Genomic DNA, 144,179 nt, shown 5'->3' on the forward strand with positions numbered 1-144,179 from the left:
ATTAACATAGGTAACTTATCAATAGGATTCACCTCCCTAATCTCTCATCTTGATTAATCTTCGGTTATTTTCCTTTTAATTTCTGAGTTCTTTATTTTTAAATTGCAAACTTATTATTCTACCAAATAGAATCATAAGTATAATTTAGTAGTACTTAATCCAATTCCCTGTGGTTCGACCTCACTTGCGTGAGATACTACTTGATACGTACACTTGCGTAATAAACAGAATTTTCGTAACATAATTAAGTATCGGATCTCATATAACTTAAGAAAATAACTTTTAGGGAATAACGTTAACTATTTATAGGGCGTCACCTATAGAAAGTGTTAGGTGCCCATTAGCAATGCTCTCTTTATCTGACTTAGCTTTTGCTTCAGCAGTTAAAAACTAGGTTCTGTTAGGTCATTTTAGTTTTAAATTGTCTTAGTGTGTTGTATTTGTGGCTTACAAGATTAAACACACAACCATTTATTTTTGGATAAATACTATTTTGGATCCTATATTTTGTAAAAATTACTGATTAGACCCCCTGTTTTATTAAATGACAAGATAGACCTTGTATTTTTCAAAATAGTAAAAATAAGATTCTGACCTTAATTTTTGACAACTTTTTTTTAATATAACTAACTTAAAAACAATTCCTAATACGAATAGATACAGAAAATATAAACAGTTTTGTCATAACACTTTTAGATCGGATTATAATTAAATTTTATTTTGAAAAAAAATCAATTCATGGTCCTATTTGTACCATTTTAGAAAATACAAGATCAATTTTATCATTTAATAAAACAGAGTGTCCAATTTAGTAACTTTTACAAAATACAAGATCCAAATAGTATTTACCCCTTATTTTTCACATGCTAGATTAACTTTAATCGCGTTTGTAGTTGAATTGGATGCAAATTCTACCAATTAAAAGTGAACAAAAAGTTGTAGTGTATCACATAAAAAAAAAAAAATATTATGTTTTTTTTGCTTTTTTGTATAAGAATATTCATCAAGATCAGTTTTTCAATTATTTTCTACTATTTTGTTATTCTTCCATACTTTGCCCATAAATATGCTCTCCCAAAGTCCTGGAAAATCATTGTTAGGGCTACACATCAGACAGGTTTCAAGCTTTTCGGGTTCAGATTTTTAGATTTCGGGTGTTGGAAAATATAATACCAAACCCACCCATTTTTTGTGCCAGGTTTCAGGTTTCAATCGAGTTTGATGGGTTACAAATGAAAATTGTAAAAAAAAAAAAAAACAACTCTTAGTTTTGCATACATACATGTCATGATTATGATTCTTTCGGTTCATTGTAACAAAGATCAAAAAGAAAGAGCAATGTAAAAGATGAACAAAGAGAAACAAAGGTGAACAAAGGAAAAGAAAAACAGAGCAAATGAAAGAATCATTCTGTTGTATTATTCCACTCAAAGTACAAAATGAATGTGATGTATATATCACTAGTGAAAGGACCAAGACTTAGTAACTAACATAACAGTGGAGCTTATTTATCATAAAAAAAATATTTATAGCTATATTATAATTACTCTTACTAAATTTATCTAATTTTGTGGGGGTTTTTCTACTATTTTGGCCTATAATTATTAAATTAAAAAATTTACATTTAATTTTTTTAAAATACAATATTTTTGTTAGTGGAGGCCATAAATCTTAATGGGTCCGTCCCTGATTACAACAGACTTGTAACTGAAAGTAACAGACTTTGGACAAAGGTTCCCTAATAATACATACATACATACATGATTATCGAGCTTCTATGAGTGATATGCTCATCTCATTTGTGGAAAGCAACTCATGATTATTAGAAGATGAATTATCTCCTTTTGCATAATCTGGCTCCATGAAATAGCCTGGTGCTTTAGGTTGAGGCAACTCATTTTGACTACCAAACATCAAAACCACAGATGACATGGTGGGTCTATCAGCAGGATTATGTTGTACACAAAGGAGACTAATATGTATGCATCGTAACACTTGATCAAGATTTTCATCTAATAACCACTCATCCACCAAATCATATGCCCTTTCTTCCTTCATCAATGTCCATGCCTTAAAAATAACCAAAAATTCAATGTCATCACTTTTCTCACAATTTAGAGATACTGTATTATTAAGGGTAAATTGCAGCATAAATACTTAATGTTTTTGATTTTATACACTTAAATACCTAATGTTTATTTTTGGTGGCAAAAATACATAATGTTACAATTCTTTTGCACCGTTACTACCACTTCCGTTATTAATTCATAAATATGGACACGTGGAGAGCCCAAATACATTACATTTATTTATTTTATTTTAAAATTTAATATTCTCAATATTAAAAACTAAATTACCATAGGTGAGTGAACCAGTGTAATATATGGAACATAATTATCGAATTGAAGTGTCAATATCATGTAAAAATTATAATGAGAACACGTTTTTTTTTAACAAGTAGCATTTAGTTTCTAATATTAAGAATATTAAGTTTTAAAATAAAATAAAAATAAATATAATGCATCTGAACCCTCCACGTGTCCATATTTATGAGTTAACGGAAGTGGTAATAACGGTGTAAGAGAATTGTAACATTAGGTATTTTTGCCTCCAAAAATAAACATTAAGTATTTAAGTGTATACAATTTGAAACATTATGTATTTATGCCGCAATTTACCCTATTATTAATTACCAATGAAGTTTATTGCTCCTTACATGTCCAATGAGGGTAAGGCCATTCTTTTCACAGTGAAAGCCTCTACTTTTTCTTCCACTAACAATCTCCAAGACCAATATACCAAAGCTGAAGACATCTGATTTAATTGAGAACAACCCATCAAACGCATATTCTGGTGCCATATAACCACTGCAAAATATTACCAAGTAGAGATAATTAAATTATACATATATATCTATATAGAAAGAAACATGCAAGAGTACTCACTAGGTTCCAATAACTCTGTTTGTTTTATGTTCTATTTGATCTCCTCCAACAATTCTAGCCAACCCAAAGTCTGAAATCTTTGGATTCATCTCATTGTCAAGTAAGACATTGCTAGCTTTAAGATCTCTATGTATTATTCTCAATCTTGAATCGTGATGAAGATACAAGAGCCCTCGAGAAATTCCACATACAATTTGGAAGCGTTTCGTCCAATCAAGCAGTTGTCCTTGCACTTGATCTAGTAAATGTAAGTTTCAAGTTAAGAAAATTACAACAAAATGGCAATAAATTGGTAATTCTTAGGATTCTAACCAAAAATGAAGAAATCAAGGCTTTTGTTGGGCATGTATTCATAAACCAATAACTTTTCTTCTCCTTGAATGCAACAACCAAGAAGCTTTACAAGATTGCGATGTTGCAGCTTCACAATTAGCTTTACTTCATTTTTGAACTCATTCACTCCTTGTCCTGAACTCATTGAAAGTCTCTTCACAGCAATTTCTTGTCTATCTTCCAAAATGCCCTGAAATTAACACTATAATAAATTGGTTACATTTCTTTATCATTGTTTTTTTACTTTGTAACATTAAATAAGCAAAACTTACTCTATATACAGGTCCGAAACCACCTTCTCCAAGCTTATTGTTTTCTGAAAAATTATCTGTTGCTGTACTAACTGTAGAGAGGTTGAACAACGGAAGATCCAGGTCGTCGTCCTCTTCGCCATTCTGGTTTGTTGTTTCGCTTCCATCTGTTACAAGTTAAGGCACAAATGTTTTTGCAGCTCAACATAAGAAACATTTACAAGTATACAAATTATTCTACCAAACATAACAGTCATTAAACTTTTTAAGAATTCACTAATTAGTATTGAGAACATAAAATCACTACAAAAAATTTTACTTTTAGTCCCAGCAAAACTTGTGACTAAAAGTAAAAAAGTTGTGACTAATTATAAATCATCATTCTTATGTTGTTGTGACTAAAAGGTCTGTGGCTATAAAATTATTAGTCACAAAAATTACAATTTATTGTGACTAAATGTTATTTTAGTAACAATATTTGTTGTGACTAAAATTAAATTAGTGACAACTTGTATCTAAATACTATGCTTTAGTCACAAGTAATATTTTGTTGTGACCAAAAGTCACATTTAGTGACAAAAAAATTATACTGTGACTAAACAGTTGTCACCAAAAGTAGTAGTTTTTTGTAATGAATATTGAGCCATATATAAAAATGTGTTACTCCACTCATTACCAATTGGTTTCAAAATGTAACATATGTTTCTCAACAAATGGTATAAGTGGTCACTTTCCAAGACAATTTCTTAAAACTTAGAAAACATTACCTTTTAGAGCTCTCCTCTTGTAAATGCAATAACCAAGTAAAAACACAACTCCAATGGCAGCTACAACTATCCATATTGCTCCCACCTTACGTTTTGATTTACCTTTTTGACATACAAAAAACAAAAATGATACAATTAAGAATTTCCATTTAGCTATAAGCTTGTTTGGCTGTGTTTTCAGTTTTCAATTTTTAAAATTGTGTTTTTAAAAGTAAGAATAGAAAACAGTTTTTTGTCATTTTAAAAATTTAATAGTGTTTAGCACAAATTTTTAAAAACTGTTTTTAGATATTTTCTTAAAAAAAAAAAAAATCAATATTTTAGCACCATACCATGACATTAACTCATCCGGATCTAGATTCGGGTCTAGGATCCGAGTATGTGAGCAAAATATAAAATATAATATGTTAGACAAAAAAGATTATTTTTGAAAATTGAAAACAACATTTTGATGTTTTCTGTTTTCTAGTTTTTTAAAACTCAAAAAATTTTGCCAAACGACTCCTAATAGTTTTTACACTGTAAAGCCTAGCAGCCTAATGTAACCATAAACAAAAAAGCAAAAGGAACAAATTAGGTGGTATCGTACTTAGCTCTGAATGAGGCATTCGGATATGTAAATCTTGTCCTTGTCCACCAGAAGAAAATTGTAACATCCCCCGCTTCAAGCCTCCATTGGGTCCTTACACCCACGGAATGAATGGCTCTTATACACGAGTACGTCACTCTGGCTGCTTCATGGACTGACGACTGACCCTACAGACCAACACGAGTGTTTCTAGCATGCTTTGTCCTCACTCACACGCTTCCTGAGAAAACTTCCCAGGAGGCGTGTGAGTGAGGACAAAGCATGCTAGAAACACTCGTGTTGGTCTGTAGGGTCAGTCGTCAGTCCATGAAGCAGCCAGAGTGACGTACTCGTGTATAAGAGCCATTCATTCCGTGGGTGTAAGGACCCAATGGAGGCTTGAAGCGGGGGATGTTAAAAATGGTATCAGAGCCTTGACCCAGCCGGAAGTGTGGTCGACGAGGACGTCGGACCCCGTAAGGGGGGGTGATTGTGACAGTCAGTAGTCCCGTGATCCGTAAGGGGAAATACCGGGTAAGCTGTGCAATCCCACATCGCCTGGGGAAGGTCTAGTGGGATGATTCTGAGACTGTGTAGGTATGGGACTACACAGTTGAATAGAGCTTAAATGGATTGATTGGTACTACCTATGTCAACAAGGTGCGTCTTGTTTTTCGGTAGCCCATCACGAAAGAACTCCACAGTTAAGCGTGCTTGACCTGGGGTAATTTTAGGATGGGTGACCTCCTGGGAAGTTTTCCCAAGAAGGGTGCGAGTGAGGACAAAGCACGCTGGAAACACTCGTGTTGGTCTGTAGGGCCAGTCATCAGTCCATGAAGCAGCTAGAGTGACGTACTCGTGTATAAGAGCCATTCATTCCGTGGGTGTAAGGACCCAATGGAGGTTTGAAGCGGGGACGTTACAAAAATTGCCTTATATCTATCAAATCACCAAACCAAATAACACAGCCACTTCCCTCTCCTCTAATATAAGAATTACTATAAGCCATACAAGAACAGTTATTTAGACATCTACCCTTACAATCCTTGAGATTCATCTGTTTGTTCCACCAAGAATCTGAAGTATCTGGCAGTTTCACCCCTGAAATTTTCAAAAACCCATCTCTATTTCTGTCTTTGCAATTCAATGGCACATTTCTCATGCACCCATCAGACCAATCCATCTCATTCCACTTCTCTTGAAACTTAGGCTTGAACCCTTTTAAACAGTGACATATTGGATTATCTCCTATAACACAATTACCATTGACCCCACAAACACCATAGTTATCACAATCATCTCTAGGCACTGATAAGTAACGTTTCCAAGTTTGTTTTTCTTCAATCCATATAAGACGCTCTCTAACCAGTGTGGTTTGATTTATAACAATTCTTGAAATTGCTGACTTATTTTTCATTCCATACACATAATAAACTTCATCATCAGTAAGAACAAAGTTATAATAAAAAAGACTATTAAGCTTTAACTCTGGAGCTCCACTTGTACCAATACCATTCCAAGGTCCAGAACGATAAAATTTGGCAAAACCCTTTCGCATACAAAATTCAGGGAAATTATGAAGCTTTTGATTCAGCTCAATCCCATAGGTGAAATCTCCAGGACAAGGGTCTTCAAAATTTTTCCAAGCCGAAAGACGTCTGTTGAGAACAGTCCTCAAATCCCACCCCAGTTTCATTTCTGGTAACAATGTATCAGAAGGGTAATCAAAGCTTCTCCACAAAATGGTATTTGAGATTTCATCTCTCAGTACAAGATCTCCATTATCTAGGAGATGAAGCTTAGTCTGTTGGGTTTGTTTCAACAAACTAGTAGACCAAACCACGCTTTTGTTCACACCCAAAAGCATCAGATTTCCATTACTCTTGTTTATCTTCAACATACCAGAAGAGTCCTTAATTGGGGAGCAACGATTAGCTACCCAAACTACTGTCCGTACAGGGATGTTCTTGTACCAAATTCCCAAGTAACGATTTTTATTATTAGAGCTGCCTGGACTGAAGAAACCCAGCTCAAAGCTTGCTCCTTTTGAAACCAATGGGGAACCACCATCGTACAAAGACTCAACCCCATCATTAATACTCTCGATTATTGCAGAAGAAACTGTGTATGAAACCAAAATAACAGTGATTAGCCTAAAAGTGAAAATCGCCATAAACTGCTTTACTTTGTTGGTTTGCACTACTTGTTTTGCTTTAACTTCTTCAAATATATGACACCAGTATTCACTTAGACTAATCCTACTCGTGCCTTTAGATTTTTATTGTCAAAATGAGAAAAACAACACTTTTTGTCATCTTCTTAATTACCCAAAACTTTTGAGATTTCCATCAACTGCAAAAACCCATTAATAATGTGATTTTCCACAATAATTACTCCAACCGTACGGCAAAAGTAACATCAATTTTGGGTTTGTCAATTTTAGCTGGGTACAGTAGATAACACTAATTATTTTTTTGCTTTTTAATAATTAAATAATACTTAAAAAATTAAATAATTATAAATAAATATTAATCAAAACTTTTATAAATGTATTTGTTTGTATTTGTATATTTTTAAGTGTACTAAAAAAATAGGGTGTTCGTGGTGTAGATAGTACGTTTTCTAATCATTTTTTTTTAAACCAACCCACACATGTGATTTTTCTAATTTCCCAAACCGCAACTGCGAAACTAAAAAACCACGGAAATCGCACCGCAAAAAATGGTACGATGCAGTGTAATTTTTACAGTTTGAACTATCACCAATAATTTATTGGATTTAACAAATATTTAGTATTAAAATATTTTATTTTATTAATAAAATAATAGAATAATAAAGAATATAAGTTCTTGGGGATGAAAATCATAGATATTCACATCTTGAATGTGATTAGGTTGAAGAAGATGAGAGTTGAAGTTTTTGTTAGACACATAAAATTCAACTATTTCTTGATCATTTGGACGAAATCTAACCCCAGGTAGAAAATGGTTGAACTCCATAATTATTGAGAGAAAATAATGTATGTGATGTTGATTTAGAGAAATGAGTATGTGAATAAGTAAAGAGTAGTGATTATTATTGTATTTATAGTAGTATTGTTTTCTGTTAACTATATTAACTGTTATGTTAGTTAATTGGTTGACTCTGTTTAAAAAAAATGTGTGACTAATAGTTCCAAACCACTATTAGTTATTTAAACAATTTTCTTATAATAACTAATTTTATGATTAAAAAAATGTGACAAATTTTTATTTTTATAATCAGAAAATAATATAAGTTCAATAAATTACTTGTTTTGATTTTATTAATTAATATAATGAAGAAACTCGTTAGAAGATTGAAAGAACTTGATCAGTTCAAACACAGTGACTTAGTAAAAAAAGATGAGATTGAGAATCTTCAAGAATTTATAAAAACATTAAAACAAGATTCGTAAAAGAAGAGTGTTGATAATGAATCTTTAAAGATTGTTATAAAGACACTAAATGAGAATTTGGACGAGTGTGAAGAGTGGTTTCTAAAGTACAACATACCAAAGAAACAACCTTTGAAGGATAATATAGTAAGATTACTGTTGGATTTCTAATCCTTGAGCTATGATCTAACTCAGCTGTGTTGACAATCGAAAACAAACCATTGGCAGTAATGCCACATACACTTGACCATAAACCAGAGCAAGAGCTCTTAACAGAAAAGATGAATTGAATGAATGCTTTCTTTATTGATTTGAAAGTGTATTACAAGACTTAGTTACATTGTACAAGTGTTATCCTATTTATAGGAATGTATGAATCGAGTAACAAGAGTAAGACAGTTAAGTTAGTTGGGATAACTAACTTAACTGTCACTACAGTAAAAAACCAGAAACAGTACAAAATGCAACTAATACAATGTGAAGACAACATCTAGATATATTTCTACAATTCTCCACCTTGGCTTCAATTGTATTTAGGAATTTAACACTTTTAGAAAGCAAAACAGATCCTAAACATTTCAATTCGAGATCTGTAACAGATTGAGACAATGCTGAAACTTGTCTCTTGGTAAAGCTTTTGTAAGCATGTCAGATGGATTATCTTTGGTAGGGACCTTTAGAAGCTTGATTTTTCCATCTGATATGGTGTTTCGAATGAAATGGAACCTCACATCTATGTGTTTGGTTCGTTCATGAAACACTTGATTCTTGCTGAGATGTAGAGCACTCTGACTGTCACAGAAGATTTCTACAATTTCATGCTGAATTCCAAGTTCCCTGGTGATGCCTTTCATCCATAATGCCTCCTTGACTGCCTCAGTGCATGCTATATACTCAGCTTCGGTTGTTGAGAGAGCAACTATAGACTGAAGATTGGCCTTCCAGCTAACTGTGTTGTTGTTCATTTTGAACACATAACCTGTTTGAGATTTTCTAGAGTCCATATCACCAGCAAAATCAGAGTCTACAAACCCCACAACACCTGAATCTTCAGTATTTGGCCCATAGACAAGTCCTATATCAGAGGTACCCTTTAAATATCTCATGATCCATTTGACAGCTTTCCAATGTTCAATGCCAGGTTTCCCCATAAACCTGCTAACTACACTAACTGCATGACATAGGTCTGGTCTTGTGCAGACCATTAAGTACATAATGCTTCCCACTACACTTGTGTATGGGACTTTCTCCATGTAATCTTCTTCTTCCTCTGTGCAAGGAGATTGATCACTTGTTAATCTGAATTGTTGACTGATTGGGGTGCTTACTGGCTTTGAATCAGCAAACCCAAACTTAGACAGAATCTTTGAAGTGTACCCTTGCTGAGTTAACTTGATTCTTCTCTTGGTTCTGTCTCTGACTATTTCAATTCCAAGGATCTTCCTTGCTGCACCCAGATCCTTCATAGCAAACTCTTTACTCAGTAACTTCTTAATTCTGTCAATTTCAGTGGTGCTCTTACTTGCTATTAACATATCATCCACGTATAGCAATAAGAACACTGGCCCTTTTACATTTCTCACATAAACACAACAATCATAGGCACTCCTTTTGAAACCAATTTTGATGACAAACTCATCAAATCGTTTGTACCATTGCCTAGGTGACTGTTTTAGGCCATATAGGGATTTCTTTAACAAGCAAACATGATCCTCCTTGCCTAACTCTTCGAAACCTTCTGGTTGCTTCATGAATATCTCTTCCTCTAAATCACCATGTAGGAATGCAGTCTTGACATCTAGTTGCTCAAGTTCTAGATCATTACATGCCACCAAACTAAGTAAAAGTCTAATGGATGTGTGTTTTACTACAGGAGAAAAGATCTCATTGTAATCTATCCCTTCCCTTTGAGCATATCCCTTTGCAACAAGCCTGGCCTTGAACCTTGCTTGTGCAACACCTTGAATCCCTTCCTTGTATTTGAGCACCCATTTGCATCCTACAACCTTCATACCAGCAAGTTTTCTAACCAGAATCCAGGTATGATTTCTCTTTAATGAAGTCATTTCATCCTCCATAGCTTGATTCCATTCATGCTTGTATACAGATTTCATAGCTTCTCTAAAATTCAGAGGCTCTTCCACTGCAGCAATGGACAGAGCATAATGCACCAGATCAGCAAAACCAAACCTGTTTGGTGGTTTGACAGCCCTTCTTTTTCTGTCTCTGACCAATTGGTAGTCTTGATCCTCATCTTCATCTTGTTCATCATTCACTGCATTATTGTCAGTCTCAGTCACATCTTCTTCAACTTCAGTTGTCCCTTGATCTTGCATCTTATCCTGATCACTACTGGGCTCCACCTCAAACTGATTATCCACATTCTGTTCAAGTTCAGATGGCATTGGTACATCTTGCTGAGGTTTGAGAGTATCCCTATATACCCTGTTTTCATCAAAAGTGACATCCCTACTGATAAAGTACTTTTGATGATCTCCACTCTCAATACTCCACATTTTGTATCCTTTAACTCCCTCGGGATAGCCCAGAAAAATACATTTTCTGGCTCTTGGTTCGAGTTTATCTTGCCTCACATGAGCAAAGGCTACACAACCAAATACCCTCAAGTGTTCATACTTTGCATTTCTTCCAGTCCATGCCTCAATTGGTGTTTTGAAACCTATTGCAGAACAGGGACAATGATTTATTAAGTAGCAGGCTGTTGAAACAGCTTCAGCCCAGAAATTCTTTGGTAAGCCTGAGTGAATCAGTAGACACCTAACCCTTTCTAAAATGGTTCTATTCATTCTTTCTGCCAACCCATTTTGTTGTGGTGTTCTTGGCACTGTCTTGTGTCTACTAATTCCAACCTTTTTGCAAAAATCAGTAAAGGCATCTGAACAATATTCTAATCCATTGTCAGTTCTAAGCTTTTTAATCTTCTTACCAGTTTGATTCTCAATCATTGTTTTCCATTCTATGAAAATTTTCAGAGCCAGGTCTTTAGTTTTCAATATATGGACCCAAACAAATCTTGAGAAGTCATCTATAAGGGTGAGAAAGTACCTGGCACCACCTCTAGAAACTGTTCTTGAAGGCCCCCATAGATCTGAGTGAATGTAGCTGAGAATGCCCTTTGAAACATGCTTCCCAGTTCCAAATTTTATCCTTGTAGCCTTTCCAAGTACACATTGTTCACAGAACTCTAAATCCATGATTTTGTCCTTCCCAAACACACCTTTCTTGCTGAGAATCTTGAGTCCACCATTGCTGATATGCCCAAGCCTCTTGTGCCAGATTTCTGTCTTTTTCTTCCCTTCAACTTCTGCTACATTTGCTTGACTCACCAAAGTATTTCCAAGTAAGACATAAATGCCATTTTCTTTTGAACCCTTCATTACTAACATTGACCCTTTGACAATCTTCATTATGTCATTCTCAATCTTCACAGAATGTCCTTCTTGATCCAACATAGCCACAGATATCAGATTTCTCTTTATTTCTGGAACATGCCTGACATGCTTTAGCTCTGCAGCTCCTCCACCTTTTAATTGTAGTTTGATAGTGCCTATACCAGTTGATAACTCTATGAAAATAGAGTTATTTATATCTTTTTGGGCATTAAAGTAGCTTTGTTCTCAAGTATTTTTAGCTTATTTTAGTGAATTTTAATTAGTTTTGTTTAGTTTTAAATAAATATTAATTTTAATACATTTTAGATTAGTTTTGGTTAAATTTTATAATATTTTATCAATTTAGTTTAGTTTCCCTTTTTATAAGTGTAATTCTTAATGTTGTGTATTTTTGTAAAAAGATTAAATGTATATTTTGAACTTATTGTCAAAATTGAGAGAAATGATGTTAAAATCCATGGATTTACTAAAAGCCCATTTGATTTATTAAGAAATATTATCATGACTTTAATTGGGCTATTGTACAAAAGAATGAGATTTGGGCTCACTAAAAGAAAAAGAAAAAATAACAAAGAATGAAGGGAAAAAAATAGGCAACGTGATATTGCAAGGTATTACCTATATGATCTAAATATATATAACATCAACAAACAGGAGTGGATTGAAAAAGAAAAGGGGCGGCTGGTGGAGCTCCTCACGCAGGAAAGAGAAAATGAAGAAAAAAAAGAAAAAGAAAAAGAGAGAGAGAGTTTTATTTAGGGTTTTAATTTAGCATTTTTATTTAGAGATTGGCAAAAATTAAGAGGAAGAAGAAGAGAAATTTGGAAGAGGAACTTGGAGTATTGTGACAAGCTCCAAATGGGTTTTTATTTCTATATCTCTTTTCTTTTAAACTTTGTAATTTTTGCACAATTCATTATGAGTTAATTTTTATTTTGCTAGAATTATTTTGTTGACTTAAATTGTGATTTGGTATTTTATTGCTATGTTTAGTGAATTGGTTTTGTTCATTCAAGAGTGTTTATTGTGCAATTGCTTACTTTTGCTTGATCACCATTAGTAAGTAGTAGCTAATCTTGATTTTGGAAAAAATAGGGTTAGTGGAATTGCTTGAATGATGCATGAATATCAACTTGAAAAAGTGTGATTTGTAAATAGCATAGGAATGTGTTATTTACCTTGTATGACTTGAAGGAATTGTGCTTAAATTGGTATTCTTAAAATTAATTGGGCATAGGAATATGTTAATTAATTAGAGAATCAAACCATAAACACTTTGGAAAAAGGATTATGACATTTTAAATTCCTAGTTGACATTATCAATTTACAACAATACTCATTAGCACCATTATATCAACTTTGTATTTTTAGGCCAATTTAATAATTCTAGCTTGTTTTTCTTCGTAGTTTGTGTTTGTTAATTTTTTTACATATTCTCATCACTTTATTTTATTTTTGTTGAAACCAATTTGTGAGTAATTAGTTTTATAAATCAATTTCCAATTTTCAATCCCTGTGGATACGATACTCGATTTATCACTTTATTACTTGTTAACGATTGCGTGCACTTGCGTATACAATTTTTCACAACAAGTTTTTGGCGCCGTTGCCGGGGATTGATTTAGTGAAATTTTATTTGTGGAACTTAATTACTATCAATTTGGTTTTTTTTTTTTTTTAGTTTTTCATTTGTTTCGTCTTATTTTCCTTGTTCTATTTTACGCTTTGTTTGTTTGTCTTGGTTCCTTTTTCAAGGTACTTGGGATGTCTCATCGACAAGTCCTTATGAATTTTGTTCAACATGACTTGGAGTTCTTGTATGAAGCATGGTGGAGATACAAGACACTTCTAATGAGGTTTCCATATCATGGGTTGTCCAAAGAGTGTCAACTAGAAATCTTCCTAAATGGGTTGAATCCAAGCACACGAAAATGGGTAGAAAGAGAAAATGGTACCGCCAATTTCTACCAACTATCAATCGATGAAGCCTATTGGATGTTGGAAGACATGGCGGAGTACAATGAGTGGTGTTGTAATTGTCCAAACAATGACCATGTTTGGGAGGACAATTACAACAATTTGAATCCAAATTTTGACACTTACACTCAAGGACCAAATGATGAGATTTTAGAAGATTTACAAGAGTTCAACATAGAAGAAAATCTTCATCAAATGGCTCAACCAAGCTCACTTGAGGTGTTGATGATGGAGTTCATGGCTAAAAATGATGCCTTAATTCAAGGCCAAGCTTCATCCTTGAGGAAATTGGAGAACCAATTTGAGCTTTTGGTCAATGAGTTGTGTGATAAACACCATGAAACTTTGGGCATTGATATGGAAAATTCAAGGGAGAAAGAAGAAAATGAAAATGTCATTTTGAGGAGTGGTGATGAGTTGGAGATACTTGGGGAAAATTTTGAGCAATTACAAGAGCTCACTTCAATCCAAAGTAGTGAAATAAAAGATAAGGAAGCAAGCATTCCAAGTTGGTCAACATTTATTGCTGCTCATAATGCTGTAGCATTGTCACAGCAAAACTGCCCAGTTTTTGAAAAAATTCAGCAAGAGCATTTTTGCATTCCTCAAGTCAAAGAGCCCATGGTAATGGAATACTATGTTTATGAGGATCCTTTTTGGACATTACCTCCTCCTCCACCATTGGCATGGTACCTTGGCATCCATCATGTGCATTCATCGAATTCAAGAAAAGTTGAACATTTGCGCTCATCAATTCAATATCTCGCCAAGCTTGAGGGCGTTCATGACAAAGACCCATTTGTGAGGGCATATGCCACTCTCTATGGGCGGAAGCCGCTCTTTGATGAGTGCTTCTCAAAAAGTCAAGTCGACGACTTTAAATCAAGCGCTTCTTGGGAGGCAACCCGAGCTTTCTAAACTTTGTCTTTATTTTATTTTAAATTCAATAAACATGCAATATTAAATGGCTTTGACAATTGCATTGTAGTTTTTTTTTCTCTCTTTCTTTTCTTTTTCTCTCTTTTATGTGCGAGCATAAAGTCAAGTGGAATTGGGCGCACTTATGGAGGTTGACACTAGCGAGTTTGCACATCATTGAAAGGGAGTTCCTCTTTAACTCTTCTTTATTAATTTTAAACTTGCTCACACATATTTGAGAATTTTGTGCTTAACATGTTTTGGGAAACTAAATATTATTTTTTTCTTTTCTTTTCTTTTATTTTGCTTGTTTGAATTTTTTTTTTAGGCATATGTGCTTTGGTTTGGTGATTTTCCACATTCTAATACATGATTGATAGTGTGCATAGCTTGTTGAAAAATGTAAATATTGTTTGAGCTTGTGACTAATTCTTGTGCTAGTTTCATTTTGATTGAGATATGGCTAATTTTGAGCACGAATGCCTTGATCATTTTATTGTGTGTGATTTGGTGAAAGTTTGTGTAAATATATGATTTTGTGATCTCACAAGTCTTAGAATTTTGTTTGATTCTCTCTTGAGGCGAAATCCTAGACAATGCTTAACCAAAGACATGATTTAGGCCATTTTTGGACCGTTTGAGCCTTTCGAGCCAACCATAGTATTATTTCATCCCTAGTCACCCCCTTTGAGCATAATTGATCCCTTTATTTTTTTTTTACCATATGTAAGCCTAGCTAAATACAAATCTTCTCACCATATACCCTTTGAGCACCTTATTATTCCAAGATTTTGTTTGTTGTGTCATGAAGGGGATGGGAAGGGTGCAATTTTTGTAGCGTGGTAATTGGGTGAGTGTTTTCATTGTGGTACTTTATTATTCTCACCATTGGGGACAATGTTGAATTTTAAGTTGGGGGAGAATTACCATATTTTGTGTATATTGCCATTATTATATTTGTATTGTTAGTTATTCAAAAAAAAAAAAAAGAATGTTTAAAATTAAGTTTGGGGTGTGCCACCCCTTGAAAAAAAAAGTGTGTTTAAAATTAAGTTTGGGGTGTGCCACCCCTTGCAAAAAAAAAGAAAAAAAAAAAAAAAGAGCAAGATCTTTTTTAGAAGCTTGAAGTCTCAGGTGTTATAGCATTGCTTCAGCATTCTGGAGCAGAGACACAGAAAAAAAAAAATGCTATGCTAAAGCATTGCTATAACTCCTGGGAGCACATTATTTTGGAAAATTTTGGGGCAATAAATAATGGCAATATTAATACTCAAATTTTTTGTGGGATATTCTTTGAGGAAGTAAGTGTGAGGTCTCGTTTTGGTCTTAGAAAAATTAAGGTGTTTTTAGGTGATTTGAGCCAAAAATGACTTCTCTTAACCACCTTCACCTAAGCCTTACATTACAAGCTTGAAAAAGTCCTTTTGATCTTTGGTTTGTGTTTGTCTACATTAGTGGAGAGAGAGATGAAAAATAAACCTATGAGACTTTGTCACTTTAGAGATTTTGTGCTTAATTCATATTTACATAAATTGATCTAAATTGCAAGTAATATTTTGATAAAAGGCATTTCACACACACACTTGGAGTAATCAAAATTGGAGTAAAACTTGTGCTTGAATTTTTCACAATCACTGGACAATCTTTTTATTTTTCTCTAAGCTATGTTCATTAATCAACCTTTAAGGAAATGTGGAGATCACCAATTTTAGTGTCATATTGTCTCTTGTTTTATTTTCTTTATTTTTCTTTTTGCTTGAGGACAAGCAAAGTTTTAAGTTTGGGGTGTGATAACTCTATGAAAATAGAGTTATTTATATCTTTTTGGGCATTAAAGTAGCTTTGTTCTCAAGTATTTTTAGCTTATTTTAGTGAATTTTAATTAGTTTTGTTTAGTTTTAAATAAATATTAATTTTAATACATTTTAGATTAGTTTTGGTTAAATTTTATAATATTTTATCAATTTAGTTTAGTTTCCCTTTTTATAAGTGTAATTCTTAATGTTGTGTATTTTTGTAAAAAGATTAAATGTATATTTTGAACTTATTGTCAAAATTGAGAGAAATGATGTTAAAATCCATGGATTTACTAAAAGCCCATTTGATTTATTAAGAAATATTATCATGACTTTAATTGGGCTATTGTACAAAAGAATGAGATTTGGGCTCACTAAAAGAAAAAGAAAAAATAACAAAGAATGAAGGGAAAAAAATAGGCAACGTGATATTGCAAGGTATTACCTATATGATCTAAATATATATAACATCAACAAACAGGAGTGGATTGAAAAAGAAAAGGGGCGGCTGGTGGAGCTCCTCACGCAGGAAAGAGAAAATGAAGAAAAAAAGAAAAAGAAAAAGAGAGAGAGAGTTTTATTTAGGGTTTTAATTTAGCATTTTTATTTAGAGATTGGCAAAAATTAAGAGGAAGAAGAAGAGAAATTTGGAAGAGGAACTTGGAGTATTGTGACAAGCTCCAAATGGGTTTTTATTTCTATATCTCTTTTCTTTTAAACTTTGTAATTTTTGCACAATTCATTATGAGTTAATTTTTATTTTGCTAGAATTATTTTGTTGACTTAAATTGTGATTTGGTATTTTATTGCTATGTTTAGTGAATTGGTTTTGTTCATTCAAGAGTGTTTATTGTGCAATTGCTTACTTTTGCTTGATCACCATTAGTAAGTAGTAGCTAATCTTGATTTTGGAAAAAATAGGGTTAGTGGAATTGCTTGAATGATGCATGAATATCAACTTGAAAAAGTGTGATTTGTAAATAGCATAGGAATGTGTTATTTACCTTGTATGACTTGAAGGAATTGTGCTTAAATTGGTATTCTTAAAATTAATTGGGCATAGGAATATGTTAATTAATTAGAGAATCAAACCATAAACACTTTGGAAAAAGGATTATGACATTTTAAATTCCTAGTTGACATTATCAATTTACAACAATACTCATTAGCACCATTATATCAACTTTGTATTTTTAGGCCAATTTAATAATTCTAGCTTGTTTTTCTTCGTAGTTTGTGTTTGTTAATTTTTTTTACATATTCTCATCACTTTATTTTATTTTTGTTGAAACCAATTTGTGAGTAATTAGTTTTATAAATCAATTTCCAATTTTCAATTCCTGTGGATACGATACTCGATTTATCACTTTATTACTTGTTAACGATTGCGTGCACTTGCGTATACAATTTTTCACAACACCAGTTATGGGACATGATCTATTATCACCAAGCCTAACCATGCCACCATTAATCTTTTTATAATTGCTGAATTGGGTCTGATCTGGGAAAATGTGAAAAGAACACCCTGAATCGAGTACCCAGTCAGTTCTTGAACTTTCTTTGGACACTACCAATACTCCTGCACTTCCATAGCCATCACTATCACAGTCAGAAACCAGATCAACATCACCAGATGACTGTTTATGGTTGTAACTCTTAAGAACAGGACAGTCCTTTCTCAAATGAGTGGTTTTGTTGCAGACAAAGCATTTTCTCTTGAATTTTGAATCTGACTTTCCTTGACTCTTCCCTTTTCCTGTGTATTCTTTGTTTCCCTTCTTGAAGTTCTTGCCTCGAACAAACAATCCATCACCATTGCTGTCATCCTTCTGATCTGATTTCTTCTTTAATTCCTTGGACATTAAAGCATTTTGAACCTCTTCTAGAGTCAATGATTCTTTACCATACATCATGGTATCCACAAAGTGTTCATAATTTTCAGTAGGAAGAGAGTTCAAGATGATGATAGCTTGGTCTTCATCTTCTATCTTGATTCCAATATTTTCTAAATCAAGAATAATCTTATTGAAATCATCGAGGTGATCTTCAACACTTTTCCCTATCAACATCTTGAATGAGTACAATTTCTGTTTCAAGAACAGTCTATTTGTTAAAGACTTTGTCATGTAGAGACTTTCCAATTTTGACCATATCCCAGAAGCTGTCTTCTCCTTCGACACCTCACGCAGAACTTTATCTCCCAAACTCAGGATTATAGCACTGTGAGCTTTGTCGAGCATTTCCACCTTCTCTTTCTCTGTCAAACTCCCTGGTAAGTTCTCTTCTCCTAGCAAAGCTCCTTGGATCCCTTGCTGAACCAGCATTGCTCTCATCTTTACCCTCCATAGACCAAAATCGTTCTTTCCAGTAAACTTTTCAAGATCATACTTCGCACTGCCCATTTTCTTGGATGTTCACTAGATTCTTGAACTGAGATCAAGGCGATCTTCTTCGAACTTCCTCTCCACGGCTCTGATACCAATTGTTGGATTTCTAATCCTTGAGCTATGATCTAACTCAGCTGTGTTGACAATCGAAAACAAACCATTGGCAGTAATGCCACATACACTTAACCATAAACCAGAGCAAGAGCTCTTAACAGAAAAGATGAATTGAATGAATGCTTTCTTTATTGATTTGAAAGTGTATTACAAGACTTAGTTACATTGTACAAGTGTTATCCTATTTATAGGAATGTATGAATCGAGTAACAAGAGTAAGACAGTTAAGTTAGTTGGGATAACTAACTTAACTGTCACTACAGTAAAAAACCAGAAACAGTACAAAATGCAACTAATACAATGTGAAGACAACATCTAGATATATTTCTACAATTACAAGAGTTGATGGAAATGACAGGGAGAAAAGAAACAAAGAACAAGAGAGAAAAAGGGTATTTGACATTGCGAGAATTGATGGGAGAAATACATGTCACGAAAAGCAATGGCGATGGCCTAATCGCTTTCAATTTTCTTCGGTTTTCTCTTGAAGAAATTGCCACTCAAATCTCTAACCTTCTCATTCAGTACTTGTTCTCACTGATGTTAGCTTCCAATGCAAGTAATAAAATTGTATCGCGTAATCTTGATGAGCTTCTTACCATAATTGAATGCTTATCTCTAGAAGAATCTGATTACTCTGTTGCTAAAAACATGTTTGTTGAGATAATTTGTTTCTTTGTCGATGCAATGGAGTTAGTTGGACCATTTTGGGACGATGAGTAGAAGATTAGCCTTGTTAAGAAAATCGCTCATTTAGATGAGGTGAGCTTTTGTAGTCCTGAATTCGTACCTATAATGTTCGATAATGATGTGTTTTTCTCAATGTCAGTTCATCTTAAGAGTAATGTTGTCGAGTAGAAATTGGAAAGAGTTGGAGAAAAAAATAAACGAGTGAATGTTTGATATCAAATTTGTCCAAGAATGTATTCATGAAGATTATTTTTGTTCTGAGATGAAGTTCTTAAGGCAAGTTTTGGAAGCTGGTGTTCAAGAAATTTTCACTGAACATGACAGAGTTCATGGTCTTTAGTAAATCTAGTGTCTCTTTAATTAGTAAGATAACAAAGTAGTTTCATGTGTTGAATTTGTGTAATTATTAATGTTTCTTTAAAGGTTTAATCTATAATAGAAAATTTTCAAGAAGAAGAGATTACACTGTTGGGTTTTGTTTGAATAAATCTTTTCCTTTGCTAAAAAAAAGTGAATCATATAGAGTTTCATTCAAGTACTTCTTCCCCAGCAATGCTTCCTCCAATCTTCTTCGAATGTCGTCTTTGTTCTCGATATCACACTTTTTAGAAGTGACACCCTCAAAGATCTCTCTTGTTATCTTCGAAATATCAAATTGATCTGACACTGTAACCCACACTCTTAGCTCAAAATGATTAATAACGCGAACATCATCGTAAACAAGTTGAGCAAGAGTGGTCTTGCGAACACCACCCATCCCGACAATGGGGATAACAGAAATGTTAGCACCACCATCAACATCTCGTGTTTCAGCAGCAAATCAACAATGGCTTCTTTCTCATCTTGCCTCCCATAAACATTAGAATCTTCGAGTAAAGGAGCAGGAGGCCTTTGAGAAGAAGTGTTTTGAAGGCCTTCTCTCTGATAAAGTCAATAGTGTACATTCAGTTAGTTAGTTCTTGTAACGGTTTTGTCCAAGTTGTTACTCTGTTATTTCTGTTTTCTTTTGTCTGTTGTAAAGTCTTGATCAGTATAAATACAATATCAGCCTCTAAGCCTTGTATCTTTTGCAAGCTTAGTTTTCTTCACTGCTTGTATTGATAAGATCTTTCATGGTATCAGAGCCATTGACGAAAGTCTAGTATGGATCCTACCTTCGTTGAAAACCCACCGCGCCCCTCTGGCCAAAACCAAGGGCAGCAAACTCAAAATTCTCACCTCCAGAACAACTGGAATCCCTTTCAGAACTCTCTTAATTCATCTCTCACTGTCAAATTGGATAGATCCAATTTTCTTGCCTGGAAATCGCAGGTTATCCCCACTGTTATTGGTCATGGATTGGATGATATTCTTCTTGCCGGAACTGCTCCACCGGAAAAGTTGCTCAACGGCCAAGATAATCCGATGTTTCTTGCTTGGAAACGAAAAGATCAGCTTCTCCTCAGCTGGCTTAGATCATCAATGTCCGAATCCATTCTTGGATCTGTAGCTCATCACGTTACATCTTCCTCTGCCTGGCGTGCCTTAGAACAGAGGTTTGCCTCTCAGTCGAAAGCTCGACTCCTGCAGATCAAGTCTCAGCTCTCTACGATCCAGAAAGGTAATCTCTCCATTGCAGATTATTTTGACAAAGTTAAAGTTCTTGCAGATTCATTATCCACTGCAGGTCACCCTCTTGATGAGAGTGATTATTACGATATTTTGCACACGCAAGTGTACGTATCGTTTCAAGTAGTAGACTCACTAGGAGTGAGGTCGATCCCACAGGGAGTGTAGTTAAGTACGTTAAAATTAAATCTTTACTTCTATTTGATTAAATAAAAGATAAGAAAAAAAACAATGAAGTATAAGAAAAATAGTTGGAAGCAACGATTCAAGAAAATTGATAGTTAATAAACTAGGGTGTCGATTTCAATTGTTTTTATTGAATATGGCCTAATATGATTATTTTCCTAATATTAATTCCTATGCAATAGCAGGTTTACTAAGGTAATTTATAGTCTTCTCAGATATATAAACCTCAATTACATGTAAACTTTCTACTCTCGTGATAAATTTAACATGCAACAGGCATTAAGCATAAAAACCCTATAAGCTATCTAAACCATATAGGTACTCTCGTCCTATATCGAAATTCAGTTCTATTTTACTATAGCATATTTGACACTCACTTCTCAGATCTCGCATCAAAATCATAGACAGATAATTGGTGATCAAGCAATTAAAAGTAATTAAGCACAAATAAAATAGAATACATAGAAATTAGGGGGAAAATAACTCATATTAAAACCATAAACAATGTCAAACAATATCCATCTAACCCTAATAAAGTGTTTAGTTACTCATGTTCATTGAAGCACAATTACACATATTAACTTTAAGAAAAAAAGATGAAAATAGAGAAGAGAAGAAGAGAAGAATGCTGAAAACCCTGAGAAGTATGCCTCCAATTTTGCAGTTGATCTCTCCACTCTGTATCTGAACTCTCACTTTTTTTCTCTCTGAGATTGCTTGCTGAAATCAACTCTATTCTTCCCTTTATTTAGGCATTGAAGGCCTAAAAATATGGAAAAAAACGCAATATTTAAATTCCCATTCGGATTTAAATTTTTGGGTTACCTCAAACGAGATATTTTTTTTCTGCTGCGTTGACTGATAAGAATTTTCATGTTTTGACTTTTTCCAAAATATGAACAGAACATCGTCGAATTAAGGCTTGAAGTTTCGGCTTCCACAATTTTCTCTATTTTAAATATCATGATATTTTTTATCTTTTTCCCATCTTTTTCTCTGATATTTTTCTAATCTTCTTCTATTTTAAATCTGTAAAAATAAAAGATAACAAGCGTAAAAATGCTCCAAACACGATTAAAACTTAATTAAAAATATACTAAACTTAATCTAAAATTAATACTAAAAATAACCTAACAGTGATCTCATAATGCATCTCTTGAATGGCTTGGGACCCGAATATGATCCAGTCGTGGTTCATGTTACAAGCTTGGTTGATAATCTCTCATTCGACTCCATTCAGTCATTGCTTCTTACTCATGAGAGTCGTTTAGAACGTCACTACACGACTGGAGCCCCCTCTTCAGGGCTAACTGCAAATTTGTCTATTGGATCATCAAGATTTGGGTCACACAGTCGTTCTTCTGGCAATAATGGGCGTGGATATAGTTCTGGCTATCCAAATCGTCCTTACAATCGTGGAAATGGCTCAGGCGGTCGAGGCAGTAACATTCGCACAATTTGTCAAGTCTGCCACAAAAATGGACACACAGCAGCTGTGTGTCACTACAGATTTGACAAATCTTTCATTCCGCCCAAGATCGGAGACTCTCAGGCATTCTTGACAGAAATGGAGGATGATGATCACCTCAATTACTCACCCAACACAGTTCCTGATTTTTCTTGTGACCAAGATTGGTATGCTGATACAGGTGCCAACAGTCATGTGGCAAAAGGCATGGAACACCTTGACTTTGAAGCACCCTATCATGGACATGATTCTCTTGCTATAGGCAATGGCAAACAACTACCCATCTCCCATATTGGTAACTCTTCTCTCCCTTCACACTCTCGTCCATTAAAACTTAATTCAGTTTTAAAAGTTCCCCACATCACCAAAAACTTAGTTAGTGTGTCTAAATTAACCAAAGATAATCATGTCTTTCTTGAATTTCACACTACCTGTTGTTTTGTGAAGGACAAGAGCACCGGGAAAGTTTCAATAATATGATTATGAAAAAATTCACTTATGCATATAATCCAGAATTTTAGTTCAATTACACCCTTGACAGATTTCAATTTATTTTCATTTAGCTCATGAAACCATAGAATGCAATTAACTAACAATTAAACCACTTTATGCATGCCAATTACAATCATCAATCCACTAACCCAAAATTCCATATGCTTGCAATACTTACTATTCTCCACTAATATAGATTAATGCACAACCAAAAATCAGAAGGTCTTTCTAGGCTTGTATTGTTAGGCTTAGGTAAGGGTAGATGAGATGGTCATTTACGCTTGTCTATACCATAAGCTTCTCCAATCATGTCACCCACAATATTGTTCACACAATCCCAATACCCCTTTTTCTAATTGCATGAGAGATATATTTTTTTCTTTTTTTCAATAAGAAAGCAACAACTTTGTATATCTTTTCTGAATTTGACACTGGTTGTCAGATTTTTCTATCTTTTTTTTTTTTTCTAAAGTTGCTGTCAATCTAAATGTTTTTCACATTCTCTCAATTTTCACTTATTCCCACACATACAACAACTTCCCATCCAAATTCCCCCAAACTAAAGATCTACTTATGGTATGATTAGGTTTGAAATTTTGGATATTCATGGGGTTTATCTTTTTAGGCTTAATATGTGTAGAACAAAGAATAGATTAAGGCTCAAAAAAGGGTAACTAAGATAAAAATTACAAGGATGGCTTGAAAGGCACAATCGATCCAAAAATTGCCTAAATCACTTTCCTAGTCATGCATAATTTATTATTTCGCCTCAAATAGCAAGCAAGCAAGTTCTAGAATTTATTTCAAACAATTTTCCACATTCCACAATCAGCATACATAAAATAATTCAATTAGTAGCAAATTACCTAATATGATTCCATGCTCAAAATTGAAATTAGTCAAGAATGTAATATAACCAAGCACACGGATTTTTCGAAAAATAAATGAACTTTTCAAATCATGCTATCTACCTACTTTCAAATTGACTCACATTAATCAAATTGACTCAAAACAATAAAAACTAAAAACTAAAAATTAAAAGACATAAAACTCTAAGAAAAAAATTGAAGTCACCCCCTTCCCCCCAAACTAAAGTGACACATTGTCCCCAATGTGACATTAAAGAAAAAGGAAAGGAAACTTACCTGAGCGCCACATCAGTATGGCGGTGGAGGTGGTGGCGGGTAGAATCCACCTCTCGCATCCATGAGGGCCTTTGTGCCAAACGAAGAAAACTGACCTCCAATGTTGCAAATTTTAAAGCTTTCCTTAGATTGAGAGTCACCTTCATATTTCCCACACAACAGTCTTTTCATATGTCGTCGAACAGTTCGAAATCGTTCTTTAGACTTCCCTTTCGTCTTGTTGGTAGTGACTTCTCGACCATCCTTTACAACTTCCAATCGACAACAAGTAGGAATTTCAGTTGCAGCAAATACTTTGAAAGTCTCTTCTTCTTTTTGAACACGCAACTTTAACTCCCCCTTTTGTACATCAATTAATGCTCTTCCCGTTGCTAGGAATGGTCTTCCCAAGATGATAGGAATATTCTCATCTTCTTTCATGTCAAGTATTAAGAAATCAGCAGGGAAGATGAACTTACCAACCTTTACCAAGACATCTTCAATTATACCCCGAGGATGAGTCAAAGACCGATCTGCCATTTGTAAAGTCACTGTTGTGGGTTTGGCTTCCCCTAATTTTAATCTTTTGAACATTGATAGGGGCATTAAGTTGATACTGGCTCCCAGATCACATAAAGCTTTTGTTTGTATAGAACCCCCTATTGAGCATGGGATGTTGAAACTACCCGGATCTTTTAGCTTGGGTGGTAGTTTCTTTTGCGGGGACCGCCTTTGCACTCTTCAGTAAGTGCCACAATCTCAAATTCTTCCAACTTTCTTTTCTTAGATAGGATATCTTTCATGAACTTTAGATAAGTTGGCATCTGTTCCAAAGCCTCTATGAATGGGATGTTGATATGCAGTTTCTTGAATATTTCAAGGAATTTTGAAAACTGCTTATCTATCTTATTCTTCTGAAGTCTTTGAGGATAAGGAATTTTGATGTGATGGTCAATGCTGATGGGTGGTGGAGTTTCTTTTTGTTGAAGACTGTCAGTAGTCTTCTTCTTTGTTGTTGTTGGTGCTGGATGTTCATCTTCTTCAATCTCTGGCTTTGCTTGGCTCGGGCCATCATAACTCTTTCCACTCCTCAAGGAGATTGCTTTACATTGCTCTTGTCCTTTTACCTCACTAGTGCTAGGTGAATTTTCTTGAGCTTGTTTTGCCACTTGAGTAGCCAATTGTTCCATCTGAGTTTCTAGAGTTTTAATAGAGGATCTAGTCTCCATCATGAATTGGAGCAATAAATCAGCTTGGATATTGGATCCTCCACTAGGACTTTGTTGTTGCAGCTGTTGTTGGTTTTGTTGGGGTTGATTTCTCTGCTGGTAGAACGCCTGCTGGTTGCGCCCATAATTATTATTTTGGGCATAGTTTCCAATGGCTTTTGCTTGATCCATTGGTAAACTATTCACATCCACCGGACATTCCTCATAGGGGTGAGGACCTCCACATAGCTCACAAACCACCTGAGCTTGTTTTACTTGAACAGTTATCAGTTTTGTTAGGGCCTCTACCTGAGCTGTCAACTTGGTAATAGCATCCACTTCATACATACCTGCAACTTTTTTAGATGGACCTCTTTCTGTTGACCATTGTTGGTTAGTCATGGCCATCTCTTCAAGTAATTCAAAGGCCTCATTAGCACTTTTCCTCATGAAAACTCCAGCAGCGGCATCTATGAGTGTTCGGGTTTCATTCATCAACCCATTGTAAAAGTTGTGCACTTGCAGCCACTTCTCAATCCCATGATTAGGGCACTTTCTCAGTAAGTCCTTGAACCTCTCCCATGCTTCATAAAGAGATTCATTGTCCTGTTGGGTGAAGTTATTGATATCAGCTCTCAGCTTGGCAATCTTTGCAGGAGGAAAGAACTTGGATAGGAATTTCAGGGCCAATTCCTCCCAAGTATTGATAGAATGAGTTGGTAAAGAAATAAACCAACTTTTGGCTCGTTCCCTTAGTGAGAATGGGAACAGCCTTAGTCTGATGGCGTCATCGCTAACTCCGTTCATCTTGAATGTCTGGCACAATTCTTCGAAGTTGGCGAGGTGCATGTTTGGGTCTTCTGACGGCAGTCCCCCAAACTGGACTGAAGATTGGACCATCTGCAGTATGGCTGGCTTGATTTCAAAATTGTTTGCGTCAACAGCAGGTGGCCTTATGCAGGATCGGGCCCCTGTTAAGTTAGGAAGTAAGTAGTCCCTCAGGCTACGGTCATTATTGTTATGTCCATTAGCCTGGTCTTCTACACCTCCTCCGTTGTGTCCATTGTTGCCATTATTGGCGTTGTCAGCCATGACTTCTTCTTGTTCAATCTCTAGTGCCGCTCTTTCCAATTTACTCCTCCTTCTGTTTCTTCTACAGGTCTTTTCTATCTCAAGATCAACAGGTAATCTGGCAATTGGACCTTGACTTCTCATAAACTATTGAACCTGAAAGCAGAATAAGATCTTGAGACAACAGAGTTAGTACTTAAATTAGAAAGAAAAATCAAATTAGAACAAAATTTAATTTTTAATAATATTAACTATCACTCCCCGGCAACGGCGCCAAAAACTTATTACGATATTTTACACACGCAAGTGTACGTATCGTTTCAAGTAGTAGACTCACTAGGAGTGAGGTCGATCCCACAGGGAGTGTAGTTAAGTACGTTAAAATTAAATCTTTACTTCTATTTGATTAAATAAAAGATAAGAAAAAAAACAATGAAGTATAAGAAAAATAGTTGGAAGCAACGATTCAAGAAAATTGATAGTTAATAAACTAGGGTGTCGATTTCAATTGTTTTTATTGAATATGGCCTAATATGATTATTTTCCTAATATTAATTCCTATGCAATAGCAAGTTTACTAAGGTAATTTATAGTCTTCTCAGATATATAAACCTCAATTACATGTAAACTTTCTACTCTCGTGATAAATTTAACATGCAACAGGCATTAAGCATAAAAACCCTATAAGCTATCTAAACCATATAGGTACTCTCGTCCTATATCGAAATTCAGTTCTATTTTACTATAGCATATTTGACACTCACTTCTCAGATCTCGCATCAAAATCATAGACAGATAATTGGTGATCAAGCAATTAAAAGTAATTAAGCACAAATAAAATAGAATACATAGAAATTAGGGGGAAAATAACTCATATTAAAACCATAAACAATGTCAAACAATATCCATCTAACCCTAATAAAGTGTTTAGTTACTCATGTTCATTGAAGCACAATTACACATATTAACTTTAAGAAAAAAAGATGAAAATAGAGAAGAGAAGAAGAGAAGAATGCTGAAAACCCTGAGAAGTATGCCTCCAATTTTGCAGTTGATCTCTCCACTCTGTATCTGAACTCTCACTTTTTTTCTCTCTGAGATTGCTTGCTGAAATCAACTCTATTCTTCCCTTTATTTAGGCATTGAAGGCCTAAAAATATGGAAAAAAACGCAATATTTAAATTCCCATTCGGATTTAAATTTTTGGGAAACCTCAAACGAGATATTTTTTTTCTGCTGCGTTGACTGATAGTATTTTGGCCATAACTCTCTCAATATTGCTCGGAATTGGACGATTAAACATGTTCTGGAAAGATAAAAGAGAGATCTAGAATTTTCATGTTTTGACTTTTTCCAAAATATGAACAGAACATCGTCGAATTAAGGCTTGAAGTTTCGGCTTCCACAATTTTCTCTATTTTAAATATCATGATATTTTTTATCTTTTTCCCATCTTTTTCTCTGATATTTTTCTAATCTTCTTCTATTTTAAATCTGTAAAAATAAAAGATAACAAGCGTAAAAATGCTCCAAACACGATTAAAACTTAATTAAAAATATACTAAACTTAATCTAAAATTAATACTAAAAATAACCTAACAGTGATCTCATAATGCATCTCTTGAATGGCTTGGGACCCGAATATGATCCAGTCGTGGTTCATGTTACAAGCTTGGTTGATAATCTCTCATTCGACTCCATTCAGTCATTGCTTCTTACTCATGAGAGTCGTTTAGAACGTCACTACACGACTGGAGCCCCCTCTTCAGGGCTAACTGCAAATTTGTCTATTGGATCATCAAGATTTGGGTCACACAGTCGTTCTTCTGGCAATAATGGGCGTGGATATAGTTCTGGCTATCCAAATCGTCCTTACAATCGTGGAAATGGCTCAGGCGGTCGAGGCAGTAACATTCGCACAATTTGTCAAGTCTGCCACAAAAATGGACACACAGCAGCTGTGTGTCACTACAGATTTGACAAATCTTTCATTCCGCCCAAGATCGGAGACTCTCAGGCATTCTTGACAGAAATGGAGGATGATGATCACCTCAATTACTCACCCAACACAGTTCCTGATTTTTCTTGTGACCAAGATTGGTATGCTGATACAGGTGCCAACAGTCATGTGGCAAAAGGCATGGAACACCTTGACTTTGAAGCACCCTATCATGGACATGATTCTCTTGCTATAGGCAATGGCAAACAACTACCCATCTCCCATATTGGTAACTCTTCTCTCCCTTCACACTCTCGTCCATTAAAACTTAATTCAGTTTTAAAAGTTCCCCACATCACCAAAAACTTAGTTAGTGTGTCTAAATTAACCAAAGATAATCATGTCTTTCTTGAATTTCACACTACCTGTTGTTTTGTGAAGGACAAGAGCACCGGGAAAGTTTTACTCAAAGGGAGAGTTAAGAATGGCTTGTACATGTTAACTCAACCATCTGTCTCCAACACCCCTATTCAACTTCAGTGTCATCTTGCCACTAAAGCATCTCAGCCTTTGTCTACTGCTGATTGTAATTCAGTTTGTAATATTCCATGTAATACAGCAGCTGTTTCAACAGCTCCTACTCATTGTACTCAACCTCATATTAATGAAAATCCTACTTCTAGTTCTTCTATACCATCTGTTCATGAGATTTTTCATATAAATGTTGCACAAGATATTAATATTTGGCATGCCAAATTAGGCCACCCAGGCCCTGCAACTCTCTCAAAAGTCCTGTCCAACATCAACCATACAGGCACTTTAAACACTTTAAAATTCTGTGATGCATGTAAAATTGGCAAGAGTCACAAATTACCATATCCCTTGTCCACCAGTAGGGCCTCTATTCCTCTTGAACTCATACATACTGATGTATGGGGACCTTCTCATATTCCCTCCAAAGAAGGTTTCCGATATTACATTCATTTTCTAGACGATTTCAGTAGGTATACATGGATATTCCCTCTTACTTTAAAGTCCCAAGCATATCCTACATTCCTACAGTTCAAGAAATTGGTTGAAAAACAATTTAACCTCCCCATCAAATCTGTCCAATCTGATTGGGGAGGAGAGTATAGATCTCTTGCTGCATTTTTGGCTCACAATGGCATTCAATTTCAACATTCTTGCCCTCATGACCATCAGCAAAATGGACGGGCTGAACGAAAACACAGGCATATAAATGATATAGGCATGACCCTTCTAGCACAGTCGGGTCTTGATCTCTCTTACTGGTGGTATGCCTTTCAACATGCCACCTTTGTAATCAATCGATTACCTACACCTGTGTTAGATCAGCTTTCTCCATATCAGACCTTGTTTCATAAGCTTCCTGACTATGATTTCTTGAAAACTTTTGGGTGTTCATGTTTCCCATACTTAAGGCCATATCACATTCACAAGATGACAGTGAGATCTGAAAAGTGCACATTTATTGGCTACTCTATGCAACACAAAGGATACCTATGTGAAAGTACTTCTGGCCGTGTATATATTACAAGGAATGTGGTGTTTAATGAGGAGGAGTTTCCAGCACTTTTGCCCAAACCAACTCAGCAGGTATTGTCCTCTGAACCTCTCTCATTTCCCTCCACAACTTTCTATACAAATTCTTTACCTTCACATACTAATCCTATGCCATTTCCTGTCTCTGAGGAACATTATCATGGACCATCTACTGGACATTCCACTTCCAGTTTGTCTACACCAGCTGGCCCTCATATTAACCAGGCAAGTGCTGTGCCTACTGCTATATCCATTCCATTAACCTCCAATGTTCCCACCAGTACACCAGCACCTACTGACCCACCTCCTACTTCAGAAATCATCCCAACATCCACTTCCCTTCCCCCTGCCTCTCTTAACCCGACTCCCAGAGTTCCTACTGTCACCAATCCACCCCTTCCCCCCACTTCTAACCAACATCCCATGACCACTCGATCCAAAGTCGGAACTCACAAACCAAAAGCTTATACTGCAACAAAGTATCCACTACCAGAATCCCTTCTTCCCACTGAACCCAAAAGCCTGAAACAAGCACTTGCTGATCCTCACTGGAATGCATCAATGACAGATGAATTTTTGGCCTTAAAAAGAAATGGAACATGGACACTTGTTCCATATCAGTCCTACATGAACTTAGTAGGAAATAAATGGGTCCATAGAGTGAAACTTAATGCAGATGGCAGCCTTGACAGATGCAAATCACGGCTAGTGGCAAAGGGTTATCATCAAACTCCTGGCATCGATTTTCAAGAGACCTTTAGCCCTGTTGTTCGACCTGCTACAGTCCGAATCATCTTAACTATAGCAGTTTCATACAAGTGGGATGTCAAGCAATTGGATGTTTCCAATGCATTCCTAAATGGGACACTAGAAGAGACAGTATTCATGACTCAGCCGCCTGGGTTTGAAGACCCTATTCACCCTCATTATGTGTGTAAATTACACAAAGCTATCTATGGGTTGAAGCAAGCTCCCCGAGCTTGGAATGATAAGCTCAAGGATACTTTATTCACCAGGGGCTTTCACTCCTCTAAATCTGATCCGTCTCTGTTCATACATGGCCAAGGAAGCTCTCTAATCATTTTGTTGGTGTATGTTGATGACATACTAGTGACTGGCCCCAATCCGAAGCTCATCTGTGAGTTAATCTCTTCTTTAAACACTGAATTTTCTCTAAAGGATCTGGGAAGTCTTCATTACTTTCTTGGGGTTGAGGTTCTAAGGAATCACACTGGTTTTTACCTTTCTCAGTCTAAATATATCTCGGATCTTCTCACCAAACTCAATTTAGAAGGAGTGAAACCGAGTCCAAGTCCCACTTCATCTGCTCATCAGTTGTCTCTTCAAATTGGTGAACCCTTTTCAGATCATACCTTGTATAGAAGCACCTTGGGAGCATTACAATACCTCACACTCACTAGGCCCGATGTTGCCTTTATAGTCAACAAACTGAGTCAATTTATCCATGCCCCTACCTCGGTTCATTGGGATGCTTGTAAACGTTTATTCAGGTACTTGAAGGGTACAATTCATGAAGGATTACATCTTCGACCGAGTCTGCACATGAGTTTACAAGCATACTCTGACGCGGATTGGGCGAGTTGCCCTGATGACAGAAAGTCCACGGGGGGCTATGCAGTATTTCTAGGAGGCAATCTCATCTCTTGGTCGGCCAAAAAGCAAGCTGTGGTGGCCAGGAGCAGCACTGAAAGTGAGTTCCGCTCATTAGCTAATACAGCTGCTGAGATTCGTTGGCTCACTTCTTTACTCTCTGAACTCAACATGTCACAGCCCACTCCACCAATAATATGGGTTGACAATCAGGGGGCTGCCTCTCTTGCAGCCAACCCTGTTTTTCACGCTCGGTCTAAGCACATTGAAATCGATCTTCACTTTGTTCGAGATCAGATCATTGCCAAAGAACTCGAAGTCCGATATGTGCCGTCTCTAGACCAAACTGCTGATATTCTTACAAAACCTTTAAGCAAAGACAGATTTACCTATCTCAAGAACAAACTTAATGTGTGTTCCACACCTTTTCGTTTGAGGGGGGATGATAAAGTCAATAGTGTACATTCAGTTAGTTAGTTCTTGTAACGGTTTTGTCCAAGTTGTTACTCTGTTATTTCTGTTTTCTTTTGTCTGTTGTAAAGTCTTGATCAGTATAAATACAATATCAGCCTCTAAGCCTTGTATCTTTTGCAAGCTTAGTTTTCTTCACTGCTTGTATTGATAAGATCTTTCACTCTCAAGCCAAGAGCATCCTTTGAGCAAGAAGATCATCTAGTGTACCAAGGATCTCAGTGGCATCACTCTGTACAGTTTTTTCTTTGCCTTTCTCTCTTTTCATAACTTATGTTTCAGTTCGTAATTACAATATATATGTGTTTGGTTCATTGAGACTGATACACTTAACTCTAGAGCTCAAATATGAGCATTCACTTCACTTTCTTTCTTTCTGCTGATATGTTCATCATTCTCATACTTAATTATTATTAGAGGTAAGATATGTTGTCCAAGTGAGAGATTGTTGGATTAAAAATTCTATGTGGGCACATATGTATAATAATGTATATGCTATTATAAAATGTTATACAAAATTAAGTGAACAATTATGTTATGGGTATCAAAAGGGTATTAAATTGTCATGGAAATAATGCGTAGATACCATAAGTTAATTTATAATTTGTTGAGGAGTCAAAGTATAAATACCAAAAACTCATTATATAATAAGCCTATAAGTAGTGGTTCCAATAAACACTAGAGTTTCTGTATTCACTCTTTTCCATCAGAGAAAATACCTAAGAAAATAGTGTATTTAGTGATTCCGCTCATCTTTTATCATCTTCTTTTTTTTTAATTTAACAAAAGCATTTATGATTTATGATTTTCTATATTAAAACACTTTTAGGAATATAATTGGATCTATAATATATATATTTCTTGAGTGTTTTATAAATCCTAACAACACATAGTCAAGATGTTACAAGAGCTAATGAATATGATAGTCAGCTAATTACATTTTAATAAACCAAACCCCACCTAATTATTCCTTAAAGCTAATTACATTTTAATGAACCAAACCCCACCTAATTATTCCTTAAAAAAAACATCACTGACTAGATTCCATTCCATAATAACACAGCCAACCAACCAACCCACTTAATTAATAAACTAAAATTTATTGAACTAAGTGCCTAGCTAATAAATAGATTGGTGACTCCCTTTTTTGCTTTTAAACTGATTATAATTATCAATTGACCACTCCACTCACTCACTCATTCTCTCACAACTCTTATATTCTTCACTTTCTTTCTTTCTTTCTTCTGCCTTACTCAACATTCTTCTTTGTCATTCGTTGAATATGGCTGTTGAATTGGTTGCTGGTGCTCTGCTCTCAGCCTCACTTCAAGTTCTGTTTGAGAGATTGGCCTCTCAAGACATACCCCAGCTGTTCCAAGGAAACAAATCCATTCTGAAGCTGCTCGACAAGCTCAACACTAGGATGTTATCAGCTAACAAACTGCTCAATGATGCCGAGGACAAGCAACTTCGAGATGACAATGTCAAGAAGTGGCTTTTCAAGCTTCAAGATGTTGTCTATCAAGCCGACGACTTGGTGGACATGATGGACTATGAAGCTCTACGATCCAAGCTTACAAGCCGCACGACCGAGGTATTTCACCAACTGAAATCCATGCCACCTTCTGTGTTCAACATTAAAAAAATTGTACAGAGTGATGCCACTGAGATCCTTGTTCAACTAGATGATCTTCTTGCTCAAAAGGATGCTCTTGGCTTGAGAGAAGGCGTTCAAAACACTTCTTCTCAAAGGCCTCTTGCTCCTTTAGTCGAACAATCTGATGTTTATGGAAGGCATGCTGAGAAAGAAGCCATTGTTGATCTGTTGATAAGAAGTGATGATGTTGATGGTGGTACTAACATTTCAGTCATCCCAATTGTCGGGATGGGTGGTGTTGGAAAGACTACTCTTGCTCAACTTGTTTATGATGATGTTCGAGTTAAAAATCATTTTGAGCTAAGAGTGTGGGTTACAGTGTCAGATCATTTTGATATTTCAAAGATAACAAGAGAGATCTTTGAGGGAGTCACTTCTAAAAAGTGTGATATCGAGAACCCAAACGAAATTCGAAGAAGATTGAAGGAAGCATTGCTGGGGAAGAAGTTTATGTTTGTTCATGACGATGTTTGGAACGAGTCTTATACTTCCTGGGACTCTTTGAAGAGCTGTTTCAATTCTGGAGCAAATGGAAGTAAAATTGTTGTAACTACTCGAAGCGAAGTTGTCGCCTCTACTATGGCAACTGTGAAAATTCATCAACTCAACATTTTGTCAGATGAAGATGGTTGGCAGTTATTTGTCAAACATGCCTTTGGACCCAACGATGAACTCGGTAATAAGTACAAAGATTTGGAGGAATTGGGTAGAAAAATAGTATGCAAGTGCAAAGGTCTTCCGCTAGCAATAAAATCTCTTGGTGGATTATTGCGGTCTGAACGAAATGCCAAAAAGTGGAGGGACATACTCAATAGTGACACATGGGAGGAGCTGTATAAGAAGGAGGGTTCTATTCTTCCAGCTTTATGGTTGAGCTACCGTCACTTACCTGCACGTCTCAAGCAATGTTTCGCTAATTGTTCAATATTTCCCAAAGATTATCAATTTGAAAGGAAAGAATTGATTTTGTTGTGGATGGCACAAGGTTTTCTGCCGCTTGATAAGACCAGCAAAAAGATGGAGGAACATGGGGAGGAATACCTTGAAGATCTTTTGTCAAGGTCATTGTTTCAACATTCAAATAAAGAAAAATCATTGCTCCAAATGCACGACTTGGTACATGATTTGGCCATATTTGTATCAAATAATTTTTGCTTTAGGTTGGATTTGAGTAATGATTTACTTAATCTTTCAACAAAGACACGTTACTTGTCATATATGAAATGGGAATGCAAGATGGACAAAATCAAGGGCTTGCGTGAAGCCACGAGCTTGCGTACCTTTCTAGCATTGCCATTCCAAAAAGGTGTATTGAACTACATGGAGTATGATATGTTGCTTACAAGTAGAAGTTGTTTAAGAGTACTTTCTTTAAGTGATTGTGGAGAAGTTGCCTCACTCAATTGCAAATCACAAGCATTTGAGGTATCTGGACTTGTCTTTCACTTCAATTGAAAAATTACCTGATTCAGTTTGCAATTTGTACAATTTACAGACTTTATTATTAAATGGGTGTAAAGAGCTTTGTGAATTACCAAAGAAGATGGGAAGGTTGATCAACTTGCGATATCTTAATATTGAGAACACTGAAGCACTGAAAGAGCTTCCCCAAGAACTCAATACTATAGAACACTTGTATTTCTTATCTGATGTGATATTGAGTAGTGGAGGCCTTGATATGAAAAAGGTAGGACAGCTTGAGAACTTACTTAGAATTTGTGGGTTGGAAAATATCAAGGATGCAAGAGAAGCTTCAGAGGCTAATTTGAGGGATAAGAGGTGTCTTTCCAAACTGACTTTGGAGTGGGATGGTAATGGTGTAGAGGCTGATAGTTCACTAAAAGAAAAGGAAATACTTGATGCACTTCAACCACATACAAACTTGGAGCATCTTGTGATTCATGGTTACAGAGGCACAACATTGTCAGAGTGGATTGTAAGCTCTGCATTTTGTAAGTTAGTATCAATGACAATTATCTGTTGTAAGAACTGTTGTATGCTACCCCCACTTGGGCAACTACCATTTCTCAAAGATCTTACAATCCAGGGATGTGATAGTGTGATCTCAATAGGAAATGAGATTCTTGGTGACAAGGGTCCTCTATTCAGATGTCTAGAAAAGCTAAGTATTTTAAATATGTTGGAGTGGAAAGATTGGTCATTTAATAGTGAAGCTGTGCAACAAGGTCAAATATTATTCCCTCTTCTCAAAAGCCTCTTACTGTTTAGATGTCCAAAGCTTAAAGTTGGGTTACCAAGTTGTTATCTTCCATCCTTGGAAGAACTCACTCTATGGGATTGTGAACAAATAGTGAGTTTGGTAGCGATAACAGAAACTCAACAGACAGCCCTTCCCAAACTAAAGGAGATTGAGTTATGGAACTCCAAAAGGGTCTTTGATCTGCATACACTCTCATCTTTAGAATCCTTAAATGTCTATAATTGGAAAGATGATTGTTTTCCCGAAGACGAAGGGCTGCTTCCGACCACTCTGAAGACACTTCGTATTGGGGATGCTTGGAGGCTTGAAAGCCTAAACAGCAAGGCCCTTCAACAACTCACATCCCTTCAGACATTGTATATAAATGATTGTGAAAGGCTGCGGTGCTTGCCAAAAAAAGGGCTGCCTAAATCTCTCACTCTTTTAGATATCAAATATTGTCCTTTGGTAAAGCTACGGTGTGAGAAAGAGGAAGGAGAAGATTGGCCTAAGATTCAACACATCTCAAAAGTGAAATTGGATGGAAAATGTATCAATTAAATGGTCTGTCTGCATCTATTTCTCTCTCTATGTCTTTAGATAGGTAATTAAGGTTACATTATTATTATTATTATTATTATTTAATAATAATATTATTTGTTATAATTGGCCATGGCAAGTTGGTGAGAGAGAAAAAAGACAAAATGAAAGGATAATATGTTTCTAAAGCTGCTGAGCTGAGAACTAAGAGAGAGAGAGACAGAGTCTCATATCATATCAAAGATTGAAACTTTGGTTGGCTTCCCTTCGGTGGATGAGGCCACCACCACAGTCATCCATTGAAGACTGAACCCTTTGAAGAGAAGAGCATGTCTCTCTCTCTTCTTCCCATTTCTTCTTCTTCTTCTTTTCACTCAACTAAAATTACCAAAAACACCCTTTTCTCTTCTTTCCCTGCTTCTTCTTCTTCTATCAGCTTTACCAGACTCCACAGCCTCTCATTCTGTCATTGCTTCACCCCAGAGCAACAAAACAGAGCTGCCCATTTTGAACAACATGATGGGGCCTCATCAGATGATGATGATGAAGAAGAAGAACAAGAAACTAATCTTTTGGGGTTAGCAGATGGGTCTTCTCTCTTGCCTGAAAAATGGGATGTTTTGGGACTTGGTCAAGCAATGGTATTTGTTATATTTATTTGCTAAAGTTTTGATTTTTACCTGTTAAAGTTTCAATCTTTATTTTTTCTTTTTTAGGTAGATTTCTCTGGTGTGGTGGATGATGATTTTTTGGAGAATTTGGAATTGGAAAAGGGGACTAGGAAGGTTGTGAATCATGAAGAAAGAGGAAGAGTTTTAAGGGCAATGGATGGTTGTAGCTACAAGGCTGCAGCTGGTGGTTCTCTTTCCAACACTCTTGTTGCCTTGGCTAGGCTTGGTAATAAGCCTATTGGGGGTCCTCCTCTCAATATAGCTTTGGTTGGTAGTGTTGGGAGTGATCCATTGGGAAGTTTTTACAGGTTACTACTCACTCATTAGTACCTTAATTTTAGCCTTTACAATGTAGTTGATAAATTAAATTGTGGACTAAATCAAATGAAAGCATGAAAGTGTGAGTTCTGATCTCATGTATGAATGCCTTTGTTGAAATCCCAAGTCATTATTAACACAGGCACAAGTCAACTACTTTGTTTCAAAATTTATGCTTGGTGAAGATTATTAACTTGTTCTGCAACTTAATTTGATTGTGAATGTGTTTGTTGTGAGAGAGTTACATAATTGGATTTTGCATTTTAGTTAGGCTAATTAGGATTTTTTCCCCCGAACTTTGACATATACCAAATAATGTTTCATGAACTTTTAAGGTCGTTAAAAATCCTCTTGAACTATTGAGATTGTTGGATTTTAGGATTTTTGTCCAATTTTAGTAAGAAAAGTCTAACATGGATGAAAGTTCAAGGGGCGTAATTTGGTACATGTCAAAGTTCGAGGGGCATGATTTGGTAGATATCAAAGATTTGGGAGCATGATTTAGTACATAAAAAATCACTTAATTAGTAAAATTGAATGCGATTGGACTAAAGTCCTTAAATCTAACGATTTCAATAATTTAGGGAGAATTTTTAATTACTAGAAAAGTTTAAGGGACATGATTTGGTACATATTAAAGTTTTGGGACAAAAATCCTAATACACCTTTTAATTAGTAGTTTTATTATTGATGTTATGTAGCCATTCATGGATGAACCAAATACAAGTGTTGTGTTTAATTTTTGATTGTTTTGTAGAAAATTGTGGATAATCTCAATCAGTTTGTGGATCATATTAATTAGAGCTGTCAATGTGCTATTTAGTTTTGACCATTTGCTTGATCTTACAGGGCGAAATTGCGCCGTGCAAATGTTAACTTTCTTTCTGAACCGATCAAGGATGGAACAACCGGGACAGTGATAGTTCTCACAACTCCAGATGCCCACCGCACTATGTTATCGTATCAGGTAAAATTTGTTCACCTAACCAACTTCTTACAATCAAATTATCAATCCAAGAAATTGGTCATTAAAATTGGTTTTGAAGCAACATTCCAAGAAACATTGAGATCATTTTGTTTACACTATCAGGGTACATCATCAACCATTAATTATGATCTGAGCCTAGCTAAGATAGTTTCCAATACAAAGATTTTAGTAGTTGAAGGATATTTATTTGAGCTTCCCGACACAATCAAAACGATAAAGAAAGCATGCGAGCAAGCATGCCGGAGTGGTTCCCTGGTTGCTATCACAGCATCTGATGTTTCCTGCATAGAGAGACACTACGACGAATTCTGGTACTTTGCTTCTTTCATTTGCTTTTAAATACCATAAAACCTGATCTGATCGTATTGTATTGTATAGTATTATATTAAATTGTGCTGTTTATTATTTATTGAACACCAAAATGGACATCATATTTGTTAGATTATTTCACATAGGGAAATCGTTGGCAACTACGCAGACATCATATTTGCGAATAGCGATGAAGCTAGAGCTTTATGTGATTTTTCTTCCGAGGAAAGTCCAGCTGCAGCGGCAAGGTATCTAAGCCATTTAGTACCCTTAGTCTCGGTCACGGATGGAATAAAAGGATCATACATTGGTGTAAAAGGAGAAGCTGTATATGTGTCTCCTTCTCCATGTGTACCGGTGGACACTTGTGGTGCAGGCGATGCATATGCGTCTGGTGTTTTGTATGGTCTGCTACGAGGGATGTCGGACTTGAGAGCAATGGGTGGTCTAGCTGCTCGAATAGCTGCAACTGTAGTTAGACAACAGGGTACTCGTCTTCGGGTTCAAGATGCAGTAAAGTTGGCCGAATCTTTTGCAGTTCATATTAGTAGTTCGAGTTCTAGTTCCTCCGGTAATCTTCAATCAGATATCGGGTCAGATCATATATCCAGTTTATAGTAAAGGGGAAAGACAATATTGCAAAGGTATTCATTGATCATAAATTAAATTTATTTTATTTTATTTTTCTTGAAGGTGTTCATGGCTTAGAAATATTGTTATTTGACTCATTTCTTAAGCTAATTAAGTTGCCATTAATTGACTCATTTGAGCTGTGGTGTTATTCCATAGCTCAATAAATGCCTCTTCTTTTGTTCCATATATAAACATAGATGACTTTTTGGATTAATCAAAATTAATAAGTTTCTTTGATTTCATAAATGATTGTTATAAATTCCAACACAAACATTGATTCTTTGATTTGATAATTGATTTCAAAAAAGAACAACTGAACAAGTGGCCTCACCTAATTTATGGCCTATTTTAAAACAATAACTATGTTTAATTTGGTTAGGCAAGTGATTTAGATTTGGAATTATTAGTTTTTACAATTAAGATAAGAGAAGATGTAAACATAAAAGATAATGCTACAATTTCTTCATAATTTCACTAATTAAAAAATGAAATATTATTCTTGGAAATATAATTTTTTACATAGCTAACTAAAATTTCATAAAATTTTCTAGAGCTTAGAGAACAAAAAAATTAAATTCTAAGAAACATACAAGAGGGCTCTCGCCTCCTCGCCTTCCTATAGATTATTTCAGTGCATACTCAGTAATACTAGAAGAAGTTAGCATACTTGCTGCCAAGTAATAGTCTTTGGGTGCACAGTAATGCATTTTTGGTAACCTCATCATTTTTGTGGTCCAACAGCTTCATCACTCGTTCTTTGGCGTTGAGCTTCGTCACTATGAACCGGCCATCTATATGGTGCTTGATGAACTGTGACAGATCAAAGCAAGCCACAGCCAAAGCTCTTGGATCACATGAAGTGTCTAAAATTGTAATCAAGACCCTCAAAATCTGCATAATAAAATTGTTGTCTGAGTAATCGATCGATTGAATATCTTTACAAAAAAAAAAAAAAAAATCAAACAAAAAAAAAGTAAAATTCATACTTGAAAGTTGTTCTCTTCAAAGTGTGCAATATTATTAGACCAGAATGCAGAATCTTTACGTATAGAAGTCCAATCAAGACGACCAAGGAGAACTTCTTGCTTGTAAATTTCGAAAGATTTTAATGATTTTATCTTATTCAAATTCTCGTCTAGTTGATTCAACGCATTCAATAAATCCTGAAAATAGAACAAAGTGCAACCCTTAAGTTAATTCCAAACAAAATAATAATAATAATAACAATAAAACAAAAGCAAATTACAGTATTCTAAGTCAATCAAACCTCATCACTCCATATTTGTATTTTTAAACTCTCAACAAGTTCTGATAGGTGAAGCTGTATCATTTGTGAATCAAAAATTCCTTTAGGGAGCATGTTTTGAAAAATCATGACGACAACTCTAACAACCTGCCACACATTTTTCATACCATTACAAATGTGAATTTTAAAAAATAAACAAATAACAAACATGGTGCTTGGAAATACAAGATTAAGAAATCAAAAAACAAAATTCATTAAGTAGGGGTGTAGAATTTTAGTGTAAAAAATGTGTGCACGAATCATTACTCAATTTTAAAATTACGAATTCGATAACTACATAACTAACCACAACAAACTATGAAGTGATGCCTGATTACTCAATACATGAGAACATAAAAATTGTTCCTCACCTTTTCCGCTGTGGAGTTCTTCGCAACATCCATGAGTCGAGGAAGAGCTTTAGAGGTAGCCAAGTGCTGAATGGCGGGTTCATAGTAAGATAAAAGCCACACACAAAAGCATGTTTCATACACAAGCTGTTTCAAAGTAGTATAATTAAACTCAAGTCAAATGCTTGTCTAGATAATATCCAAATTATTATTGTATATTGTATTTAAGTTTACCTGAATTGAGGGTTGAATGAAAGGTGGGTTTATAAAAGGGACGAGCAACCTAACTCCATTAGATTGGACAAAGAATGCTTTAACCACAGGCTCCTTGAGTAAGGTTGCGAGACAGCTTATCGCAGTTGGAGAGCTACGACTAAGATTGGAAGGCAAAGGCTTCTTTTGCTGCAACTGAAATGTTACCCATGCACCCATATGCTTAAAAATGACGAACAAGCTAAGAGCTCATTAATTAAAAATAAAATGACAACAAAATTTTAGAGAGACTATATATACCTCTGCACAAAGCCAGTTTACTAAGCATTTCAAAACATCATTTGTATTAGGTGATGTTTTCTTTAAATTTGAGGTTTCCCCATTTATAATTTTTTGTCTTGCACTGCATTTACATGTAAAAAAATTAAAGCATGAATTATATTACAATAAAATGGTCTTCAATAATAATAACATTCTTACCTTACTATGGAAGTAAGTATCTTACAACTCTTCTCTTGTACAAACTGACTATTATTCATGAGCAATCTACAAAATGAAAAAAAAATAATAATCAGATAATTTCTTAATAGGTACGATAAATGTTTTATGTGATACAAATCTAAAATTAACATGTTTATTTCTTATTATATTTTAGTTTATTCATTTATGATTTACCAACACTAATAACAGTTATAGTTTGTTACTGCCTAATACAATTAAATTTATTAAAGATGCTAAATTTGATGTGGTGGTGGAATTACCTTAAGAAAAGGGTGTAAGTCTTCTCAATAGAAAGTGATTTGTCATGGAATAATTTAGCTTTTTCTGAGTTTGCTACACAAAGAAAAAAAATAAGTCAAAGAAATATAAAATAAAAAAGTATTTAATCACATTATTAAAAAAAATTGCATAAACAATAATGAATTAAAATATTTTATTTTGTAGTATAGATTAATATTATTAGTTAATTATCCTAAAAAGAAAAGAAGAACGTACCTTGAAGCATTTCATCAATCAATGCGACTACATATTCAACAGTTTCTTGCTTATGAATGTTCTCCAAAATATTAAGAAATTCTTCCACATAAGATAATCCATCCTGAATTAATTAATTAAAATTAACTAAATAATTCTAAAGAATAATTAATTGAGAAGAGAAAATAAATTATTAATATTATTACTTCTTGGAGCAATTGTGCTTTGTAATCATGTGATTTCTTATCGTAATTTCTCAAAAGTTGAAGACATGTTCTACTAATGAAATTAGTAGTCATGTAAGTCTCCCATGGAATATTTCTTTCCAAAACCTTAAAAAAAAAAAACAAATCTACTTTAGTATCATCATAATTAAATATTACTCTAATTGAAAAAGAAGAAGAATATGTTAATATATATTATATATATTAATTAGTGTTAACTATTGCTAAGTTGTCAAATCTAAACTCGCATTATTTAAAAACCAATTTACACAATCACGAGTATTGGTGCCGAATAATATTTATAAAAATATTTATATAATTTTTAGAGTGTAAATATGTATATTACATATACTTAAATATTTATATATATATAGTCAAATATATAAAAATATCTTATTAGAGATTGTTAATAATACGTACAAAATTAACAACTCTGTTCTATACTATATTCATGCATTCTTAACCAATCTATATATATACATATATATAAATTAATAAGAAAAAATATACAAGTATGATTGAATGATAGAAGAAGAAGAAAGAAAGAAATTAACCTGGTCAGTTGAAAGCTCCATCAAGTTTGGATTGAATTGAATTGAATGACACCACTTATTTCTACCAAACAAAAAAATAAATGAATCCAAAATCTTCTGAAACTCATTGATTCATAATACAATATTTATAGAAAAATTTTGAGTTATAATTCCACTCCAATTAGGATTATCTTTTTCTTTTCTTTTCTTTTTTAAAAAAACGTATTAATTAGGATATTTTGGGTTATCCGTTTATTTTATATAAATATTACTCATATTATGTATTATCTTTTATTAATATTATTTATTTATATACTTTGTTTTATCATATGAATAGGTTTGTGTATATTATCCTTTTATTCAAATTATGTAATTTTAATAGCATTTTGTTTATGAAAAATTAAAAGAAAAAAAATGTATTTTGGAAAAGGAAGACGATGGCGAATGCAAAGGAGGGCATTTGAAATGACGAAAACACCCCTCCCTCCAATACTCATTCAAATGGAGACTCATAAACAAACAAAACAGGGCATTTGAAATGACGAAAACACCCTTCCCTATTCTCTTCCTATGAGTTAATAAAGATTAGACTGAGTTCATCAAAAATACGATGTTTGAGTTAATGAATGTATTGTATATTGTATATGTCATAAATGATTCAATTCACTCAAATAGCAGAAAAAAGAAATACAAGCAAAAAGCAATTAGTGATTAAGAAACGACAGGTCGTTTTACTTACGATAAAAAACGACATGTCGTTTATTAAATGATTCAAATTCTACAACTTCCTTTTGTAAGTCTGTCTGTGTAGAAAGAAAGATGATTGATGTTGTTGCAATGCAATAATGGATGGCTTCTTTTCTCATCAGTACTCACTCACTCACAACAACAACAATACTCCTCAGTTTATTGGTTTAAGCTCAGATCGATCGTTCATATTAATCTTAATAACATTTTGAATCTTCAATGCCCATTTCAATTTTTTTTCTTTTACTTGCTTGGAATGGAGTAATAAAATTAGTAAGTGGGGTAAATATGTTAACTAATTAACACTCACTATTTTCATAGTTTATCTAGTTATTATTATGTTAATGACACTTACAAATTGAGAGAGGAATCTAAGATCACTGACTTCACCAATTTCAAAAGCCCTTCAAGCCATTAATACAACTCTGTATATTTACCAACATTGTTACAATTTGTAAATAAAAGTCTCAACTGGACACACTTCACTAAATATTCTCAAATGTAATTGTATTTATAACAGAAATAACTAACTCTAATTTTCCTATATATTCCCTTGCCTCTTAAACCTCTCTCTCTCTCACACACACATTCACTCTTTCGTTCTTTCTTTCTTTCTTTCTTTCTGTCTTGTTGCAATGGATTTAGGTGTAGCATGGAACCATGTCTCGTCAAACATTTACAACATATTAATGGATAACTCACAAGAAATTGAAACCGCACCCGATTTAGAACAAGAATTCTGCTCTCTCCTTGAGGCTGCACCAACACTTTTTCAGAGTAAACATCTTAATGCATTTGACAAACAATCGAAATTCGTAGAATTGATCAAACAAGCTCTGTCTCTTAAGAAGCGTGTGGACGAGTTCGGTGACAAATGCTTAACCTACAACCTTCCATTATTTCTTGGTGATGGTGAGCATCAAGATGATCAATCTTTCAAGAATTACTTGAGATATTTACAAGAGTTTATGAAGTATTGGAAGACAGAAACAGAAAAGAAAAGAGAGAATGGAGGAAAAAGCTTGATTGAAAGGCTTAAAGAGGTTAATCAATCTCAAAGAATAAAGAAGATGTTGATTTGTATTGGTACATATTTGTCTCTATGCATTAGTGATTTTATTTTGATGATTACGATTTTGGGTGATAGGAAAGGAATAATGAAGAATCTTGAAGATTTCAAGACTATGGTAAAACTACTAAGTTTGGATAATGATAATTATTCCATTGTGATCAAGAGTTTGGTATGTGTGATCCAATTAACAAAATCAATAGTGAAAAAGAATAAGCGTTTGATTTTGTACAAAGTAGAAAAGATTAATGATGATGGGGACATAGAATTCGAGTTGCTTCGAATGATACTCAAAGAAATTTTGTGTGTTGAGGTTGTTTTCTGTTATCCTGAGATCAATGTGGTTTTGACAGATGATCAATGCATATCATATGAATCTTATCTTGATGATTACTTGTGGAACAGAATGACTTCTTTGGATTTGAAGATGAATGAGTTGATAGTGCAAGCGTTTTCGGTGTCTTCTCAATATAAAAAAAACAAAAATAAATGTGAAATTCTTGAAAAAACAATAGATGAAGGGATTCGAAACATATGGAACAAACTTGATCTTAACTCAACATCATGAGTATTCGAGTTCGAGATGAAGATGAAGATGAAGATTATCCCAAAGTCTTAATTAATGTTTCTCATTCTAGTATTCACTTTCTTTCAATGTTGAGTTTGTGGTTCATTTTTTTCAGTGAGTTTGTGTCTATTTAGTCCTAAATTTAATGATTTTAGATCTGTTATTGATAACTTTTCTTTATGTAGTTTTATACTTTTAATTACCAAACTATGAGTAATCAATCAAGTCTAATATTGTGTTTTTCAACAACTAAAGATCACTAATCAAAGATCACAATCTTAATTAGCATGATTAATCAAAGGTTAATAAATATGATCATAATCTACTACTAGTTATAGATTGATTGGATCATTTTGGTAGAAAAATGAATGATGATTCCATTATATATAAATTAATTTAGAGTATTATAAACACTAATATAAATCAAATGAGATCAGTACTCACAATTTTAAATCACTCTGTTCCAAAATTGTTACATAATTTAATTAAGGATTGGAATTAATATAAAGAGAAGGAAAGGTAGTTAATTGTGTTATATATGGTTTGTGATTTTGATTTAATATTTTTGTGATAAACGACATATTGTTAATGACAATATGGAATTTATTATGCTTATGACCACTTTTATTAATTCTGAAAAATTTCATCTAAGTCTGCCAATAAATTTGGATCTGCTAACAAGTTATCGAGATTGGCAGTTATGCTCTCGAGCTCATTCTTCATTAATTCTGTTGATGCATTATTTGGTGGTTTTTGCTCTATTGCGATATTCTTCTCGTTATTCATAAATACTTCAGTTGATTCTTGTTCTTTTGCTACCATAATATTCTCTTGTACTAATTTTTGTCTTTTTTTGTTTAGTTCTTCATTCTTATTATTTGTAAACGTCTTCTTTTCTTTAGATTTCATTTTATAAATCTTGCACAATATCCAAGTACATTGCTGCAAAAAAATAAATTAAAATTAAGTTAGACTTTACTATTATGTATACTAAATATTAAAAGTGAAATACTAATGATCATTAAGGGTATTTGTTAGTACCTGTGTGTCATTGGATTCGAGCAAATGATACTCAGTCATCTTCCATAGAGTTAGTTTTTTATCTGGCTCCATAAAATCCAAAGTTCTTTTAAAACCTATCTCGACCTTCTGTTGATTCAAGATCGACTTCTTTGTTGCATTGCCGTGCCAAGTTCCATTTTTTGCTTTTCGATTCAATCTTTTATTATTCTTTATTGTGGAAAATGAATTTTTTTTATAATAAAAATACCACTCATTTTCAGTCATCGGCGGGTATCGATCTGTAAATTATTGAGAACAGATGCATAATATGAGTAATAAAACTAAAGAAAAACTAATAATAATAAAAAGAAAATATTGTTATATTGAATTCTTACCCGTGAGTTCTTGAGGATGAAAGTCATATATATTCACATCCAAAATGTGATTGGATGGAAGTAGATGAGGGTTGAAGTTTTTGTTGTATACATAAAATTCAACAATTTCTTCATCATTAGGAAGAAATTTAATCCCATGTGGAAAATTATTAAACACCATAGTTATTGAAATACTAGCAAGCTGTAATGTTAATAGAAAAACGTAATATATGTCAATATATATAAATCTATACGTACATATTATACATGTATATATATGGAAGAAAAAGAAATTAAAAGAAAAAAAAACCTGTAAATTGATTGTTGAGAATAATAAGCTGAAAGACGACTGAATTTTGGAAGCTAAGTTTGGAAATTAGGTTTATGTTGAGAAGACACACGTATATTATATATATATATAATATTTTCTATAAATTCAAATGATAATTTTTTAAATAAAAGATAATATTTGATATATTATAACATTTAAAATAACATTTTTAATTAACATTTTTATCAAGTGGTACCCCACTGGCTCTTGGCTCTTAATGGGGTATTTGAAAATATCTCATTTACTAATTTTTAACATTCAATAAATATCACAAATTTTATTTTTAAAGTAAAAAATAATATATAGCCTAACAAGATACATAAAAACTCACTAGAAATATCATTTTTGCTTAACACTCCATCTGAAAAATAAAATAAAAATCTTTATTAAAATTGTGAGTTACACTAAAAAACTAATTTATTTTCTACCCTATAATTAATTCATAAAAAAGTTAACTATATAGCAGTCCTTCAAGACATTAAATCTAAACGACATTTATTACAAAGAAGAAAATTGTTGTTTGATATAAAAGGAAATCAGTAAACGACATGTCGTTTACTTAATGAAATATAACAGAAATAACTTCTTTTTTTCATTCTCTTTACATTTGAAGCCACTTACTAAACCCTCTCACACACACTCTCTCTCTCTCTCTCATTCACTCTTTCATTCTTTCTTGTATTCTTTCTCTGTTGTTGCAATGGATTTAGGAGTAGCATGGAACCATGTCTCATCAAACATTTACAACAAATTATTGGAAAACTCAGCAGAAATTGAAACCGTACCCGATTTAGAACAAGAATTCTGCTCTCTCCTTGAGGCTGCACCAACACTTTTTCAGAGTAAACATCTTAATGCATTTGAGAAACAATCGAAATTCGTAGAATTGATCAAACAAGCTCTGTCTCTTAAGAAGCGTGTGGACGAGTTCGGTGACAAATGCTTAACCTACAACCTTCCATTATTTCTTGGTGATGGTGAGTATGAAGATGATCAATCTTTCAAGAATTACTTGAGATACTTACAAGAGTTTATGAAGCATTGGAAGACAGAAACCGAAAAGAAAAGAGGGAATGGAGGAAAAAGCTTGATTGAGTGGCTTAAAGAGGTTGATCAATCTCAAAGAAAGATTGCATTTGAGGACATCAAGATGCGGTTAATTTATGCTGGTAAATATTTATCTCAACTCATGAGTGATTTCATTTTGATGATTGTGTTTTTGGGAGATAGGAAAGAAATCATAAAGAATCTTGAAGATTTCAAGACTATGGTAAAACTACTAAGTTTGGATAACTCAAATTCGATTGTGATCAAGAATTTGGTATCTTCAATCCAATTGATAAAAACAATAGTGAAAAAGATTAAGCGTTTGTGTTTGCCAAAACCGGGGAAGTTATTAAGTGATGATGGGGACATAGAATTCGAGCTGCTTCGAATGATACTCAAAGAGGTTTTGTGTGTTGAAGTTGTTTTTTGTTTTCCTAGGATGATTGAGGATTTGACAGATGATCAATTCTTATCATTTGGATTTGATCTTCATAATTACTTTACTAACAGATTCTTGGCTTTGGATTTGAAGATTACTGAGCTGAGGGTGCAAGCATGTTTGGTGGCTCCCTTAAATGAAGAAACCCAAAAGAAATTTACAATTCTTCAAAAAACAATAGATGAAGGGTACCAAAACATATGGAACAAAATTGATCTTAACTCAACATCCTAAGAATTTGTTTTGTATTTGAGTTTCAAGTATTCTTGTTAATGTTTCTCATTCAACTGTAAAGTGTTGTTTGTTTTAGTACTTAATTTTCATACAACCTTTCACTAATCTTGAATTCTTTCTATAATTAATTCATGGCTTTCATACAAATAGTAATAATTAATAATGTCCTTATTGGTAAAAGAGACAGTGATCAAATTGGAAAGAGTTGCAGAAATATGCAATACAGACCAATATGTACAGTTATTATAGACTGATTCTGATTGATCATTTTGGTAGAAAAACAAAACAAAGTTACAACTCAACAATCACCAACATTATTATTCTCAAATAAGAATGAATTTAGCTACCAATTTCAAAAGGCCTTCTCTTACTGATATTGACTAAACCAAATATTACCACACTAATTCAAGAGCATCAAACATAACTAACAAAAATTAAGTACATTAGATAAACTCAAAATCATACTAAAGTTTCATAAATAACTCTCCTAATTAATCAACACTAGAGAAGATGAGGAATGTTGTAGTTTGTTGGAATCATGATAAAGTATTCTATGAGGTTAATAAATATATATGATCATAATCTACTATAAGTTATAGACTGATTAAATTATTTTGGTACAAAAAATAATGATTCCATACATATATATATATATAAATTAATTTAGAGTATTATACAGACACTGTATCAAGATTAAATTTTATTTTCTTACTTTGAACATGACTCAGTTTTGTCATGACTTAATTTCTACAAAATATCATGCACACTTAATGATTATATACTAATTTAATATATAACTTAAAATTGTATTTTTTTTTTTTATGTTTTTACAATTTTTTTTACATTATACTATGTTTTCACAATGTGAAAATAACGTCTCTTTTAGAACAACTTAAATACAATGGTATTAAAAAAATAGTAAAAATTTTAAAAAAACAATAATAAGTAAAAATATTAATTTTTTTTTTTTTGTTATTTTTGAGTATTTATCTATAGTCTCCTATTTCCTTGTTATTTTTTCTAATTAGTCTCCTATATGAACTGAGTTTATATATGAGGCACTATTTGGTAATGTTTTTAAAGAGAAGGAAAAAAAAAAGGAAGAATATAACAAGACCAAATCTTGGAAAAGATCAATATTGCTATGGAGATGGAGATAGAAATTTCAAAGAAGAAATTGATTAAGAGATTGCAAGAACTCGATAAATTCAAACACAGTGGTTCAGTAAGAGAAGGCGAGATTGAGCTTCTTCAAGAAAAGAGTACTAAATTTTTGAAAAATGAAAATGGTTCGAGTTCGAATTCTAGTAAGAAAAACACCAAGAAGAAGAACAAGAACATTAATGCAAAAGAAGTACTCATCAAGCTCAACACTATAAGGGATTACATAAAGAGAGAGAATGAGTTTTTGGACAAGTGTGAAGAGAGATTCCAAAAGTACAACATCCCAAAACGTTATCAAAATGGTCACAAACAAACTTTAAAGGATTACATAATGAGATTGGAAGAGTTCATGGAGATTACTTGGAGAAAAGAATCCAAAAAGAAAAGGGCAAAAGGGTATTGTAATTTGCTCGAGTTGATGATAAAGATTGACACAAAAAACGAACTTGGTGTCTCTGCTTTCAATTCTCTCAAGATTCGTATTGAAGAAATCGCTATTGAAATCTCTAGTTTCATGATTGACTACATGTTCTTGATCATGGTAATAACTTCCAGCACAAGTAATCATTTTCTTGATGAGCTTAAAACTATAGTGGAATGTTTACTTGTGGAAAAGAGATGTGTCTCTAATACTTTTGTAACCATAATTCGTTTCATAATTGGTTCAATGGAGTTGGCAGGACTATTTTGGAACAACAATAATAATGAGAAGGATTATAAGTTTATTTTGAATGAGGAAAAAATCGAAGACGATTTAGTTCATCATATCATCATGGAAGTTCTTCGTTTAGAGGTGTGCATATATAGTCCTGAATTCTTTCCTATGATGCTTTCAAATGATGTGTTTTTCTCGATGTCAGAGCATCTTAAGTGTAATGTTTTCGAGGAAAAATTGAAAAGAGTTAAAGATAAGATAAATGAGTGGAAATTGGGTATTAAATTTGGTATTAATAAAGATGATGAAGAAGAAGATTATTATTGTTCAGAGATGAAATTTTTAAGGCAAGTTTTGGAGGATGGGGTTCATGAGATTTGGTGTGCACCTAACACTACTAAATTGATCTTATCAAACCTAGTGCTCCTTTAGAATCAACTTTTTTTTTTTTAGATTTAATATTGTTGATTTTTTTTTTGTCAAGATTTTTTCTTATTGTCTAACAATTATAATGAATAGTATTTTGCTAAGAGTTTTTTTGGTTTGGTAAAATTTCTTATTTTCTAGTATTGACTCATATAACACAAATTTTATTATGTTATTTGTTCTCATTAAATTTTATATGAAGACAGTGTCTTTAGTCGTATATATATAAAGTTATTGAATATCAAATAAAATTTGTAAAGACTTGTAACAGACTAATAACTTTGTATTGTATATATATATGCCTTTTCATTGAAGATTATTATGTTATTGGTACAATTCATAAATAAGGATTCTTATGCTTAAATAAACGACATGTCGTTTACTGAATGATTATAAATGATGAAATAAACGACACATCGTTTACTAAATGATTCATATTCTAAAACATAACATAAATAACTTGTTTTTCTTTCTTGCCACAAAGAAAAACCTTCCTAGAAAGAAAGAAGCAGTAAAAAATCATTCATCATGTTGCAATGGATGTAATTGGAGCATGGAGTGTTGTCTCATCAAACATTTTAATGCAAGATTTGAAAAAGAATTAATAATTTTTAATCTATTTTTTTATGCATTTTAAATTTTATTCCATTTCATTTCTATTTCAATTCCGAATTACATTTTTATTCTTATATTTTGATTCATCCCAACCAAACTCCATTTAATGTGTTAGAGAAACAATCGAAGTTCGTAAAATTGATCAAACAAGCTCTATTTCTTAAAAAGAATTTATGAAACATAAAACTCAACATTTTATTAATAAAAAAACACTAAAAAAAGAACAAATTGTTATGATGATGATGATGAGTTAATAAGGTGAAATTTGTTCCATATGTTATGAACCCCATCAATGATTGTTTCCTTAGCAATTTTGAATCTCTTTTCTTCTTTGATCATGTCAAAATCTTGTTCATCAGCTTGAATCTTCAAATCATTCACCTTCAAACTCAACTCAGTCAATTTATTCCCAAAGAAATTTCTTAGATGAGTTCCCATAGATAAGTACATCTCATCACTCAACACCATAACCAAATCAGGACAACAAAAACCAACTTCAACTCTCAAAATTTCTTTCAGAATCATTCTCGCGATCTTCAGTTCTACATCGCCCCCCGAAATCTCACACTCTTTTCCTCTATTCACACCCAAACCCTTTCTCTTTCTCATTCTTCTTCCCACTAATTCAATCACACATAAGAAATTCTTGATCACAATAGAATTCTCCTTATTTTTCTCAACACTTAGAATTTTTATCATATCCTTGAAATCATCAACATTCTTCATTATGTTATTCCTATCACCAAAAATCACAACCAATGAAAGAAATTCAATCATTATAACAGAGATATGTATACCAAGATCAATCACAACCTTGTTCATTTCCTCAATTGTACTCTTTCTTTGAGATTGATCAAGGTTTTTTAGCCACTCAATCAAACTCTTTTCGCCTTTTTCTCTTCCTTTCTCGGCTTCTTTCTCCCAAATCTTCATAAACTCTTGTAAATTTTGTAAGTAAATCTTGAAAGATTGTACACCAATTAGAGATGGAATGTTGTACTTTAAGTGCTTTTCTTCAAACTCATCGACTCGGTTGCTTAGATTAAGAGCTCGTTTCTTAAACTCGGCGTAATTAGCTTTGAATTCTTCGTCTTGCGCCTTCCCGTAAAGTGCTGATCTTGCTTCCATAATAAGAGAACGTAGTTGAATTCCTAGTTTATTTATCCCTTGAAAGTCATCTGTGTTTTTCATTTCGTATAACTTTTTGGAAATTCCTTTTGTGATATGAGTTAATGGGAAATCATCCATCTTTTCCATCATAGACAGAGAATCCATTTTTCCCAATTCAAGAGAGAGAGAGAGTGTAAAGAGAATGAATCAAAGGAAGTTATTTCTGTTATTTATCATTATGTAAACGACATGTCGTTTACTGATTTCCTTTAATATCAAACGACAATTTTCTTCTTTGTAACACATGTCGTTTAGATTTAATGTCTTGAAGGATTGCTGTATAGTCAACTTTTTTAAGAATTAATTATAGGGTAGAAAATAAATTAGTTTTTTAGTGTAACTCACAATTTTAATAAAGATTTTTATTTTATTTTTCAAATGGAGTGTTCAGTAAAAATGATATTTCTAGTGAATTTTTATATATGTATCTTGTTAGACTATTATTTTTTAGTTTAAAAATAAAATTTGTGATATTTATTTAATGTTAAAAATTAGTAAACGAGATATTCTTGATAAAATGTTATTTTAAACGTAATAATATATCAAATATTATCTTTTATTTAAAAAGTTATCATTTTAATTTATATATAATATTATATATATATATACATACAGTGTTTCAGCTTCTCAAAATAAACCTAATTTCCAAAATTAGCTTCCAAATATATTCAGTCCACACCAAAGTCTTTCAGCTCATTATTCTCAACAATTAATTTACAGGTTTTCTTTTTTATTTCTTTCAATTAATTTATTTTTCTTCCATATATATGTACGTATAGGTTTATATATATTGACATATATTGTGTTTTTCTCTTAACATTACAACGAAAGAGTGAATGTGTGTGTGTGTGTGTGAGAGAGAGAGAGAGAGAGAGAGAGAGGTTTAAGAGGCAAGGGTGTCCAGTTAGTTATTTATGTTAGAAATACAATTACATCTAAAAACTCTTTGAGAATATTTAGTGAAGTGTGACCAGTTGAGACTTTTATATCTTTCATTGACCTTTATTTTGCTCAAGAATAGTTAATTGTTTGATTATTTACAAATTATATATAACAATGTTGGTATATATACAGAGTTGTATTAATGGCTTTTGAAATTGGCGAAGTCAGTGATCTTAGATTCCTCTCTCAATTTTCAAGTGTCGTTAACATAATAATAACTAGACAAGTTATGAAAATAGTGAGTGTTAATTAGTTAAACATATTTACCCCACTTACTAATGTTATTAAGATTAATATGAACGATCTGAGCTTAAACCAATAAACTGAGGAGTATTGTTGTTGTTGTGAGTGAGTGAGTACTGATGAGAAAAGAAGCCATCCATTATTGCATTGCAACAACATCAATCATCATAATAAACGACATGTCGTTATCTTAAGTAAAACGACCTGTCGTTTCTTTAATCACTAATTGTTTTTTGCTTGTATTTTCTTTTTTCTGCTATTTATGTGAATTGAATCATTTACCACATATACAATACATTCATTAATCCCCATAAATACCCAAATAATACAATTACAAACCCACAAAAACTCAAAAACACAACTCTATTGCAAAAATACATTTGTTGGTCGTAGCTAGTAGAATTTGTTTTGATGAAGTCAGAGTCTAATCATTAGGAAGAAAATAGGGAGGGGTGTTTTCGTCATTTCAAATGCCCTGTTTTGTTTTCCAACAAAAGAAATAAAAAATTTGTTCGTTTATGATCAATGTGTTTTGAAAGATTTTCGATTCATTTATTTTGTTTTTTTTATTTTGGTAGAAATAACTAGTGTGATTCAATCCAAACAACTTGATGGAACAACAAAGGCTTTCAACAACTGAACAGGTTTCTTTTTCTCTGTTTTTTACAGTACTTCTCTCTTTATATTTCTATATATATAATTTGTAGTATAGAATAGTGCTGGTTTGGATGAAATTTTGTTGGGTGTGAATTGTGGTCTTGACATTGCACATATACTAATCAATATAGTTTAGAAACATTACTTGACATTACCATATATTTATTTTCCAAAGTTTGAACATCATAATCGATCCAACAATATATATATATGTATATTTACAGTAATATAATGATACTAAAGTCTGAACAGGTTTCTTTTTTTCTTCTTCTTCTTCAATCATATATGCTCTCTGTTTTTTCCAATACTTCTCTCTTTATATTTCTATATATATACATATATATAGTATAGAATTTGGATGCTTTAATTAATTTTTTTACATGTAAATACAGTGCAAGACAAAAAATTTAAAGAAAACATCACAACCTAATACAAATGATGTTTTGAAATGCTTAGTCAAGTGGCTTTGTGCAGAGGTATAAATAGTCTCTCTAAAATTTTGTTATCATTTTATTTTTAATTAATGAGCTCTTAGCTTGTTCATGATTTTTAAGCATATATATGGGTGCATGGGTAACATTTCAGCTGCAGCAAAAGAAGCCTTTGCCTTCCAATCTTAGTCGTAGCTCTCCAACTGCGATAAGCTGTCTCGCAACCTTACTGAAGCAGCCTCTGGTTAAAGCATTCTTTGTCCAATCTAATGGAGTTAGGTTGCTCGTCCCTTTTATAAACCCACCTTTCATTCAACCCTCAATTCAGGTAAACTTAAATTCAATATACAATAATGATTTGGATATTATCTACACAAGCATTTGACTTGAGTTTAATTATACTACTTTGAAACAGCTTGTGTATGAAACATGCTTTTGTGTGTGGCTTTTATCTTACTATGAACCCGCCATTCAGCACTTGGCTACCTCTAAAGCTCTTCCTCGACTCATGGATGTTGCGAAGAACTCCACAGCGGAAAAGGTGAGGAACAATTTTTATGTTCTCTTGTATTGAGTAATCACGCATCACTTTATAGTTTGTTGTGGTTAGTTATGTAGTTATCGAATTCGTAATTTTAAAATTGAGTAATGATACGTGCACACATTTTTTACACTAAAATTCTACACCCCTACTTAATGAATTTTGTTTTTTGATTTCTTAATCTTGTATTTCCAAGCACCATGTTTGTTATTTGCTTATTTTTTTTAAAATTCATATTTGTAATGGTATGAAAAATGTGTGGCAGGTTGTTAGAGTTGTCGTCATGACCTTTGAAAACATGCTCCCCAAAGGGATATTTGATTCACAAATGATAGAACTTGATTTATCAGAACTTGTTCGGAGTTTAAAATTACAAATATGGAGTGATGAGGTTTGATGACTAACTGTAATCGGTTTTTGTTTTATCACTATTATTATTATTTATAATAAAATTAAGGGTTGCACTTTGTTCTATTTTCAGGATCTATTATATGCTTTAAATCAACTAGAGGAGAATTTAAATAAGATAAAAGCTTTAAAATCTTTTGATATTTACAAAAAAGAAGTTCTCATTGGTCGTCTTGATTGGTCTCCTATTCGAAAAGATTCTACATTTTGGTCTAATAATATTGCGCAATTTGAAGAGAACAACTTTCAGGTATGTTCTTGGTTTAATTTTTTTCGTAAAGATACTCGATCGATCAATTACTCAAATAACAACCTTATTATGCAGATTTTAAGAGTCCTGATTACAATTTTGGACACATCGTGTGATCCAAGAGCTTTAGCTGTTGCTTGCTTCGATCTGTCACAGTTCATCAAGCACCATATAGACGGTCGATTCATAGTGACGAAGCTCAACGCCAAGGAACGAGTGATGAAGTTGTTGGACCACAAGAATGACGAAGTTACCAAAAATGCATTAGTATGCACTCAGAGGCTATTACTTAGCCCCAAGTATGCTAACTTTTGCTAGGGTTGTTGACTCGCCACTAAAATATCCTACAAGAAGGCGAGGAGGCGAGGGCTCGTGTTTCTTATCAATTAATTTTTTTTATATTTTTAAACTCAGAAAAAATTTATGGGACTTTAAACTAGTTATGTAATTAATTATATTTTCAAGAGTAATATTTTATTTTGATTTAAGTTTTAATTAGTTAAATTAGTCAAATTAGGTGAGGCCACTTGTTTAGTTGTTCTTTTTTGAAATCAATTATCAAATCAAAGAATCAATATTTGTGTTGGAATTTATAACAATCAATTATCAAATCAAAGAAACTTATTAATTTTGATTAATCCAAGAAGTCATCTATGTTTATATATGGAACAAAAGAAGAGGCATTTATTGAGCTATATATGGAGTAACACAACTCAAATGAGTCAATTAATGGCAACTTAATTTGCTTAAATAACAATATTCTAAGCCATGAACATCTTCAAGAAAAATAAAATAAATTTAAATTATGTTCAATAAATGCCTTTGCAACATTGTATTTCCCCTTTTTTCTTTTGGTACCAAACTGTTGAGTAAATTCCACTTATAATTAAGTCCATTTACATCTAAATATCCACATCAGCAAAGTTAAAACAGAAACAAATAAAAGGACTCAATCCTAGGTGGCTTCGCCTCTACTGGATCAAAAAATAGGAGTTAGTTACAACTGTTATTGTAACTAACTCCTAGATATGTGATCAACCAATTCTATACAAGTATATAAACATGAAATCAAAGCAAATACATATAGATAATACAGATCAGAAGAAAGAGAGAGAGAGAGAGAGAGAGAGAGAGAGAGAGAGAGAGAGAGAGAGAGAGAGAAGGAGTAAACCCTAGTTCTTTGAAGACCTCAGCTCCAAGATCCAGAGACGATAATGGAGTTCTCGTGGTGAGGAAACAGAGGGAAGGAAGTACATGCACAACAACAAGAAATAGAGTTAGATCAAGAACAAAATCAGAAGAAAAACTAACACAAAAATTGTACAAAAGAGAATCGAGTTTACCTGGTCGTTCTTATGTGACAGGAAGCTCCAAAACTTGTAAATCGACATTGTTTGATAGTGGATATCAAGTTAATCTCTGAGACGAGCTTGACAGAGACGTAGCCCTAATTTTTGGGTGAACTCTGAAATTGTACTTTTGTTTTTCATTTACTAAACTTAAATATGTGTGTGTGTGTGGGTGAGGATCCTAGGGTTTCTACTGGGATCGAGCAAGTTCTTGTGAAGAACTTGCTATGCTAGGGTTTCTAGTTTCGATTCTGAGAGGCTGAGTGTTTGAGTGTTAGGGCTTCGAGACTCTTTCTGAGAAGTCTTTAAGCCTTGGATCAATATGACACAGAGTTTGGTGTCGTGGGGTTTAAACGTTGCTATTTTTGTCTAATCTTAAGTTAGACAGAGGAAAGGTCGGTTTTGACCTTGTATACTGATATTATGTGTTTTGTTGGTGTAGGTTAAAGTGGTAAAAATCCTACACAAACTAATGGTTCAATGTACAATGTATTAAAATGGAATAATCTTAGGCACCTTTACTATATGATCTGACCGATATTTGATTGAAGATTACCAGGGGAACTAGAATTCGAACTACCAATATGAACTGCAAAAGATTCAGCCAACTTTACTGCATCTTGAACCCGAAGACGAGGACCATGTTGTCTAACTACAGTGGCAGCTATTTGAGCAGCTAGACCACCCATTGCTCTCAAGTATGATCCTTTTATTCCATCTGTGACTAATCTAAATGGCTCTAATATTGTTGAGTATATGCCTATATGTATTATATATGGGATCAAGTTGAGTATTGATTATTTTAAAAGGGAATTACAGAGTGATCACTCTGTATTAGTGATCACTCTGTATTAGTGTTTCCAATCATTCATTTTTCTATCAAAATGATGAAATAGTTAAATATTCATAGTCTCTACTCTTTCCAATTATTAGAATGAAAGCCATGAAATAGAGAGTTTTATGTAAGAATTCAAGATTAGTGAAAGTTTGGTTTATAAATCTCAACAATAAAAAACTTACAAAACTCAATTATATATATTTGAAAGAAACTTACTACTAGAATGAGAAACATTAACACTTTCAAAAAACTCTAATTAAATCAGGCAAGTTTGGTTTATATATATGATCCAATCCAAACTCTTATTACTGCTATCTCATATCAGATCAAAATATATAATTATTTAATTAAGGACTTAAAATTATTGTATTAGAATCTTTGACAACATTGAATCAATTCATAACTATCATTGTACCAAAATAATAATGTCAAATTAAGCATTAATAATGGAAGACAAACTCAATATTAAAATCAAATATCCATGTCTCATATTTTCAAGTACTAAAACAAAAAACATTACTCAACATTATTATTATCTTGAACTCGAATACCAAAATTCTTAGGATGATGAGGACGACGACGATGAATTAAGATCAAGTTTTTTTCCACATGTTTCGAATCTCTTGAGCCATCATTTCTTGAAGAATTTTCAATTTCTTTCCGCCTTCTTGATTTCGCCCACACACCCAACTCGATTGCACCCTCAGCTCATTCATCTTCAAATCCAAAAAACTTAATCTCTTCATAAAGTATTTATATAAAACATGTCCATGTGATAATAAGAATCGATCATCTATAGAACTTGCTTTCATCTCAGGACAACAAAAAACAATTTGAGCAAACAAAATTTCTTTGAGTGTCATTCGAAGCAACTCAAATTCTACATCGCCATCATCAATTAATACCTTCCCCGATTTTGAAAAAATATCCAAACACTTTTTCTTTACTTATAATCATTAAGTAATAACAAACCACTGTGTTTGAACTGATCAAGTTCTTTCAATCTTCTTATGAGATTCTTCCTTGAAGTGTCAAGCTCCATAGCCATTATTATTATTAATTCTAATTTCCTATGAAATCAAAACAAGTAATTTCTTGAAAAGAAAGGTTGGTTTTTGTAAATTAATAATAATATGAATTATTATTGAAAATAAACGTTATTATATATTCTTGCCACTATTATATATAGTTTAGTCATTAGTACAAGCATATTAAAAAAATTGCGTTTATCTTCTTATTATCTTCGATATTTTAATTTAAAAATAAAATTTTGTCACATTTATTTAATCATAAAATTAGTTATTAATTATAAGAAAATTTTTAAATAGTGGTATGAAAATATTTGTCGCGCAATTTTTTTTTTGGAAGCAATTAATATTAACAAAACAGTTTATAGTTAAGAGTTTAGAATGTTTTTTTTAAAGCCTACAATTTTATTGATTAAAAAAGTTAAATAGTCAGCCTCTTAATTCTTCGATCGTTTGACAAAAAAATTAAAAATATTGCAATAATCTAGCACTCAGAAAACACAACAGTATAAATTGTTGCAACAGGTTCATTCAACCAGCTCGTAGTTTGAGTACTCAACTATTGTGCAAGGTATGTAACTACACTACTACCAATCCCTTCAGTCCCAGAGTACTTGTTATTCCCAACTATTAACAGTGATTTAACTGCGAGCCATAGAAGAACAAATGAGAACTAACAACGAAACAAAACAAAATCATGTTACATAGACAAGACTAAAATACTCAAAATAAAGTCACAGAAACAAGACCAAAACACTCAAAACCATGTCATAAAGATAAAGTAGCAAAAATCGAATCGCAATAGCAAAATATAACCCCGACCAAGCTACACATATGCCTAGAAAAGGTCGGCAACCAGAAAAGAAAAAAAAAAAAAAAAGTCCAACCTCGTGTAGCTATAAATTTAGGAACAAGAAACCCTAAATTTTTAAATTGGTTTGTTTCCAAGTTAAGTCATGAGTTTATAAGTGTTTGGTTTAGTAAAGGGTTAATACCATTTTGGACTCTATATTTTACAAAAATTATTAATTGGACCCTCTATTTTGTAAAATGATCAATTAAATCTTGTATTTTCTATAATGGTACAAAATATCCATGAGCTCAATTTTTTTTATAATTGTTTTTCTTAGGGCTGTTCATCCGATCCAATCCGCACTTTTTTGGTCAAACAACATCCAATCCGCACTAAGTGCGGATTTCATTATTTGGATCCAATCTAATCCGCACAATAGCTCAAATCCAATCCAATCCAATCCGCAAAAGTGCGGATTGGATCGGTTACTTTGGATTGGTTACTTTTTAATATTAAATTATTTAATAATTAGTAACAAAATAAAACAAATTATAGTTATTTTATGTCCCCAACAACACATTAAATAAATAAAATAACAAATAACAAATTCAAAAGAAGAAAAAAAAATTATATATATAAAAATATTTACTTTTATTTTAAATTGTATGTAGAAAAAAATATATAAGAATAGAATATACATTTTATCTATTAAGTTTTGCAATATAATTGTATTATATGTATTAGACTTTTAAATTACTATTTTCTTTATATTAAAATGCTATTTATATATATAATTTTTTAATTTTGTTATAAATATGTGTGGATTGGATTGGATCGATTACTTTTACATGTCAATCAACATTCGATCCGCACAAGTGCGGATTTTGAATTTTCGAATCCAATCCAATCCGCACAAGTGCGGATATCCGCACTTTGCGGATTGGATTGGATCGTGCGGATTAGATTGGATCGGATGAACATCCCTACTCCTTGGTCGTCTTGATTGGTCTTCTATGCGCAAAGATTTTGCATTTTGATCTAATATTATTGCACATTTTGAAGAGAACAACTTTCAGGCATGAATTTTACCTTTTTCTTGGTTTAAATTTTTTCCTGAAAAGATATTCGATCAATCGTTTACTCAAACAACAACCTTATTATGCAGATTTTGAGGGTCTTGATTACAATTTTGGACACATCGTGTGTGATCCAAGTGTTAGGTTTTATGCCCTAAATAAAACTCTTTACAATCTGATTAGTTATCAATATAAGAAATTTGAAGTGATTGATGTTTGCATGAATTTTACATGCTAATGGTTTAATATGTTTAATATGTTTATTACATTCATACACACAAAATCAATTAAATCCAGATCATATGTTTATTCACAATTACAGTATCGTCAACACAGTGGAATGTGTTTGTGATCATATGAATCAAAAGTTTTGGTCCCTGTTTCATCAGTGTTATTGGATTTACACTAATGTGATAATCAGCGATGATGTGTACTTACACTTGGAGTAAGTGTTATGTTCTTTCCAGGACATTAGTAAAGTATACTAGTTTCGAATGTATGGAGTATACATTGGACTGGACCGATATTGCAACTAAGTTAAGATATTACAAACTTACCGTTATACATATCTTTCCAAGTCAATATCAGTAGTTGATCTTAAGATTGAAAAGAATCTAAATCCTGATATGCTTGGGCTCAACTCAGGAGTGCTATTCATGTTCTTTGATTTATTAGTTAAGCCTACTTTTGGGTCAGGGTGATACGTATATTTTGGGAACATGATAGTATGATTGAGTGGGAGTGCTGAACATAAATATGGAATCTATAGCTTCTACTGGTGTATAGAAGTTAAGTGATGATTCCCTTCGAGCTTAGCAAATAGAAGTAAATGGATGAGCTCTTGTTTAACTGACTAATTATTAGATCATTAAACACCATTTACAGGTAGCTAAGTGTTTTAAGGGGCAAAATACATTGAGGGGTGAGAACGGTAAAGAAATCCCATCTCGATGTAAATCATCTATATAGAGGATCTTTAAATCACAATAAGATTATAACAATGGTTAAATGAGATAGTATATTGGTATCGTGAAACATACAATATGCTCTATATAAGTCTGAGAGTGCAATTCTAAGTTCTAAGAGTGGATTCAACGAAGAATTAATAAGTAGGAATTTACTTGGTAAATTTGGTTCACTTATTGGAAGCTCAGCATATAGATCCATGGTCCCCATTCTAGTTGAGAACATTCGCTTATAAGACTCATTAATTGATTCGTGATTGATCAATTATAATTCTAAAGTTAGACTATGTACGATTTTATGAATTTTCACTATTCAGGGGTGAAATTGTAAGGAAAAGAGTTTTCTGGGTTTATTTATTTATTAATGGACTTTATATGTCTAATTAATAATTAAATTAAATGACAATATTATTTAATAATGTTTTTTAATTATTAAATAATTAGTTTTGGCATTTAAAAGGTTAGAATTGGAAAATTGGCATTTTTGAGAAAATAGAGATAAAATTTGATAAAATTGCAAAATTAAGTGGGGCCCATTACAACACCTATGGCCGGCCACTTATAAGGCTTTTTCAAATTAATATTTTCATTATTTTAATGCCAAATAATTCTAAACCTAAACCTAGTAAGTTGCCTATAAATAGAAAGTGATGGCTCATTCACAAAACATGCTTTCATTAGCCTTCTGACAGAAATTTCTCTCTTCAGAAAAACTGAGCCTTCCCTCACTCTCTACCTTGGCCGAAACCTCTCTCCCTCTTTTCCTTCATCTTTTTCGTGACCCTAGTGAAAGAGTAAGTGCCCACACACGAAGCGGTAACTCAATCATAGATTGGAAGACCGTGAAGGATCAAAGCTTGAAGAAGAAGGAGATTCGGGCTCGGATCTTGATTATACTCGCTACGAAAGGAATCAAGGGTTAGAGATCTGAGTGGAAGGAGACATTTATTCCGCTGCATCAATGTAAGGTTTTCTTAACTTTATATGTGTTTATTTTATCGTTTTAGAAAGTTCATATTTAGGATGTTAATAAACATACTTGTGAGTAGATCTAAGATCCTGGTAAAATAATTCCCAACAACTGGTATCAGAGCCATGGTAATTGATTTACTTGCATGTAATTTGGACTTTAAAACGATTGTTTGTATGTTCTTTGGATGGTATTATGTTGTATTGAGTGTTATTTGATGATTGATTGATGATTATGAAATTTTCGTGAAAAATAATTGTTATTTCGGTTCTGGAATTATTTTTATTGGATAGTATGGAAAAAATTAAGCAAGTTAGCCTTTTACAGAACTCAATTTGGATTTTATTTGAATTAGTTATGATTTTTGGAAGATTTGACAAAATCGGAAATTTTGTCTTGATAGTTTCATGATCGCAGAGCTGTCCGTACAGTTTCGAATTTTTTCAATTTTCTTCAATTTTTCATACCTTTTCATGGAATTAACTTCCAATTTTTTGTATGGTTTTATATATATACTATTACTATTCCTAATTCAATTCTAATTATCATTTTGAATTAATTTTATTTTTTTTAATTTAATTCAAGATATTAGTGTAATTTGAATTTGAATAGAACTAGTATTTATCTTTTTGCTTAAAAATCTATCTTATTTTTAAATTTGATTATATTTTTTTTTAAATTTAAGGTCAGATATTTTTTGATATTTAAAATATCTTTTAAGATATTTATAATATCTTTTAAGATATTTAAAAATATCTTATCTTTTAAGATATTTATAATATTTTTTTTTAGATATTTATAAAATCTTTTAAGATATTTAAAAATATCCTATCTTTTAAGATATTTTAAAAATATCTTATCTATTAAGATTTTTTAAATCTTTTTAGATATTTTGACCTTATTTAAATTTAAAATAAGATATTTATAATCATGTAATTTTAAATAGATATAAGATATTTTGCTAACTTTTAAATTTTGTTATTTTATTTATTTAAATTAAATTTAAAAATCTGAAAAGATATTTTATTTATCTTTTCTAATTTTTATTTAATTTTATTTTTAAAATAACATTTAATTTTTAAAAAGTAGTTAGCAAATTTTGAAATGATGTTTAGGTTGGTTGAAACCTAATTTTTCAAATAGTGGGTTTAATTTTAAATTTTTTTTCGAAATTTTAAATATTTTTTTTATTTTTTCGAAATTAATTAATTTTTTTTATTTTTTTCGAAATTAATTAAAATATTTTATTTAATTATTTATTTTTCGAAATTATTTATTTAAAATTAAATAAATCCTACTTCCAACTATCCAGCTAACCTTGTTGCAGGAGTATGTGTTTTTAGCTTGTATGTAAGTTTTAAAAACCTATTATTACTTGATTGCAAATAGCCATGGTTACTTTTTGCCAGATCTAATGATCTGATGGCTCCCTTGGTCAAGTAAATAATTTGTAACAGGTAAATTTTACAATCTTCTTTCATCTGTGTATGACCTAGCAACATGATAGGATCCATCCAAAGTGTGCCTGTGTGAGCCTATATGTTTATTTTATTATATAGATGCATATAGGTTGTTGCTAAATAAAATGTCACACCATGATAGATTTTATTTAGGTCCATTTAGTTATTGGACCTATTCAATTAATAACAGTTATTCATTTTAAGGTTAAATTCCTCTCTTTTGGGCCTTGTGTGAGAGTTGGGTGCCATAGAAGTGGGTACGATATACTGAACCCAGCACCCCGTCACATGAACTACCCCAATTGTGAAGGCCCATTTGCCTGATTTGAATAACTGTACTAGGTTAATTATAATAGTTTGACCTAATAAAATTGAATTAGCAACATAATTAACTTTTAAAATATATGAAAATTTATTTTCATTTTAATATTTTAAAGTTAATTTTAAGAAAAACACTTTTAGTTTAGATAGTATTTCTAGATAAACTATTTGTATTTTTCTTGTATTTAATTAAATATAGAATTTTAACTAACTAAGATTCTTTCTGGAGCTTATTTAATTAAATATTCCTATTTAAAGTTATAAATTAGTTGTACCAACTGATTTTTCTTAACTAACTTAAATTTGAATATTTGATTTAAATTTTAAATCAAGTTGAGGAATCTTAGGCATTAGTTATTAAAGATTCTTAAGATATTTTTTTTTTAAGTTAATATCTTTTCAAATATTAACTTAAAATGGAATATTTTAGATATTTTTTGGTTGATATTTTTTAAATATTAACTTCAAAAGATATCTTCAAATTAAGTGGTTACAACTTAATTTGTGATATTTAATTAAATCTAGATTTGAAATTATTTAAGTTTTAGATTTTTTCTATATAACTTAAATTAGATATTTTTTCAAATTTTTGAAAAGATACTTAGTCAAATAAGATATTTTCTAGATAGTAATTTCTAGACTACTTATTATTTCTAATACTTATATAGGAAAATATTATACTTTTGTGAAATTAATTATTTAAATAATTAATTTTGGTACAATTTTATTAAGTATATTTTTCCTAGTATTAAATAGAAATTAATAATTAAGGCTTCTCTACACTTAATTATTATTTCTTGAATTTAATATATTTAATTAACTTGAAAATCTAAATATCTAAGTTGATTTTCATCATGATACTTAAATATTTATTGATTTTTCATGACACTTAATTAAATCGAAAATTATTTTTAGGTTGAAATTTATTTTTTCAACTTAAATTTAAATAATTTTCAATATATATATTTTTTTCTTTATTAATCAATTTCGAAATTGCATTTTAATTATGCAATATTTTCGAATTTTTTTTGAAAAATAGATTGAGTTGTAAATTAATTATTTTAATTAATTCTTGGACCAACTCAAGTCAATGATTTTTTCATTTAATAGATTAATTTAAAATAAGTGAATTTAAAATATATATATATATTAGAAATTGAATTAACTAGTCAAAAGAATATCTAGATAGGTGATATTTTTGCTTGAAGTATTGCTTTTCTATTTTTATTATTTTCGAAAATTGTATAATTTTTTTTATACTTAATTTTCGAACCCAATAAATATATTCTCAAAGGAAATTTTTAAGTTGTTAATTATTTATTTAATTCATCTTAAATTAATTTCCTTAATATTTATATTTAAGATTATTACTAAGATGGAAATAATTAATTTTATTTCAATCACCATCTAGTATAATTTTATAAATATTATATTAAATTCTTATTTTTGAATTTTAATTCTTAAATAGAATTTAATGAGATTTATTTATTAGAATAATAAGAAAATACATTTTAAACAATGAGCTTTATTATTATTAAGATATTCGATCTCCATTGTGGGTTTTACACCGCGTTTGTTTTAATGAGTAATCCTCCCTAATGGAGGAACGTTCATTAGCAATTTCGCACCGTTTAATCTCGCATGATAAGTGGTTTGTAAGTGTTTTATATGGTAAAGATCACCCTAATGGTGGCGACCATATTTGACTTGCAAATTGCGAAACAATGGTAGAAGCTCATGAGATAGAATAGCCTTGACTCTCGCCTAAACGGGACAACGCTGGATTCTGATCTTGATCGAATAAAAGGTTGCTAGAATGTTTAACATTTTAGATGAGCTGACAACTCTATTCAATGGATGGTAGCTTTGACTCTCGCCTAAACGGGACAACGATATCATTGTTGAAAACCTTGGAAATTATTTAGGATTGAATTTTTAAGTATTTTCTCATATCATTCCTACTTGCTATGTGCTTATAATTTCTGAATTGATTTTGTGTGTTAAACCATTATTAATTTCTATTTGTTGATTTCTATTATTTTGTAGTATCCTGTTTGTCAAAATGAATCCCATGTTATCACTTGTTATTTGAAAATAATTTGAATGGATCTAACTTTAATAAATGGAATGAGAACATTAATATTGCTCTCATAGGAGAAAGTGCCTTGTTTGTTTTAACTGAGCCGTCACCGAAGTGCACAGGGATAATGCATCCAAAGCCGTGAAAGAAAAGTATGAGCGTTGGCGTAAGGCAAATGACAAAGCTCTATACTTTATGCTTTCTAGCATGGTTGACACCCTCGAAACTCGGTTTTCTAAAGGCGAGAAGGCTGCTGAAGTTATGACGAAGTTAAATGAGCTATTCGGTAAGGCATCACTTCAGTCACGCTTTGACGCGACTAAGAAGTACATTAACGCACGGATGGAACCTCATCAAAACGTGCGTGATCATGTTCTCCTCATGTCCGATTATTTCCAAGAAGCCCGGGATCATGGTGCCGAAATGGACAAGTGCTACTCAAGTTAGTCTTATCTTGAACAGCCTGACTCCAGCATTTCTACCATACACATCAAATTATGTCATGAATAAGAAGGAAATTGACTTTCATGAATTAGTCAATGACCTTCAAACTTATGAAAATTTGATTGGAGGACCCAAGAAGAAAGGGAGTAAACCTCATCCTGGTAATGGTAATGGGACGATGAAACCCGAAGCAAATGTCGCCTCGCTTCAAAGCCCAAATCGAAGAAGAAGTGGAAGAACACCAAGAAGCGAACAAAAGTCATGAAAAAGATCGCTCCTTCGGTGATGCTACACTTAAAGGAAAGTGTTTCCACTGCAATGAAAAAGGCCATTGGAAACCCCAATGTCCTAAACTTCTTGCAAAGAAACAAGGTATTTCCTTTCATAAACTTTAAGAGTTTTAGTGAATTATTATCCACTTGGATTTATAATGGACTAACTTTGTTTATTTGTTTTCTTCTTCTTATAGGCCAAGCTACTTGAACTCAATTGAGTTGGATCAGCAAGCTGGACCAAGGGTGAAATCGTCCAGATGAAGATGAAGCTCTTCAATTTATTTTTTGAATTAATTGTTTTAGTTTAAAGACAATTTGGATTTCAAATTTTAGTTAGGGATATTTATCCCTGTTTCTATCATATTGTTGCAATATTTTTTTTATTATTAATAAAGTTTTATTTTTTTTTCGAAATTCACTATTGCAATTTATGAGATTGAGCTTCATTTAATTTTATCTTCATCAATTATTACCACATTATATTTATATGTTTGTATGTGTAAGTGTTTTTATTATTGATGCAAATTCTATAATATTTACAACTCTTCATAGAGTTATATTATATAAACATTAGAAATTATTTCTATGTTTATCATAATTGTTAATTCTCATACAATTATTAAGAATTTGTTTAATAAAAGGATCTTATGATCTGATAGGGGTGGAGAAAAGTTAAGAAAACTATGCAGTTCAACGATCTTTTATATCTAATGAACTCTGGATAGTATTCAACTCCACATAAACTCTATCACACAGAGAATCATGATCTTTACAACCTTTAGGGGTGGATCATAATCTCTATATACTTAGGGGTGGAGTCTATTCCACAATTCCCTATGAAACACATATCTTGTTTAAACATAGAGTAATATAATGAGTCAGCTATTGTCAATATAAATTCTTGATCTTGATTGTATGTTCCATTTCAATTTTACTGTTGTAAGTAAGAGTTTGATACCTTTGAAAGTTCTTTGTTAAAGTTTCACACTACCTTAATTGAGTGGGAGAATTTTAAAGTTCTATACCCATCTTCATTAGGTTGATAATTGTGATAGATACTTAAGAACTCTCGAAAAGCAAATCTATCCATTCACATGGATAGATATAGCTTATCAGAATTATGAGAATAAGATAAAGAACTCTAGTTCAGTCCATTCGAATGACTTGAACCAAGAATTCTTAATCCTCATAAAATTTTATGGTATCTTAATTTTGATTACTTTAATCTCTGGCATGTATTTTTCACTTCAAATACTAGTCTGCTAAGTTGATGACTTAGTCTTGACTTAAAGTTTCAGACTAATACAAAAGTCACAACTAGGTAACTCTCTAAACAATCAGAGGTTAAAAGTATTATTTAACCAGACATCTGCTATTGAGTGGGAGCTATCTGAGATGTAATCAAATAGGGAACATTAGAAGATATTCAAGAAGGATTTATGAAAGTGATCTATATGTCGGATATTAAGGAAGCGTGTATCGATTGTCTTTGTATCACACCATCTAATTTCGAAATTCTTAAGATGGTGCTTACTTTGGGGGTGGAGGAATTATTGTATAATAATTCAAGCTCTACCAGAGAAGAACTATAACTTGGTCTATTCGAAAATACCAGAAAGTTATATCACTGAAGAAAAGTCTACACTGTATTATCTCAATTACATATTTTAAAATATGAGAGATATGTCCTCTGTTAATTCAGATGTACTTTTAAAACAGTAAAGATTTCAGTATCCCTTGATGAGTAAAGCATATAGTAAAGGATGTTTTATAAGAGTATTTATGAACTTGTTTCCAGAAGTTTGGGTGGATTCAAATATACTACACTTGATCTAAAGATCAAGACATCAGATTGACCTATTTGCACATTTTGTTTTATATTAGTGCAAGTGGGAGTTTGTTAGGTTTTATGCCCTAAATAAAACTCTTTACAATCTGATTAGTTATCAATATAAGAAATTTGAAGTGATTGATGTTTGCATGAATTTTACATGCTAATGGTTTAATATGTTTAATATGTTTATTACATTCATACACACAAAATCAATTAAATCCAGATCATATGTTTATTCACAATTACAGTATCGTCAACACAGTGGAATGTGTTTGTGATCATATGAATCAAAAGTTTTGGTCCCTGTTTCATCAGTGTTATTGGATTTACACTAATGTGATAATCAGCGATGATGTGTACTTACACTTGGAGTAAGTGTTATGTTCTTTCCAGGACATTAGTAAAGTATACTAGTTTCGAATGTATGGAGTATACATTGGACTGGACCGATATTGCAACTAAGTTAAGATATTACAAACTTACCGTTATACATATCTTTCCAAGTCAATATCAGTAGTTGATCTTAAGATTGAAAAGAATCTAAATCCTGATATGCTTGGGCTCAACTCAGGAGTGCTATTCATGTTCTTTGATTTATTAGTTAAGCCTACTTTTGGGTCAGGGTGATACGTATATTTTGGGAACATGATAGTATGATTGAGTGGGAGTCCGAACATAAATATGGAATCTATAGCTTCTACCGGTGTATAGAAGTTAAGTGATGATTCCCTTCGAGCTTAGCAAATAGAAGTAAATGGATGAGCTCTTGTTTAGCGACTAATTATTAGATCATTAAACACCATTTACGAGTAGCTAAGTGTTTTAAGGGGCAAAATACATTGAGGGGTGAGAACGGTAAAGAAATCCCATCTCGATGTAAATCATCTATATAGAGGATCTTTAAATCACAATAAGATTATAACAATGGTTAAATGAGATAGTATATTGGTATCGTGAAACATACAATATGCTCTATATAAGTCTGAGAGTGCAATTCTAAGTTCTAAGAGTGGATTCAACGAAGAATTAATAAGTAGGAATTTACTTGGTAAATTTGGTTCACTTATTGGAAGCTCAGCATATAGATCCATGGTCCCCATTCTAGTTGAGAACATTCTGCTTATAAGACTCATTAATTGATTCGTGATTGATCAATTATAATTCTAAAGTTAGACTATGTCTGATTTTATGAATTTTCACTATTCAGGGGTGAAATTGTAAGGAAAAGAGTTTTCTGGGTTTATTTATTTATTAATGGACTTTATATGTCTAATTAATAATTAAATTAAATGACAATATTATTTAATAATGTTTTTTAATTATTAAATAATTAGTTTTGGCATTTAAAAGGTTAGAATTGGAAAATTGGCATTTTTGAGAAAATAGAGATAAAATTTGATAAAATTGCAAAATTAAGTGGGGCCCATTACAACACCTATGGCCGGCCACTTATAAGGCTTTTTCAAATTAATATTTTCATTATTTTAATGCCAAATAATTCTAAACCTAAACCTAGTAAGTTGCCTATAAATAGAAAGTGATGGCTCATTCACAAAACATGCTTTCATTAGCCTTCTGACAGAAATTTCTCTCTTCAGAAAAACTGAGCCTTCCCTCACTCTCTACCTTGGCCGAAACCTCTCTCCCTCTTTTCCTTCATCTTTTTCGTGACCCTAGTGAAAGAGTAAGTGCCCACACACAGTAAGCAGTAACTCAATCATAGATTGGAAGACTGTGAAGGATCAAAGCTTGAAGAAGAAGGAGATTCGGGCTCAGATCTTGATTATACTCTGCTACAGAAAGGAATCAAGGGTTAGAGATCTGAGTGGAAGGAGACATTTATTCCGCTGCATCAATGTAAGGTTTTCTTAACTTTATATGTGTTTATTTTATCGTTTTAGAAAGTTCATATTTAGGATGTTAATAAACATACTTGTGAGTAGATCTAAGATCCTGGTAAAATAATTCCCAACACCAAGAGCTTTGGTTGTTGCTTGCTTCGATCTGTCACAGTTCATCAAGCACCATATAGATGGCTAGTTCATAATGACGAAGCTCAACGCCAAAGAACGAGTGATGAAGTTCTTGGATCACAAGAATGATGAGGTTACCAAAAATACATTACTATGCACTCAGAGGCTATTACTTGGCACCAAGTATGCTAACTTTTTCTAGAGTTGTTGACTCGGCACAGAAATGTCATATAGGAAGGCGAGGAGGCAAGGAGGCGATGTAACGTCCCCGCTTCAAGCCTCCATTGGGTCCTTACACCCACGGAATGAATGGCTCTTATACACGAGTACGTCACTTTGGCTGCTTCATGGACTGATGACTTGACCCTACAGACCAACACGAGTGTTTTCAGCGTGCTTTGTCCTCACTCACACGCTTCCTGGGCAAACTTCCCAGGAGGTCACCCATCCTTGAAATTGCTCCAGGCCAAGCACGCTTAAAACACTCGTGTTGGTCTGTAGGGTCAAGTCATCAGTCCATGAAGCAGCCAAAGTGACGTACTCGTGTATAAGAGCCATTCATTCCGTGGGTGTAAGGACCCAATGGAGGCTTGAAGCGGGGACGTTACAAATGGTATCAGAGCCTTGACCCAGCCGGAAGTGTGGTCGACGAGGACGTCGGACCCCGCAAGCGGGGGTGATTGTGACAGTCAGTAGTCCCGTGATCCGTAAGGGGAAACACCGGGTAAGTTGTGCAATCCCACACCGCCTGGGGAAGGTCAAGTGGGATGATTCTGAGACTGTGTAGGTATGGGACTACACAGTTAAAGAGAGCTTAAATGGATTGATTGGTACTACCTATATCAACAAGGTGCATCTTGTTTTTCGGTAGCCCATCTCGAAAGAACTCCACAGTTAAGCGTGCTTGGCCTGGAGCAATTTCAAGGATGGGTGACCTCCTGGGAAGTTTGCCCAGGAAGCGTGTGAGTGAGGACAAAGCACGCTGAAAACACTCGTGTTGGTCTGTAGGGTCAAGTCATCAGTCCATGAAGCAGCCAAAGTGACGTACTCGTGTATAAGAGCCATTCATTCCGTGGGTGTAAGGACCCAATGGAGGCTTGAAGCGGGGACGTTACAGGCGAGGAGGCGAGGGCTCTCCTGTGTGTGTTTCTTAGAAATTAATTTCTTTTATTCTTTAAACTTTAGAAAATTATGGGATTTTTTAGCTAGCTATGTAATAAATTATATTTCCAAGAGTAATATTTCATTTTTGGATTTGAGTTTTTTTTTTAATAGAAGTGTTCTTTATTAGCTTGAGCAATCGCTCATTAAAATAGACATGAAGTCCATAGGAACACTGTTAATAGGAAACATACGTTCAGCAAGAGAAGTAGAGTGCCGGGCAACAAAGTGCGCGGCACAATTCGCAGAACGCTTAACAAAAAATAAAGCAACATTAGACAAACTTTTGAACATGTTTTTGCACTCATCAACAATAAAACCGAAACCAGAAGCAATGAATTCAGCACTTCGAATTGCCTCTACACAGACCAAACTATCTGATTCAATGACTGCCTGTGTGTAGTTGTTGCACTTTAGCCAACTTAAAGCCTCTTTTATCCCCATAATTTCAGCTAACTCGGCTGAGACTTTTCCGTTGTTGCAGCCAGCAAAGACTGAGATCAAATCCCCATTCGAGTTCCTCACCACACACCCATAGCCATGCTTAGAATCCCGATTGAAAGTGGATGCGTCAACATTGAGCTTAATACCTGAAACCGGTTTGATCCAATGCTCCGAACCGTCACCTGCTTTAAGAGGAGACAACAAAGGGATATTCTCCCTACCTTGAGCTTTGAGAAATTGATTAAGACTCGAGTTGGCGAACACGACCACATCTCGAACAAAACGAACACGCTGCTGCCATATTAAATCATTTCTAGCTGACCAAATTGCCCAACAAGGCATTACAATTTTGCCCAAGACCTCCTTGTCTACTCTGTTGGTCGAAGCTTCCAGCCATGACAGCAAAGAAGGAGACTCTCTACCAGCAGTAGAGAGGCCTGAGAACTCCCAACACGCCCAAGCAAACGGACAAGAAACAAGAAGATGCACTTCCGTTTCCGCGTAGACACCACACATGGGGCAAGTGTTATCAACCAAAACTTTTTTGATGCAAAGATTAGCCTTGGTTGCAAGACAATTTGAAGCCTCTCTCCAAACCAGGTCCTTGGTCTTCGGTGGGACTTTCAAATCCCACATTCTTTTCCAAAACTGAGAGCCCTGGGGGATGTCCGAATGGTGTTTTTGGTCTTGAAGCAGTTTATACGCACTACGGACAGAGTAGAAACCGTTTTTCTCAGCGAGCCAATACCAAGAATCAGCCCCACCTGACTGCGAGATGGGTATACCCAGGATAATAGCAGCCTCTGTAGGAGAAAACAGATCACACACAACCTCAGAATCCCACCTTTGCTGTCCTATTTGGAATAAACTGTTGACAGTGAAATTTTCCATTCCAGGGACAATCGGGGAAGGGTAGTATTTATCCATAACAAGAAGCCATGGATCTGAGGTAATCTGAACAGTTAAACCGGCTCCAATTCGCTTCCTTAAACCAAGCTTAACAGTGTCCTTTGCCGCATAAATACTGCTCCAAATAAAGCTCGGGTTTGAGCCCAATTCTGCGGACAGATAATTTCCATTTGGATAGTATCTAGCTTTGAAGACTTTACTAGCTAGAGAATCATGTCTAAAAAGCAATCTCCACCCTTTCTTGCCTAGCATTGGAAGGTTGAAATCTCTTAAATTACAAAACCCCATACCGCCTTCAACTTTGTGTTTAGTCATTCTATCCCAACTCATCCAACTAATGCCACTCCCATTACCATTAGAGTTATTGGATTTCCACCAGAAGCTCGCCATCAATCTCTCTAGTTCCTTACAAGTGCCAATTGGGAAGAGAAAAACATTCATGGCATACGACGGGAGCGATTGAACCACAGACTTGATGAGCACTTCTTTACCAGCTCGCGAAAGGAATTTACCTTCCCAACTATTTATTCTTGACTTCATTCTCTCCTTAAGAAATCCCAACACTGCATTTTTATTACGACCAACGATACTTGGGAGCCCCAAATACATACTATCCGCCCCTACTTCTTGAATGTGCATCAAGTCACAAATCCGACTCCTAGTGTTCATCATGGTGTTTGAACTAAAGAAAGCCAAAGATTTATGAAGGTTGAACTTTTGGCCTGAGGCGACTTCAAAAACATGTAATAGCGAGAGAACACGAGATGCTTCTTCCTCTGTTGCTTGACAATACACATAACTATCATCCGCAAATAGCAAATGGGAGATAGTAGGCGCACTCCTAGCAACTTTACACCCCGTGAGAAGATGATTGGCTTCATAATGATTAATCAAGGAAGACAAGCCTTCGGCACACACAATAAAAAGATAGGGAGATAATGGACAACCTTGCCGAATGCCTCTAGTGGGAATGATTGGCCCCAATTTCACACCCCCGTGCACAACATGATAACAAATAGAGTTGACACAGCCCATCATTAAACTAATCCATCGTTCACTAAACCCCATTACCCGAAGAACTGCTTCCAAGAACCTCCACTCTACTCGGTCGTAAGCTTTGCTCATATCTAGCTTGAGTGCCATGTAGCCTTTCCTACCCTTTGTTTTCCTTTTCAGATAGTGCATGACTTCAAAAGCCACCATAACATTGTCGGAAATCAAACGTCTGGAAACAAAAGCACTTTGAGTTTTAGAGATAGCATAGTCAAGGACACTCTTCATACGGTTAGCTATGACCTTCGAGGCAATTTTATAAAGAAACATTACAAAGTGAAATTGGCCGCATTTTGATTTGAGTTTTAATTAGTCAAATTATGAAGATATGGCAACATAATCTTTTATGTTTTACATCTTCTCTTATCTTAATAGTAAAAACTAATAATTCCAAATCTAAATCACTTGCCTAACCAAATTAAACAGCTGTAATAGGTTTTGTTGGATATGGATTAACATAGTTATTGTTTTAAAATAGGGGATATATTAGGTGAGGCCACTTGTTCTTGTTTGAAATCAATTATCAAATAAAAGAATCAATGTTTGTGTTGGACTTTATAACAATCAATTATTAAATCAAAGAAACTTATTGATTTTGATTAATCCAAAATGTCATCTATGTTTATATATGGAACAAATTTAAACCAGCAGTTTATCAAAAGAAACTAGAATCAAAAGGAGACACCTAGAATTATACATGTGCCTCTTAGATTTTCCAAATTTTCTAATCTTCACACATATACCAAAAACACATATGCAAGAGTCAATTACATGATTACATTAACCAAAAACACTAGTGAATTCGGACCTTTTTGAGAGTCTAATGAGAAGTGATCATTGTCTCACAAGTTGACAAAATATTATATAAACTAATCTATATATTATGGTCAATCATTCTAATATTTATTTTAGCAAAGAACCAAACGAGGTTTGAGGTTCAAGTCTCTCTTAGTTACCTACATAACAATTGTTATAGTTTCCTGGTCCCTAAATATTGTAGGGTTAGATGGTTTCCCTAAGTTTAGTTACAATATATGAACGATAATTTATAACTAGTCACAACTTTTTCACATTTAGTTACAAATTTTATTATGACTAAAAGTAAGATTTTTGTTAGTGTGTGTTTTTACTTTTTCATCAATTTTGGATTGCATGCCATTTTTGAAATCACAACAACTTATGATGCAATGACTTTAAATGTACTGATTTTATAAGTAATTATTATTATCAAAGTTATCACTTATCACCATCTTTTGGCTGAGGTTACAAATTACAATGTCTATTTTGGAGAAAAAAAATATACATATATTGTACCACATGGAAAACAAAAGTGTATTATATATTTTGCTTTTTTATATAAGAATACTCATGTGCAATGAATAATCTCAATATGCTATCATATCTTCATAATTTCACTAAATCAAAATGAAATATTACTGTTGTAAATATCAAAAGATTTCAATGCTTTTATCTTATTTAGATTCTCGTCTAGTTGATTCAAAGCATCCAATAGTTCCTCAAAAAAGAACATAGTTCAAGTTGTACCATTTGTGAATCAAAAGTCCTTTTTGGGAGCATGTTTTGAAAAGTCATGATGACAACTCTAACAACCTGTCATACATTTTTCATACCATTACTAATATGAATCTTAAAAATCAACATATAATAAATATGGTGCTAAGAGCCGGTCCTGAGAATATATGAATCTTAGGCGAATTAGATTTTTGAGCTACCACTCTCAAAAATATATAAATATATATATAAGACATGTTAAAAAGGCCTTTTTTCATAACTGTACAACAAAAACAACGTAATTACAAAAAATGTGTAAAAAAAAATTATTTTAAAAATTATATATTTTGAAAACTTATTACATGAAACCATACATTTTAATCATTAAATAATAACTATGTTTATTAAAACTCAAAATAAACAATTTCGTAAAATTAATTAAACAGTTTTACACAAATAAACAAGTTAATTTTTTTTATTAAAAGATAAATGTTTATTATCTATTTTAGTATGAATTATTATAATTTAATAAGATTTTTTTTAATAAAATACAATATCAAAATTATAAACAGTATATAAATATAAATCAATACTTAAAATTACTAAAAATAAACATGACACATAGAGTGATATAATAAACAGATCTGAATATTATTATTTTGTTTATTAAATTAGTATGTTTAATAAATAGAAAATAAAATAAACATATATATACAAAGTATTTTATATTATTAGTATGTCTATTATAATTGTAAATTTAAACATAAAAATAGACATAGACAATTTATACTATACTAAAATAAGTATATTTTTTTTCTAGTGTTTCTATATATTGAATATAGTTAACTTTTTTAAGAATTAATTATAGGTTAGAAAATAATTTAGTTTTTTAGTGTAACTCACAATTTTAATAAAGATTTTTATTTTATTTTTCAAATGGAGTGTTCAGTAAAAATGATATTTCTAGTGGGGCATTTTACAATTTTGTATACATTATTTTAATTAATTACAAAATATGTGCAAAAAAACTTATTATCATTTTCTCATACATTTTTATATATAATTAAAAACTTTTTTTCAATTTCTTTTATACTATATATATGGTAACAATTATTGATTATTATATATATGGTAACATTGGTTATGTTTATTTTTATGTTTAAAATTATAATAAAAAATATACTAATAATATAAAACATTTTATATATGTGTTTATTTTTTTTTCTATTAATTAAATATACTAATTTAATAAACAAAATAGTAATATTTACATAAGTTTATTATATCATTCTATGTGTGTTATGTTTATTTTTTAGTAATTTTTTAGAAAATAAATAATATATATATATAAAAAAATTGTTTATTTTTATCTTTTTTTTTTTGTTTATTGTGTCATGTTTATTTTTTCTAATTAAATAATTTTTGGAGTTTATAAAGTTATGTTTGTTTATTTATTTTTTGATGTAAGAATTATACTTTAATAGAAAATTCGTTCACTAATTTATTAGAAAATAATCAATATATAGAAACAATAGAAAAAGAATATACTTATTTTAGTATAGTATAAATTGTCTATGTCTATTTTTATGTTTACAATTATAATAAACATACTAATAATATAAAATACTTTGTATATATATGTTTATTTTGTTTTCTATTTATTAAACATACTAATTTAATAAACAAAATAATAATATTCATATATGTTTATTATATCACTCTATGTGTTATGTTTATTTTTTATAATTTTAAGTATTGATTTGTATTTATATACAGTAATGTTTATAATTTTGATATCGTATTTTATTAAAAAAACATCTTATTAAATTATAATAATTCGTACTAAAATAGATAATAAACATTTATTTTTTAATAAAAAAAATAACTTGTTTATTTTTATAAAACTGTTTAATTAATTTTACGAAATTATTTATTTTGAGTTTTAATAAATATAGTTTATTATTTAATGATTAAAATGTATGGTTTCATGTAATAAGTTTTCAAAATATACAAGTTCTTAAAATAATTTTTTTTTGCACATTTTTTGTAATTATGTTGTTTTTGTTGTACATTTATGAAAAAAGCCCTTTCTAGTGAGTTTTTATGTATCTTGTTAGATTATTATTTTTTTTAGTTTAAAAATAAAATTTGTGATATTTATTTAAGGGAAATTTACATTTACAAACGTAAATTGTATTTTATTATTAATAATAACGTAGCAATCTCATTCAATACATTTTGTACCGTAATTAATATTATTGTGCCGTTTTTTAATTGATAAACTGACAACTACTTTTTTTTGTCTTTTGTCTTTTCTTTTTTATATGAAGGTAGATTTTATAATTATATAGAAAAAGTTAAAATAAAAAATATATATATATATATATGTATATTTTTCTCTTATTTCCAACTTTAAAATAAAATTTTAACCACATTGCTAGTTGTTTGGCCTCAAAAATAATATCATTGCGACTTACTTTTCAATGTGATCATTTCAAGATATGGGAAGCATATATTTTTTCACCTTTTCAAAATCAAAGTAACTATTTAGTTGTTTACCATATCAATTATATAGTCATTAGTTACATTTCAACAATATATAATTATAAAAATATAACTTTTTTAAACAATTAACCTATTGGTATTGCGCTAGTTTACTAACTAAAATATCAGCAGTCGCCACTAAAAATCTAACATTACAACGCTTTTTATTGGCATCGTAAACAATTATTTTTATTTTTTTTCCTGATAAAAAAGTGCATATTAATAAATGAATGAATTATTTTTATGTTGTGTGTGGAAAGGTAACTTCCTAGTTACTTTGCATTTTAGGTATCATAATTAACTAAATAGTTACCTTTTACTATAGTAACGATAGAAAAATATCTATATTACGTATTAAATTAACCACAATAAAGAATAGTTTCTTTTTCTATTTAATTAACCAAAAAATAACCAAATTTTATAAATAAAAAAAATTTAATATGCAAACTAAATTCATGAGTTACTAAAATATACTTTCTTATTCATATTCAAAAGTTATTATATGATAACTAATTAGTTTCTACAATAAACTAAGGTTATCAAAATGTATCTTAAATAATATTAGGATACTGTGATGTAACTTTAAAATAACTAATTAGTTATTAATTTGGATGTCTAAATATTTTACTAATAAATTATGTGATTTATTTTACTTTATTGTAACACGTTAGTTTTTTCAATAAGATTGAAGGTAACATAAATGTTACACAAAAATAACATAAAAGTATATATCTTAAATAATGTAATATAAACTAATAATAACATATAGTTTTAAAAGTAACTAATCTAAAAGTCAAGTGATCTATATGAGATATTTTTATTTTAAAATGTATAGATCGTTTTATGAAAAGTAACCAATTGGTATCTTATCGAAATGATAATCAATTGGTCCAAAAAAAATGTGTCTTGTTTGTAATGTTTTAAAAGTTATTTGTAACTTCATTCTTTATTTAATTAATCAAAATGCATATATAATTTACATTTAAAAAATATGGGTGGCTTAAACATGTATGGTATTTTCTTTAAAATACAATTTACTGAAATGGTAGTTTACTCCATGACAACTTATTATATTTTCGAAAATAAACTTGAATGTTACTCAAATGTATTAATATAACTTAAATAATTAATTGATTATTAAGGTGTATACATATAAGTTTTAGAGCTAGCTAAAATGTATCTCAAATTATATAATATAAAAATAATATTTTTTTATGAAAATTAACTTATTGGTTTCTTATCAACATCATAAGTAACCAAAATGTTACTTTTGAAACGTAGGAAAAAAAAATCAGGATTAGTTTCATTTCAGGTATATTAGTTTGAAATTAAGTTAAGTAATTGAGATTTGTTAAGTTATTATTTTTGTAATTAGATTACATTTTACGTATATTTTTTTTTAAAAAAAATCCCTTTCTTTTTTCATTTAGTTAATCAAAAAGTAACTAGATTTTAAAACTATTTTCTGACCATATCGTCGCTCACTTAAAATAAAAAAAAAAATATATTTTCGTGATATACTCTTTAATGTGATTATTTTAAGATATGAGAACATATATTTTTTTTATTATTTCAAAAATAAAAGAAAAACTATTGAGGTAGCCATGATATCAATCATATACTCATTGGTTACTATTAAATTATATTATATATTAAAGAAAATTTAATTTGTAATTAGTTTCTACTCTTTCTACAATAAAATAAACTTGAAGGTTACTCAAATGTATTTTGAATAATAAAATATTATAATATTATATAAAAATAACTAACTTATTATTAGGATATATACAAATAAGTTTTAGAAGAAACCAAAAATGTATATCAAATTATATACTATTTAGTTACCAATCTATAACTTTTATTTAGTTAATAAATCGAATTTATTTTTAAAATTCAAAATACTTATATAATAATAATAAAAAAAAAATATGAGTGACTAAATGTATATTACATAGTTTTAATTGAATATTACTATGAAGTATACTAAAATAAACTATTTCATATATATGCTTACTATTTTAAAATGGTATATAAAATAATTGGTAAATAAAAATAGTAGCTTATTATATTATATGACAAACTCGTTAGTTTCGAAAATAAATTTTAAAGTTACCTAAATGTATTTTAAATAATAAGATAGCATAATATAACTTAAAAATAGCTATTGATTATTAAGATGTTTACAAATAAAATTTTAGGTGTAACCAAATTGTATCTCAAATTATATAATTTAAAAATGAAATTTTTTTTACGTAAAAGTAACTGATTAGTTTCTTATCAGCATCATAAGTAACCAAAGGTTACTTTTGAAAACCCAGGAAAATAATAAAAAAAAATGAAATTTGGGATTAATTTCGTTTCAGGTATATTATTTTAGAATTAAGGTATTTTTTAATGACGTGGCAAGGTATTATTGTAATTGAGATTTATTAAGGTATTTTTGTAAATAATTTATATTTTAAGTATATTATTGAAAAGATCCCTTTATATTTCACCTATGCCTTTTCATTGAAGATTATTATGTTATTGGTACAATTCATAAATAAGGATTCTTATGCTTAAATAAACGACATGTCGTTTACTGAATGATTATAAATGATGAAATAAACGACACATCGTTTACTAAATGATTCATATTCTAAAACATAACATAAATAACTTGTTTTTCTTTCTTGCCACAAAGAAAAACCTTCCTAGAAAGAAAGAAGCAGTAAAAAATCATTCATCATGTTGCAATGGATGTAATTGGAGCATGGAGTGTTGTCTCATCAAACATTTTAATGCAAGATTTGAAAAAGAATTAATAATTTTTAATCTATTTTTTTATGCATTTTAAATTTTATTCCATTTCATTTCTATTTCAATTCCGAATTACATTTTTATTCTTATATTTTGATTCATCCCAACCAAACTCCATTTAATGTGTTAGAGAAACAATCGAAGTTCGTAAAATTGATCAAACAAGCTCTATTTCTTAAAAAGAATTTATGAAACATAAAACTCAACATTTTATTAATAAAAAAACACTAAAAAAAGAACAAATTGTTATGATGATGATGATGAGTTAATAAGGTGAAATTTGTTCCATATGTTATGAACCCCATCAATGATTGTTTCCTTAGCAATTTTGAATCTCTTTTCTTCTTTGATCATGTCAAAATCTTGTTCATCAGCTTGAATCTTCAAATCATTCACCTTCAAACTCAACTCAGTCAATTTATTCCCAAAGAAATTTCTTAGATGAGTTCCCATAGATAAGTACATCTCATCACTCAACACCATAACCAAATCAGGACAACAAAAACCAACTTCAACTCTCAAAATTTCTTTCAGAATCATTCTCGCGATCTTCAGTTCTACATCGCCCCCCGAAATCTCACACTCTTTTCCTCTATTCACACCCAAACCCTTTCTCTTTCTCATTCTTCTTCCCACTAATTCAATCACACATAAGAAATTCTTGATCACAATAGAATTCTCCTTATTTTTCTCAACACTTAGAATTTTTATCATATCCTTGAAATCATCAACATTCTTCATTATGTTATTCCTATCACCAAAAATCACAACCAATGAAAGAAATTCAATCATTATAACAGAGATATGTATACCAAGATCAATCACAACCTTGTTCATTTCCTCAATTGTACTCTTTCTTTGAGATTGATCAAGGTTTTTTAGCCACTCAATCAAACTCTTTTCGCCTTTTTCTCTTCCTTTCTCGGCTTCTTTCTCCCAAATCTTCATAAACTCTTGTAAATTTTGTAAGTAAATCTTGAAAGATTGTACACCAATTAGAGATGGAATGTTGTACTTTAAGTGCTTTTCTTCAAACTCATCGACTCGGTTGCTTAGATTAAGAGCTCGTTTCTTAAACTCGGCGTAATTAGCTTTGAATTCTTCGTCTTGCGCCTTCCCGTAAAGTGCTGATCTTGCTTCCATAATAAGAGAACGTAGTTGAATTCCTAGTTTATTTATCCCTTGAAAGTCATCTGTGTTTTTCATTTCGTATAACTTTTTGGAAATTCCTTTTGTGATATGAGTTAATGGGAAATCATCCATCTTTTCCATCATAGACAGAGAATCCATTTTTCCCAATTCAAGAGAGAGAGAGAGTGTAAAGAGAATGAATCAAAGGAAGTTATTTCTGTTATTTATCATTATGTAAACGACATGTCGTTTACTGATTTCCTTTAATATCAAACGACAATTTTCTTCTTTGTAACACATGTCGTTTAGATTTAATGTCTTGAAGGATTGCTGTATAGTCAACTTTTTTAAGAATTAATTATAGGGTAGAAAATAAATTAGTTTTTTAGTGTAACTCACAATTTTAATAAAGATTTTTATTTTATTTTTCAAATGGAGTGTTCAGTAAAAATGATATTTCTAGTGAATTTTTATATATGTATCTTGTTAGACTATTATTTTTTAGTTTAAAAATAAAATTTGTGATATTTATTTAATGTTAAAAATTAGTAAACGAGATATTCTTGATAAAATGTTATTTTAAACGTAATAATATATCAAATATTATCTTTTATTTAAAAAGTTATCATTTTAATTTATATATAATATTATATATATATATACATACAGTGTTTCAGCTTCTCAAAATAAACCTAATTTCCAAAATTAGCTTCCAAATATATTCAGTCCACACCAAAGTCTTTCAGCTCATTATTCTCAACAATTAATTTACAGGTTTTCTTTTTTATTTCTTTCAATTAATTTATTTTTCTTCCATATATATGTACGTATAGGTTTATATATATTGACATATATTGTGTTTTTCTCTTAACATTACAACGAAAGAGTGAATGTGTGTGTGTGTGTGTGAGAGAGAGAGAGAGAGAGAGAGAGAGGTTTAAGAGGCAAGGGTGTCCAGTTAGTTATTTATGTTAGAAATACAATTACATCTAAAAACTCTTTGAGAATATTTAGTGAAGTGTGACCAGTTGAGACTTTTATATCTTTCATTGACCTTTATTTTGCTCAAGAATAGTTAATTGTTTGATTATTTACAAATTATATATAACAATGTTGGTATATATACAGAGTTGTATTAATGGCTTGAAGGGCTTTTGAAATTGGCGAAGTCAGTGATCTTAGATTCCTCTCTCAATTTTCAAGTGTCGTTAACATAATAATAACTAGACAAGTTATGAAAATAGTGAGTGTTAATTAGTTAAACATATTTACCCCACTTACTAATGTTATTAAGATTAATATGAACGATCTGAGCTTAAACCAATAAACTGAGGAGTATTGTTGTTGTTGTGAGTGAGTGAGTACTGATGAGAAAAGAAGCCATCCATTATTGCATTGCAACAACATCAATCATCATAATAAACGACATGTCGTTATCTTAAGTAAAACGACCTGTCGTTTCTTTAATCACTAATTGTTTTTTGCTTGTATTTTCTTTTTTCTGCTATTTATGTGAATTGAATCATTTACCACATATACAATACATTCATTAATCCCCATAAATACCCAAATAATACAATTACAAACCCACAAAAACTCAAAAACACAACTCTATTGCAAAAATACATTTGTTGGTCGTAGCTAGTAGAATTTGTTTTGATGAAGTCAGAGTCTAATCATTATTAACTCATACGAAGAAAATAGGGAGGGGTGTTTTCGTCATTTCAAATGCCCTCTTTTGTTTTCCAACAAAAGAAATAAAAAATTTGTTCGTTTATGAGTCCATTTGAATGAGTATTGGAGGGAGGGGTGTTTTCGTCATTTTCTTCATGTAACCATTAATTATCAAAAAAAAAAAAAGATAAAACAAGATAATACATATGACACCCAAAATATCCCAATACGTTTTTTTTAAAAAAAAAAAAAAGATAATCCTAATTGGAGTGGAATTATAACTCAAAATTTGTCTATAAATATTGTATTTGGAATCAATGTATTTTGAAAGATTTTCGATTAATTTATTTTGTTTTTTTTATTTTGGTAGAAATAACTAGTGTGATTCAATCCAAACAGCTTGATGGAACAACAAAGGCTTTCAACAACTGAACAGGTTTCTTTTTCTCTGTTTTTTACAATACTTCTCTCTTTATATTTCTATATATATAATTTGTAGTATAGAATAGTGCTGGTTTGGATGAAATTTTGTTGGATGTGAATTGTGGTCTTGACATTGCATATACTAATCAATATAATTTAGAAACATTACTTGACATTACCATATATTTATTTTCCAAAGTTTGAACATCATAATCGATCCAACAATATATATATGTATATTTACAGTAATATAATGATACTAAAGTCTGAACAGGTTTCTTTTTTTCTTCTTCTTCTTCAATCATATATGCTCTCTGTTTTTTCCAATACTTCTCTCTTTATATTTCTATATATATACATATATATATATAGTATAGAATTTGGATGCTTTAATTAATTTTTTTACATGTAAATACAGTGCAAGACAAAAAATTTAAAGAAAACATCACCTAATACAAATGATGTTTTGAAATGCTTAGTCAAGTGGCTTTGTGCAGAGGTATATATAGTCTCTCTAAAATTTTGTTATCATTTTATTTTTAATTAATGAGCTCTTAGCTTGTTCATGATTTTTAAGCATATATATGGGTGCATGGGTAACATTTCAGCTGCAGCAAAAGAAGCCTTTGCCTTCCAATCTTAGTCGTACCTCTCCAACTGCGATAAGCTGTCTCGCAACCTTACTGAAGGAGCCTCTGGTTAAAGCATTCTTTGTCCAATCTAATGGAGTTAGGTTGCTTGTCCCTTTTATAAACCCACCTTTCATTCAACCCTCAATTCAGGTAAACTTAAATACAATATACAATAATGATTTGGATATTATCTACACAAGCATTTGACTTGAGTTTAATTATACTACTTTGAAACAGCTTGTATATGAAACATGCTTTTGTGTGTGGCTTTTATCTTACTATGAACCCGCCATTCAGCACTTGGCTACCTCTAAAGCTCTTCCTCGACTCATGGATGTTGCGAAGAACTCCACAGCGGAAAAGGTGAGAAACAATTTTTATGTTCTCTTGTATTGAGTAATCACGCATCACTTTATAGTTTGTTGTGGTTAGTTATGTAGTTATCGAATTCGTAATTTTAAAATTGAGTAATGATACGTGCACACATTTTTTACACTAAAATTCTACACCAATTTTGTTTTTTGATTTCTTAATCTTGTATTTCCAAGCACCATGTTTGTTATTTGCTTATTTTTTTAAAATTCATATTTGTAATGGTATGAAAAATGTGTGGCAGGTTGTTAGAATTGTCATCCTCACTTTTGAAAACATGCTCCCCAAAGGGATATTTGATTCACAAATGATAGAACTTGATTTATCAGAACTTGTTCGAAGTTTAAAATTACAAACATGGAGTGATGAGGTTTGATGACTAACTGTAATCGGTTTTTGTTTTATCACTATTATTATTATTTATAATAAAATTAAGGGTTGCACTTTGTTCTATTTTCAGGATCTATTATATGCTTTAAATCAAATAGAGGAGAATTTTAATAAGATAAAAGCTTTAAAATCTTTTGATATTTACAAAAAAGAAGTTCTCATTGGTCGTCTTGATTGGTCTCCTATTCGAAAAGATTCTACATTTTGGTCTAATAATATTGCGCAATTTGAAGAGAACAACTTTCAGGTATGTTCTTGGTTTAATTTTTTTCGTAAAGATACTCGATCGATCAATTACTCAAATAACAACCTTATTATGCAGATTTTAAGAGTCCTGATTACAATTTTGGACACATCGTGTGATCCAAGAGCTTTGGCTGTTGCTTGCTTCGATCTGTCACAGTTCATCAAGCACCATATAGACGGTCGATTCATAGTGACGAAGCTCAACGCCAAGGAACGAGTGATGAAGTTGTTGGACCACAAAAATGACGAAGTTACCAAAAATGCATTAGTATGCACTCAGAGGCTATTACTTAGCCCCAAGTATGCTAACTTTTGCTAGGGTTGTTGACTCGCCACTAAAATATCCTACAAGAAGGCGAGGAGGCGAGGGCTCGTGTTTCTTATCAATTAATTTTTTTTATATTTTTAAACTCAGAAAAAATTTATGGGACTTTAAACTAGTTATGTAATTAATTATATTTTCAAGAGTAATATTTTATTTTGATTTAAGTTTTAATTAGTCAAATTAGGTGAGGCCACTTGTTTAGTTGTTCTTTTTTGAAATCAATTATCAAATCAAAGAATCCATATTTGTGTTGGAATTTATAACAATCAATTATCAAATCAAAGAAACTTATTAATTTTGATTAATCCAAGAAGTCATCTATGTTTATATATGGAACAAAAGAAGAGGCCTTTATTGAGCTATATATGGAGTAACACAACTCAAATGAGTCAATTAATGGCAACTTAATTTGTTTAAATAACAATATTCTAAGCCATGAACATCTCCAAGAAAAATAAAATAAATTTAAATTATGATCAATAAATGCCTTTGCAACGTTGTCTTTCCCCTTTTTTCTTTTGGTACCAAACTGTTGAGTAAATTCCAATTATAACCAAGTCCATTTACATCTAAATCAGCAAAGTTAAAACAGAAACAAATAAAAGGAATCAATCCTAAGTGGCTTCGCCTCTACTGGATCAAGAAATAGGAGTTAGTTACAACTGTTAGTGTAACTAACTCTTAGATCTGTGATCAACCGACTCTATATAAGTATATAAACATGAAATCAAAGCAAATACATATAGATAATACAGATCAGAAGAAAGAGAGAGAGAGAGAGAGAGAGAGAGAGAGAGAGAGAGAGAGAGAGAGAGAGAGAGAGAGAGAGAGAGAGAGAGAGAGAGAGAGAGAGAGAGAGAGAGAGAGAGAGAGAGAGATAGTTCTCTTTGAAGACCTCAGCTCCAAGATCCAGAGACGAGAATGGAGTTCTCGTGGTGAGGAAACAGAGGGAAGGAAGTACATGCACAACAACAAGAAATAGAGTTAGATCAAGAACAAAATCAGAAGAAAAACTAACACAAAAATTGTACAAAAGAGAATCGAGTTTACCTGGTCTTTCTTATGTGACAGGAAGCTCCAAAACTTGTAAATCGACATTGTTTGATAGTGGATATCAAGCTAATCTCTGAGACGAGCTTGACAGAGACGTAGCCCTAATTTTGGGTGAACTCTGAAATTTTACTTTTGTTTTTCATTTACTAAACTTAAATATGTGTGTGTGTGTGGGTGAGGATCCTAGGGTTTCTACTGGGATCGAGCAAGTTCTTGTGAAGAACTTGTTCTGCTAGGGTTTCTAGTTTCGATTCTAAGAGGCTGAGTGTTTGAGTGTTAGGGCTTCGAGACTCTTCCTGAGAAGTCTTTAAGCCTTGGATCAATACGACACAGAGTTTGGTGTCGTGGGGTTTAAACGTTGCCTTTTTTTTTCTAATCTTAAGTTAGACAGAGGAAAGGTCGGTTTTGACCTTGTATACTGATATTATGTGTTTTGTTGGTGTAGGTTAAAGTGGTAAAAATCCTACACAAACTAATGGTTCAATGTACAATGTATTAAAATGGAATAATCTTAGGCACCTTTACTATATGATCTGACCGATATTTGATTGAAGATTACCAGGGGAACTAGAATTCGAACTACCAATATGAACTGCAAAAGATTCAGCCAACTTTACTGCATCTTGAACCCGAAGACGAGGACCATGTTGTCTAACTACAGTGGCAGCTATTTGAGCAGCTAGACCACCCATTGCTCTCAAGTATGATCCTTTTATTCCATATGTGACTAATCTAAATGGCTCTAATATTGTTGAGTATATGCCTATATGTATTATATATGGGATCAAGTTGAGTATTGATTATTTTAAAAGGGAATTACAGAGTGATCACTCTGTATTAGTGTTTCCAATCATTCATTTTTCTACCAAAATGATGAAATAGTTAAATATTCATAGTCTCTACTCTTTCCAATTATTAGAATGAAAGCCATGAAATAGAGAGTTTTATGTAAGAATTCAAGATTAGTGAAAGTTTGGTTTATAAATCTCAACAATAAAAAACTTACAAAACTCAATTATATATATTTGAAAGAAACTTACTACTAGAATGAGAAACATTAACACTTTCAAAAAACTCTAATTAAATCAGGCAAGTTTGGTTTATATATATGATCCAATCCAAACTCTTATTACTGCTATCTCATATCAGATCAAAATATATAATTATTTAATTAAGGACTTAAAATTATTGTATTAGAATCTTTGACAACATTGAATCAATTCATAACTATCATTGTACCAAAATAATAATGTCAAATTAAGCATTAATAATGGAAGACAAACTCAATATTAAAATCAAATCCATGTCTCATATTTTCAAGTACTAAAACAAAAAACATTACTCAACATTATTATTATCTTGAACTCGAATACTTGAAACTCGAATACCAAAATTCTTAGGATGATGAGGACGACGACGATGAATTAAGATCAAGTTTTTTTCCACATGTTTCGAATCTCTTGAGCCATCATTTCTTGAAGAATTTTCAATTTCTTTCCGCCTTCTTGATTTCGCCCACACACCCAACTCGATTGCACCCTCAGCTCATTCATCTTCAAATCCAAAAAACTTAATCTCTTCATAAAGTATTTATATAAAACATGTCCATGTGATAATAAGAATCGATCATCTATAGAACTTGCTTTCATCTCAGGACAACAAAAAACAATTTGAGCAAACAAAATTTCTTTGAGTGTCATTCGAAGCAACTCAAATTCTACATCGCCATCATCAATTAATACCTTCCCCGATTTTGAAAAAATATCCAAACGCTTTTTCTTTACTTATAATCATTAAGTAATAACAAACCACTGTGTTTGAACTGATCAAGTTCTTTCAATCTTCTTATGAGATTCTTCCTTGAAGTGTCAAGCTCCATAGCCATTATTATTATTAATTCTAATTGGGAAATTTCAATTTTTGACCCTAATAATACAACCTATATCAAAATTTATACCCCTTTATAATTTGTACAAATTTAGTCCATTAATTACATGAACTTCCCATTTTACCCTTTTTTTTTAAAAAAAAAAAAAAAAAAAACTAAAATCTGAAAGTGTATTTCTCTCTCTCTCTCTTCCCTCTTCCCTCTCTCTCTCGTGCACCACTCTCTCTCTCTAGGAAAAAATTTGAAAAATTTATGAAAAACCGAAGCTGAAATCCGTCCCACACGATATTATTTGCTGTTGCATGGTTGTTTTCTCGGTGGGTGTTGGTGGAAAACCGAAGCACAATACAACATCACTCAAGAATCTTACACCATTATAATGGGTAAGTTGCATTTTAAGCATTTTGTTTGACTTTATGTAGTTTAAAATTGTTATACGTGTGTTTATTGTTGGAACTGCTGTTTTTTGGTCTGAAATTGTTGAGATCTGGCAGATCTGGTTTTCAGTCGATTTCTGGGTTTTCCAGTGTTATCGATGATATGTCGATGATATGTGGATGGTTTGTCGATGATTATGAAGGAAAGGTCAGTGACGACCATTATCGACGTTATGTCGACATGATGTCGACATGTTATCGACATCATGCAACCAACTTTGGGATTAACTATTTGTCGACATTTTGTCGACATGTTTGTCGACAGAATGTCGACAACAAGCATTTTTGTTGTTTTTGAGAAGTTGTCGATATTTTGTCGACATCATGTCGACAAAATATCGATGCAATGGAAAAATACCGTAGATAAAACATAAACATAACATTGACAGAAAATAAACTTCATTAAAAATAACAAAAAAAAAACATAAAAAAAAAAACAGAAAATAAAAGTTCATAAAAATTAAAAAAAAAACATTAAATAAAACCCACAAACCATAACATAAGAAATTATTTTTTTTTAAATTCTTTGGCTTGTGGGTGAGCCTTGCAATACTTGCATAATGTTCCAGGCTTCACCGGTTTACCGTTGAAGATGCCCAGTTTGCAACGACGGCATCCTTCGGGGAACCTGTGTGGTGGAGCCGCCATTCACTCGCTTTTGCAAATTCTCTTTCAAGTTGCATGAACCTGAACTCGTTACCGTTTCGCTCTCTTTCGAAAGCTCGAGCGGCGTCCAAAACTTTCTGCATTGCAGGAGTAACTATGCCAACGTCATCCTCCTGCTTCAGCTCCTCAGGAGTTAGGATGGGGTATTTGCCGTTCTTTCTTGGGGCCATATTTCAAACTTAAGAGAATAAGAGAAAATTTTTAAGAGTAAGAGATAGGTAGAATACAAGATTTCCCTTTGCTTTTATAGAGCAGTAAAAATGTTGGGAATGTATGAAAATTTAATGGTCATTAAATGCGTAACTGTACAGGGAAAAACGCATGAAATGGCGTATTTATCGACAGAATGTCGATACTATGTCGACATCTTATCGACAACATGCCAATTTAGTGTCACTGCTACCACATTTGTCGACGACATGTCGACTTCATGTCGATATGTTGTCGATCGGACACGTGTCTGACATGCAACGTTTCAGTTGGGAAGGGTTGTTGGAAACGTATGTAAAATTTATTAACATTTAATGTGCAACCGTTTCTATTGTCGATATAATGTCGATGGTATGTCGATAGTATGTCGATGACGAGCATGGTTGTTGTTGTTGTCGATTGTATGTCGATATTATGTCGACACAATGTCGACAATCAGTGCCCTAATTTCTGGTGTTGTGCTTCTCGACATTATGTCTATTGATATCGATGGGATGTCGATGTTTATTTTTTTTTGGTGTTTTTTCCTTTACTCACCTTGTTTTTTTGGTTTGCAATTGCAGGAGACAAAGTGTTCCTTGTTGTATCGTACGATGGTGTTTGGTTATGTGAGAATTATAATTGGATCTACAAAGCAAATAGCCTTGACGTTGACAAGCATAACCGAGACAACCCTACAAGAACTGCGACAAATTTTATATGAAGAGTTGGAAGTTGATCCGGTAGCGTATGATTTAAAGTTGGAGATTTGTTCCTTGTACATGAAGGGAAAAATGGTTGCGCCAGAGGTTATTAAGAGAGAACGCCAACTGAGAACGTTTTTAGAGATGAGGGCAACAATGTCAAATACAGAGTTTATGCCATTATTCGTGACCAAGGTGAGAAAAGTTGGGAATTCGGAGCCTACGCCGCCTACTAATCCTCTCCCTCGGAGTGTGGTAGGGTCTTGCGTTCCCGAAACAGATGTTGGGATTGGTGTGAATGAGGAGGTTCCGGCCAATTTAGAGGTTCCGACCAATTTTGATGTTCCGACCAATGTAGGGCAAGAACAAGAAGCGACAGGATTTCATCAGTTTGAAGAGTTCGATACACCCTTCTACAATAATGATCCTATTGTAGATTTGAATATGGACGATGACCATGATTTAGCAGTCGATGAACCCGTAGCGGGACCATTGTTGAGGTTAGAGTGTGTACCGAGTAACCAAGGTACACAGCGAGAACGACAACCTCGTAGTGAAAATCGCACTACACCTGGAACTAGCAATGAGTCGACTGTGCGTAACTGAAGAACATGCTCGTCATGCAACGTTCTCAACGTTCTCCTCTTTCGAAGTTTGTACCAAGTTCAAAGCTCCCATGTGGACAAAGGAAGATATAATGGAAAATCATGAGCTAACTACTTGTTTACAAAGTAAGGAAGCAGGGGTGATAGAGCTTGGTAATTTTTATGAAAACAAGGAAGAACTGAGACAAGTTGTGGGTAGGTTTGCCCTTAATAACAATTTCGAGTGGATGGTGAAGAAGTCATCCCCTGATGTGTTGTACGTTACATGCAAGGCTCCAGATTGTAAATGGAGATTGAGGGGGAGGAAGAAGATGCATTCTGACAACTTTGAGGTCACTGTATTTCACAATGAACACACATGTAACTTGAATGCGAGACGTTCAGATCACCGTCAAGCAGCACCATGGGTAGTTGGCCACCTTATTAAGGGGAAGTACACCCAAGACGGAACTAAGTACAAGGCTAAAGACATACAGAGGGACATGTTTGACAACTACGGTATCAGTATGAGTTATGTGAAGGCGTGGAGGTGCAGGGGAGATGGGACTTACGTATGCTAGGGGTACGCCCGAGTTTTCATACATGAAGCTTCCCGGGTACTTGTACATGCTTTGGAACGAAGAATCCAGGTACCATTACTGACTTGTACTTAGAGGATGAGCGGTTCAAGTACTGTTTTATATCACTCGGTGCATGTAGAAGGGGCTTTTCTTTTTGTCGTCCTGTTTTGAGTATCGATGGCACCTTCTTGAAGACGAAGTACGGCGGTATAATGTTAGTTGCTGTGGCATACGATGCGAACAACCAATTGTTGTCGGTTGCTTATGGTATCGTTGACAGTGAGAATAACGACTCCTGGACGTATTTCTTACAGAAGTTGAGGGTAGCAATTGGCGTGGTTGAGAACTTAGTGTTTGTGTCAGATAGGCATCAAAGCATTGATCATGCTGTTGAACTCGTTTTTCCCGAAGCAGTCCACTGTGCATGCTATCACCACATTGTTATGAACGTGAACGCCAAATTCAAGACTGATGCTTTTCACAACCAAATATATAATGTTGCTTACGCATGGTCGAAGACTGAATGCGATAGAGAGTTCGAGAAGCTTAGAAAGATGAATCCGGCCATCGCTGCATATGTGGAGAGTATAGGGTTTGAGAAGTGGGCTCACCCTTATTGTTTGGGCGATAGATACAACATCATGACGAGCAACGCCGCCGAAAGCTTCAATAGTGTCACGAAGAGTTCGGGAAATATCCAATAACTACTTTGGTTGAATTTATCAGGTTCACACTCCAATCGTGGTTCGCTGATCGCCTCGAAAATGCTGACAAATGTGCCACCCCTTTGGCCACGCTCTTCGAAAAAAACTTGGCAAAAATTCATGAAAATGCAAGGTACAGGCGCGTCCAACGAAATGGAGCCAATTTGTATAACGTTGGTAGGGGACCTAACGGTGAAAGAGGTGGTGATGTGAATCTAGTTGAAAAAACATGCACTCGCGGCGTGTTCACGTTATTGAAACTCCCTTGCCTTCATGCATGTGCGCGGCATTGAAAACGAACACAAGTGTGTACACGCTTTGCTCACCTTATTATTCAAAAGAAACGTGGAGGAAGATTTACGATGATACCATCAATCTCGCCGGTGACGAGGATGATTGGGTTCTCCTAACACATCAAGAATATGAAAGTTGGGGTACCTGTGGAAAAGAAGCCTGTAGGTCGTCCAAGAAAAAGCAACGCTGGAAGAAGACGGGAGAACCGTTTCCCGTCTGGTGATAAAAAGGTTCTGTACCACGAAACTGCAGCCGCTGTGGTGCTTCAGGCCACAACAGAGCAACATGCAAAGCCCGCATCTGAGGCGTCTTGTACGTATTCGTTGGGAAATTTGATATATTGTAATGATGCATATTTTGTCATAGTTATTTTTGTTGAGGTTGAATATTTTTCAAATATTTTAATTATTTTTAGGTTTAATAGTTATTTTTGTTGAATAATGTTGATATTTTATATTTGAAACCACGTATAATTATCAAAATTTGAACGAAAAGAAAATCTATATATACATAACTGTAATGTTAATTACACAAAATATACAATGTCCCAATAATTACACATATAATCATGACATTTTGGTAAAATAAATCGACACACCACCGTTGACGAAACATGGCTATCCTGGTCCGGCGTCACATCGGTCAATCCACGCTGCATCATGAGATGCTCCACATACTCCATGCAATACACGCCACAATCACCACTAAATGCAAAAAAATGTAAAGTCGGTCTAACGTAAAACATATTTTAATACTATAGTACTTTTTTATCGCTATGTACACGGTTGCCGACTTCGGAACTAAGTCGTGAGTGGCTCGAGTCGCGTGCATTTTTGGAAGCACCGTGATCTCACAGTTAGCTAACGCCATGATCTGGTTGTTATGTGGAAATTCCCCGGTTGCAAGGAGTAGCGAGGGCAGCAGTTCTGCCCAAACCTTCATGATGGGTTCCAAGGCGGTCCAATGACAGACGTTGGAATCACAGTCGTAGACATTAATTTTCCACAGCTCTATGTCGACTTCAACTGTGACCCAGTGTCTTGCCGTGGGAAGGTGCAGAACGAAGTAAATAAACTCGTTACCCCTCCATCTCTCAAAGACTTGGGACTGTAATTACAGAGAACAACGAAACAATTAACAAACCATAATAATCTTCCCAAACAATTAACATTTAAAATCTTACTAAAACAATACCTTATGAAACCCTGTGCAGTAGTCCAGGATATAATCCTCCCATTTAAAGTTTTTCCTCGGACCCTTGTGGCTCGTCCATGCACTGCTGATCATGGCGGTCACGAATGTGGAGAGAATGATACCCTTCTGAGGAAATGTCAGTGGATAGTCGGTGCGTCGCCTCCTCAGCATATGCATTGCTGCATCTATATGCTGCATATAAAGGGAAATGTCAGTTAGACAAAAAAATATATTAATTGCACATAAAGTTGAAAAGTGAAGTAATATTATAAAATACTTTACTTACGTCATCTGTAAGCCATTCCTTTGGTGTGAGCATTACCCAAAAGAATCCTGGACCGTAATCACCACTTCTCAAATCCCGAAGTCGGTGGTTCGGAATGAGTCCAACACACCACTTTCGGAAAGTGGTTAACAATTTCTCATCCGGTGGCTCCAGGGGATCAAAAGTCGAAGATGGCCTATGTCTCCTCTTCATCTCCGTATAGTCACCGAACCATACAAAAGGCTTTCTCTTCCTCTTCCGACTCTTAACCACTGCAGGTTGTGCCTCTATGGACAGAATCTCACCCTGCGACTCGGTGTCATGTACATGGATAAGAGGTTGTGCCTCGATCGGAGTCGCTGGAGCTCCCTCATAAGGATCGTAATCGTCGGGGAAGACCTCATCCTCTTCTACTGGGGGTGAAGCAGCTGGTGGTGGGGTAGATGGATCTCGCTTGGGGCCTCCGGTGCTGAAGCTGTCGTTGGCGGACGATTCAACATGGCCAATATGTGTCTGAGCTGCTCCATAATTACGTTCTGACCACCCTTCAGCTCTACATGGCTGGTCTCGTATGCCTTCTTCAGCTCGGCCTGAGCAGCATACAGACCCTGAGTGTCAGCCTCGATCCTATCCAACCGAGCCACTAAATCAGTGTACTCGGCACCCCGAACGCCTGATGAAGATGGTGCACTGGGCTGAGGTTCTGAACCAGTGGCCTGAAAAAATATATATCAAAAAAATACGGTAAGCATACGATAATTCCACAATGTAACAAATATCACAAAACAAAAATAATAAAAAATGAAGACATAAAAAAAAGTTCCAAAAATTGGTACCTGAGTGTCTCTTTCCTGAGTGTCTGGGACCTGAGTCTCTGGTACCTGACTACCTGCCTCAGCCTCTGTGTCATCCACAACATCATCAACCAGGTTCTCCACACCATCGTAAGAAATTGTCCTCACAAATGCCTCCTCCTCTGTCCGTGGAAGTAGCCCCTTCACCACTTCCAGATTCTGTTTATGGTTTAAAAAATATCAAAATAAAACCATTTAGCATTTATTACAAGCATTTATGTTAAATAATTATTCAGAACATAAGTGAAAATCATACCCGTCTAGAAAATAATGCGCTGATGTCTTTCTTCCCCATATCGCCTTTGCTCGTCCAGCTAAGCATCCTGGGGAACCGAATCCCGTGGTTCGTGCCATACCTCTTGCCAACCTCCAAAATGGCCTCGTACGCCCAATATTGGACTGCAGGTGCGAAGCCATATGCTGTGTATTTGCACTCGTGCTGAACATCCGAACTCAGCTTCTTCTCGTAGTTGGCCTTCTGTTTCAACATGTCTTTCTGAAGCGAGTGCATGAGTCTGGCGAATGAGTGCTTCCCCCAAGGAATCCGGAAGAAGAACTCGAGGTCTTCCACATATCTAAGTATGTGAGGCGTGATCAGCGCGTTGGCCTCGCGGCCCAGAAGCACTGACTCCACAAACAAGCACAAGCCGAGCTTGTACAAGTCTTCCGGGTTCTGGCAGTTTGTGAACTGAAGTTGGAGTGCTTCTGTCTTCACAGTATCAGACCGGTTGAAATATTTGTTGATCAATCGGTCTGACCCCGAGCGCGCGACCTGCGCAGCCTTCTCCTCTTCTGTTGGCCCCGAGGAGAAGTCCAAACCCGTAATGAGTGCAAACTCCAGCACCCCGAATCGGACCTCCTTCCGACCAACATAAAACCTCATCCTCAACTCCTCCTGAGCATCCACTTTCATTTTGTGGAGCATCAGCTGGTGAAATAACACCGAGGAGAATGTCAGTGGTACGGCATTCCAGAAGCTCCCGAAACGGCTTTCCTTCGCCGTGTTGTTAAGGTTGAACTCCTCAAACCGAGCTTTAATTTTGGCAAAAATTCCAGTGCCCCTATATGTGACCCGGCCAGTGAAATGCTCGGGTCTTTGGAATAATCGATCCGGGAGCCATCTGAAAAAACAAAAAACAAATCAATATAACTGCCACAAAAATTTAAAAAATAGTCGACATAACATCGACATCATGTCGATATTCTGTCGACATTATCAAACAGTAAGTATACAAAAAATTTGGTCGACAAACAGTCGACATACTGTCGACATGTAGTCGACATTATCACAGAAACAGTTTAAAATAACATTGTGGACAACATGTCGACAATCTGTCGACATCCTGTCGACATGTTGTCGACATTATCAAACATATGTCAACTACATAACAATAGTCGACAAGCTATCGACATAAGGTAGATACCCTATCGATATTATAGACCTCCACTTTTATTCCAAATACGGTCGACATCCTATCGACATACCAATGATATCCTATCGACATACACTAACATATATCAACTACATAACAATAGTCGACAAGCTATCGACATAAGGTAGATATCCTATCGATATTATAGACCTCCACTTTTATTCCAAATAAGGTCGACATCCTATCGACATACCAATGATATCCTATCGACATACACTAACAACACAGACTCAAACACTTTCAATCTTGTCGACATTATATCGATAACCTATCGACAAGTCATCGACAACTTGTTTGAACAATAAAACACTACTGATTAACATGCAGAAAAACAAGCACAAGTTCGTATACACATCCTAAAACAATCTAATCAGAATAACATACACAAATTTCCATCCAATTCTATGAAAATTCTATTTTTTAATAAGAAAAAAACTTACCTTTGACTGTTCGTGGTTTTGGGGATGACCTCTGTTCTGGTTTTCGTGGCTACGACCTCTGAAAATTGGTTGGGTTCCAATGTCGGCCGTGCGTGTGGGTGGGTTGGGTTCCAATGTCGAGAGCAATAGGCAGAGAAAGAGAGACGGGTCCTGCTCGTGGGTTGGGTTCGCCTCGTTTGTTGGGTTCGTGGTGGAGATGGGTTTGCTGGTTTGGGGGTTTGGGGTTTACGGGTTCCTGGTTCGTGGTGGAGATGGGTCGAGGTCGACGTTTCTGGTTTGTGAAGAGGGAAAGTCAGAGAGAGAGAGCGAGAGAGGGAAAGTGAGAGAGAGGGAAAGTCAGAGTGGGAAAGAGAGAGTGGGAAAATTAAATGGAAGGGGTATTTTGGGTAGAATTTGAAAATAGTGGAATTGTTTTGTATAAATTAGTAAGGGGTATAAAATTTGATATAAGATATATTATTAAGGGCAAAAATTGAAATTTCCCTTCTAATTTCCTATGAAATCAAAACAAGTAATTTCTTGAAAAGAAAGGTTGGTTTTTGTAAATTAATAATATGAATTATTATTGAAAATAAACGTTATTATATATTCTTGCCACTATTATATATAGTTTAGTCATTAGTACAAGCATATTAAAAAAATTGCGTTTATCTTCTTATTATCTTCGATATTTTAATTTAAAAATAAAATTTTGTCACATTTATTTAATCATAAAATTAGTTATTAATTATAAGAAAATTTTTAAATAGTGGTATGAAAATATTTGTCGAGCAATTTTTTTTTTTTTGGAAGCAATTAATATTAACAAAACAGTTTATAGTTAAGAGTTTATAATGTTTTTTTTAAAGCCTACAATTTTATTGATTAAATTAAAAAGTTAAATAGTCAGCCTCTTAATTCTTCGATCGTTTGACAAAAAAATTAAAAATATTGCAATAATCTAGCACTCAGAAAACACAACAGTATAAATTGTTGCAACAGGTTCATTCAACCAGCTCGTAGTTTGAGTACTCAACTATTGTGCAAGGTATGTAACTACACTACTACCAATCCCTTCAGTCCCAGAGAACTTGTTATTCCCAACTATTAACAGTGATTTAACTGCGAGCCATAGAAGAACAAATGAGAACTAACAACGAAACAAAACAAAATCATGTTACATAGACAAGACTAAAACACTCAAAATAAAGTCACAGAAACAAGACCAAAACACTCAAAACCATGTCATAAAGATAAAGTAGCAAAAATCGAATCGCAATAGCAAAATATAACCCCGACCAAGCTAAACATATGCCTAGAAAAGGTCGGCAACCAGAAAAAAAAAAAAGTCCAACCTCGTGTAGCTATAAATTTAGGAACAAGAAACCCTAAATTTTTAAATTGGTTTGTTTCCAAGTTAAGTCATGAGTTTATAAGTGTTTGGTTTAATAAAGGGTTAATACCATTTTGGACTCTATATTTTACAAAAATTATTAATTGGACCCTCTATTTTGTAAAATGATCAATTAAATCTTGTATTTTCTATAATGGTACAAAATATCCATGAGCGCAATTTTTTTTATAATTGTTTTTCTTAGGGCTGTTCATCCGATCCAATCCACACTTTTTTGGTCAAACAACATCCAATCTTATTATGTAATAAATTATATTTCCAAGAGTAATATTTCATTTTTTGATTTGAGTTTTTTTTTAATAGAAGTGTTCTTTATTAGCTTGAGTAATCGCTCATTAAAATAGACATGAAGTCCATAGGAACACTGTTAATAGGAAACATACGTTCAGCAAGAGAAGTAGAGTGCCGGGCAACAAAGTGTGCGGCACAATTCGCAGAACGCTTAACAAAAAATAAAGCAACATTATACAAACTTTTGAACATGTTTTTGCACTCATCAACAATAAAACCGAAACCAGAAGCAATGAATTCAGCACTTCGAATTGCCTCTACACAGACCAAACTATCCGATTCAATGACTGCCTGTGTGTAGTTGTTGCACTTTAGCCAACTTAAAGCCTCTTTTATCCCCATAATTTCAGCTAACTCGGCTGAGACTTTTCCGCTGTTGCAGCCAGCAAAGACTGAGATCAAATCCCCATTCGAGTTCCTCACCACACACCCATAGCCATGCTTAGAATCTCGATTGAAAGTGGCTGCGTCAACATTGAGCTTAATACCTGAAACCGGTTTGATCCAATGCTCCGAACCGTCACCTGCTTTAAGAGGAGACATCAAAGGGATATTCTCCCTACCTTGAGCTTTGAGAAATTGATTAAGACTCGAGTTGGCGAACACGACCACATCCCGAACAGAACGAACACGCTGCTGCCATATTAAATCATTTCTAGCTGACCAAATTGCCCAACAAAACACTACAATTTTGCCCAAGACCTCCTTGTCTACTCTGTTGGCCGAAGCTTCCAGCCATGACAGCAAAGAAGGAGACTCTCTGCCAGCAGTAGAGAGGCCCGAGAACTCCCAACACGCCCAAGCAAATGGACAAAAAACAAGAAGATGCACTTCCGTTTCCGCGTAGACACCACACATGTGGCAAGTGTTATCAACCAAAACTTTTTTTATGCAAAGATTAGCCTTGGTTGCAAGACAATTTGAAGTCGCTCTCCAAACCAGGTCCTTGGTCTTCGGTGGGACTTTCAAAGCCCACATTCTTTTCCAAAACTGAGAGCCCTGGGGGATGTACAAATGGTGTTTTTGGTCTTGAAGCAGTTTCTACGCGCTATGGACAGAGTAGAAACCGTTTTTCTTAGCGAGCCAATACCAAGAATCAGCCCCACCTGACTGTGGGATGGGTATACCGCAGGATAATAGCAGCCTCCGTAGGAGAAAATAGATCACACACAACCTCAGAATCCCACCTTTGCTGTCCTATTTGGAATAAACTGTTGACAGTGAAATTTTCCATTCCAGGGACAATCGGGGAAGGGTAGTATTTATCCATAACATGAAGCCATGGATCTGAGGTAATCTAAACAGTTAAACCGGCTTCAATTCGCTTCCTTAAACCAAGCTTAATGGTGTCCTTTGCCGCATAAATACTGCCCTAAATAAAGCTCGGGTTTGAGCCCAATTCTGCGAACAAATAATTTCCATTTGGATAGTATCTAGCTTTGAAGACTTTACTAGCTAGAGAATCATGTCTAAAAAGCAATCTCCACCCTTGCTCGCCTAGCATTGCAAGGTTGAAATCTCTTAAATTACGAAACCCCATACCGCCTTCAACTTTGTGTTTAGTCATTCTATCCCAACTCATCCAACTAATGCCACTCCCATTACCATTAGAGTTATTGGATTTCTACCAGAAGCTCGCCATCAATCTCTCTAGTTCCTTACAAGTGCCAATTGGGAAGAGAAAAACATTCATGGCATACGACGGGAGCGATTGAACCACAGACTTGATGAGCACTTCTTTACCAGCTCGCGAAAGGAATTTACCTTCCCAACTATTTATTCTTGACTTCATTCTCTCCTTAAGAAATCCCAACACCGCATTTTTATTACGACCAACGATACTTGGGAGCCCCAAATACATACTATCCGCCCCTGTTTCTTGAATGTGCATCAAGTCACAAATCCGGCTCCTAGTGTTCATCATGGTGTTTGAACTAAAGAAAGCCAAAGATTTATGAAGGTTGACCTTTTGGCCTGAGGCGACTTCAAAAACATGTAATAGCGAGAGAACACGAGATGCTTCTTCCTCTGTTGCTTGACAATACACATAACTATCATCCGCAAACAGCAAATGGGAGATACTAGGCGCACTCCTAGCAACTTTACACCCCGTGAGAAGATGATTGGCTTCATAATGATTAATCAAGGAAGACAAGCCTTCGGCACACACAATAAAAGATAGGGAGATAATGGACAACCTTGCCGAATGCCTCTAGTGGGAATGATTTGTAATACCCGGTAAAAATATACATATATTTTAAATTTTATTTGTTATACAATTTGTGTGAGAATAAATATTCATTTATTTCTAATAATAGTGAATAGAGACTATTGCTTAGAATAGTATTGATAGATTTCTAAACATAGTTGAAATTATAGTAAGTGTCAAGGTAAAATTATGGTGTTTTTACGAATTAGAATAATTACTCAATTAAAGCCCAATATGAAAGTCTATTAGAGTTTTATAGATTATTTAGTGGGTTTAATCTATTGTATGAAGTGCATTAAATAACATTATAATGGAATTAATGTCACAAAAATTCGTAGGTTTTGATAAATTCGCAGGATTAAAAACTGTTTTACTAAAATGATCATATCTAGAGTTTTAGAGCTCCGATTGAGGTGATTCCAGTGGTGTTGGAAAGATAATTCAAAGATCCATAAATTTTGTAGAAATAGTTATATCATAATTCGGAATTTTTCTAGGTGAAAACTGAGCCTAAAGTTACGAAATAAAGGGCTTACTTTTAAAATTTAAAAATTTAGATATTTGTTGATTTAATAATATTTTAGCATTTTATTATATATTATTATTTTTAGTTAACCTAAACCTATCAGAATACGATATCTCATAATCTTTTTATCAAACCCTAGCCTCATTCTTCTTCATGTTTGCTCCTCTCAAACCTTCCACAATTCTTCTTATTTTCTACCTTCATTCTTAAAGTTTTGGATTTATAATCAAGGCTTGCGGGCTTGAGACATCGAATAGAAATATGTGAAGAGGTATGAAATATTTTCTTGCTCAATAATGCTAAATGTTATCTAGGGTTCGGATCTATTATATTTTTTTCGTTTTCAGAAAAACAAGTTTCAGTAAAGTGATGATATCTCTCTTGATATTGATCCGTTTTTAGAGATTTTTATATCGTTGGAAAGCTTATTCGATTTCCCATAAGTTTTATGAAGAAACTTTTTGTTAATTCGAAGTCATACTATGTCAAAAAGTTAGTTTTATTTAATATCATGTGATTCGTTTCTTGAATCTTGTTCTTGCAAAACTGTTTTGGTAAAATTGTAATATCTCCTCGAATATAATTCCAATTTCAAAGATTTTGGTATCATTGGAAAGGGAATTTAATTTCCTAAAACTTTGATGAAGATGTTATCTTTTAGTTCTGAACCATTCAATGTCAAAAGTTTGTATTTTTGCTAAGTTGTGTAATTCGTCACTCCATATTTCTTCTCAGAAACAGTTTCAGTAAAACAATCATAACTCCCTCAGTTTTAATCCATTTTTAATAATCTTTATATCATTGGAAAGATAATGAAATTTTCTATAATTTTTATGAAGACAACTTTCACTGAATTAGTATATTTGTTGGTCAAAAATAGTGATCTTTCTGCTGTACTGTAAGAGTACGAATTTTAATGTTAGGGTCTTGAACCATGTGTTGTTATAGGTAGTAGTGACGAGATAACAAGTCTTAAGCAGTGGGATTTGAGGATCTTGTCCTCAACAAGAAAATTTATTGAGGTGCTTGGAGTAGCAAGAAGGTGTTCTTAACAACTGAGGTAAGAAGAGTGGACATCTGTGCACAGGGTGTATGTTGAAACATACAACTGTATTATGGGTTTGTATTTACATGTTTTATTCTATGGTAGATTGTTGTTTTATGCTAATGTTATTAGTGTGTGATAGTGATAAGGCTTTTGACTGTTTGTGTAAGGATAGCACTTATAGGATAGGTTTTCTGCTGCTAGTGTGAGCATAGCACTGCAGGATATATTTTTGGCTGCTTGTATGGGTTTACTTGCAGGTTATCCTTTCATGGGTGAGTACAACTTGTGAAAAGGGATTGCCCTATTGGATGCCGAGTGTGAGAACAACACAAGGCAGGGTAAGTTACACTTCATGTCTGATCAACATGAGTGGGAGTAGATTATCGTATGTGAGGACAATGTGCGATAAGATACTATGTGTTATGTGTGTGAGTATAGCATGTGTTGAGATTACACTGTGATATGATGTTGTATTGTATGTAAGAATAATATGTGATATGACATGTTGTTATATGTATGCAAGTATGGTATGAATTGATTTGATGTTGTGATATTGTTATACTTATGACTATGTTATCTGGTTGGGGGGGTTATGTCCTACATAGCTCTTCTTACTGGGCGTTAGCTCACGGGTACTCTGTGTGCAGGTAAAGGCAAAACTATATAGTGAGGGTGGCGAGCTCGAGGCGTGGATTACATGTTAGGGGATTGTCACGATGTTTTGGTTTAAAAATATTTCATTTAAGATTATGATTCAAATAGTTTTTGTAAAGCTTTATATTTTAAGGTTATGAATAAATAAATGTTTTGTTTTAAAAATAATGAGATCTCATGCTTAGTTATTTTTCATTAAAGAAGTCTTTTATTGTCTTTATCTTAAATGGTTTTAAACGGACTAGCTAGTGTGACGTCTCGGGAAATCGGGGCGTTACAATATGGTATCAGAGCAATACGGTCCTAAAGGATGTGGTTGACCCTAACATGTAAAGTTCATTGCCACAAGACGAGCTCGACTCACTGTACTGTAAGTTTTAGTTAATCTGTTGAATTTTGGTTAAGGGTGAAATCTAATCATTAAGGTTATAATAGAAGAATAGATTGTGACAGTCAGTAGCCCCGTGATTCGTAAGGAAATTAGATAGTTTTGTATGTGTTTATCTGCATAAATTTAAATTCTTTATGTATTGAAATATGACTTATGATTTGTTTTTATGAATATGTATATGGTACTGAGAATGTGTGGTATGGACACAATATGAGTTTGTGAATTGATATATAGATTATGGTTGTATGACTTGTATATGTTGTATGTTGTATGTTGTGTATTGTATGTTGTATGGTGTATGGTTTATGTTGTATGTTATATGTTGTATGCTAACGTCTCAGGTAAAGTGAGGGACCATGGTGGGGTATGATACGGGATAAGGCCGTTGAATGTAGAGATACCCTACCCTACATTTTACTGAGTCGTGTATGAGATTGTTATGGTGGGTATGATACGGTTGTCATATCGTTGAATATAGAGATACCCTATCCTATAACAATGGTAGGGCTGCATAGGCCCATGTTATTATATGGGCAGATTAGGCCCAGGATATTGTAGGGTCAGGCTAGGCCCGGGTTATGTAAGTAATGGCTATGATATGCCAATGTTATGGTAAAGACATGATATGATTGAAATAATTTTTATATGTTATTGCTGTGATTGTGCTATGAGTATGATGTTAGGGTTGTGATCCCTACATATATGTAATGGTTTCGTTTAGTACAAATAAATGGTATATGATTAAGCGAGTAAAGAAAAATATATATGAGAATTGGATTAAGCGATTTTCGTTCTCGAGTTATTCTTAGAAAGTGTGATGTTGATAGTAAATTTTATTCATATTTCATTAGTTGGATGGATTAGTAGATGTTTCTTTTATAGTGATATGCATGTAGCTCATTCCTGAGAGTATGTTAACTTGTATGCTTCTAAGCCTATATATTGGCTAGCTCGCATGTGTAAGAAGACCTTTAACGATCTTTAGCTTACATGTAGTTCATGTAATTTATAGAAGACATGTGGTCTGTTTGAATGACATCGGTTTGTTGATGATATATTGGATCGTTATGTGTAGGGCAACATTCTTAATAATTATGCTACGTAACTATAATAACGGAATTGTAGCTTTATGGAGGAAATTAAGTAAAAAAAAAAAAATTAACATTCAATGAAAGAATGGGAACAATTAAAGAGAAGTTTGCATAAGTTCTTCTGCCCTACTCCTTGTTGTTTGTTATTTTTGTATTGTATAATGTGTTCTCAAGTGGCATATAAGGATGTTCATAAGAGAAGAGTTTTTTTTTATATAAAATTGCGAGCATGTTATTGCAAAATTTATGTATTTAAAGCACGTATATGTAAGTATTGTGATGGAGTATGTTTGTTATTTAAGTAATATATAAAGGAATAACAATACTTAAATTAGGCTGTATATGTTATATGTGTTGTAGTTTGACCAATAAGATAAAAGTTAAGTACATATTTGTTGGGTCCATAAGGTAGATAAGGAGGTCATGTAATAAGTGGTGACAAACATGAAGTCCCTCGTGTATTTGGTAGTTAAATTTCGAGGACGAAATTTCTTTAAGGAGGGTAGAATGTAATACCCGGTAAAAATATACATATATTTTAAATTTTATTTGTTATACAATTTGTGTGAGAATAAATATTCATTTATTTCTAATAATAGTGAATAGAGACTATTGCTTAGAATAGTATTGATAGATTTCTAAACATAGTTGAAATTATAGTAAGTGTCAAGGTAAAATTATGGTGTTTTTACGAATTAGAATAATTACTCAATTAAAGCCCAATATGAAAGTCTATTAGAGTTTTATAGATTATTTAGTGGGTTTAATCTATTGTATGAAGTGCATTAAATAACATTATAATGGAATTAATGTCACAAAAATTCGTAGGTTTTGATAAATTCTGGATTAAAAACTGTTTTACTAAAATGATCATATCTAGAGTTTTAGAGCTCCGATTGAGGTGATTCCAGTGGTGTTGGAAAGATAATTCAAAGATCTATAAATTTTGTAGAAATAGTTATATCATAATTCGGAATTTTTCTAGGTGAAAACTGAGCCTAAAGTTACGAAATAAAGGGCTTACTTTTAAAATTTAAAAATTTAGATATTTGTTGATTTAATAATATTTTAGCATTTTATTATATATTATTATTTTTAGTTAACCTAAACCTATCAGAATACGATATCTCATAATCTTTTTATCAAACCCTAGCCTCATTCTTCTTCATGTTTGCTCCTCTCAAACCTTCCACAATTCTTCTTATTTTCTACCTTCATTCTTAAAGTTTTGGATTTATAATCAAGGCTTGCGGGCTTGAGACATCGAATAGAAATATGTGAAGAGGTATGAAATATTTTCTTGCTCAATAATGCTAAATGTTATCTAGGGTTCGGATCTATTATATTTTTTTCGTTTTCAGAAAAACAAGTTTCAGTAAAGTGATGATATCTCTCTTGATATTGATCCGTTTTTAGAGATTTTTATATCGTTGGAAAGCTTATTCGATTTCCCATAAGTTTTATGAAGAAACTTTTTGTTAATTCGAAGTCATACTATGTCAAAAAGTTAGTTTTATTTAATATCATGTGATTCGTTTCTTGAATCTTGTTCTTGCAAAACTGTTTTGGTAAAATTGTAATATCTCCTCGAATATAATTCCAATTTCAAAGATTTTGGTATCATTGGAAAGGGAATTTAATTTCCTAAAACTTTGATGAAGATGTTATCTTTTAGTTCTGAACCATTCAATGTCAAAAGTTTGTATTTTTGCTAAGTTGTGTAATTCGTCACTCCATATTTCTTCTCAGAAACAGTTTCAGTAAAACAATCATAACTCCCTCAGTTTTAATCCATTTTTAATAATCTTTATATCATTGGAAAGATAATGAAATTTTCTATAATTTTTATGAAGACAACTTTCACTGAATTAGTATATTTGTTGGTCAAAAATAGTGATCTTTCTGCTGTACTGTAAGAGTACGAATTTTAATGTTAGGGCCTTGAACCATGTGTTGTTATAGGTAGTAGTGACGAGATAACAAGTCTTAAGCAGTGGGATTTGAGGATCTTGTCCTCAACAAGAAAATTTATTGAGGTGCTTGGAGTAGCAAGAAGGTGTTCTTAACAACTGAGGTAAGAAGAGTGGACATCTGTGCACAGGGTGTATGTTGAAACATACAACTGTATTATGGGTTTGTATTTACATGTTTTATTCTATGGTAGATTGTTGTTTTATGCTAATGTTATTAGTGTGTGATAGTGATAAGGCTTTTGACTGTTTGTGTAAGGATAGCACTTATAGGATAGGTTTTCTGCTGCTAGTGTGAGCATAGCACTGCAGGATATATTTTTGGCTGCTTGTATGGGTTTACTTGCAGGTTATCCTTTCATGGGTGAGTACAACTTGTGAAAAGGGATTGCCCTATTGGATGCCGAGTGTGAGAACAACACAAGGCAGGGTAAGTTACACTTCATGTCTGATCAACATGAGTGGGAGTAGATTATCGTATGTGAGGACAATGTGCGATAAGATACTATGTGTTATGTGTGTGAGTATAGCATGTGTTGAGATTACACTGTGATATGATGTTGTATTGTATGTAAGAATAATATGTGATATGACATGTTGTTATATGTATGCAAGTATGGTATGAATTGATTTGATGTTGTGATATTGTTATACTTATGACTATGTTATCTGGTTGGGGGGGTTATGTCCTACATAGCTCTTCTTACTGGGCGTTAGCTCACGGGTACTCTGTGTGCAGGTAAAGGCAAAACTATATAGTGAGGGTGGCGAGCTCGAGGCGTGGATTACATGTTAGGGGATTGTCACGATGTTTTGGTTTAAAAATATTTCATTTAAGATTATGATTCAAATAGTTTTTGTAAAGCTTTATATTTTAAGGTTATGAATAAATAAATGTTTTGTTTTAAAAATAATGAGATCTCATGCTTAGTTATTTTTCATTAAAGAAGTCTTTTATTGTCTTTATCTTAAATGGTTTTAAACGGACTAGCTAGTGTGACGTCTCGGGAAATCGGGGCGTTACATGATTGGCCCCAACTTCACACCCCCGTGCACAACATGATAACAAACAGAGTTGACACAGCCCATCATTAAACCAATCCATTGTTCACTAAACCCCATTACCCGAAGAACTGCTTCCAAGAACCTCCACTCTACTCGGTCGTAAGCTTTGCTCATATCTAGCTTGAGTGCCATGTAGCCTTTCCTACCTTTTGTTTTCCTTTTCAGATAGTGCATGACTTCAAAAGCTACCATAACATTGTCGGAAATCAAACGTCCGGAAACAAAAGCACTTTGAGTTTCAGAGATAGCATAGTCAAGGACACTCTTCATACGGTTAGCTATGACCTTCGAGGCAATTTTATAAAGAACATTACAAAGTGAAGTTGGCCGCATTTTGATTTGAGTTTTAATTAGTCAAATTATGAAGATATGGCAACATAATATTTTATGTGTTACATCTTCTCTTATCTTAATAGTAAAAACTAATAATTCCAAATCTAAATCACTTGCCTAACCAAATTAAACAGCTGTAATAGGTTTTGTTGGATATGGATTAACATAGTTATTGTTTTAAAATAGGGGATAAATTAGGTGAGACCACTTGTTCTTGTTTGAAATCAATTATCAAATAAAAGAATCAATGTTTGTGTTGGACTTTATAACAATCAATTATGAAATCAAAGAAACTTATTGATTTTGATTAATTTAAAATGTCATCTATGTTTATATATGGAACAAATTTAAACCAGCAGTTTATCAAAAGAAACTAGAATCAAAAGGAGACACCTAGAATTATACATGTGCCTCTTAGATTTTCCAAATTTTCTAATCTTCACACATATACCAAAAACACATATGCAAGAGTCAATTACATGATTACATTAACCAAAAACACTAGTGAATTCGGACCTTTTTGAGAGTCTAATGAGAAGTGATCATTGTCTCACAAGTTGACAAAATATTATATAAACTAATCTATATATTATGGTCAATCATTCTAATATTTATTTTAGCAAAGAACCAAACGAGGTTTGAGGTTAGAGATGGAAATTGGTCGGTTAATGTACGGGGAATGCAATCCCCGCCCCCATCCCCGTTACCTATTTATACCCCCATCCCCGCCCCATCCCCGTCTAATAACCAACGGATTCGGGGTAGGGGAATACCCATCGGTTATGGGGAACCCATCGGGTATCCATTAAGGTAAAATGAAAAAGCAAATTAATTTAAAATAATTGAAAAAAAATAAGTTAAACAAATATTCTCACAAATATTTATTATGCATTCATAATTCATAGAAGATAAAAAATAAACCTACTTAAAAAAAGCATAATTTAATAGAAAATAAAAACTAAATATGTGTCAAAGTTTAAAAAAAAAACAAAAAAAATTATATATATCTATATCGGGGTCGGATATGGTGCGGATAGTATTATCCCCGCCCCCGCCCCATCCCCACTTCGGGTATTGAAATTGTCCCCCACCACCGCCCCATTAACCACTAAGATGGGGAATCCCCACCCCATTAGGGGCGGGTCCCCGCGGTTACCCATCCCCACGGTATAAATTTCCATCTCTATTTGAGGTTCAAGTCTCTCTTAGTTACCTACATAACAATTGTTATAGTTTCCTGGTCCCTAAATATTGTAGGGTTAGATGGTTTCCCTAAGTTTAGTTACAACATATGAACGATAATTTATAACTAGTCACAACTTTTTCACATTTAGTTACAAATTTTGTTATGACTAAAAGTAACATATGAACGATAATTTATAACTAGTCACAACTTTTTCACATTTAGTTATAAATTTTGTTATGACTAAAAGTAAGATTTTTGTTAGTGTGTGTTTTTACTTTTTCATCAATTTTGGATTGCATGCCATTTATGAAATCACAACAACTTATGATGCAATGACTTTAAATGTACTGATTTTATAAGTAATTATTATTATCAAAGTTATCACTTATCACCATCTTTTGGCTGAGGTTACAAATTACAATGTCTATTTTGGAAAAAAAAAATATATTGTACCACATGGAAAACAAAAGTGTATTATATATTTTGCTTTTTTATATAAGAATACTCATGTGCAATGAATAATCTCAATATGCTATCATATCTTCATAATTTTACTAAATCAAAATGAAATAATTGTAAATATCAAAAGAATTCAATGCTTTTATCTTATTCAGATTCTCATCTAGTTGATTTAAAGCATCCCATAGATCCTGAAAAAAGAACCTCATCACTCCATGTTTGTATTTTCAAACTCTGAATAAGTTCTTCTGATAGTTGAAGTTGTACCATTTATGAATCAAAAGTCTTTTTGGGAGCATGTTTTGAAAAGTCATGATGACAACTCTAACAACCTGTCATACATTTTTCATACCATTACTAATATGAATCCTAAAAAACAAAAGATAATAAATATGGTGCCAAGGACCGGTCCTCGGAATATATGAATCTTAGGCGAATTAAATTTTTGAGCTCACACTCTCAAAAATATATATGTATATATATAAGAAACATTAAAAATGTGTTGTAAAGTCTTTTTTTGGCAAGTTAGGTGACAAAATAATTTTTCCATTTATGGTAAGATTGCTATGCATTCATTTTCGATTTCTCACCTTATAAATTCGGTTTTTAGTTGCCCCTTTCCTTAGTTGGAAAGTTGCACTTTCAGCTGAATTTTCCTTTGTGGAAAACTTCTCAAAAGAGAAGGAATTCTCTTTTGGAAAGTTGTCTTTTTTAAGGAAACTTTGATTATTGCCTTTTCCTTATTAATTTCGATTGTATCTTGATACAATCAGAATATCTAATCTGTTTTTGGCAGGAATCAAGCATTGATAGAGGATCGGACCCGATTTTAGCAAGTTTCCCGTTTCTGGTCAGATCTGCTGCGTCAGCATCCGAATCTGATGTAGCAGATCGTGTTTTCTTAGGAAAGTTTTTGTACAGCTGCTAATTCGAACTTGTGGTTGCCTCTTTGGTTTCTATGTTCTATAAATAGAGCCTAGAGAGCAACCATTCGAATTACCTCTTCCATTATTCATTTTCTACATTTATCTTTTGAGAGAAGAGAGTGTTTCTTTGTTTTGTGAGAGCCTAGTTGTTCATCTAGGTTCTAGTTGTTCTATTTCTGTTCTTACTCTATCCTAGAAGTTGTGAAGAACTACTTGACTGAACAAGAGATTGGTCTTCGGGAGAAGACTTGATAAAGCCTTACTTCAGGAGGAAGTAAGCACTTGGTCTTCGGGAGAAGACTTGTTGAAGCCTTACTTCGGGAGGAAGTAAGCACTCACACTTCAAAGACGAAGGGAGTTCGGGCTTGAAGGTGTTTCAAGAAGTCAGATTCATAAAGTGGATTACAAAGGATTGCGGCAATACTTTAGAGGGAGTCTAAATTTGTTTAAGTCAATTGTCTTTGTAATTTTGATACTTTATTAATTGATTTCATTCTCTGGGCGTGGCCCCGTGGACTAGGAGTGTTCGTGAGAACACTGATACCACGTATAAATCTCTTGTGTCAAGTTATTTATTTTTCTGCAAATATTTTATATTCTGCCTGTTCAGTTTTGCTGTAGCAGAATTACTTTCTGTTGCTGCAAACGCTTACAGTTTTTATATTTTCTTATATACAACTGACATATGCAAAAACACGGTTTTTCATGTGTCATGGATTCGAATCCATGGTATTAGGTAATATATTATACACCCTAAGCAACTAAGATATGAATATTTATTGTTAAATTAAATGTTTAACAAACCGTGCAGTTCAAATGACGAAAACACCCCTCCATATTCTCATCCTATGAGTTAACAATGATTAGACAAATAGAGTTGTGTTTTGGAGTTTCCGTGGGTTTGTAATTGTATTATTGTATTGTATATGTCATATCATTTGGGTATTTATGGGGATTAATGAATGTATTGTATATGTCGCAAATGATCCAAACTACAACAACAATACTCCTCAGATTATTGGTTTAAGCTCAGATCAGATATGACTGACATTCATATTAATCTTAATTACATTTTGATTAATCTTCAGTGCCCATTTCAATTGTTTTTCTTTTACTTGCTTGGAATGGAGTAATAAAATTAGTAAGTGGGGTAAATATGTTAACTAATTAACACTCACTATTTTCATAATTTGTCTAGTTATTATTATGTTCATTACAACTCTGTATTGTACCAACATTGTTACAATTTGTAAATAAATGTCAATAAAGATATAAAAGTCTCAATTGGACACACTTGCCTAAATATTCTCAAAGAGTTCTTAGATGTAATTGTATTTATAACAGAAATAACTAACTCTAATTTTGTAATATAAAAATACAAGTTCCTATATATATATATTCCCTTGCCTCTTAAACCTCTCTCTCTCTCATTCACTCTTTCATTCTTTCTTTCTTTCTTTCTTTCTTTCTTTCTATCTCTCTTGTTGCAATGGAACCATATCTCATCAAACATTTACAAGAAATTAATGGATAACTCAGCACAAATTGAAACCGCACCCCATTTAGAACAAGAATTCTGCTCTCTCCTTGAGGCTGCAACAACACTTTTTCAGAGTAAATATCTTAATGCATTTGACAAACGATCGAAATTCGTAGATTTGATCAAACAAGCTCTGTCTCTTAAGAAGCGTGTGGACGAGTTCGGTGACAAATGCTTAACCTACAACCTTCCATTATTTCTTGGTGATGGTGAGTATGAAGATGATCGATATATGAGGCACATAAGAATCTCAAGTCAACACTTGAAAAGTTTCTTGTTCCGAAATGAGAATCTGGATCTCGAAAATTCATGTAGCATGAGCGTTGCTATGATGATGATGATGAGTTAATAAGGTGAAATTTGTTCCATATGTTATGAACCCCATCAATGATTGTTTCCTTAGCAATTTTGAATCTCTTTTCTTCTTTGATCATGTCAAAATCTTGTTCATCAGCTTGAATCTTCAAATCATTCACCTTCAAACTCAACTCAGTCAATTTATTCCCAAAGAAATTTCTTAGATGAGTTCCCATAGATAAGTACATCTCATCACTCAACACCATAACCAAATCAGGACAACAAAAACCAACTTCAACTCTCAAAATTTCTTTCAGAATCATTCTCGCGATCTTCAGTTCTACATCGCCCCCCGAAATCTCACACTCTTTTCCTCTATTCACACCCAAACCCTTTCTCTTTCTCATTCTTCTTCCCACTAATTCAATCACACATAAGAAATTCTTGATCACAATAGAATTCTCCTTATTTTTCTCAACACTTAGAATTTTTATCATATCCTTGAAATCATCAACATTCTTCATTATGTTATTCCTATCACCAAAAATCACAACCAATGAAAGAAATTCAATCATTATAACAGAGATATGTATACCAAGATCAATCACAACCTTGTTCATTTCCTCAATTGTACTCTTTCTTTGAGATTGATCAAGGTTTTTTAGCCACTCAATCAAACTCTTTTCGCCTTTTTCTCTTCCTTTCTCGGCTTCTTTCTCCCAAATCTTCATAAACTCTTGTAAATTTTGTAAGTAAATCTTGAAAGATTGTACACCAATTAGAGATGGAATGTTGTACTTTAAGTGCTTTTCTTCAAACTCATCGACTCGGTTGCTTAGATTAAGAGCTCGTTTCTTAAACTCGGCGTAATTAGCTTTGAATTCTTCGTCTTGCGCCTTCCCGTAAAGTGCTGATCTTGCTTCCATAATAAGAGAACGTAGTTGAATTCCTAGTTTATTTATCCCTTGAAAGTCATCTGTGTTTTTCATTTCGTATAACTTTTTGGAAATTCCTTTTGTGATATGAGTTAATGGGAAATCATCCATCTTTTCCATCATAGACAGAGAATCCATTTTTCCCAATTCAAGAAGATGATCTTTCTACCTTTTCTTCAGAGAGAGACAGAGAGAGACAGAGTCTGTGTGTGTGTAAAGAGAATGAATCAAAGGAAGTTATTTCTGTTATTTATCATTATGTAAACGACATGTCGTTTACTGATTTCCTTTAATATCAAACGACAATTTTCTTCTTTGTAACACATGTCGTTTAGATTTAATGTCTTGAAGGATTGCTATATAGTTGACTTTTTTAAGAATTAATTATAGGGTAGCAAATAAATTAGTTTTTTAGTGTAACTCACAATTTTAATAAAGATTTTTATTTTATTTTTCAAATGGAGTGTTCAGTAAAAATGATATTTCTAGTGAATTTTTTTATATATGTATCTTGTTATACTATTACTTTTTAGTTTAAAAATAAAATAATTGTGATATTTATTTAATGTTAAAAATTAGTAAACGAGATATTCTTGATAAAATATTATTTTAAACGTAATAATATATCAAATATTATCTTTTATTTAAAAACTTATCATTTTAATTTATATAAAATATTATATATCTTTATATATTAAAAGTGTCTATCTAACGGCATTTTTTGGTTTAACATTCTTGGTTTAACAGAATATACTTAAAAATAAAAGAATATTCTGTTAAAGAATATACTTAGAGATTTTTGGGCTTGGGCTTAAAAAAATAATAAAAAAAAAAAGATGAAATGGGCTGTAATTAGTATTTACCTTATATGTTTGTGCTTATTTTTAGTTTTATTTTTAATTTTACCACCAAGAGGAGAAGGTTGAAAAATATTAGAATATGAAAATATTATTGGTGCTTATTAGTAATTTTCCAAAGAATGTGAAAGTCTATAAATATATAGTTGTGTAGCTATTATTAGATATGAAATGAGATAATAGAACTTTTTTCAATTAGAAGATTAATGTACATTTTACTATTAATAACATACATTATTATAACACAATTATGTTTTACTTACTAAATATACTGACACATATTTTATTTATATATATAGACGTGTGTTTCAGCTTCTCAACATAAACCTAATTTCCAAACTTAGCTTCCAAATATATTCAGTCCACACCAAAGTCTTTCAGCTCATTATTCTCAACAATTAATTTACAGGTTTTCTTTTTGATTTCTTTTAATTAATTTCTTTTTCTTCCATACATATGTACGTATAGGTTTATTAGACTTGATTGATTACTCATAGTTTGGTAATTAAAAGTATAAAACTACATAAAAGAAAAGTTATCAATAACAGATCTAAAATCAGTAAATTTAGGACTAAATAGACACAAACTCACTGAAAAAAATGAACCACAAACTCAACATTGAAAGAAAGTGAATACTAGAATGAGAAACATTAATTAAGATTTTGGATAATCTTCATCTTCATCTTCATCTCGAACTCGAATACTCATGATGTTGAGTTAAGATCAAGTTTGTTCCATAGTTTGATCTGAGCTTAAACCAATAAAGTGAGGAGTATTGTTGTTGTTGTGAGTGAGTGAGTACTGATGAGAAAAGAAGCCATCCATTATTGCATTGCAACAACATCAATCATCTTAATAAACGACCTGTCGTTTCTTTAATCACTAATTGCTTTTTGCTTGTATTTTCTTTTTTCTGCTATTTATGTGAATTGAATCATTTACCACATATACAATACATTCATTAATCCCCATAAATACCCAAATAATACAATTACAAACCCACAAAAACTCAAAAACACAACTCTATTGCAAAAATACATTTGTTGGTCGTAGCTAGTAGAATTTGTTTTGATGAAGTCAGAGTCTAATCATTATTAACTCATACGAAGAAAATAGGGAGGGGTGTTTTCGTCATTTCAAATGCCCTGTTTTGTTTTCCAACAAAAGAAATAAAAAATTTGTTCGTTTATGAGTCCATTTGAATGAGTATTGGAGGGAGGGGTGTTTTCGTCATTTTCGTCATGTAACCATTAATTATCAAAAAAAAAAAAAATATAAAACAAAGTATATAAATAAATAATAATAGATAATACATATGACACCCAAAATATCCCAATACGTTTTTTTTTTTAAAAAAAAAAAAAAATAATCCTAATTGGAGTGGAATTATAACTCAAAATTTGTCTATAAATATTGTATTTGGAATCAATGTATTTTGAAAGATTTTCGATTAATTTATTTTGTTTTTTTTATTTTGGTAGAAATAACTAGTGTGATTCAATCCAAACAGCTTGATGGAACAACAAAGGCTTTCAACAACTGAACAGGTTTCTTTTTCTCTGTTTTTTACAATACTTCTCTCTTTATATTTCTATACATATAATTTGTAGTATAGAATAGTACTGGTTTGGATGAAATTTTGTTGGGTGTGAATTGTGGTCTTGACATTGCACATATACTAATCAATATAGTTTAGAAACATTACTTGACATTACCATATATTTATTTTCCAAAGTTTGAACATCATAATCGATCCAACAATATATATATATGTATATTTACAGTAATATAATGATACTAAAGTCTGAACAGGTTTCTTTTTTTCTTCTTCTTCTTCAATCATATATGCTCTCTGTTTTTTCCAATACTTCTCTCTTTATATTTCTATATATATACATATATATATATATAGTATAGAATTTGGATGCTTTAATTAATTTTTTTACATGTAAATACAGTGCAAGACAAAAAATTTAAAGAAAACATCACCTAATACAAATGATGTTTTGAAATGCTTAGTCAAGTGGCTTTGTGCAGAGGTATATATAGTCTCTCTAAAATTTTGTTATCATTTTATTTTTAATTATTGCGGATTGAAAGGGAAAGTATTTTATTGATATTGAATGAATGAATGAAATACAATGAATAAAGGCCTTATAAAGGCTGCCAAAAAGGGAAAACTAAATCCCATAAAATCAGGGATACAATCCCATAAAACCGGACTGTGACAACTGTAACAGAGTGTAAGTTTTATATAACAGTTTTCTTGTTACCCCCTCCTCAAGATGGACCATAGATATCATGAATGGCCATCTTGGACAAGTGGGAAGTAAGGATAGTGGAGGGGAGTGGTTTGGTAAAGGCATCGGCAAGCTGAAGGTTGCTGCTGACGGGTATAAGCCGAATGTTTGAAGCTGCAATCTTTTCACGAACAAAGTGACAGTCCAATTCAATATGCTTAGTGCGTTCGTGGAAGGTTGGGTTATTAGCAATGTGAATGGCTGATTGATTATCGCAGTAAATGAATGCAGGAACCGGTTGATGAATGTGGAGATCTTGGAGCAAATATTGTATCCATGTGATTTCGCTTGTGGTGGCAGCTAAGGCGCGATATTCTGCTTCAGCAGAGCTTTTGGAGATGGTTGGTTGTTTCTTAGTCTTCCAAGAGATAAGGCAGTCACCAATAAAGATGCAAAATCCCGTAGTGGAGCGACGTGTCATTGGACAAGTAGCCCAATCAGAGTCGGAGAAGCCGCGTAGGTGAAGAGTGGACGTGGATGAGTAAAGGATTCCTTGGCCCGGTGAGCCTTTGAGGTAGCGAAGAAGATGATGCAAAGCTGTCAAATGAGGTGTGCGTGGTGAAGACATGAACTGGCTGAGAGTGTTGACAGCGAATGTGATGTCGGGCCGAGATAATGTCAAATATAGAAGGCGTCCAATGACTTGTCTATAGTGTGAAGGGTTGTCAAGGATGTCACCATCTTGATCATTGAGGTGTTGGCGAGGGTCCATTGGTGCCTTGGCTGGTTTACTGTCGGTATAACCGGTGTCATGAAGTAGTTGAAGTGTATACTTGCGTTGAGAGAGAAAGAGATTTGAGTTGGCTCTTGCAATCTCAAAACCGAGGAAATACTTGAGGGGGCCGAGAGTTTTGAGCTTGAACCTTGCTTGTAAGGCATCTTGTAAGTGGTGTAGAAGTGGCAAGTTCGGTCCAGCAAGAATAATATCGTCGACATATACAAGTAACACAACAAAGGTGTTGTGTGTTCCCCGAGTAAAAAGAGTGTAATCAGCTTGTGATTGGGTGAAACCTTCTTGTAAAAGAGCATCGGTGAGCTTCTTATACCATTGTCTTGAAGATTGACGAAGTCCATAGATAGATTTATGGAGTTTACATACAAGGTTGGTGCCCGTGATGGAAGGAGGAAGGGTGAGACCTTGCGGAATTTGCATGTAAACCTCTTCGTCCAAATCTCCATGAAGGAAGGCATTATTGATATCTAGTTGTAAAGTATGCCATTGTTTTATGGTGACAATGGCCAATAGAAGTTTGAAAGTAACCATCTTTGCCACGGGTGAGAAAGTATCAAAGAAGTCCAATCCTTCTTGTTGGGTATACCCTTGTGCAACTAAGCGAGCTTTGAGCCGTTCAACGCTACCATCGCTATTGTACTTTATCTTGTAGACCCATCGACATCCTATGGCACGTTTGTTCGGTGGGAGTGGTACGACGGTCCATGTTTTGTTGTTGATGAGTGCCAAAAGTTCATTGTCCATTGCTTGAAGCCATTTTTTGAATTGAAGGGCTTGCTTGTAGCTTTGGGGTTCAAACTCGGCTGTTACTGCAAGAATAAAATTTTTGTAAGCCTTTGAAAGTTTGGAATATGACATATATTTAGAGATAGGAAAAGAAGTGGAAGTTTTCTCTTCCAATAAATTATAGCACTCAAAGTCTTGCAAATAGCTGGGCGGCCGAGACATTCTTGAACTTCTTCTAGGTACAGCAGCAGGAGTGGGATTGTCAAGGGCAGATTGTGTGTCATTTTGCTCGTTAACAGCTGCTGCTGGAGGTTCATTTTGTTCAGCAAAATCTGCTGCTGTTGGTTCGGTTTGTGCAGCAATTTCAGCTGCTGTTGGTGCGTTTTGTTCAGCAAATTCTGCTGCTGGTGGATTGTTCTGCAAATTAAAGGGAGGAGAAACAAGGCTATGGTCTTGTATAGGGTAATCTGCAATAGGAGTGTTAGTTACATGGTCATTTGGAAAAATAATAGGCAAGAAAGGATCAATATGTTCAGTAGCAGCATTAAGTTTGTGAAAGGGAAAAACATGTTCATGAAAGACAACATTTCGTGAAATAAAAATCTGTTTGGTGTTAAGATCATATAACTTGTACCCTTTGACTCCCCTAGGATATCCTAAGAACACACAAGTTCTTGCCCGAGGCTCAAACTTAGTTCTATGAGAAGTAAGAGTTGAGGCAAAAGCAAGGCATCCAAAACATCTTAAATCAGTATATTCGGGTTGCTTGCCAAAAAGAATTTCATAAGGAGTTTTGTTTGCAAGATTTGGTGTAGGCGTGCGATTGATTAAAAAGACAGCAGTAAGAAGGCATTCAGTCCAATATTGAATGGGAATTTTTGATTGAAAAAGCAAAGCTCTAGCCACATTTAAAAGATGTTGATGTTTTCTTTCAGCAACGGCGTTTTGTTCAGGTGTCTCTATGCAAGAAAAATCATGTAAAATGCCATGTTTAGAGAATAATTCTTTGAAAGTAAGTTCAGGAGCATTATCGGACCTGAAACGTTTGAAAACACAATTATATTGAGTTTGTATGTAGGAAATAAACTCAGGAATAATAGCAATAACATCGGACTTTTGTCTAAGTAGATAAATCCAAGTGAATCTAGAATGATCATCAACTAAAGTAAGGAAATATCTATGATTAGAATGTGAAGTAACATGATAAGGTCCCCATATATCACAATGTATGAGATCAAAACAATGAGTAGTAAAATTTTTATTATTGGGGAAAGGAAGTTTTCTTTGCTTGGCTAAAGGACAAATATAGCAAGGTTCAACATCATGTAAATTTTTAGTTTTACAATGCAAAGAGTCACTAAGCAAGTCTAAACATTTATTGGACAAATGTCCTAATCTCTTATGCCAAATCTCAGCAGAGGCGACTGCATTGATGTAACCGGTTGTGGTGCCCAAAAAATAGAGACCATTAGCCGATTCACCTTTGCCAATCGTCTTCTTTGTGTGCGTTTCCTGTATGAGAAATTCATTAGCAAAAAACTTGAGAGCAAAATCATTGTCTTGAGTTAGACAACTAACTGAACAAATATTGTATTGGAAAGAGGGGACATAAAGAACCTGTTGTAGAATAAGATTATGGCCAATGTGAACATTACCTCCTTTGTGAACTAAAACATGATTGTTATTTGGTAAAATCAATTTAGTTGGACTAATAGGATGAATGCTTTGAAATAATTTCAGATCCGAACATATATGTCTAGTGGCACCCGAATCCACTATCCAAGATTTATTTTTAGGTAACAAGGTACTATTGGACAAGATAATACCTGAATTATTTGAGGTTCCAGGATCGGCAGTAGGCTGATTTGTTGTTTGGGCAGCAAGGAGATTGAGAAGTTGTTGGTACTGATTTGATGTCAGCTGAGGCAGCAAGGTGTTGTCATTGTTGGTACTGGTTTCATCTGAAGTTTGAAACTGGTTTGCAGCCGCCTCTTTGGATTTTCCATTCTTGTTGTATCCAGGAGGATACCCATGTATCTTGTAGCACTTCTCAATAGTGTGTCCATGTATATTGCAATGTGTGCAAAATGGCCTGCCACGTTTTTGTCCTTGATTCTTGGGAGGTTCTGGTTTTCCCGAGCTTCTTTCTCCTTGAAATGCAAAGGCCATGTTCGAGTTGGGATCCATGGTGACACTTTGTCCACTTCTTTGATTTTCTTCCTGTGTAACTAAATGAAATACCCTATTAATCTCAGGCAAAGGATCCATAACGAGTATATTACCTCTCACTTGCGAATATAGATCGGATAGACCCATGAGGAAAGACATGATGTATTCCATATTGTGATGTTCTTGCAATTTCTTTACTCCCCCACATGTGCATCCATTACATGTGCAACTTGGCCTGAAATTAGATAGTTGTTCCCACACAGTTTTGAGTTTGGTGAAGTACATACTTACAGTTTGAGTTTCTTGCTTGAGATTCATCAAAATCTTTCTGAGGTTGTAAATATGAGCACCATTTCTCTGCTGGAATCTAACTCTAAGATCGTTCCAAATCGCCGCTGCAGACTCGTCATACAAGATGCTAGGGGAAATCTCTTTTGAAACCGAATTGATGATCCAAGAAATAACTATGTTGTTGTTGCGAACCCAAGCATTGTAGAGAATGTGATCAGAAACAGGGGGTTTGGGTATGGTGCCATTCAAGAACCCTAATTTGTTTTTGACAGAGATTGCCAATTCCATTGCACGACTCCAGGCAATATAATTTTCTTGTCCAGTGAGCAACTGGGAAACAAGAACATTCCCAGGGTTGTCTCCGTGATGTAAGTAATAGGGATCGGATGGGTCTTCTATGGGATTTCTTGATCTCATTATCTGTCCATCTGTTCTGACTTCAGGAACATGAACTTGATTATCGCCATGGTTGAATTGAGCTGGTGCATCTTCATGCTCTGTTTCTTGATTGTTAGACATGATTCAAATGGAAAATAGGAAAACAGGAAATTAAAGGAGCTTTGCAGGAAAGAAAATAGAGGAGGGATAGACTTGTTGATTGAAGAGATGAATTCTTCAAGTCTGGACATCAAACGTCGCCGGAGAAGAAAACCGAAGCACGGCGAGAGAAGATCGGAAAAATCATGGAGGAAAGGAAGCATATCTTCCTTGCTCTGATACCATATTGCGGATTGAAAGGGAAAGTATTTTATTGATATTGAATGAATGAATGAAATACAATGAATAAAGGCCTTATAAAGGCTGCCAAAAAGGGAAAACTAAATCCCATAAAATCAGGGATACAATCCCATAAAACCGGACTGTGACAACTGTAACAGAGTGTAAGTTTTATATAACAGTTTTCTTGTTATTAATTAATGAGCTCTTAGCTTGTTCATATTTTTAAGCATATATATGGGTGCATGGGTAACATTTCAGCTGCAGCAAAAGAAGCCTTTGCCTTCCAATCTTAGTCGTACCTCTCCAACTGCGATAAGCTGTCTCGCAACCTTACTGAAGGAGCCTGTGGTTAAAGCATTCTTTGTCCACTCTAATGGAGTTAGGTTGCTCGTTCCTTTTATAAACCCACCTTTCATTCAACCCTCAATTCAGGTAAACTTAAATTCAATATATATACAATAATGATTTGGATATTATCTACACAAGCATTTGACTTGAGTTTAATTATACTACTTTGAAACAGCTTGTGTATGAAACATGCTTTTGTGTGTGGCTTTTATCTTACTATGAACCCGCCATTCAGCACTTGGCTACCTCTAAAGCTCTTCCTCGACTCATGGATGTTGCGAAGAACTCCACAGCGGAAAAGGTGAGAAACAATTTTTATGTTCTCTTGAATTGAGTAATCACGCATCACTTTATAGTTTGTTGTGGTTAGTTATGTAGTTATCGAATTCGTAATTTTAAAATTGAGTAATGATACGTGCACACATTTTTTACACTAAAATTCTACACCCCTACTTAATGAATTTTGTTTTTTGATTTCTTAATCTTGTATTTCCAAGCACCATGTTTGTTATTTGCTTATTTTTTTAAAATTCATATTTGTAATGGTATGAAAAATGTGTGGCAGGTTGTTAGAATTGTCATCCTGACTTTTGAAAACATGCTCCCCAAAGGGATATTTGATTCACAAATGATAGAACTTGATTTATCAGAACTTGTTCGAAGTTTAAAATTACAAACATGGAGTGATGAGGTTTGATGACTAACTGTAATCGGTTTTTGTTTTATCACTATTATTATTATTTATAATAAAATTAAGGGTTGCACTTTGTTCTATTTTCAGGATCTATTATATGCTTTAAATAGACTAGAGGAGAATTTAAATAAGATAAAAGCTTTAAAATCTTTTGATATTTACAAAAAAGAAGTTCTCATTGGTCGTCTTGATTGGTCTCCTATTCGAAAAGATTCTACATTTTGGTCTAATAATATTGCGCAATTTGAAGAGAACAACTTTCAGGTATGTTCTTGGTTTAATTTTTTTCGTAAAGATACTCGATCGATCAATTACTCAAATAACAACCTTATTATGCAGATTTTAAGAGTCCTGATTACAATTTTGGACACATCGTGTGATCCAAGAGCTTTGGCTGTTGCTTGCTTCGATCTGGCACAGTTCATCAAGCACCATATAGACGGTCGATTCATAGTGACGAAGCTCAATGCCAAGGAACGAGTGATGAAGTTGTTGGACCACAAGAATGACGAAGTTACCAAAAATGCATTAGTATGCACTCAGAGGCTATTACTTAGCCCCAAGTATGCTAACTGTTGCTAGGGTTGTTGACTCGCCACTAAAATATCCTACAAGAAGGCGAGGAGGCGAGGGCTCGTGTTTCTTATCAATTAAATTTTTTTATATTTTTAAACTCAGAAAAAATTTATGGGACTTTAAACTAGTTATGTAATTAATTATATTTTCAAGAGTAATATTTTATTTTGATTTAAGTTTTAATTAGTTAAATTAGTCAAATTAGGTGAGGCCACTTGTTTAGTTGTTCTTTTTTGAAATCAATTATCAAATCAAAGAATCAATATTTGTGTTGGAATTTATAACAATCAATTATCAAATCAAAGAAACTTATTAATTTTGATTAATCCAAGAAGTCATCTATGTTTATATATGGAACAAAAGAAGAGGCATTTATTGAGCTATATATGGAGTAACACAACTCAAATGAGTCAATTAATGGCAACTTAATTTGCTTAAATAACAATATTCTAAGCCATGAACATCTTCAAGAAAAATAAAATAAATTTAAATTATGTTCAATAAATGCCTTTGCAACATTGTATTTCCCCTTTTTTCTTTTGGTACCAAACTGTTGAGTAAATTCCACTTATAATTAAGTCCATTTACATCTAAATATCCACATCAGCAAAGTTAAAACAGAAACAAATAAAAGGACTCAATCCTAGGCAGGGCCGGCCCTGAAAATTTATGGGCCCAAGACGAATTAAATTTTGGGGCCCTCAAAAATATATCAAAAAAAGAGTGTCATGGGATTTGAACCCATGACCTTGGACATTATGTCCTCCACCTCAACCAACTAAGCTATAAATTTTTGTTGTTTATAATACACTTAAATTTTACTTAAATAAAAGCCTAATAATTTTTTTTTATTCTTTTATTTTGGGCCCCCGGAAAGTGTGGGCCCTAGGCACGGGCCTAGCCCGCCTATGCCTAGGGCCGGCCCTGATCCTAGGTGGCTTCGCCTCTACTGGTTCAAAAAATAGGAGTTAGTTACAACTGTTATTGTAACTAACTCCTAGATATGTGATCAACCAATTCTATACAAGTATATAAACATGAAATCAAAGCAAATACATATAGATAATACAGATCAGAAGAAAGAGAGAGAGAGAGAGAGAGAGAGAGAGAGAGAGAGAGAGAGAGAGAGAGAGAGAGAAGGAGTAAACCCTAGTTCTTTGAAGACCTCAGCTCCAAGATCCAGAGACGAGAATGGAGTTCTCGTGGTGAGGAAACAGAGGGAAGGAAGTACATGCACAACAACAAGAAATAGAGTTAGATCAAGAACAAAATCAGAAGAAAAACTAACACAAAAATTGTACAAAAGAGAATCGAGTTTACCTGGTCGTTCTTATGTGACAGGAAGCTCCAAAACTTGTAAATCGACATTGTTTGATAGTGGATATCAAGCTAATCTCTGAGACGAGCTTGACAGAGACGTAGCCCTAATTTTTGGGTGAACTCTGAAATTTTACTTTTGTTTTTCATTTACTAAACTTAAATATGTGTGTGTGTGTGGGTGAGGATCCTAGGGTTTCTACTAGGATCGAGCAAGTTCTTGTGAAGAACTTGCTATGCTAGGGTTTCTAGTTTCGATTCTGAGAGGCTGAGTGTTTGAGTGTTAGGGCTTCGAGACTCTTTCTGAGAAGTCTTTAAGCCTTGGATCAATATGACACAGAGTTTGGTGTCGTGGGGTTTAAACGTTGCTGTTTTTGTCTAATCTTAAGTTAGACAGAGGAAAGGTCGGTTTTGACCTTGTATACTGATATTATGTGTTTTGTTGGTGTAGGTTAAAGTGGTAAAAATCCTACACAAACTAATGGTTCAATGTACAATGTATTAAAATGGAATAATCTTAGGCACCTTTACTATATGATCTGACCGATATTTGATTGAAGATTACCAGGGGAACTAGAATTCGAACTACCAATATGAACTGCAAAAGATTCAGCCAACTTTACTGCATCTTGAACCCGAAGACGAGGACCATGTTGTCTAACTACAGTGGCAGCTATTTGAGCAGCTAGACCACCCATTGCTCTCAAGTATGATCCTTTTATTCCATCTGTGACTAATCTAAATGGCTCTAATATTGTTGAGTATATGCCTATATGTATTATATATGGGATCAAGTTGAGTATTGATTATTTTAAAAGGGAATTACAGAGTGATCACTCTGTATTAGTGTTTCCAATCATTCATTTTTCTACCAAAATGATGAAATAGTTAAAATATTCATAGTCTGTATTCTTTCCAATTATTAGAATGAAAGCCATGAAATAGAGAGTTTTATGTAAGAATTCAAGATTAGTGAAAGTTTGGTTTATAAATCTCAACAATAAAAAACTTACAAAACTCAATTATATATATTTGAAAGAAACTTACTACTAGAATGAGAAACATTAACACTTTCAAAAAAATATTTTGATTGCACTTTTTATATCAATGATGTTTTGAAAATGTTTTGGTTGTAACACACAACCTTTTTAATTTACCCCAAACACCAAATTAAATATATGATTTTATGCTTGAATTAGTACTAAATGAGATCATTATTAAGAAAATTGAATAATTCCCACTCTTAAATTTAGTTTAGGCACTAATTAAATCAGGCAAGTTTGGTTTATATATATGATCCAATCCAAACTCTTATTACTGCTATCTCATATCATATCAGATCAAAATATATAATTATTTAAATAAGGACTTAAAATTATTGTATTAGAATCTTTGACAACATTGAATTAATTCATAACTATCATTGTACCAAAATAATAATGTCAAATTAAGCATTAATAATGGAAGACAAACTCAATATTAAAATCAAATATCCATGTCTCATATTTTCAAGTACTAAAACAAAAAACATTACTCAACATTATTATTATCTTGAACTCGAATACTTGAAACTCAAATACCAAAATTCTTAGGATGATGAGGACGACGACGATGAATTAAGATCAAGTTTTTTTCCACATGTTTCGAATCTCTTGAGCCATCATTTCTTGAAGAATTTTCAATTTCTTTCCGCCTTCTTGATTTCGCCCACACACCCAACTCGATTGCACCCTCAGCTCATTCATCTTCAAATCCAAAGAACTTAATCTCTTCATAAAGTATTTATATAAAACATGTCCATATGATAATAAGAATCGATCATCTATAGAACTTGCTTTCATCTCAGGACAACAAAAAACAATTTGAGCAAACAAAATTTCTTTGAGTGACATTCGAAGCAACTCAAATTCTACATCGCCATCATCAATTAATACCTTCCCCGATTTTGAAAAAATATCCAAACGCTTTTTCTTTTTCACCATTGTTTTTGTCAATTGGATCGTAGATACCAAATTCTTAATCACGATAGAGTTATTACTCTCCAAACTTAGTAGTTTTACCATAGTCTTGAAATCTTCAAGATTCTTTATTATTTCTTTCCTATCACCCAAAATCACAATCATCAAAATAAAATCACTAATGACTTCACACAAATATGTACCAACACAAATCAACAACCTATTTAAGTAATCAAATGAACTCTTTCTTTGAGATTGATGATCATGTTCTTTAAGCTTTTCAATCAAGCTTTTTCCTCCATTCGCTCTTTGATCTTTCGCTACTTCCTTCCACTTCTCCATAAACTCTTGTAAATTTTTCAAGTAATTCTTGAAAGATTGATGATGTTGAAATAGTGATGGAATGTTGTAGCCTAAGCATTTGTCATCGAATTCGTCCACACGTTTCTTAAGAGACAGAGCTTGTTTGATCAATTCTATGAATTTCGATCGTTTTTCGAATGCATTAAGATCTTTACTCTCGATAAGTGTTGTTACAGATTTAAGCAGAGAAAAGAATTCTTCTTCTAATTCTGATTCACTTTCAATGTCTTCTGAGTTATCCATTAATTTCTTGTAAATGATTGTTGTGACATTAATCCATGCTACCCCTAAATCCATTACAACAAGAGAGAGAGAGAGAGAGAGAGAGAGAGAGAGGCTTAAGAGTTAGGGGAATATATAGAGGAAGTTATTTCAGTTATTTTTGAGATTTTGAAACATTCAGTAAACGACATGTCGTTTATTTCTTTACTTATAATCATTAAGTAACAAACGACAGGTAGTTGAGTTATTAATATATAGTTTCATAATTACTACATAAATTTTTATTTTTAGTTTTGTGACCAAACAACAACTATTTTAGTCAACAAATTTTGTTACTGCATTGTATGTGTAATTATATTTACTTTTTTTTTTTTGCCTATAATTATTTTGCTGGTTTGCTGTCTTGAGAAAAAAAAAAGACATTTTGAGTATTGTGTTTATTTTTAAGTCATTTTGATTTATTATTAGTATATATTTTGATTGTTTTTTGTTGCTGTATTATTTGTTATATTTTGTTCATTGTCTTAACTTGATTGAATATACAAAACCTTTTCAATTTACTCCAAAGACTAAACTATATATGATTATTGACTTTGTTAATCTGATTAGCTACTTTGCTTATGTTTACATCTTCATATATATAACTATATGTTTCATGCTTGAATTAGATTATTAAGAAAATTGAATAATAATCAGATAATGATGATATGCCAATTAAGCTACTTTGGTTATGCCAATTAAGGAAATTGAATAATCATCAAACAATGTAATTTTGGAACAGAAATATTTCTATTATTAATTAAGAAACATTAATAATTACACAAATTCAACACATGAAACTACTCTGTTTTCTTACTAAAGAGACACTAAATTTACTAAACACCATGAACTCTTGTCATGTTCAGTGAAAATTTCATAAGCACCAGCTTCCAAAACTTGCCTTAAAAACTTCATCTCTGAACAAAAATAATCTTCATGAATACATTTTTGGACAAATTCAATATCAAACATCCACTCATTTATCTTTTCTTCAACTCTTTCCAATTTCTCCTCAAAAACATTACTTTTAAGATGAACCGACATTGAGAAAAGCACATCATTATCGAACATCATAGGTACGAATTCAGGACTACAAAAGCTCACCTCTAAACGAAGAATTTTTTTTTATAATTGTTTTTCTTAGGGCTGTTCATCCGATCAAATCCGCACTTTTTTGGTCAAACAACATCCAATCCGCACTAAGTGCGGATTTCATTATTTGGATCCAATCCAATCCGCACAATAGCTCAAATCCAATCCAATCCGCAAAAGTGTGGATTGGATCGGTTACTTTAGATTGGTTACTTTTTAATATTAAATTATTTAATAATTAGTAACAAAATAAAACAAATTATAGTTATTTTATGTCTCCAACAACACATTAAATAAATAAAATAACAAATAACAAATTCAAAGGAAGAAAAAAAAAATTGTATATATAAAAATATTTAATTTTATTGTAAATTGTATGTAGAAAAAAAAATATATAAGAATAGAATATACATTTTATCTATTAAGTTTTGCAATATAATTGTATTATATGTATTAGACTTTTAAATTACTATTTTCTTTATATTAAAATATTATTTATATATATAATTTTTTAATTTTGTTATAAATATGTGTGGATTGGATTGGATCGGTTACTTTTACATGTCAATCAACATTCAATCTGCACAAGTGCAAATTTTGAATTTTCCAATCCAATCCAATCCGCACAAGTGCGGATATCCGCACTTTGCGGATTGGATTGGATCGTGCGGATTAGATTGGATCGAATGAACATCCCTACTCCTTGGTCGTCTTGATTGGTCTTCTATGCGCAAAGATTTTGCATTTTGATCTAATATTATTGCACATTTTGAAGAGAACAACTTTCAGGCATGAATTTTACCTTTTTCTTGGTTTAATTTTTTTCCTGAAAAGATATTCGATCAATCGATTACTCAAACAACAACCTATTTATGCAGATTTTGAGGGTCTTTATTACAATTTTGGACACATCGTGTGTGATCCAAGAGCTTTGGTTGTTGCTTGCTTCGATCTGTCACAGTTCATCAAGCACCATATAGATGGCTAGTTCATAATGACGAAGCTCAACGCCAAAGAACGAGTGATGAAGTTCTTGGACCACAAGAATGATGAGGTTACCAAAAATACATTACTATGCACTCAGAGGCTATTACTTGGCACCAAGTATGCTAACTTTTTCTAGGGTTGTTGACTCGGCACAGAAATATCATATAGGAAGGCGAGGAGGCAAGGAGGCGAGGAGGCGAGGGCTCTCCTGTGTGTGTTTCTTAGAAATTAATTTCTTTTATTCTTTAAACTTTAGAAAATTATGGATTTTTTTAGCTAGCTATGTAATAAATTATATTTCCAAGAGTAATATTTCATTTTTTGATTTGAGTTTTAATTAGTCAAATTATGAAGATATGGCAACATAATCTTTTATGTTTTACATCTTCTCTTATCTTAACAGTAAAAACTAATAATTCCAAATCTAAATCACTTGCCTAACCAAATTAAACAGCTGTAATAGGTTTTGTTGGATATGGATTAACATAGTTATTGTTTTAAAATAGGGGATAAATTAGGTGAGGCCACTTGTTCTTGTTTGAAATCAATTATCAAATAAAAGAATCAATGTTTGTGTTGGACTTTATAACAATCAATTATGAAATCAAAGAAACTTATTGATTTTGATTAATCCAAAATGTCATCTATGTTTATATATGGAACAAATTTAAACCAGCAGTTTATCAAAAGAAACTAGAATCAAAAGGAGACACCTAGAATTATACATGTGCCTCTTAGATTTTCCAAATTTTCTAATCTTCACACATATACCAAAAACACATATGCAAGAGTCAATTACATGATTACATTAACCAAAAACACTAGTGAATTCGGACCTTTTTGAGAGTCTAATGAGAAGTGATCATTGTCTCACAAGTTGACAAAATATTATATAAACTAATCTATATATTATGGTCAATCATTCTAATATTTATTTTAGCAAAGAACCAAACGAGGTTTGAGGTTCAAGTCTCTCTTAGTTACCTACATAACAATTGTTATAGTTTCCTGGTCCCTAAATATTGTAGGGTTAGATGGTTCCCTAAGTTTAGTTACAACATATGAACGATAATTTATAACTAGTCACAATTTTTTCACATTTAGTTACAAATTTTGTTATGACTAAAAGTAAGATTTTTGTTAGTGTGTGTTTCTATTTTTTCATCAATTTTGGATTGCCATTTATGAAATCACAACAACTTATGATGCAATGACTTTAAACGTACTGATTTTATAAGTAATTATTATTATCAAAGTTATCACTTATCACCATCTTTTGGCTGAGGTTACAAATTACAATGTCTATTTTGGAAAAAAAAAATATATTGTACCACATGGAAAACAAAAGGGTATTATATATTTTGCTTTTTTATATAAGAATACTCATGTGCAATGAATAATCTCAATATGCTATCATATCTTTATAATTTTACTATATCAAAATGAAATATTACTTTTTTATATATTTTGTTTTCGTCATTTTCGTTTGTTATGGCCATAAAGCCATCGTCTTCGTTTTCCAAAATACATTTCTTTCTATTTTCATCTATGCATGTAACCATTAATTATCAACAAAAAAAAAAGATAAAAAAAATTATATAAATTATAAATAATAAAAGATAATAAATATGACTAATATTTATATAAACGGATATATAACCCAAAATATCCCAATACGTTTATTTTTTTTTTAAAAAAAAAAGATAATCCTAATTGGAGTGGAATTATAACTCAAAATTTGTCTATAAATATTGTATTTGGAATCAATGTGTTTTGAAAGATTTTCGATTAATTTATTTTTTTATTTTGGTAGAAATAACTAGTGTCATTCAATCCAAACAACTTGATGAATCAATGTGTTTCTTTTTCTCTGTTTTTTACAATACTTCTCTCTTTATATTTCTATATATATAATTTGTAGTATAGAATAGTGCTGGTTTGGATGAAATTTTGTTGGGTATGAATTGTGGTCTTGACATTGCACATATACTAATCAATATAGTTTAGAAACATTACTTGACATTACCATATATTTATTTTCCAAAGTTTGAACATCATAATCGATCCAACAATATATGTATATTTACAGTAATATAATGATACTAAAGTCTGAACAGGTTTCTTTTTTTCTTCTTCTTCTTCAATCATATATGCTCTCTGTTTTTTCCAATACTTCTCTCTTTATATTTCTATATATATACATATATATATATATAGTATAGAATTTGGATGCTTTAATTAATTTCTTTACATGTAAATACAGTGCAAGACAAAAAATTTAAAGAAAACATCACCTAATACAAATGATGTTTTGAAATGCTTAGTCAAGTGGCTTTGTGCAGAGATATATATAGTCTCTCTAAAATTTTGTTATCATTTTATTTTTAATTAATGAGCTCTTAGCTTGTTCATGATTTTTAAGCATATATATGGGTGCATGGGTAACATTTCAGCTGCAGCAAAAGAAGCCTTTGCCTTCCAATCTTAGTCGTAGCTCTCCAACTGCGATAAGCTGTCTCACAACCTTACTGAAGGAGCCTGTGGTTAAAGCATTCTTTGTCCACTCTAATGGAGTTAGGTTGCTCGTTCCTTTTATAAACCCACCTTTCATTCAACCCTCAATTCAGGTAAACTTAAATTCAACATACAATAATGATTTGGATATTATCTACACAAAAGCATTTGACTTGAGTTTAATTATACTACTTTGAAACAGCTTGTGTATGAAACATGCTTTTGTGTGTGGCTTTTATCTTACTATGAACCCGCCATTCAGCACTTGGCTACCTCTAAAGCTCTTCCTCGACTCATGGATGTTGCGAAAAACTCTACAGCGGAAAAGGTGAGGAACAATTTTTGTTTCGATTATTTTTCAGTCTGTTCTCATGTATTGAGTAATCACGCATCACTTTATAGTTTGTTGTGGTTAGTTATGTAGTTATCGAATTCGTAATTTTAAGATTGAGTAATGATACGTGCACACATTTTTTACACTAAAATTCTACACCTACTGAATGAATTTTGTTTTTTGATTTCTTAATCTTGTATTTCCAAGCACCATGTTTGTTATTTGCTTATTTTTTTAAAATTCATATTTGTAATGGTATGAAAAATGTGTGGCAGGTTGTTAGAATTGTCATCATGACTTTTCAAAACATGCTCCCCAAAGGGATATTTGATTCACAAATGATAGAACTTGATTTATCAGAACTTGTTCAGAGTTTAAAATTACAAACATGGAGTGATGAGGTTTGATGACTAACTGTAATCGGTTTTTGTTTTATCACTATTATTATTATTTATAATAAAATTAAGGGTTGCACTTTGTTCTATTTTCAGGATCTATTGGATGCTTTAAATCAAATAGATGAGAATTTAAATAAGATAAAAGCATTAAAATCTTTTGATATTTACAAAAAAGAAGTTCTCATTGGTCGTCTTGATTGCTTCGATCTGTCACAGTTCATCAAGCACCATATAGACGGTCGATTCATAGTGACGAAGCTCAACGCCAAGGAACGAGTGATGAAGTTGTTGGACCACAAGAATGACGAAGTTACCAAAAATGCATAAGTATGCACTCAGAGGCTATTACTTAGCCCCGAGTATGCTAACTTTTGCTAGGGTTGTTGACTCGCCACTAAAACATCCTACAAAAAGGCGAGGAGGCGAGGGCTAATGTTTCTTATCAATTAATTTTTTTTATATTTTTAAACTCAGAAAAAATTTATGGGACTTTAAACTAGTTATCTAATTAATTATATTTTCAAGAGTAATATTTTATTTTGATTTAAGTTTTAATTAGTTAAATTAGTCAAATTAGGTGAGGCCACTTGTTTAGTTGTTCTTTTTTGAAACCAATTATCAAATCAAAGAATCAATATTTGTGTTGGAATTTATAACAATCAATTATCAAATCAAAGAAACTTATTAATTTTGATTAATCCAAGAAGTCATCTATGTTTATATATGGAACAAAAGAAGAGGCATTTATTGAGCTATATATGGAGTAACACAACTCAAATGAGTCAATTAATGGCAAGTTAATTTGCTTAAATAACAATATACTAAGCCATGAACATCTTCAAGAAAAATAAAATAAATTTAAATTATGATCAATAAATGCCTTTGCAACAACATTTTCTTTCCCCTTTTTTTTTGTTGAGTAAATTCCACTTATAACCAAGTCTATTTACATCTAAATATCCACATCAGCAAAGTTAAAATAGAAACAAATAAAAGGACTCAATCCTAGGTGGCTTCGCCTCTACTGGATCAAGAAATAGGAGTTAGTTACAACAGTTGTAACTAACTCCTAGATCTGTGATCAATCGACTCTATACAAGTATATAAACATGAAATCAAAGCAAATACATATAGATAATACAGATCAGAAGAGAGAGAGAGAGAGAGAGAGAGAGAGAGAGAGAGAGAGAGAGAGAGAGAGAGAGAGAGAGAGAGAGAGAGAGAGAGAGAGAGAGAGAGAGAGAGAGAGAGAGAGAGAGAGAGAGAGAGAGAGAGAGAGTGAGAGAGAGAGGAGTAAACCCTAGAAACAGAGGGAAGGAAGTACATGCACAACAACAAGAAATAGAGTTAGATCGAGAACAAAATCAGAAGAAAAACTAACACAAAAATTGTACAAAAGAGAATCGAGTTTACCTGGTCGTTCTTATGTGACAGGAAGCTCCAAAACTTGTAAATCGACATTGTTTGATAGTGGATATCAAGCTAATCTCTGAGACGAGCTTGACAGAGACGTAGCCCTAATTTTTGGGTGAACTCTGAAAAATTTTCTGGTGTTTTCTCTCCTTTACTTTTGTTTTTCATTTACTAAACTTAAATATGTGTGTGTGTGGGTGAGGATCCTAGGATTTCTACTGGGATCGAGCAAGTTCTTGTGAAGAACTTGCTCTGCTAGGGTTTCTAGTTTCGATTCTGAGAGGCTGAGTGTTTGAGTGTTAGGGCTTCGAGACTCTTCTGGAGAAGTCTTTAAGCCTTGGATCAATACGACACAGATTTTGGTGTCATGGGGTTTAAACGTTGCTGTTTTTGTCTAATCTTAAGTTAGACAGAGGAAAGGTCGATTTTGACCTTGTATACTGATATTATGTGTTTTGTTGGTGTAGGTTAAAGTGGTAAAAATCCTACACAAACTAATGGTTCAATGTACAATGTATTAAAATGGAATAATCTTATGCACCTTTACTATAAGCTGGATATATGATCTAACCGATATTTGATTGAAGATTACTAGGGGAACTAGAATTCGAACTACCAATATGAACTGCAAAAGATTCAGCCAACTTTACTGCATCATGAACCCGAAGACGAGTACCATGCTGTCTAACTACAGTGGCAGCTATTCGAGCAGCTAGACCACCCATTGCTCTCAAGTATGATCCTTTTATTCCATCTGTGACTAATCTAAATGACTCTAATATTGTTGAGTATATGCCTATATGTATTATATATGGGATCAAGTTGAGTATTGATGATTTTAAAAGGGAATTACAGAGTGATCACTCTGTATTAGTGTTTCCAATCATTCATTTTTCTACCAAAATGATGAAATAGTTAAATATTCATAGTCTCTACTCTTTCCAATTATTAGAATGAAAGCCATGAAATAGAGAGTTTTATGTAAGAATTCAAGATTAGTGAAAGTTTGGTTTATAAATCTCAACAATAAAAAACTTACAAAACTCAATTATATATATTTGAAAGAAACTTACTACTAGCATGAGAAACATTAACACTTTCAGAAAACATTACTAAATATTTTGATTGCACTTTTTATATCAATGATGTTTTGAAAAAGTTTTGGTTGTAACACACAACCTTTTTAATTTACCCCAAAGACCAAATTAAATATATGATTTTATGCTTGAATTAGTACTAAATGAGATCATTATTAACAAATGAGAACTAACAACGAAACAAAACAAAATCATGTTACATAGACAAGACTAAAACACTCAAAATAAAGTCACAGAAACAAGACCAAAACACTCAAAATCATGTCATAAAGATAAAGTAGCAAAAATCGAATCGCAATAGCAAAATATAACCCCGACCAAGCTACACATATGCCTAGAAAAGGTCGGCAACCAGAAAAAAAAAAAAAAAAAAAAAAAGTCCAACCTCGTGTAGCTATAAATTTAGGAACAAGAAACCCTAAATTTTTAAATTGGTTTGTTTCCAAGTTAAGTCATGAGTTTATAAGTGTTTGGTTTAATAAAGGGTTAATACCATTTTGAACTCTATATTTTACAAAAATTATTAATTGGACCCTCTATTTTGTAAAATGATCAATTAAATCTTGTATTTTCTATAATGGTACAAAATATCCATGAGCTCAATTTTTTTTAGGATTGTTTTTCTTAGGGCTGTTCATCCGATCCAATCCGCACTTTTTTGGTCAAACAACATCCAATCCGCACTAAGTGCGAATTTCATTATTTGGATCTAATCCAATCCGCACAATAGCTCAAATCCAATCCGATCCAATCCGCAAAAGTACGGATTGGATCGGTTACTTTGGATTTGTTAATTTTTAATATTAAATTATTTAATAATTAGTAACAAAATAAAACAAATTATAGTTATTTTATGTCTCCAACAACACATTAAATAAATAAAATAACAAATAACAAATTCAAAGGAAGAAAAAAAATTGTATATATAAAAATATTTAATTTTATTTTAAATTGTATGTAGAAAAAAATATATAAGAATAGAATATACATTTTATCTATTAAGTTTTGCAATATAATTGTATTATATGTATTAGACTTTTAAATTACTATTTTCTTTATATTAAAATGTTATTTATAAAGAGGACTTTAAGTGGTACAAAAATGTATCACCTTGTCACTAAATTGAAGATGCTGAAGCCAATACTCAAGGAATTGAATAAGGAAGGCTTCTCGGATATACATATAGCTGATTTCAAGGCAAATGAAGAGCTAAAAAAGGCACAAGATGAGTTACAAAAAGACCCACTGAATAGACAAATACAGTGGCAGGAGAAGGAAGCTAGAGAGAAATATGTGGCTGCTCATAAGGCTTACTGCTCCTTCATGAGTCAAAAAACAAAGCTAGCTTGGGTGAAAGATGGGGATATCAACTCTGCTCTGTTTCATATCAGCATTAGAGATAGAAGAAGGCAAAATAATGTCTTTTCTATCATTAATTCTGCTGGAATAAGAGTTGATGAACCGAAGGAAGTTGCTGATGCTTTTGTGGAATTTTATAAGATACTTCTCGGTTCCCAGATGGAAAATCGAATTCCTGTTAACAATCGTATAGTGGAGAAAGGGCCTAGAGTCACACAACAGCAAGCAGAATTTCTGGTGGCAAATTACACAGATGAAGAGGTCAAGCAAGCGGTGTTTAGCATACCTGGGATTAAAGCTCCTGGTCCGGATGGATACAGCTCCTTCTTTTACCAAGACAACTGGGATTTAGTTGGGAGAGAAGTATGTGATGCAGTTCTATCATTTCTTCATTCGGGACAGCTTTTGAAAAAGATCAATTCCACTTTGTTGACTCTCATACCAAAGATCAAATGCCCCAATACTGTAAGTGAATTCCGACCAATAGCTTGCTGTAATGTTGTATACAAGATTGCTACAAAATTGATTTGTTCTAGATTAAAACTTATTCTGCCTGATCTGGTTGCTCAAAATCAAGGAGGATTTGTTAAGGGAAGAAGTATAGCTCATAATATCATGATTTTCCAGGACTTAATTAAGCATTATGGGAGGCAATCTAATAGGCCTAATTGTATGATCAAGCTTGATCTACAAAAGGCCTATGATACAATGGAATGGGACTTTTTAGAGGAAATGTTGAATGCATTTAAATTTCCTACCTAGTTCATTTCACTAGTGATGAATTGCATTAGGACTCCAAGATTCTCAATCATGTTAAATGGGAACATTCATGGATTTTTTGAAGCAAAGAGGGGGTTGAGGCAAGGAGACCCCATGTCTCCTTTACTCTTTGTACTTGGTATGGAGTACTTAACCAGGATCATGGGGAAAGTGGGAGAGAAAGCAGAGTTTTCCTTTCATGATAGATGTAGATCTTTGAAGCTTAATCACCCATGCTTTGCGGATGATGTGCTTCTCTTTTGCAAAGGTGATTTTAAGAGCATTTATCTAATGCTCCAAGGTCTAAAGCTGTTTTCGAATACCTCGGGGCTTCAACCAAATGTTCAAAAGTCAGCCTTCTATTGTAGTGGGATGGAAGAAACCGAGATCACAAGAATTGCTCATATTTCAGGATTTTCCAAGCAAGCAATGCCTTTCAAATACTTGGGAATTCCAATATGTTATAAAAGAATATCTAAAGCTGATTGTCAAATGCTGGTGCAAAAAATGACAGCAAGGATCAAGCAATGGAGTACAAGGAACATTTCTTATGCAGGGAGAATGGTATTGATCAATTCTGTGCTCTTATCCTTTCATACAACTTTCAGGCATGAATTTTACCTTTTTCTTGGTTTAAGTTTTTTCCTGAAAAGATATTCGATCAATCGATTACTCAAACAACAACCTTTTTATGCAGATTTTGAGGGTCTTGATTACAATTTTGGACACATCGTGTGTGATCCAAGAGCTTTGGTTGTTGCTTGCTTCGATCTGTCACAGTTCATCAAGCACCATATAGATGGCTAGTTCATAATGACGAAGCTCAACGCCAAAGAACGAGTGATGAAGTTCTTGGACCACAAGAATGATGAGGTTACCAAAAATACATTACTATGCACTCAGAGGCTATTACTTGGCACCAAGTATGCTAACTTTTTCTAGGGTTGTTGACTCGACACAGAAATATCATATAGGAAGGCGAGGAGGCCATGGCTCTCCTGTGTGTGTTTCTTAGAAATTAATTTCTTTTATTCTTTAAACTTTAGAAAATTATGGGATTTTTTAGCTAGCTATGTAATAAATTATATTTCCAAGAGTAATATTTCATTTTTTGATTTGAGTTTTTTTTTTTTTAATAGAAGTGTTCTTTATTAGCTTGAGCAATCGCTCATTAAAATAGACATGAAGTCCATAGGAACACTGTTAATAGGAAATATACGTTCAGCAAGAGAAGTAGAGTGCCGGGCAACAAAGTGCGCGGCACAGTTCGCAGAACGCTTAACATAAAATAAAGCAACATTAGAAAAACTTTTGAACATGTTTTTGCACTCATCAACAATAAAACCGAAACCATAAGCAATGAATTCAACACTTCGAATTGCCTCTACACATACCAAACTATCCGATTCAATGACTGCCTGTGTGTAGTTGTTGCACTTTAGCCAACTTAAAGCCTCTTTTATCCCCATAATTTCAGCTAACTCGACTGAGACTTTTCCGTTGTTGCAGCCAGCAAAGACTGAGATCAAATCCCCATTCGAGTTCCTCACCACATACCCATAGCCATGCTTAGAATCCCGATTGAAAGTGGCTGCGTCAACATTGAGCTTAATACTTGAAACCGGTTTGATCCAATGCTCCGAACCGTCACCTGCTTTAAGAGGAGACAGCAAAGGGATATTCTCCCTATCTTGAGCTTTGAGAAATTGATTAAGACTCGAGTTGGCGAACACGACCACATCCTGAACAGAACGAACACGCTGCTGCCATATTAAATCATTTCTAGCTGACCAAATTGCCCAACAAAGCACTACAATTTTGCCCAAGACCTCCTTGTCTACTCTGTTGGCCGAAGCTTCCAGCCATGACAGCAAAGAAGGAGACTCTCTGCCAGCAGTAGAGAGGCCCGAGAACTCCCAACACGCCCAAGCAAACGGACAAGAAACAAGAAGATGCACTTCCGTTTCCGCGTAGACACCACACATGGGGCAAGTGTTATCAACCAAAATTTTTTTGATGCAAAGATTAGCCTTGGTTGCAAGACAATTTGAAGCCGCTCTCCAAACCAGGTCCTTGGTCTTCGGTGGGACTTTCAAATCCCACATTCTTTTCCAAAACTGAGAGCCCTGGGGGATGTCCGAATGGTGTTTTTGGTCTTGAAGCAGTTTATACGCACTACGGACAGAGTAGAAACCGTTTTTCTCAGCGAGCCAATACCAAGAATCAGCCCCACCTGACTGCGAGATGGGTATACCCAGGATAATAGCAGCCTCTGTAGGAGAAAACAGATCACACACAACCTCAGAATCCCACCTTTGCTGTCCTATTTGGAATAAAATGTTGACAGTGAAATTTTCCATTCTAGGGACAATCGGGGAAGGGTAGTATTTATCCATAACAGGAAGCCATGGATTTGAGGTAATCTGAACAGTTAAACCGGCTTTAATTCGCTTCCTTAAACCAAGCTTAACGGTGTCCTTTGCCGCATAAATACTGCTCCAAATAAAGCTCGGGTTTGAGCCCAATTCTGTGGACAGATAATTTCCATTTGGATAGTATCTAGCTTTGAAGACTTTACTAGCTAGAGAATCATGTCTAAAAAGCAATCTCCACCCTTGCTTGCCTAGCATTGCAAGGTTGAAATCTCTTAAATTACGAAACCTCATACCGCCTTCAACTTTGTGTTTAGTCATTCTATCCCAACTCATCCAAATAATGCCACTCCCATTACCATTAGAGTTATTGGATTTCCACCAGAAGTTCGCCATCAATCTCTCTAGTTCCTTACAAGTGCCAATTGGGAAGAGAAAAACATTCATGGCATACGAAGGGAACGATTGAACCACAGACTTGATGAGCACTTCTTTACCAGCTCGCGAAAGGAATTTACCTTCCCAACTATTTATTCTTGACTTCATTCTCTCCTTAAGAAATCCCAACACCGCATTTTTATTACGACCAACGATACTTGGGAGCCCCAAATACATACTATCTGCCCCCTGCTTCTTGAATGTGCATCAAGTCACAAATCCGGCTCCTAGTGTTCATCATGGTGTTTGAACTAAAGAAAGCCAAAGATTTATGAAGGTTGACCTTTTGGCCTGAGGCTACTTCAAAAACATGTAATAGCGAGAGAACACGAGATGCTTCTTCCTCTGTTGCTTGACAATACACATAACTATCATCCGCAAACAGCAAATAGGAGATAGTAGGCGCACTCCTAGCAACTTTACACCCCGTGAGAAGATGATTTGCTTCATAATGATTAATCAAGGAAGACAAGCCTTCGGCACACACAATAAAAAGATAGGGAGATAATGGACAACCTTGCCGAATGCCTCTAGTGGGAATGATTGGCCCCAATTTCACACCCCCGTGCACAACATGATAACAAATAGAGTTGACACAGCCCATCATTAAACCAATCCATCGTTCACTAAACCCCATTACCCGAAGAACTGCTTCCAAGAACCTCCACTCTACTCGGTCGTAAGCTTTGCTCATATCTAGCTTAAGTGCCATGTAGCCTTTCCTACCTTTTGTTTTCCTTTTCAGATAGTGCATGACTTCAAAAGCCACCATAACATTGTCGGAAATCAAACGTCTGGAAACAAAAGCACTTTGAGTTTCAGAAATAGCATAGTCAAGAACACTCTTCATACGGTTAGCTATGACCTTCGAGACAATTTTATAAAGAACATTACAAAGTGAAATTGGCCGCATTTTGATTTGAGTTTTAATTAGTCAAATTATGAAGATATGGCAACATAATCTTTTATGTTTTACATCTTCTCTTATCTTAATAGTAAAAACTAATAATTCCAAATCTAAATCACTTGCCTAACCAAATTAAACAGTTGTAATAGGTTTTGTTGGATATGGATTAACATAGTTATTGTTTTAAAATAAGGGATAAATTAGGTGAGGCCACTTGTTCTTGTTTGAAATCAATTATCAAATAAAAGAATCAATGTTTGTGTTGGACTTTATAACAATCAATTATTAAATCAAAGAAACTTATTGATTTTGATTAATCCAAAATGTCATCTATGTTTATATATGGAACAAATTTAAACCAGCAGTTTATCAAAAGAAACTAGAATCAAAAGGAGACACCTAGAATTATACATGTGCCTCTTAGATTTTCCAAATTTTCTAATCTTCACACATATACCAAAAACACATATGCAAGAGTCAATTACATGATTACATTAACCAAAAACACTAGTGAATTCGGACCTTTTTGAGAGTCTAATGAGAAGTGATCATTGTCTCACAAGTTGACAAAATATTATATAAACTAATCTATATATTATGGTCAATCATTCTAATATTTATTTTAGCAAAGAACCAAACGAGGTTTGAGGTTCAAGTCTCTCTTAGTTACCTACATAACAATTGTTATAGTTTCCTGGTCCCTAAATATTGTAGGGTTAGATGGTTTCCCTAAGTTTAGTTACAATATATGAACGATAATTTATAACTAGTCACAACTTTTTCACATTTAGTTACAAATTTTGTTATGACTAAAAGTAAACTTTTTGTTAGTGTGTGTTTTTACTTTTTCATCAATTTTGGATTGCCATTTATGAAATCACAGCAACTTATGATGCAATGACTTTAAATGTACTGATTTTATAAGTAATTATTATTATCAAAGTTATCACTTATCACTATCTTTTGGCTGAGGTTACAAATTACAATGTCTATTTTGGAAAAAAAAAAATATATTATACCACATGGAAAACAAAAGCGTATTATATATTTTGCTTTTTTATATAAGAATACTCATGTGCAATGAATAATATCAATATGCTATCATATCTTCATAATTTTACTAAATCAAAATGAAATATTACTGTTGTAAATATCAAAAGATTTCAATGCTTTTATCTTATTTAGATTCTCGTCTAGTTGATTCAAAGCATCCAATAGATCCTCAAAAAAGAACATAGTTCAAGTTGTACCATTTGTGAATCAAAAGTCCTTTTTGGGAGCATGTTTTGAAAAGTCATGATGACAACTCTAACAACCTGTCATACATTTTTCATACCATTACTAATATGAATCTTAAAAATCAACATATAATAAATATGGTGCTAAGAGCCGATCCTGAGAATATATGAATCTTAGGCGAATTAGATTTTTGAGCTGCCACTCTCAAAAATATATAAATATATATATATATATATATATATATATAAGACATGTTAAAAAGGCCTTTTTTCATAAATGTACAACAAAAATAACGTAATTACAAAAAATGTGTAAAAAAAAATTATTTTAAAAATTATATATTTTGAAAACTTATTACAGGAAACCATACATTTTAATCATTAAATAATAACTATGTTTATTAAAACTCAAAATACACAATTTCGTAAAATTAATTAAACAGTTTTACAAAAATAAACAAGTTAATTTTTTTTTATTAAAAGATAAATGTTTATTATCTATTTTATTATGAATTATTATAATTTAATAAGATTTTTTTTAATAAAATACAATATCAAAATTATAAACAGTATATAAATATAAATCAATACTTAAAATTACTAAAAATAAACATGACACATAGAGTGATATAATAAACAGATCTGAATATTATTATTTTGTTTATTAAATTAGTATGTTTAATAAATAGAAAACAAAATAAACATATATATACAAAGTATTTTATATTATTAGTATGTCTATTATAATTGTAAATTTAAACATAAAAATAGACATAGACAATTTATACTATACTAAAATAAGTATATTTTTTT

At 33.0% G+C, this 144,179-nt stretch overlaps 9 protein-coding genes, 1 long non-coding RNA gene, 1 other non-coding gene and 1 pseudogene across 12 annotated transcripts; 9 read left to right on the plus strand and 3 right to left on the minus strand.

Annotated features, from left to right (window-relative positions):
* Positions 1-1,622: 1,622 nt before the first annotated feature.
* LOC115697678 (G-type lectin S-receptor-like serine/threonine-protein kinase At4g27290) lies at positions 1,623-7,109 on the minus strand. Its single transcript, XM_061118747.1, has 8 exons — positions 5,788-7,109; positions 4,886-4,974; positions 4,297-4,398; positions 3,551-3,696; positions 3,258-3,468; positions 2,946-3,183; positions 2,717-2,867; positions 1,623-2,070 (listed from the first exon to the last, which is right to left on the minus strand). Exons 1-8 carry the CDS (start codon positions 7,035-7,037, stop codon positions 1,765-1,767), a joined length of 2,493 nt encoding a protein of 830 aa, XP_060974730.1. The 5' UTR covers positions 7,038-7,109; the 3' UTR covers positions 1,623-1,764.
* Positions 7,110-26,195: 19,086 nt separating this feature from the next.
* On the plus strand, positions 26,196-26,302 carry LOC133029397 (small nucleolar RNA R71). Its single transcript, XR_009683521.1, has one exon. It is a non-coding gene; the product is annotated as a small nucleolar RNA R71 (small nucleolar RNA).
* Positions 26,303-33,597: 7,295 nt separating this feature from the next.
* LOC115709447 (putative disease resistance RPP13-like protein 1) lies at positions 33,598-36,733 on the plus strand. Its single transcript, XM_061118748.1, has 2 exons — positions 33,598-35,397; positions 35,468-36,733. The coding sequence occupies exons 1-2, from the start codon at positions 33,598-33,600 to the stop codon at positions 36,731-36,733; spliced, it is 3,066 nt and encodes a 1,021-aa protein (XP_060974731.1).
* Positions 36,734-36,845: 112 nt separating this feature from the next.
* On the plus strand, positions 36,846-40,759 carry LOC115697679 (uncharacterized). 2 transcript variants are annotated; one of them, XM_030624771.2, is made up of 6 exons: positions 36,861-37,353; positions 37,429-37,691; positions 38,551-38,668; positions 38,792-39,000; positions 39,145-39,642; positions 40,373-40,759. In XM_030624771.2, the coding sequence occupies exons 1-5, from the start codon at positions 37,042-37,044 to the stop codon at positions 39,614-39,616; spliced, it is 1,374 nt and encodes a 457-aa protein (XP_030480631.2). In that variant the 5' UTR covers positions 36,861-37,041; the 3' UTR covers positions 39,617-39,642; positions 40,373-40,759. The 2 variants fall into 2 exon arrangements, with proteins under 2 accessions (XP_030480629.2, XP_030480631.2); XM_030624769.2 differs by lacking the exon at positions 40,373-40,759 and having other exon boundaries at positions 36,846-37,353; positions 39,145-39,877.
* A 14,366-nt stretch (positions 40,760-55,125) lies between these two features.
* LOC133039792 (V-type proton ATPase subunit H-like) lies at positions 55,126-56,263 on the plus strand. Its single transcript, XM_061118749.1, has 5 exons — positions 55,126-55,146; positions 55,287-55,370; positions 55,480-55,653; positions 55,741-55,866; positions 56,132-56,263. Exons 1-5 carry the CDS (start codon positions 55,126-55,128, stop codon positions 56,261-56,263), a joined length of 537 nt encoding a protein of 178 aa, XP_060974732.1.
* A 12-nt stretch (positions 56,264-56,275) lies between these two features.
* LOC133039793 (V-type proton ATPase subunit H-like) lies at positions 56,276-57,099 on the plus strand (the record flags this gene model as incomplete). Its single annotated transcript, XM_061118750.1, has 2 exons — positions 56,276-56,524; positions 56,600-57,099. Coding segments are annotated over 2 exons (492 nt in total), but the record flags the coding sequence as incomplete, so codon positions are not given.
* A 28,461-nt stretch (positions 57,100-85,560) lies between these two features.
* Positions 85,561-87,716, plus strand: LOC115697571 (V-type proton ATPase subunit H-like; annotated as a pseudogene).
* Positions 87,717-91,495: 3,779 nt separating this feature from the next.
* LOC133039794 (uncharacterized) lies at positions 91,496-96,507 on the minus strand. The gene is made up of 4 exons (XM_061118751.1): positions 96,126-96,507; positions 95,840-96,031; positions 95,427-95,752; positions 91,496-91,748 (listed from the first exon to the last, which is right to left on the minus strand). Exons 1-4 carry the CDS (start codon positions 96,315-96,317, stop codon positions 91,496-91,498), a joined length of 963 nt encoding a protein of 320 aa, XP_060974734.1. The 5' UTR covers positions 96,318-96,507.
* Positions 96,507-98,242, minus strand: LOC133039795 (uncharacterized). Its single transcript, XM_061118752.1, has 4 exons — positions 98,223-98,242; positions 97,215-98,079; positions 96,941-97,117; positions 96,507-96,820 (listed from the first exon to the last, which is right to left on the minus strand). Exons 1-4 carry the CDS (start codon positions 98,240-98,242, stop codon positions 96,515-96,517), a joined length of 1,368 nt encoding a protein of 455 aa, XP_060974735.1. The 3' UTR covers positions 96,507-96,514.
* Positions 98,243-107,960: 9,718 nt separating this feature from the next.
* Positions 107,961-109,343, plus strand: LOC133039927 (uncharacterized). Its single transcript, XR_009688880.1, has 2 exons — positions 107,961-108,508; positions 109,144-109,343. It is a non-coding gene; the product is annotated as an uncharacterized LOC133039927 (long non-coding RNA).
* Positions 109,344-123,206: 13,863 nt separating this feature from the next.
* On the plus strand, positions 123,207-124,565 carry LOC133039796 (V-type proton ATPase subunit H-like). Its single transcript, XM_061118753.1, has 3 exons — positions 123,207-123,590; positions 123,855-123,980; positions 124,071-124,565. The coding sequence occupies exons 1-3, from the start codon at positions 123,558-123,560 to the stop codon at positions 124,563-124,565; spliced, it is 654 nt and encodes a 217-aa protein (XP_060974736.1). The 5' UTR covers positions 123,207-123,557.
* Positions 124,566-132,938: 8,373 nt separating this feature from the next.
* On the plus strand, positions 132,939-134,110 carry LOC133039797 (V-type proton ATPase subunit H-like). Its single transcript, XM_061118754.1, has 4 exons — positions 132,939-133,164; positions 133,254-133,379; positions 133,661-133,786; positions 133,877-134,110. The coding sequence occupies exons 1-4, from the start codon at positions 132,967-132,969 to the stop codon at positions 134,108-134,110; spliced, it is 684 nt and encodes a 227-aa protein (XP_060974737.1). The 5' UTR covers positions 132,939-132,966.
* The last annotated feature ends 10,069 nt before the right edge of the window (positions 134,111-144,179 follow it).

Source organism: Cannabis sativa, chromosome 7 (assembly GCF_029168945.1).
Source record: "Cannabis sativa cultivar Pink pepper isolate KNU-18-1 chromosome 7, ASM2916894v1, whole genome shotgun sequence".
Classification (NCBI taxonomy): Eukaryota; Viridiplantae; Streptophyta; class Magnoliopsida; order Rosales; family Cannabaceae; genus Cannabis; species Cannabis sativa.

What these genes read in the sequence shown, in the direction of transcription:
- LOC115697678 (XM_061118747.1), bottom strand. Translation starts at nt 7,037, where the DNA reads ATGGCGATTTTCACTTTTAGGCTAATCACTGTTATTTTGGTTTCATAC. An exon ending in ATAGATATAAGGCAATTTTT is followed by an intron (nt 4,975 to 5,787) that starts GTAACGTCCCCG and finishes GGTGTAAGGACC; the next exon opens with CAATGGAGGCTTGAAGCGGG. An exon ending in GCCTTACCCTCATTGGACAT is followed by an intron (nt 2,071 to 2,716) that starts GTAAGGAGCAAT and finishes GTTATTTTTAAG; the next exon opens with GCATGGACATTGATGAAGGA.
- LOC115709447 (XM_061118748.1), top strand. Translation starts at nt 33,598, where the DNA reads ATGGCTGTTGAATTGGTTGCTGGTGCTCTGCTCTCAGCCTCACTTCAA. An exon ending in GCAAATCACAAGCATTTGAG is followed by an intron (nt 35,398 to 35,467) that starts GTATCTGGACTT and finishes TACAATTTACAG; the next exon opens with ACTTTATTATTAAATGGGTG.
- LOC115697679 (XM_030624769.2), top strand. Translation starts at nt 37,042, where the DNA reads ATGTCTCTCTCTCTTCTTCCCATTTCTTCTTCTTCTTCTTTTCACTCA. An exon ending in TGGGACTTGGTCAAGCAATG is followed by an intron (nt 37,354 to 37,428) that starts GTATTTGTTATA and finishes TTTCTTTTTTAG; the next exon opens with GTAGATTTCTCTGGTGTGGT. An exon ending in CCATTGGGAAGTTTTTACAG is followed by an intron (nt 37,692 to 38,550) that starts GTTACTACTCAC and finishes TTGATCTTACAG; the next exon opens with GGCGAAATTGCGCCGTGCAA.
- LOC133039792 (XM_061118749.1), top strand. Translation starts at nt 55,126, where the DNA reads ATGATACTAAAGTCTGAACAG. An exon ending in TCATTCAACCCTCAATTCAG is followed by an intron (nt 55,654 to 55,740) that starts GTAAACTTAAAT and finishes ACTTTGAAACAG; the next exon opens with CTTGTGTATGAAACATGCTT. An exon ending in AGAACTCCACAGCGGAAAAG is followed by an intron (nt 55,867 to 56,131) that starts GTGAGGAACAAT and finishes AATGTGTGGCAG; the next exon opens with GTTGTTAGAGTTGTCGTCAT.
- LOC133039794 (XM_061118751.1), bottom strand. Translation starts at nt 96,317, where the DNA reads ATGAAGAGGAGACATAGGCCATCTTCGACTTTTGATCCCCTGGAGCCA. An exon ending in ACTGCACAGGGTTTCATAAG is followed by an intron (nt 95,753 to 95,839) that starts GTATTGTTTTAG and finishes CTGTAATTACAG; the next exon opens with TCCCAAGTCTTTGAGAGATG. An exon ending in GTTCCGAAGTCGGCAACCGT is followed by an intron (nt 91,749 to 95,426) that starts GTACATAGCGAT and finishes TATGGCCCCAAG; the next exon opens with AAAGAACGGCAAATACCCCA.
- LOC133039795 (XM_061118752.1), bottom strand. Translation starts at nt 98,242, where the DNA reads ATGTCGACTACATGTCGACA. An exon ending in GCGCATTATTTTCTAGACGG is followed by an intron (nt 97,118 to 97,214) that starts GTATGATTTTCA and finishes AACCATAAACAG; the next exon opens with AATCTGGAAGTGGTGAAGGG. An exon ending in CTCAGGAAAGAGACACTCAG is followed by an intron (nt 96,821 to 96,940) that starts GTACCAATTTTT and finishes ATATTTTTTCAG; the next exon opens with GCCACTGGTTCAGAACCTCA.
- LOC133039796 (XM_061118753.1), top strand. Translation starts at nt 123,558, where the DNA reads ATGGATGTTGCGAAGAACTCCACAGCGGAAAAG. An exon ending in AGAACTCCACAGCGGAAAAG is followed by an intron (nt 123,591 to 123,854) that starts GTGAGAAACAAT and finishes AATGTGTGGCAG; the next exon opens with GTTGTTAGAATTGTCATCCT. An exon ending in TACAAACATGGAGTGATGAG is followed by an intron (nt 123,981 to 124,070) that starts GTTTGATGACTA and finishes TTCTATTTTCAG; the next exon opens with GATCTATTATATGCTTTAAA.
- LOC133039797 (XM_061118754.1), top strand. Translation starts at nt 132,967, where the DNA reads ATGGGTGCATGGGTAACATTTCAGCTGCAGCAAAAGAAGCCTTTGCCT. An exon ending in AAAACTCTACAGCGGAAAAG is followed by an intron (nt 133,380 to 133,660) that starts GTGAGGAACAAT and finishes AATGTGTGGCAG; the next exon opens with GTTGTTAGAATTGTCATCAT. An exon ending in TACAAACATGGAGTGATGAG is followed by an intron (nt 133,787 to 133,876) that starts GTTTGATGACTA and finishes TTCTATTTTCAG; the next exon opens with GATCTATTGGATGCTTTAAA.